Raw genomic sequence first — 121896 nt, forward strand, 5'->3', positions numbered from 1 at the left:
GAGTGTTAAGGAGTATGTGATATCCTAAGTACCCAATTAAGGAAGCCCTGGCAAGATTATTCATTTCAAGGAAGTATTAAGAAGGGTAGAAAATTTGCTCATTTAAGATAAAAACAACAACAACAAAACTCTATCCATTTTATAGACATTTCATAGACATATTAGCTGGCTCCCCAGGATCTGTCCATTCTCCCCTTCCCTTCTTAATAACATCTCCAATTTCTTGTGGGGAATCACCCTTCCTCCCCTTCTCAGCTGTGTGCACCATAGGTGACTCTACCTATGGTAGAGTACCCAGTCTACCTAGGACCCTACCTAGTCCTAGGCAGGGAGCCTGTGATCTGCCTTCAACCCTCAGGGCACTACGTTTCTCCTGGTCTTCTTGATGGGCGCCCAGTTGGGAACATCATTCTAGTTAGCACCTTGAGGCCAGCAAGACTCAGTTTGGCGAACTGGCAGCCATCTTGGGGGTCAGGAGATGAAAACCTCATATGGGGAGAGTCTGATGAGGAAATGAAGCTGAGAAATGAGAGTTGAAAAAAAGGTCTGGTTGCCTTGTTGGAGGTACTAGAATGAGCCTCCCTAGACTCCAGCCCTTCTCCTAGTCTTTTCCCTTCAATGGAGCCAATAAAGTTCCTTGCTTATTTGAGCTGATTTGGATTGGATTTTCTGTTGTTTGCAACTGAAACCGTCCTATCTGAAACAACAGCAGACACGAAGTCGGCATCACCCGTTAAGAACTCATCGGTGCTTGTGTCTTATACCCCAGGCACCGAGCCGCTGAGGCAGGTGCAAGTTTTAGGTCCTGTCCTTCCTTGCCTCACAGAGCCTGATGTGACAGAGGTCCACCCACGCTACACTTTGGATCAGGTTTGTTGGAACCATTCCCAGCCATAGCCTGTATCCCTAAACCGGCCAAACATTAACCAACACCCACCCTTGGTGCGCAGGGTGTGTTGGGACCCAATGCGAACTTATTTACACCCCCAGGAAAACTCTCAGATTGGAAAACAGTGGTTTCCCCTCGGCATGAAGAGTCCTGGTTCCTCTTCCCTCTGTTCTGACAAGTCACCAGCAAGGCTAAGCTTTAGTTCCTCCTTGGTAAAATAAAATAATTCTCATGTGGCTCTGCATGATCCTCTGTGCCAGTTGTCCTTGTCTGACATGGGTAGTGGACTTTTTAGAGAGAAATGCCCACACAGCTTGTCTTGTGAATGTCTGTTCCTGGCTTGTAAGAGACCCAAGGCAGAAGGTCACTCTTTTCCTACTGCATAGGACCGAACACTGGTAAATGAATGAAGGGGTGAATAAATGAATGAACTCCTTGGAACTACAGCCTCATCCAGTTTCTTACTTTGGAGGATTCCTAAGGAAGGGGTACACAAGGCAGGGTGTGCAACTAAAATCCCTGGGGAACTGCTGACCAACTGTGTGACCTTGGGCAAGTGACCTGAAGTCTCTGAGCTCAGTGTCTTCACCAGAAAACGAAGTGCTGGCATCCTTGCTATGAGGGTTAAATAAATACATGAACAGTGAAATATACAGATGGTCCGTAGATGACAGTTTCCTTCCACCATCCCTGCCCTGAACGCTCCCAGCGTTGGCCAAAGATTCAGTGCTTGGTCTCTGAGAACATCTGCCCAGACGTGCACTGATGCTCTTTTTTGTCATTCAGGAGTCCCTCTGCTTTAGAGGGTGACCTTGCACCTGGAGTTTTCTCCCCCCACCCCGACCCCGCCACCTCCACAGGAACTTTTCGAGTTTCTATTTTTTACTGACACAAATAACTCCACACTTAGTGGCCTGAAACAGCAATATTTATACTCTTATGGCACTTCCTGGAGGCCAGAAATCTGAGATCAGTTTCACGAGGCGGAAGTCAAGGTGCTAGCAGGACCTGTTCCTTTGGGACACTCTAGAGGAGAATCTGTTTCTTTGCCTTTTTCAGTTTCCCTTGGCTGCTTCGTCGTTCGGCCCGTGGCGCCCGACTCCAATCTGTTTGGTCCTTGTGCCACCTTCTCTTCTGCAGTCAAATCTCCCCCTGCCTCCCTCTGATAAGGACACCTGTGATTACATTTGGGGGCCCACCCAGATAATCCAGGATAATCTCTCCATCTCTCAATCAAGATCCTTGATTGACTTACACCTGCCATGTCCTTCTTGCCCTAGGAGGTACTATTCACAGGCTCCCGGGATTAGGATCTGGATATCTTTGGGGGCCATTATTCAGCCTCCCACCGGAAGCAAGCTCTGGGAGAGCCTGGTTGGTCCAGGCCACACTCCGGGGCTTGCTTCTTTCTGCCTTGGTGTTGATGGCTGTGCTACTGGGAGAGACAAAACACATTTCTTAAAGGGCTCTACACTGCTTTCTTGTGTTTTCTTTGCTGGTGAACTCATTCTGCTAACCATCGTCATTTGTCACAGGCAACAGGCAATAAAAGTCTCTCGGGCGCATTCATCTTGCCCCTCCCCTCCCCCCTCCAGGATGCAGGTCCACGAATGCCACTGTCCCCCCACAGCCCCGCAAGATGCCTCTGAGGATAACCAGTTGTTGGATGGTCCAGGCTGCCAGTCCATCTGCCCCTGAGGGGCAGGTCAGCAGTCTTGCCAAGCCTTCGAGAACTCTGTTCTTCTCATTGGGTGGGACTGGCAGCGTTTGAGCCTGTGGTAGGTATCCAGACTCTAGGAAAGTCTTTCTCACACAGGCCTGGGCGGGGCTTCATGGAGGAAGGGCCTATATGTCAATGAAAACAAAGTGAAGCCGCAGGCCCTGCTTGGTGGGACTTTGTTCTGCCAAATCCTTCAAGCCACACATCTCTGCCCTAACTCCCCTCTGCTAGGACATTCTGGTGTGGCTTTGCAGGAACAATACAGCTGGTTTCTAGGAAGTGCGAGGAATGGCTCCAGAGGACCGTGCTCTCTAGAGGACAGGTTAAATGGAGAGCTAATTCTCCTCAACCCTGGAGGTGGGAGATAGTTCTTGTCACCATCAGGATTAAATAGAGATGTTGCTCTAGCTCTTCTTTCTGCATGACTATTTGGGTTAAAATATTAATTTTTAATAGCAAGAAGGATGTACTGTTGTAATCACATCGAAATAAAACAGACTTAGGAAAGAATAACGCCAGATGCTGGAAAATGGCATTTAAAAAAAAAAATTGTATTTCTCATGGATGAATATAAGCCTATGTGTTTTATCCAATGTCTTCATCTGAGCAGAAATGAACATGCTTTACTAATTCCGATTAATTGGGTGAGGGGATGAGTGAGATGTCTGAATTACCGTCTGTTTTTAAACAGAGATGCAGTTTTATTATTTTCAAGAGCTTTGAGTAACGAAGCTAACAAGATGTTACCTAGGAGACATATTTACAGATTTATTCTTGAGGTAAAAAAGGCTCCAATTTAAAATTCAGCTGTTGGGAGGACAACATGGGCAAACTGAAGTCCTTACTGCAGGTGGGGATGTGTTGGTGTGTTTTGATTCACAGTAAACATGAACTTGTTTTGTGTTAATCCCCCTAGACACTGGTGCTGCACATTGAGGCCCTAGGCACCGGGCACACACGAACCATACCATGTAATTCTGTACCGCAGAGCCACCATGACATATTAGAGCAGAAATGACCTCTGCGGCCATCTGGTCAACCTTCATCTCTCCATCCGTGAGGAGCTTGAAGGCCAGAGAGGTGAGGTCACCTATCCAGCAGGAGTCCTCCTGGAGTGGGTGGAAGAACCAGAAGTGGGATGTCCACTTCCTGCTCCCAGGTCAGTTCTTTTTCCTCTCTGACTGCTCCCTCATACGCATCCACACCCACATTAGGGAAGGGGGAAAAGGAAAGGGTGAGAGAGAAGAGAAGAGGCACAGATTCTGATAAGATGATGGATCCTCTGACTGTAAGTTCTAACTGGATTTGGACCATAGTGTTGTTTACGTCTGCTCCTCTCCGCTGGGAAGCAGGCCCTGGGACTCTGGAGCTTATACAACCTGAACAGCAGTGGTTGCCATTTGTTCCGGGCTTGCTCTGTGCCGGACATTTCTAAACACTTTACATGGATTGACTCATTAGATCTTTAGAACAGCCCCACGAAAGGGTGCCTGGCTGGCTGGGTTGGTGGAGTGAGTGACTCTTGATTTCAGGGTTGTGAGTTTGAGCCCCAGGTTGGGTGTAGAGATTACCTAAAAAAATAAAATCTTAAAAAAAGTAAAGAAGAAAAAAGAACAGAAATGCCTGGGTGGCTCAGCTGGCAAAGCGTCTTCCTTCAGCTCAGGTCATGATCCCAGGGACTTGGGATCGAGTCCTGCATTGGGCTCCCTGCTTGGCGGAGGCTGGGGAGGTCTGTTTCTCCCACTCCCTCTGTTTCTCCCCCTGCTTGTGCATGTTCTCTCTCTCTCTCTGACAAACAAATAAATAAAATCTTAAAAAACAAACAAACAAAAAACAGTCCCATGAAGTACTATTATTAGCCCCATTATATTTATGAGCGAACCAAGGCACCAAGAGATTAAATAACTCAGTCAAAGTCATAAGAGACTAAGCCAGGACTCCAATCTAAGCCATCTGACTTCAGAGCCCTCTCTCATCCACCTGGCAATGTTCTACCCTAACCATTTTGTTCTATTCTAGAGCCTCCCAATCTGTGGTACAACATATTGGCCCTTCAGTCACTGGGTGTCTAGAGAAGGTCTGGAGTGGCTGGTTGCAAATAACCTCATCTGTTTACTGTAGATTATTATCTTCATGTTATCATTATATTGTATCGTATCTGTGTGCCACAGGGTGACATGTTGGGAGGCGCTGCTCTGTTCTCGGATGATTTAATCACTTGTTCTTCATGCTGTCTGACTAGTTCAGGATGAAATAAGGTCACAGGGCTCACTGTACGGCTGGCAATCTGTCCCTCTAGCCACAAGACCTTGTGGCTGAACAAGAACCCAAGAAAGAGTATGAACCCAAGAAAGAGTAAGTCTGGATCTGTGTCAACCCATTGCCTCCCAGAAAGGCTGGGGAACACATGCCCTCTGGGTACAAGTCAGCACCCTCATTGGCATCCACAGGGGGACAGGATCTTCTCATCCAAGGAGGAAAAAGTTTCAAAGTTGAGGGTCACAGAATGCCCTTAGTTCTCTATTTCCCCAGTGTCATTTCTATTTTTTTTTTTTTAACTTCTCCTCTTGTCACATAGGGGCACCCGAATTTTGTACTGATATTGCAGTGAAGAAGAAGCTCTTTGAAGAAGAACAACCTGTTCTGGAGATGTCAGCGTTAGAGGAGGCAGCAATTATGAGCTTATGAGATAATGACATGTGTGTTTAGTGTGATGGCAAATTATAACATAGAAAAAATTTTAAGATTCGAAGTGAACTGTTTTCCCATATAAACTTACTGCCTCGGGGAAACTGTGGTTAAAATTATAAATTACCAGGAAACTGCAAATTTCCCCTAGAGAGCTAAAATAGAAGAAGTACAAGAAGTACAAGAAGTAGCATTGTTGAAATCATCCCAAATTGGAAGCGATGATTATTCAATTAAAAATAAATGTAGTTACACTTTCTGTTTAAATGGTGTCTTCTCGCACTTTTCAGCCACTAGGCTCAAAGGGAAATCTAGTAATCCTACACCTCGATCTTCTCACCTCCATGATGGGTATGCTGTACTACGCAGCAGCTAACCTGTTTCCTCCAGCTCTTCACCAGAGAAGTAACTTCCTCTCCTCTTCATATGAGTCTGCTTCCGCTCCTCGTGGCCTTTGTGGTCAGAAAGTTCCTTCTAATACTAATGCTGAATTTTCCTGCTCTGATTTAAACACACAATTTCTTTCTAGTCCTAGGGGAAATGACAGACACAGTTAACCCTTCACATCCTTGCAGAGTATAACTAGGTCAATCCCTGACCTCTCCCCCCACCTACAAAGACAGCTACAGCTTCTTTGAGAAGAGCTAGAGCTTGCTTCTCCTGGCTTCTCTTTGGGAGGGAGTTGTCTCTGGGTTCTCTCCAAACCCACATCATAGTGGAGTTCCTGGGTCCACACCCGAATGCAACGTGGTGGTGGACAGGGTGGTCTCTGTGGGTTCCAGCAGTCTCCATGATTTACTGTTCCATCTGCAGAGTCAAGGGTTGCCAGTGCCTCGCCTCCTGTGACGATGAACTTGTGGTTGTTTCATTCCATACACACCCAGGAAGTTAGAGTCTGCAGGAAAGAGTAGAAGAGCCACCATTCTAAAAGGACAAAACTGGTCCAGATACCACTGCATGCTGGCCTGGGATTCTGGGCAACTTAGGTAAGTCTTTTGGATCGCTCAGCATCCTCATCTGTGTAAGGGAAAATGGCACCTACAACATATAGCCTCACAGGGTGTCATTAGGAACAAAGGAGACTTGATATTGTTGTTATTGAAAAGCTTATGGTTCCTTTAACTCAGACCAGAAAGGTTAAACTGACTCCCTGTCGCCAGATCTCAGTGGCTGAGCTAGTTGGAGAAGAAGATGGCGTTACCGTTGGGCTCAACCATTGGGCTATGGTCTACTGAGATAAAGATCATGGATGACTTTACTACTGTGTGATGCCTCCCCTTTATTTCATGAAGCCACAGCCCAGTGTGTGACAAGTCTTCTGCAAAGTAGGGAAAGGCAGTCATCCAGGTGTTAGTGTAATTCACCACACAAGACCTAGAGGTCCCCATTATAGTAACTCCTTTGAGTCAAGGCTAGTCAACAGAAGACTTCCCCGTCCAAATACAAATATTTTACCTGGGACAGGTAACCCACTGACAGCTGTTTCTACATTGTCCTGGGTAAGTAAGCGAATTCCCTAGCAGATAGCTTTGGGACATGGGGCATGGTAAATGTTTAGAGGGAGGAAGGGTGTTTATCTCTCTGCGTGGGCAGCACTGGGTGGCTGGAAGTTTGGAGCAGGAGAATGAACATTGAACTTCAGTCCCAGATCTGTCATTTGGAAATTGTGTGACCTTTGGGTCGCTTAACCTCGCTTAAACCTTAAGGGCCTTAGCTTTCTCTTCTGAAAACAAACAAACAAACAAACAAACAAAAAACAAAAACAAAGATACACCTAGACCCCACAAGGTGGTTCTGAGGATTCAATAGGGTGTGGGTGTTTGTGCTTTGTAAACCAGCAAGGGAAATGCAAACGTTGGTTGTTGTCATTACTATGACCTCCACCTGGTTTCCCAGGATCCGGGGCCAATGAGATACAAGTGTAAATCATAAGCTAGTTACTTTGATGAGCGATGCTGGGGGGTGGAACATGGTGTGTGTGCGCAGGAAAAGGAGTCTGAAGGGCGCCAGACACCAAGATCAACTTTGCCGAGCCCGGTGCTAACCATCTATCCGCATTTCTTTGAGCCCTCCTAACTATCGGATATTATTAGTATCTTTTTTTTTAAGATTTTATTTATTTATTTGACAGAGAGAGATCACAAGTAGGCAGAGAGGCAGGCAGAGAGAGAGGAGGAAGCAGGCTCCCTGCTGAGCAGAGAGCCCGATGTGGGACTCGATCCCAGGACCCCGAGATCACGACCCGAGCCGAAGCCACTGAGCCACCCAGGCACCCGTATTTGTGTCTTTTTGATGAGGAAAGGAGCTCAGAGAGGGTAAGCCATGGTCCAAGTTCACGCAGCTAGTGAGGTGTGACGGCAAGACTCAAACCAGGGCTGGGGGACTCCAAGGCCCGTGCTCTTTGTACTCATTCCCCTGCATGTCTTTTCAAATCCTGTACCCCAAAACCTCCATCAGGGAAGCAGCCCGGATTTAAACAGGAGACAGTTTTTTGTTCTTTTTTAAAGATTTTATTTATTTATTTGACAGATAGAGATCACAAGTAGGCAGAGAGGCAGGCAGAGAGAGAGAGAGAGAAGGAAGCAGGCTCCCCCCTACCCCAGCAGAGAGCCTGACGCGGGGCTTGATCCCAGGACCCCGAGATCGTGACCCGAACTGAAGGCAGAGGCTTTAGCCTACTGAGCCACCCAGACGCCCCCAAAACAGGAGACAGTGTTTAAGGGCTTTTTGCCAGTGTGCTTGATGTGAAGTTGCCTCAAACCAGCCCCTGTGGGGCTGCATGGCTTTAGCGTGATGGGGTTTCCTCTGGCCAAAAACGCAGGAAATCACCTTCAAACTCAAAGCACTCAGCAAACAAAGGCAGGTCAGAGCCACAGGCCTGGACATCTGATTTCCACAAGTAGCAGAATGTCCTAGTAGCTAGGGGAACACTTTCTGTGTTGCTGAACGGACAGAGATGGTGACAGGACTTGGAATAAAATGGAAACTGTCCCCTGTCCGGAGTCCCCCCAGAAACAATGGAGAGCTTGCTAACGTCCCAGCTGGTGTAACGCCGAATTGCTTCAAAACCAGCTCTTAACCGATGCCAAGTAAAAGCCGTGGGTACCCATTAAAATACGGTGTGCTTGAAGACATAAAGTACAGTTGAAACCCTCAAAAACAGACAGGAGGGGGCAGATCCCAGGACGGTCCCAGCCCTGCCAACAGAGGCAGCAGCCTGACGCCGCCATCAGACTGGTCTTCCCCAGATGTTCTTGGGCAGGGCTGGGGGGATTTCAAATGAGAAGGAACCAGCCCGTGTCTGAAGTTACCCCCAAAACACCGGTTCTGGTTCCGCACTGGGGGCATGAGTGGTTGTAATAGAAGTAGTAATATTTCCACAACAGGGGTGATCAGTTATGGAAGGAGCCTAGTGGCTGCTCACAGTCATGTAGAGAGCGTTGGGGGCCATTGGGGGCCATTGGGGCAGCCGGCAGGGGCGGGGGTGCTGTCTCCTGTCAACAGGGTGCATATTCCCTGCCTGGAGCCCAAGTGGCTGCAGAGGTGCTGTGGCAAAAACCCCTTCAAACCCACAGCATTTGGCATCAGCCAGCAAGGGGGGGTGGTGGGGGTGGTGGGGGTAGCAGACCACCCCCCCACTCCCCATCCCCCCCCCACAGAGGGAATTAACTCTTATGCATGCAGGTCTAGCTGGTGTGGCTCCAGCTCAGGTCTTCCCTTACTGAGAAGGTGTAAGCACAGAGGGGGCGGTGAGGAGCCCACACCCCTATTTGCACATCGTAGGGTCTCAGCCCAGCCTTGATTTGCTGCCACTGCTTCCTTAACTCTCAGCTGCTGGGCTGGGCCGTGTCACCTGGGAAGAGGAAGGAGGGTACGATTTGTTTCAATCACGTAATTCTTCATTCACAGGAAATGAAGGGGCTGTTGGTTTCCTCGTGGGGCCCCCTGAACCAGAAGGCCAGCTCTGAAGGTGTGACTTTCACACGCCGGGCGTCTACCGTCAGGGGACGGATGGGACAGACCAGAAGGAAAACATCCCGCTCTCCGGCTGGGGTCGCCTCCTGCTCGTGGGAGGGTTGGGGGCCAGCCAGGGCGGGGAGGGCTGTCACTGGGTGGCAAGAGCCAAGAACAAGTGTGGGTGAATTGGATGAGGTTTAATTTAGTAAAGGAAGTGCCATAACCGTCTCTTCAGTAACCACAAGGTACAAACTCTGGGAAAGACAACTGTCTGCAGGCCCTTATTTCAAGATCTGTGTGTACCCGGGAGTATGAAAGTATTGATAATGCAGACAGGACTTATTTGCTTGTTTATTTTGGCGCCAAGATTTTTGGCCTAAAAATTACTTCCAGGTTCAAGGTCTTTCTGAAGCTACCCCGTTGAACTCAAGAGGAAAAACAGTAATATTCTGCCTTTATTTTCCCAGCGTCCGCGCTCCCTTTGTCTTCTCCTAAAGCTCAGATCATGCCGATGCTCTCGTGTCTGTCCGTTTTCCCCAAGTGAAGACCTCAGTCATGCAACAGTCTTTATGGGTCTAATAGACACCTCCAAGCCTTTTGCATGTCAAAGCAGAGGATTCCTGCCCTAAAACCAAGCAATGCGTGTGCTCCAAGAGATGAGATAAAAGCAAAGTATACGAGGTAAATGCGGAGATGACCCAAAGTCCGGCAAGATCTAAGCTCTCTTCTCTGCCCCTCAGGTGTTTTCTCTGGGGCATCCTTAGTGACTCCGTACCTTCAGCCTCATTTAGGTTCTTATGTTTTATAACATTAATGCTCGTTATTAACATTATCGAGTGTTTGTTCACCTGTGCTAGGCACCACACTAAACCGACTGCTTACATTTTTGTCATGTGAAGCTAGTATGTCTCTCCCATTTTTCAGATGAGGAAAGAGAGGTTCAGAGGCACCAGCTGACTGGCTCGAGGGCTCGTAGGCTGGGGGAACCTGGGCTCACTCCTCCACGGCACCTGTTCTCTAAATCCTATGCACTTTTCACTGTGCAAATCCCCGACTTGAGCAACTTGGTGAAACGAGTATTGTGCATCCTGTTAGCCAATGGGGAAACTGAGGCTGAGAGAGTCTAAAGGATTGATTGTCCAAAGTTTGACCACTAGGAAAGGGCAGAGCTGGAACTGGAACTTGGGTTTTTTTGACTCCAAATTCAGTGCTCTCCCACTGACCTTTGCAGCTGCCCTGGGTCACTGGCAAAGTGAGAAAGGAGAGAAGGGGGGCAGTTTGTAATTCTGCAGAGACCCTTGCCTTTGCCCGTCACTACTTATGCCCTGAACTCAGACACCTGGGCCTTCTCAGTCCTCAGCTGGGCAAGCGAAGTCACATGACCCTCGAAGGCACCTATCCTCAAAACCCACTCGCCAGTGCGATTTCATCACAAGCATTAACCTGGGTTTGGCTCTGTTATTTATTTTTTAGGGTCTCTCTTCGGTCCTTCTCCATTAAGATTTCCCTTCAAAGTCCCACTCCTCCTGGAGACCTTCTTTCTCTCTGGCTCAGATTCCTCTACTTGAAACTGTCTTACCGAATTAGCTGTTTCCCCCTTCACTTTTTTGCCCTCAGTCCTGAACGAGAGTCTGTGCTGCACCCTGGGTGTGGCCCCCCTACACCACAGAAGCTCCCCCAACCCACGCACCCCTGCGAAGACACGCTCCTCCGGGGACGTCACTAAGCCAATGGCATTCTCTCCTGCACAGGCTCTGGCCTGTCTCCTACTCCCGTTGCTGGCACCTTGGGCTCACCACCCTCCGGAAAAAAAGTTTGAGGGGGCGATGGAGTTAATGGGATCCAATCCTTGCCTGTGAGGGAGAGCTTGGCACTAGCTATGAACCCCCTCCTTGCCAGGGCAGCCCTGTTCTCCATCATTCCCCACTCCCACTCCCTAATAAAATGACCCATTTAAACCAGATTTTTCTTATTAACAAGCTTCCTACTAAATGGCTTCAGCTGTGCTTGTTGATTTATAGGCTCAGAAAGCATTGCTCCACGGTGCCCCTCCCCGTGGGTCCAAGGGCCCGGCTTGTCCTGGGGACACCGTGGGACGGCAGAGGCTGCTCTCCAAGCTCCAGAAGAGGCTTCTTTCTGAATATGTTAACTTTGGAAATGTTTGAACACAAAAATTTGAGAAAATCGTATAATGGAGTCAGTTGAGCCCTCTCCTTGCTTGTTGTATCTCCTCTCTGTTTCTCCAGCTGCCCCTACCAGCTAGATTCTTTTACATTAAATCCAACACATTTTATCATTTCACCCATCTCTGTATATTTTTTAAGAGATAAAGACGATCTGCTCTTTTTAGGTAACTGCAATACCATAGTCCTATCTAAAAATATTAACAATAAGCCCTTAGTATTGTCTAATAGCCATTCGGCCTTCAAATTTTCTCTGATTGGCCCATAATTTTTAAATATTTGATCATTTAAGTCAGGGTCTCATCAACGTTCCCAGTTGCATTTGATTAATGTGACTGTCATGTTTCTTTTGGATCTGTTACAGTTCCTTTCCCCTCTTTTTTTTTTTTGCTCGAGGCATCCTGCAGTAGACAAGTTCCCCAAATCTGTGCCCCCTGTGCCATCCCCAGTAAGGAAATCCTGAAAGCAGAGACCTTCCTGAGACCTTGGGGTAAGTTATTCATTCCCCTGCGTGTGACCCTAACCCCCAGGCCTCTGCTCACTGTCCCCAGAACATCTTAAAAAGGTTAATCATCTTATCCCAATCCTGCTTGTAATATTGGGAACCCCCAGTGCCCAGCGGTTACCAACCCATTCACCCCGATAATAACTCGCGTAATTGTTGACTGCAGCCCACTAGGATTGGTCCTTTATGCTCCCTCTTTCCCAAATAAGGATAAAGGGATGGAAGAATCTGTTTATTCTTTCTGATCCATGGTTTGGGCTTTGATGAGTCTGTCTGAAGGATGCAGCCACTTGTCTGATCGTGGAGAGCCCTTTTGCAGAGGTGCAAGGTTTTATTCCTCCCCCGCACCCCCCAGGGGCTGTTGGGGGTGGGGGGCTTTCAGGCTCCTCTGGGCAGAGCTGTGAAAGATGAGAGTCTCTATGGGCAAGATGTGCCTGCAGTTCTAGGAAAGGCGTTGGGGCAAGGAGGCAGCAGAGAGGGAGGAGCAGAGCCGACACAGAGCTCAGGATCCTCTGGGGGCTCCCTTTGTCCAAGCTGGGCTTGTGCTCATTGCCCTGAATTCCCGGAGGGAGGCTCTGAACAGGTCTCCCCACCTCCTCTCTTTCACAAGTCCACACAAACTCTCCTGACCACACACTCTCAAGCCCACACAAATACCACATCCACATGCCCTCAGACCCACACCACTCACCTCCCAGGCCAGCCCCCACGGCTCATTCCTACAAGCACACACTTGCCTTCGCACACACCTCCTTTTGCTGAGTAAACACAGGCCCAGAGGGGGTGGTGGGGGAGGGGAGGAGGGCTGGTGCTTTCTGAGAGGCAGCCAGAACCAAAAGGCTACCTGACTTTAGATAGAAAGATTGCTTATCCATTTTCTATCTATCTATCTATCTATCTATCTTAATTTTTAAAAGTTTATTTATTTATTTAGTAATCTCTAGCCCCAGTGTGAAGCTTGAACTCACAACCCCAAGATCAAGATCTTCCAACTGAGCCAACCAGGTGCCCGCTCTACCCATCATCTTCATTAGGTCTTTAGTTTTGGAAAGCGCAAAGGCTTTGGAGCTTCCAGTCCCTGCAGGCCCAGGGAGTATGGAAGGAGCTTAAGGGTGAGTGCAGCCGGGGAGGGGAGGCTGCCGTGGCGCGCAGAGCTGGCAGGTTAAATAGGGCTAAATCGAATTCCCTCCCTCGGAAGGTGAGGAGCTCTCTGTCTGTGGTTCTAAGAGATAGAAAAACACCAACTGCCGGCCAGATAATCCAATTTCCTTCCCCCATCACTCTGAATGGGACTGCTGGGGCGCTCCTGCTTCAGCTTCACGCTGGGGCTCAGTCTGGCTAGAACTCTTTACCCCTCCAGCAGAATTCATATCAAAGCCTCAGCCCCCCAGGGTTCATTAGGAGGCATTTATTTCTGCATATTCTTGGAGAGCAGGAGGGAAGATAGCTTGATTCGCAATGCAAATTGCTTGGCCCTAATTTCAACTCTTCCCTCCCTTCTCACAGGGAGATTTTGCAGGTCATTAAAAATATATGATTGACTCCAAAATAGCAGCGTGACAGCCGCTGTGCCGGGCAGGGCCAGGTGCTGGTGCCGGAGGGCCACCGCGTGGTGTGGACTGGATGCCCGTTGCAGCCGCTGTGTTCCAGATGCCAGGGGCGGCGGCGGCTCAGTTCTGAGGCCAGTCTGGAGACTTAGACCTCCTCTCTCTCCAGTTCGGTTCTGCCTTCTGCTGTGGGGCGTCAGCCTTGGTTTCCTCTCACTGAGCTCTTGGTTTCCTCCTTGGTAAAAATGGGGATAAAGAGGGGACTGGGCCTAGAGCAGTGGGCATATGGGCAGTGGGCAGTGGGCAGTCAGCTCTACAGAGTTGCTGGCTGGTTGGACCACACCTTTCCTTTTCCCATTGCCCACCCCAACATGGGCTTCTGGGACCCAGCCATCCAGGGAGTACCGCCCGGGTCTTTTGCTCATGATGAAGGTCTCCCTTGGTGTTTTCTTTCCTGTATTGCTTTGGGAATTCAGAAGCCCCCCCAATTATGTAGGCCTTTGCCTTCAACCTAACTGATCCCATAGACACTGGCCCCGTGTTAGAGGGAGGGAGGACCCAAGGGATGTGTCTGTTGATCGAAGCCAGTACCTCTACATAAAACCAAGAAAAGATTTCGGCCAGGCAGGCAGGAAACGACTTCTCCATGAGTCTGAGGCACTGACCTGGGATTTCCCCCGGGAGGGTGGAGATCCCTTTAATCTCAGTCCCACCGAGTTCCAACCTTGAACTGCAGGAGTGAAAGATGTCCTGCCACTATGAAGATAAAGCTCATTTTTATATCGGAATCTTCAGAAAGGAGGCCTGCCCCGGGCTCAGCCCACCTCACGAATCTAACCCCGAATCAGCCTGCTCTTACAGAGAACGCTTTCCTGTCAAGGAAACCAACACCAACCACAGACTCCAACTCCTCTTCAGCTAGTTTACCTTACCCTAGCAAATAGGACCTGCTGGCCTTATAAGGAAATTCCCGACCTCCTCCGCAATCATGCCCTATTTCCACGATGCCACTGTGGCCTGTAACAAGCATCTCGCTTTCTCCCAGAATCCCTGGGGAAGAGCACCCCGATGCTTGTGAGGCGCTGTGCTCCCCCAACCCATGGATTCTTTTCCCTTCAATAAAGGACATCAAACTCATTACTAAATTGTTTTGGTTTTGCTGTTTGACAATGATAAACACCAAATCCTTGAGGAGCCCAGATCCCTGTGTGCAGTTGTTAGAGGAATGTCATATGTTTTGAAGGTTTAAAGTTACCTTTAAACTCAGATTTTAAAAGGGATCTGGAAAAACCGTTTGGCAGTTCCTCAAAATGTTAAACAGAGTGAGCATATAACCCAGCAATTCTACCTCTATGTCCATACCCTGAAGAAATGGAAACATAGGGCCACATAAAAGCTTGTATATAAATGTTCATAGAAACATTATTCATAAGAACTACAACGTAAAAACAACCCAAATGTCTCTCAAAGAATAAATGGATAAATAAAACATATAAACATCCCTGCCTGCATTCATGGGTTAGTTTTAGTAGTTTGATGAAAAAACCCAGGAGTCCTTTCCACAGAAGGGGTCTGGAGCCAGACCCCCTCTAGGCGCCTGGAAAGAGAGGTCCCTTCTCTCGGCTCCCCTTCTGGCTGTTCCTCTGATGACCCTCCTCCCTACCCAGCTCATGCTTCAGCACCAGCTTTGCAGTTCTGGAAGCCTTCTGTGCCTTTGTGCGTCCTGACCATGGATCGCCTTTCTCCTGTTTCTATGCCAGTTGACTACCCGCTTGCCTTCCAGAGCCTTCCCGACCTTTCCCTTCCCCAGAGGTAGTTGACCTCCTGCCTCCCTCTTGCAGAGTAGGGCAGCTTGTGATCTTAAGCCTGCTGGATGGAGTTCCTCGGGCACAGGGACTGGGTCACTCACTGGAATGACCTGACATAACGCAGGTCATTGACTAGGTGTTCGAGAGATAATGGGAAGAAAAAAGGAAAAAGAAAGTAGAGGGACAGAAGGAAAAGAAAATTGTTTTCATGTTCTTTCTCTTTTCAGACAAGAACACTTAAAAAGAAGGAAAAGGAATTAATTACAAAAGGTCTCTGAGTTCTTCAGTGCAATTTTTTGCTGGTATATAATTTAATTCATTACTGAAGTAGAAAAGGAGAAACTCAGGCCTATTTTACATTCTAATGAAATTCAAATAGATTTGAGAATGTAAGAAATGGTTCTCTTTCACAGTCAATATTCATTTCTCACCTATAGAAAAAAATCATATTTCTCCCCCAGAATGACTTTGGGCTTTGACTGATTTGAGGACTGAATATGGAGCTCCTTTTCTCTTTGTTTAAGTGGAAAGCACACCCACAGTCATTCCCTTCGAATCAGAAGGAGCTTAACTTCTTTCCTTTGGTCCCAACCCATCGCCCTCTACACTCCCTGTGTACAAATGCATGAAGTTTGTGGACTTCAAAGGGCGTTCCACACGATAGCTGCAGATATGGGGGTTCAGGAGGTGGGAATGGCCTCCTCTTTATTAGCTAGCATTTACCAAGACTTTATAATCATTAACTAGTTAACCCTGATGAAGTAATTCCCACAGGCATTGATGGGAATTGTCTGAACATAGCAGGATAGAAACTGACCTGCTGACTTGGTCACCCTCTTCTGGTTTCTAAACCAACGATTTATGAGGCCCTTTACAGAACTGGGGACAGTATGGTGCAGAGGAAAAAAACATTGAATCGATTCTTGCTCCAACTCTATCATTAACCAGCTGTGTGACCCTGGCCGTGGTCTCGGCCGTAGCATGGCTGGCTTTAATCAGGGAAAGCAAGCAGTAGCGTTCAGTGCCCTCATGGATGCCATCCTGTCACTAGGGCAGACATTACTAATCAATCCCAGCGCCCATCCTGAGCCTGGACAGAGCTCCCTAATCTGACACACCTGTAATTGATTAGACTGCCTTGGGAGCCACTTACCACCCGGGGACAAGGCGCTGGGACAAGAAGGTCACTTTACCGACCCTTCCAAGGCGAGTAAAATAATTTTAAGAATTACAGCTATTCATGTTGTTGGGGCGACCACCGCCAACAGACTCCATAAAATTATGCTATTCCATTCCAAGGATCACACACAACTTCCCTCCTCAAAATACGCCAAAGAAACAGGAAAATAAACATTCGATTCCAACCATCCCAGAGACTGAATCAGCCTGAAACAAAGGGGCTGGCCTGGATCCCCGAAGACTCCTCCAAGCAGGCCTGAAAGCAAAGGCAGCCACAACAAACGCTTCCTACTCCTTCCCTCAGGAGGAAGGGCCGGGAGCCAGTCCTTCCATCCAAAGGGGAATTCCTAGAGGAGTTAATGAGAATCTGGAGTTAAAATGAATAGGTCCCCCTCGTACACTGCTGGTGGGACTGGGAAATGGTGCCACTGCTTTGGAAAACAATCTGGCAGTTTCTCAAAGTGTTAAACACAGAAATACCATATGAGCCAGCAATTCTCTTAAGCATATACCCAAGAGAAATAGAAACACATGTCCACATAAAACTTATACATGAATATTCATATTAGCATTATTCATCAAAGTAGAAACAGTCCCACAAAGGTTTTATATATACATACACATATACACATATATGATATCTATAATTGTGTTATCTAGTATGTATATATGTAATAAATATTTCTATTTACTAACGTGGATGATGGTATTATAATATCATGTAAATATGATGATATTCATATATATTCTAATTTTTTCCCAGCAACTGAGTCTCCCACGTTGCCGCCCAATTTGGGGACCATCGGTATAACTTAGCACGATTCCAAGAAGCAGAGCTCATTCTCACCACTAAAGGATGACAAAAATAAGGTTCAGTAGTTTAAAGGAAGTGCCCCAAGTCCCCACAGCTAGTAGATGACAGAACCAGGCCCCCCAACCTTCCTAAATGACGTCTCATGCTCATCCTACCCACTCCGGCTGCAGGGGAGGGTGTCGGGGTGGGTGAGCAGAGTCCTTAGGAAATCAGTGGGACAGCTACAAGTTGTGCAGAGCCAGGAACGTTGTGTAAATCATTTAGCAATGAATAAGAACCGATACTCATTCCCCCTTTGAAAAATATTAGAAGACGCTAGTGTCAGTGTTCTAGCGAATCATCTCCACTTCCACAACCCCAGGGCCTGAAACTTTATATGTGGGCAGCAAGGTTTGATGGAAAAGCAGCCTTCCATGGTATGTATAAAGAATAAGTAATGGACCCATAAAACATGGATTTCTTTAATCTACTGAGGGAGTGCCTCTGACAAGACTCCACAGGGGCACAGCTGTGTTTACTCCGGGGTCACCTAGTGTCATTTATAATAAATGCTTTCGTTTTTGCACTCCGGTGACCACCTTCTCCTTTCCAGGATATGAAGTATGTTACCACAGACCCAGACGTTGTTAATGGGCCCATGCGGCCTGGAACACCCCAGCCAGCCCTCGACCTTATAGTAGCCATCACGGGACACGAGGATTCTTACTAAAGAGGAGTGCTTTTACGGCGTTTTTCAGAGCACCCAATTTTCTGGATCAGGGAGAGTGCTGTTGTGACTGATATCGCCTTATGGGCTCTTGGACAGGGTCTGGCTCAGGACGGCGAGGGAAGAAAATCATCGGATGGTGTTTATGATGTGCTGTCCCGTGTTGATGCGGTGCTAGGGGCCGGACGAGGGAAGGTAGACCGACCTGATGCTTTTCCCCTAGGAGCTTCCATTCAGAAAGAGAACACTAAGGCCTCTGTCAGAACGATCACCCAATGCACTATGTACAATGTGCAACAAACATGTAATTAACTTTGATTTATAGGGTGTAGTACAAACCTTGATCTGCTCAACCCTCTGGGCCACCGGAAGTCCTTTCTCATTTCGACCCTTGTTTAACAGCTTATCATTTGGTCGCAGGCCCCTTTTCCTATTTAGGAAGCAGCGTTTACAGAACGTAATCTTATCTTTCTCTGAGGGCCAAGAATCTTTGCGGTGTCACATCGTTGTTTGTAAACGTGAATTCTCTTCCTGAGACCTTGCTCCGTGTGGTCCGTGGTGGGCTGGAGATGAAGGGGCTGGGCTTTGATGTCCAGCCCCGGCTCTGCCCCTCGATGAGCTGGGTGGTCTGGGACCCGCTGCTTCACCAGAATGAGTTCCTGAGCCTCAGTGTTCTCATCTGTAAAATGCAACGAATAGTGGTTACTTTGCTACGACTGGAGAGGAGGAGTGTAAGTTCCTGACGCATAGTATCTGTCACGAAAGAAGCAGTAAACAAATAATAGCTCTTCTTCTTACCCGTCGTATCAAGACAAGATGGAGTGTAGATGGATCGCAGATCTCACAGATCCTGGAAATACTGCTTGTGTGCCATGAATCCAGAGCACCTACGCAGATCCCTTCCTTGGGGGCTGATCTCCCAAGTCCCCCAGCCGCTGGGAAGATCAGCACCAGAGAACTCAGTTGTGTTGTAAGCAGGGCATTGCCCTCAGCCACTAAGAGCGCCCTGGCCCAAGGTCATGATCCCTCCCAGGCTGGATAATGCAGACACACAAGTTCAGCTCCATTGCCTCCATCTGGGACAGTTCTGAAGGGCTGCCCCAGCTCCAGAGTTGCCTGTGGAATCTGCTAAGCGCTCAGATCCAGCTGCCCTGGAGGCCAGCGACTCCCTCCACTGGGTCCTCACCCTTTCCAGGCCCACCCCCTGAGAGCTCTTCCTAAGAACCCAGTGGCCCCCAGCTTTCCACGTCAGGGTCTGTTTCAAGAGAACCCCATCTAGGATCTTGCTTAAAAGTAAATTATTACTTTAAACTTTTCTTGAGATTTCGATTTTTCTCTTGGCAGCGATCAGCAGAAGCCCCGTCAGTGAATTGTATTTTCCGGGTATTTAGGTCCTAGCTAACTGCATTTTCTGTCGCTGCTGTAGCAAATCACGGGATCCTAAATGTAACGGCTCAAGACAACACAAATATGTTATCTTAAGTTCTGTAGTTTGTAAGTCTAAAATGGGTCTCAGTGCGCTAAAATCAAGGTTTCAGCAGAACGGCATTCCATTTTGGAGGCTTTAGGGAAGAACCTAGTTCCTTGCTCTTTCCGGCTTCAAAGAAGCTTCCCGTTCTCCTTGGCTCACGGCCCACTTCTCTGTCTTCGGAGCCAGCAAGAGTGTGTCAGGCTCTCTGTCACGGCGCTCTGACCTCCTCTGCAGCCTCTAGCTCCATGTCATATTGCTCTAAGCTCTTCTGGTGCACACTTTTGAAGACCCTGAGATCACATTAGGTCCACCTGGATAATCCTGGACCATCTCCTTGTTTTAAGGTCAGCTAATCAGCAACCTTAGTTCCACCCATAACTTTAATTCCTCTTTGCCCTATAATATGATATTGTCACAGATTCCCAGATTAGGATGTGGACATCTTTGCAGGGGGCACACTGTTTTGCCTGATACCTGAGTCAGAGTTTTACCATCGAACTGGTAAGACAAATGGAGGCTAGACCAAAGTGAGGGAAGATGGACTTGGACGAGTATAAAGTTTCTCATCTGGGATAGTTCAGGGTTGTGAGCCTCTGGGAAGCACAGTATGGCTAGGGGAGGAAGCTTTGTAGAAACCAGGCAGCCGTGTAGGCCAAATGAAAATGACAAGCGTTTACAGAAACCAAAGCTAGATTAGTGCAGAAAGTAGAAGGTCTGTGCTTGGAGTCAAGTTGAAAGTAGGGATTGAAGTAGGGTCTGATAAAATGACTAAACCCAGTGGGATGTCTGGGCTGGGGTCACCACTGACTCATCAAGGGTTGACGCCTGAGAAAGGCTGTGAAAGGACCGTCCCACACATCTGACATCGGACTGACTCTCACATGGGACGCCATGTGAAAATCATGTGGAGAAGTTTTGTCAGAAGTGACCCAGCACTGCCCGACTTGCAGGCCACACCTGGTTTCTAGCACCGGACAGGCATTTAAGTTCGGGGTAGCCCCAGGAATGAGAAAATTGCTGACTTCCTACCCTCAACAGAAAACAACTGTACGGATACTTTCCTTTGTCCCTTCACAGCCCAAGACTCTCTCTCGCTCTCTAGTTACCAACTGCCATTTCTGGCTTAGGGCTCAGCTTCGCAAACGGAGTCCTGATTCCCAGGTGTATGTGCGGGAGAACCCCTGTTTGGGCGGTGGGGGGGGGCTTTCCTCAATAAACTCTTTCACTTATGTTTATAACCCACTGAATAAATGTTTAGAAGTCCAGGAGAGACATGACTGAAAAGGACTCAGGGACCTGACGAACATCCCCTGTCTTAGCAGCTTCGAGTGTCTGGGGCTTCTAGGCAAGTTACTTGTGAATGTATATGAGGAAATTTAAGGTATGTTTTAAATAAACATACCAGAGCTTATGCATCCCACATGAGTCTCCCCTTCAAAGCAGTCTCCTTGGAAGACGAATCACTGATTCCAAAAATACTGTTAAAAACACTCCGGTTCATTTCATTTTTAAACACTTAAGTGCATTCTTTGGAGTGTCTAGATCGGGGCAAATATTTATGCTTTAAAGGTGAATTTGATTTTTAACAACAGCCAAAATTCATTTAGATCAAAGTCTGGGGAATAAGGTAAATGATTGAGTTAAGTAATACCATGTTCGATTAAAAGATAAGGCTTATATAATCGAGGAAGCCTAGTTTTCTCGTGAAGACTGTGGATGCTTCCAAGAGCCAGAAAGTAGGAACCGTGAATGGCAGCAATGGTGGGACAAACTGGCACCTTTCAAAGCAATTTCTTTAAAAGATTATATACAGTTGAGGGTAGCAACTTTGGTTTTTTTTTTTTTTTTTTTTTTTTTTTTTTTTTTAAGTTTATTACTTCAGAGAGACATTGTGTATCTTAGTGACCAGAAGCATAGGTTCTGGAGACTGTCTTAGAACCGAAGTTCAGCTCCATCATTTCTGAGCTGCGCGATCTCAGGCAAGACCCTCGGCCTCTTTGAGCTTCATTTTCTTCATCTGTGTAGGACGATCACAGTATTAACTACCTCAGAGGACGGCTACAGGGAATAGATAAGGTCATATATAAAAAACACCAAGTGATACATATAAAGACATAGACAGACATAGACCTAGACATAGACGTGCTCAATAAATAGTGGTTATGGGGCACCTGGGTGGCTCAGTCGTTAAGCATCTGCCTTTGGCTCAGGTCATGGTCCCAGGGTCCTGGGATCGAGCCCCGCATCGGGCTCCCTGCTTGGTGGGAAGCCTGCTTCCCCCTCTCTGACTCCCCCTACTTGTGTTCCCTCTCTCGCTGTCTCTTTCTCTTTCAAATAAATAAATAATCTTAAAAAATAAATAAATAGTGGTTATTGTAGTTTTTCGTGGACACACAGTATACATACAAATGCACATGCTTCTTCACCCCTAGGTGGGAACCAATCTGTAATTTTGATTCTATTTGGGGTGAGGTAATAATACTAGTAACCCTCATTTACTGAATACCCTTGATAGGTCAGACCCCTTCAAGCCTCACTATAACCCCCTTAGAGATAGGTACTACTATTGGACCTATTTTTACAGGTGAGGAAATCGAAGCCTAATGAGATTAAAGGACTGATCCAAAACTATTTAGGAACGGTGCTGTGAAGTCAGGCATTTGGAATCTCATACCCGCCCGTGTAACCCCTTCTCACATGGCTGCTTATGAAGGTCAAGTCGGACCGCTTCACAGGGACATGAGGACAGCACGAGTAGGAGTTCAGGCATGGATCTGCAACCACATGGGCTGGATTTGAGTTTGTAAACAGCTTGCCTGCTTATCCCTTATCTGTCACGCTGCCCCCACAAGTTTCCCCCTCCCCCTCCCCCCACTGTCCCCCCCCCCCCCCCCGCCATGCTATAAAGTTGGGCTAATGAAGAAATGCTACAGGAGGAACGCTTAGCCCAGAGTCACTGCTGGGGAAACGGGCTGTAATTCAATGTGAAGGAAATGCTCAATTACTAGAACATTCTGCACAGAGTGGCTTTAGGTCCCACATCCCACGACCCTTGAGATACACACACCTCCCAGGGGGAGAGCGGTGCTGCTGTTCTGAAAGCCTTTGGTGATAACCTAAGTACGAAAAACAGCTTTACTGATAGTGGAAAATTCTCCTGAAAATAGGCAAAGTGTTTCCATCAGATTATGGCCAAATTCCAGTGGGGGTGGAGGAGGTGACAGACAAAACCACTTAGTGTTCTACACGGCCCATAAGTTGACACTCTGATCAAGCACTCTTTCTAACACGTGTTCCTGGAGAGCAGCCCTGTTATCTGGGGCTGGGGGCTGCCTGCTGACCCCCACTCCCGCCTGGGGCCACCCTCCAATAGTGTTTTTATACATAACCACATTAAGGAAAACCAGAGTTGCCAGGAAAAAACAGAACATTGTTTGTAGTGTAGTATCTGGCTGGTTTAGAGCATTCATTCGTCATCCATTCATTCATCATTCATTTATTCATTCATTCATCATTTATTCATCCATCATTCATTCATCCATTCATCATTCATTCATTCATCATTCTTCCTTCCTTCCTTCCTTCCTTCCTTCCTTCCTTCCTTCCTTCCTTCCTTCCTTCCTCTTCTTCTTCATGAGAGAAGTCAGCAGCCAGTCTTACAGCTAAGAGAACTGTTATGGGCTGAATTGTGTCCCCTATGAAATGTATATATATTAAAGTCCTATTCCCAATACTTTAGAATGTGACTATATTTGGAGATAAGGATTTTAAATAGATGATTAAGTTAAATGAGGGTAGACCCTAGCGTCCTTTTAATAAGAGGATATGAGAGAACAGATCACATGACCATGTGAGGACACGGTAAGCCCAGGAGTAGCCTCAGAAGAAATCAGCCCTGCACACAACTTGATCTTGGACTGCCTGTCCCCAGAACCATGAGAAAATAAATAAAGCCAACCAACGTGTGGTATTTTGTTATGGCAACCCTAACAACCTAATATAGGGCCCAAGTTTCATTTCTGGGCTTGTGCACAAGGTTTAGGGGAGAGGTGGGTGTTAATGGAGATTCTTCCTGCAGATCAGGGCACCGAGGTCGAGTGGTGTGGGATATTTGTCCCAAAGAGCTCTCTGGATTTTCCTGCCACACATCCGTGACCAATGCTCCTGGCTGTCACCCTTGTACCCCTGGAGCAGCCTTCTTGACTTCCAAGGCCAGTGCCTCTGGCTCACCCGGGAAACTTCACGCTAGATTGCCCTGGAAGCTGGAAGTAGCTTTCGCACCGCTTAGGAATGATTCAGATTTGGGGGACTCATCTATTGAGGTGATTTTAAAAAAGAAGCTTATTCCTGCAGTTATATCTGCTTAGCACTTTTATCTGCTTTGTTGTTGCTTAAATAAACACTTGTAAAATGACCCAAATTGTGTTTTCTGTCTGTCTTTTGAAAGGACAAACTAACATAAATTTAAATATATTTTGCGTAAGAGATGCTTTATTTTATTTTATTTCATTTATTTTATATGTAGTCTGGAATCAATAATACTCAAAGATGTCACCTGTGATTTTATTTTTCTCCTGAAATTTTTCACAACCTTCCAGTCTCTCATTGTGTAGAAAATCAGGTGCTGTCCTAGTTATTGTTCACTCAGCAAGTCACTGTTAGGACCAACTTTTACAAACGCGGACTTGAATTCCTACTTGGTCATCATCGACTCCTAACCCAGAAATTGTGTAATAAATCCTGAAATTAAAATAGCTTTCCTAGTTGGGTATCTCCATTTCCTCACCGGTAAATAAGCAATTTTATAGAAGATCTGTAAATATCTTGCAACTGCCAAGATTGTGGGTTCTGTTTGGTGAGTTGGGCAAATACGTGAGCCTGTGCTCCCCCAAGCAGCCCCCTTTCCTTCTCACCCAAATCCTGTTATGTTATTCATTAGCTTAATAAATGCAGTTGAGAAAGTGACTGAATTAATTAATGAATGCCTACTGTGTTCCAGCCCCAGAGAGCACACAGATAAATACGACAGTTCCTGCATCTCAGGGGCTCACGCTCTGAAGGTGGAGACAGATGAATAAACACATGGGCTGCTTAGTTCAACTTTGTTTTCAGTTAGTTTTACTTATTATGATAATAAAAATTCTAATTTATTTAGCGCCTACTCTGTGTCAAGCGTGCTGCTGGGTGTCACGTGACGAATCTTCAGCTCATTCTGCAAAGCAGGTATGATTATTTTTTTATTTTTTACTTTCTTAGATTTTATTTATTTATTGGACAGAGAGAGGGGTGGGGAGAGAGCGCACACAAGCAGGGGGAACAGCACGCAGAGGGAGAGGGAGAAGCAGGCTCTCTGCCGAGCAGGGAGCCCAACGCAGGGCTCGATCCTAGGACCCTGGGATCAGGACCGGAGCCAAAGGCAGACACTGAACCATCTGAGCCAACCAGGCGCCCCCAAAGCAGGATTATTGACGCATCTTAAAGATGAACAAATGAAGGCCAGCAAGTGACAGAGCCTAAGTGTGGCTGATGCCCTGTCTTATATGTAAATCAAGCTATACGAGCTTTACTGTCTCTGGAATGAAAAGCAGAATGACGTTATGATTTGATCTCAAAGAAAGATAGCAAGTGTTGTTGATGATGTTTTCAATTTGTGCATTTAACCATCATTTATTGAACATCTTCTCAATGTCTACACAAGACACTACACGATAAAATTGGAAAGCAAAGCATTCTTCTGATCTGCTCCTGCTACAGTCAGTTTTAGTAAGGGAGGAAGAAGTGTCAACTCATAATTACAATCTTATGGGACGAATACTCAGATGTAACAGCAAAGGGGTGCTCTGGGATCCCAGGGGGAGAGCAACTCTCTGTGGGCTGGAGAAGTCAGGGAGGGTGACTTTTGAGCTCAGTCTTGAGGACAACTAGGAATCCACCAAGCAGAAGGAAGAAGGATGTTCCAAGCAGAGGGAACAGAATGTGCAAAAGCCTAGGGCTATGAATAGAACACTGTCTTTGGGGAGTGATGAGAGATTCTGGGTGGCTGAGTGTAGAGACTGGAGGATGATGGAACCAGCTAGAGACAGTGAAGTGTCCTGTTAAGAACTGTCCTGTGACTGATGGAGATTTCGCCAGAGGAATAGTGATAACTTAATGGGAGAACCCCAGCTCCATGTGGAGCGGTGACCGTCAGCGCTGGCCGCACAGTGGAATAACACGGGGAGCTTTCAAAAATCTGGATGCCTAATGCTACACACCAGATTAAACAAGAATTCCCAGAACTGGGACCCAGGTATTGGTATTAAAAAAAAAAAAAAAAAAAAGACAAAACCAAAACAAACAAAGAAACAAACAAACAGAAACACCTCTCCAGGTGAATCCAATTCAGCCAAAGTCGAGAACCTCTGGTGTGGAGAGGTCTCCAGAGAGGAAAGAGCTGGTGGCTGAGAGGCCAGTTAGGGGACTACTGGGCGAGATCTGGAGAAGACCACCTGAGTGGTTGTTCTCAAACTTGTGTGTCAGAATCACCCGTGGGGCTTTCTGGGCCCCAGCCCCCAGCTTCCAATTGTGAAGATCCGGGGTGGGGCGTGAAACTGCATTTCTAACCATTTCCCTGGTGATGCTGATGCTACTGACGCGGGCACCTTACTTCGAGAGCCACAGGTCCCTGGCAGTGGAGGTGGAGAGGAGAAAACAGATCCGAAGGTGTTTGGGAGGTAGGGAGGAGGGCGATTGGGCAACTGGGTGGATGGTGAAGCCGTGAACCGAAATGGGAACGGAGAAGACGGGTTTGCTTTGTGGATGACATGGGGCAGAAGATAATTGCACTGATAGGCCTTGACCTATTTGTTGGACGCTTCTAGGTGAAGGCTCCTAGTTGGCGCCTGGCAACACTTTTCTATCAGGAAGAAGTGAGATAGATTGTGGGACAAATCAGGGCCTCAGGTTTAGCCTAATTCAAGTAGATATGGACTGATTACTCTGTATAGCTTGAGATCTCCCCCCCCCACCTCTCTCTCTCTCTATATATATATATCTTCTATCTGAGCCATTTTTTTCCCCTGATGATAATATGTTTAATCCATGAGGGAGTGTGATGGTGTTTTTTTGGCCCCTCCACAAGAAAAAAGACCCACATTATCCACAAGGCCTTAAGCTTGGTTGTTAAGTATATGCAGGTCCAAATGTTTCAAAAGCTCCCACCAGTGTTTTCCATTTATTTTCACACATGAATTTGAAAAGCTAATAGAACCTTTATTTCTTTTTTATATTGAGAGTTGCTCTGTTTTCTTCTTCTTTGTGAGAAGAGTCCAGCGTGTCTGGCTGAGCCTCAGTTTCCCCAGTGGTAGCAAGGCGGGGTGGGATTTAGTCCTGCCACGACCCTTGGCGTTCCATGAGTTTGCCTTCGACTCTGTCAGTTTTGCCAGAAGGATCTCCAGGAGCTGCTAACACTTGGAAAGTTTTTTTGCCCATTTTAACTTCACTTTTTTAGAGTACATTTCTATCAAAAAGTAGTAAGGCCCTATTGTCAAAACTCTGTCTTAAAGGTATTTCCAAACTTGTTTCTTATTCCTCACTTGACAAGTGCTGTCACAGGGCTCCATCACTCCTGGACTAACAGCTACCAATAAACAGAAAATTATTTCCAACCAGCTAACATGCTGTTTACTTTCCAGAAAAATTGCACTTTCCAATCTGACAGTTGATCAAGGGGTATCCCGCTGCTGTCAGCAGGGAGAAATGTTTAAACACAGAGATGGGAGTTTAAACATTTTCTCATTATCACAGAATAAGGGAAAAAAACACACAAATAAATAAATAAGTAAAAATGGCATCCAGACTCTCTAACCCCCCACTGGGAGCGTAATGAAGCTGTGTCATGTGACCAAAAGGAGTGGGCTTTTATCTCTGGCCCAGTACCGTTACTCAAGTGACACCTGTCACATGACCCAACTTCGGTCTTTTATCTGCCTTCCCCAGTCACCCTTTTGGGGAATTGTCTTTTCTAGCAACGCGTGGCCCTTTGCGGCCATTGTAGTGGGCTCCGTTAGTACAATTAGCCTGGCCTTTTGCATTTCCTGCCTCGAATCCCCTAGATCTCTCCTCAAATATTGTTTAAACATAATAAATTACAAAATGCCCACAAAACTAAAAAAAAGATTAAAAAAAATCTCAGAGGACAAGAAAAGAAAAATCAGTGCCATTATTTCATACAAGTTTGCAGGACTTGAATTGTCTGGAAAGAAAAAAATTTATATTTTAAAACACCTATCTTTATTTTTGAATGTTTATCAGAGCAGGGGGATAATAAAACCCAAGTATGCTTCATTATAAAAGTGCCTGCAACTCTAACTAGCCAGGCTCACCACAGTGAACCACAGTCACAACCAACCAGAACCAGGTATGGTCACCTTTGCCCCACCCCCCAACATCTCTCTAAACCCCAATTAACTCTTTTATTCTTAAAGAATTTTTTTTTAAGATTTTTTTTTTTTTTTTTTTTTGACAGAGAGACATCACAAGTAGGCAGAGGCAGGCAGAGAGAGAGGAGGAAGCAGGCTCCCTGCTGAGCAGAGAGCCCGATGCGGGACTCGATCCCAGGACTCTGAGATCATGACCTGAGCCGAAGGCAGCGGCTTAACCCACTGAGCCACCCAGGCGCCCAACTCTTTCATTCTTTAACTTGATTTCTTTTTGCCCTCCTAGACTCCTGCCTTGCCTTGCTAACTAGAATCCCATGGTCTTGGCACTTTTAATTTCCATGGTGCCTTTTCCTTCCATTTCGCTATGACTCCTACTGCCATTATTACCATCACCATGACTACCACCGCCATGATCACCATCGCCATGACCACCACCGCCGTGATCACCATCACCATGACCACCACTGCCATGGTCACCACCACTACTTCTGTTAACCATCGCTACCACCACCAGTATTACTCTAGCTAATTTTTATAGTGCTTGCTATCTGCCAGGCACTGTTTAAAATACTTTAAAAGTGTATTCACTCACTTAATCCTCTCAAGTAACTCTATGAGGTAGATACTATTATTATCCCCATTTGCCTAGGAGATAGGCAACAATGGAGCATAGTTTTGACACAGGCAAGGGAAGTGGCTATGTGGATGTTTGGGAGAAGAGGGGGAGTGAGGCAGAAGTCCAAGGAAAAAACATGCCTCATGTGTTTAGACTATCCACGGATGCTTCCAACTTCTTTTTCCTTCAGCCCTTTGACACGTTAGCTAGCACTCCATCTTTTCCATCCTTCCATGACAGTCTCTGAAAGATAATCTCTGCTTCTACTTTCTTGCCACTCACTCTTTAACCCACTGTATTTTTCCATGACCACCATACCGTAGAAACCCTAGCTCCCTCATAGGTCACTGATGACCAGTATGTACCACGATCTATGGCCTGTCTTGGTTTATAGCACCCTGACATTCTTCTTTGTAGGCCATGCAGTCTTAGAACATTCTTCTTAACTTTTGTTACCCAGAAGGATTCTCATTTCTTGTTTCATCCCTCCAACCCACCAACATTTAGCAACTAATGCTTTGTCTCCTTTGGTGCTTCTTCTTTCACCCCTGCACTTCTTCTCTTTATATTTGTTCTCTTGGGCCATTGCATCTTTGAGACTTCGAGGACATCATCATGTGGGTGATGCCTACAGTTCGAAGTTCCTTGTCTCAGGTCAGCAGTTATAATTGTCTGATGCATATCTCAAACTCAAGTTGTCCAAAATGAGCTCCTAGCCTTCTCTCTCAAACTAATTACCTGACTATAAATTATCTAATAAGTTATCCTGGCCCCAGACTTGAAAGCTAATAGCCACCCTCCAACCCCCTACCTCCTGCTCCCTGCATTCTTAGACCCCACAATCAATTGTTGCTTGTCTGTTCAACAATCATTCCCACTTCTTCCTCAGTTATAAGAAAGTCATGACTATTCAGGAATTCGTCTCTCAGGAAAGGTGATCCTAACCTCAGATCAGGAGTCATTCCTGACTGTTTTAAAGCAGTCATCTCATTACCCTTGCTAGCAATTTAAGAATGGAGATGTGACAGTCTGATCACTAAGATGTGAAGACAATTGTGCTTTCTTTGCCTGGGTGGCTCAGTCAGTTAAGCATCTGCCTTTGGCTCAGGTCATGATCCCAGGGTCCTGGGACAGAGCCCATAGCATTTGGCTCCCTGCATAGCGGGGAGCCTGCTTCTCCCTTTCCTTCTGCCCCTTCCCCCTGCTGTGCTCTCTCTGTCTCTCTCTCAAATAAATAAATAAAATCTAAAAAAAAAAAAAAAAAAAAAAAAAAAGAAAGAAAGAAAGAAAAAAGAGGAAGCACACAGGGAGAAATGTCTTCTTCTTCAACTGGACATTGTTGTACTTCATGTGATGCCTGAAACCGTGGCAACATCTGGTGACAATGACTGAAACAGCCTGAGAATAGGGCAATGAAGGACATTGAAGATACAGGGAAGAAAGATGGAAAGAGCCTGGATTGTTGATGTGATTGACCCATTAAATTAATAAATCCTGGAACCACATATGTCTGGCCTTACATGAAATAATATCCTCATAGATTTAACCATTGAATTGATAATAATAATAATAATAATAATAATAATAATAGGTTTATTAGTTGATTTGTCCTTTCAATCCCTTCTTTTTCAATTTCAAAAATATCCTATTCCTTCTGTATTTCCCTCACACAGGATTATCTTATTTATTTATTTGTTTGTTTTTAATTGAAGTATAATTAACATGCAGTGTTATATTTGGGTTATCTTGTTTTCATCCTCTTGATTGTATGCTCAGCAAATCTTACTTCAAGACAGAGGCTGACAGCCATCTCCTCCATGATAGGACAGAGGGATATGTTGTTACTGGATCTTATATTTATTTAGATCTACTTCTCCATTAGAGTATAAGATCCTTGGGGGAACTTTACTTTTCATATTTCTAGTGTCTAGATCCTTGGGGGACCTTTACTTTTCGTATTTCTAGTGTCTAGATTTCTAGTGTCTAGATTAATTCTTGAATGAATTAATGAGTAGATGGGGAGAATTATTTATATCTTGGTTCAGTTTTGGGGGATCCTACAAGATTTTCTTCTAATATCCAATGGCAGTTCTTATGGTAGAAACAATTGATTATAAGGATGTTCATTAACTTGGATGAATCATTACTGAGTACCTCAGCTCTTCCACCAGGTTGACCATCAACATACTTAGGGATACAGAGGACTTAAAAGTAGCAAATGTTGGGGTCCCTGGGTGGCTCAGTGGGTTGAGCCTCTGCCTTCCACTCAGGTCATGATCTCAGGGTCCCGGGATCGAGCTCTGCATCAGGCTCTCTGCTTAGCAGAGAGCCTGCTTCTCTCTCTCTCTCTGCCTGCCTCTCTGCCTACTTGTGATCTCTGTCTGTCAAATAAATAAATAAAATCTTAAAAAAAAAAGTAACAAATGTCCAGAGAGGATGGACTAAAAACTACTGTGAAAATTCATTTATGAAAGGTGTCAAGAGTAACAAAAAGGTGTCAATCCCTTGCTAATGTACCTATAGGAAAAGACCTCTGAGCCCTCTGGTTCTAGGAATGTAACTGCTCAGAGTGATTTCTTTTCTTCCAGAAGGTAATCTACACTGGACATTGCCAGAGATTTTTAGAAAGGGGACACTTTCAAGAGTAACTCTGAGATGGTATTAGATGCATAAAGTATCAAGAAAAGTAAGAACCAACTCTCATAAAAACCCTACTACTGTACGACACCACTGCTCAACAAAGCTTTCTGCAATGACAGATATATCCTACATCTGCACTGTGCATTATGGTAGCTACTAGCCACATGTGGCTCTTGACCTCTTGAAATGGGGTTAGGAGTGAAGGACTGAATTTTTAACTTAATTAAACATATACATAAACAGTCACATATGGCCAGTAACTACCATGTTGGATAGTGACCCAGTACTAGTCAGGTTAGGCTAGGTTATACTGTAATAACAAATAACCCCCAAATATTAGTGGCTTAAAACAAAATTTTATTTTTCTTTCCCATTGTATATTCATCATATGTCATCTGGGGACTCTTCTACATCTCTCCATTCTGGGACCACCCTGAATACTGCTCATCACTGTTACAGAAGGAAAAAAAAAAGAGACCTGGAGGGTCTTGCACTGGCAGTTAAATGAATGTCTGGTTCAGAAGTGACACATATCCCTTCCACTCATAATTCATTGACCAGCACTAACCAGACAGCCTTATCCACTCACCAGATGGCCAGGAAGTGCCATCCAGTTATGGAGCTTGGGAGATAGAAATATTAGGTGAGTAGCATTAGTGACTGAGTAAGCATCCTTAAAATAACTAATACACCAAATGAATTATAAATTACATACTTAAAAGTCAGGTGTATGTCTATACAAAAGAATCAACAAAAACACGGGAAGAAAAAATATGCATAAATACCAGGAATGCTCCTTTTATAAAATCAAGGAGGAAGACTGGAATAATGTTTTCCTCGGTTTTCTTTTCTTTTTTTTAAATTAACATATAATGCATTATTTCCTCCAGGGGTACAGGTCTGTGAATCATCAGGCTTACACAGTTCATAGCACTCACCATAGCACATACCCTCCCCAGTGTCCATACTCCAGCCACCCTCCTATCCCTACCCCCCACCCCTCAGCAACCCTCAGTTTGTTGCATGAAATTAAGAGTCTCTTACGGTTTGTCTTTGTCTCCCTTCTGATCCCATCTTGTTTTATTTTTTTCCCTCTCTACCCCCTACGACTCCCTGCCCTGCCTCTCAAGTTCCTCATATCAAAGAGATGACGTGATAATTGTCTTTCTCTGATTATCAGATTTATTTTGCTTAGCATAATTCTCTCTAATTCCATCCACTGCATTGCAAATGGCAAGATTTCATTTTTTGATGTCTGCATAGTATTCCATTGTATATATGTATACAACATCTTCTTTGTCCTTTCATGTATTGATGGACATCTAGGTTCTTTCCATACTTTGGCTACTGTGGACATTGCTGCTATAAACATTCAAGTGCACGTGCCCCTTTGGATCACTACATTTGTATCTTAAATACCCAGTAGTGTGATTGCTGGGTTGTAGGGTAGCTCTCTTTTCAACTTTTTGAGGAACCTCCATACTGTATCCTAGAGTGGCTGTACCACTTGCTTTCCCACCAACAGCAGCATACGAGGGCTCCCTTTCTCTGATCCTTGCCAACGTCTGTCATTTCCTGAGTTGTTAATTTTAGCCATTCTGACTGGTGTGAGGTGGTGTCTCACTGTGGTTTTGATTTGTATTTCCCTGATGCTGAGGGATGTTGAGCACTTTTCATGTGTTTGTTGGCCATCTGGATGTCTTCTTTGCAGAAATGTCTGTTCATTGTCTTCAGCCCATTTCTTGATTGGATTATTTATTCTTTGGGTGTCGACTTTGATAAGTTCTTCATAGATTTTGGATACTAGCCCTTTATCTGATATGTCATTTGTGAATATCTTCTCCCATTCTGTCAGTTGGCTTTTGGTTTTGTTGACTGTTTCCTTGGCTGTGCAAAAGCTTTTGATGTTGATGAAGTCCCAATAGTTCATTTTTGCCCTTGCTTCCCTTGCCTTTGGCGATATTCCTAGAAAGAAGTTGCTGTGGCTGAGGTAGAAGAGGTTGTTGTCTGTGTTCCCCTCAAGGATTTTGATGGATTCCTTTCTCACATTAAGGTCTTTCATCCATTTTGAGTCTATTTTCGTGTGTCATGTAAAGAAATAATCCAATTTCATTCTTCTGCATGTGGGTGTCCAATTTTCCCAACACCATTTGTTCAAGAGACTAATTTTTTTCCATTGGGCATTCTTTCCTGCTTTGTCGAAGATTACTTGACCACAGAGTTGATGTTCCATTTCTGGGCTCTCTATTCTGTTCATTGATCTATGTGTCTGTTATTGTGTCAGTACCATACTGTCTTGATGATTACAGGTTTGTAATAGAGCTTGAAGTCTGGAATTGTGATGCCACAAACTTTTTTTTTTCCCCCAATGTTCTCTGGCTCTTCAGCTCTTTTCCAGTTCCATATAAATTTTAGGATTATTTGTTCCATTTCTTTGAAAAAAATTAATGGTATTTTGATAGGGATTGCATTCAATGTGTAAATTGCTTTAGGTAGCATAGACATTTTCACAATATTTGTACTTCCAATCCATGAGCATGGAGCATTTTTCCATTTCTTTGTGTCTTCTTTAATTTTTTCATCAGTACTTTATAGTTTTCTGAGTACAGATTCTTTGCCTCTTTGGTTAATTGTAAATGGGATTGGCTCCTTAATTTCTCTTTCTTCTCTTTTGTTGTTGGTGTATAGAAATGCAAATTGATTTCTGTGCATTGATTTTATACCCTGCCACTTTACTGAATTCATTTATGAGTTCTAGGAGCTTTAGAGTGGAGTCTTTTGGGTTTTCCACATAGAGTATTCTCTCATCTGCAAAGAGTGAGAGTTTGACTTCTTCTTTGCCAATTCCAATGCTATTTATTTATTTTTGTTGCATGATTGCTGATGGTAGGAACTTCTAGTACTATGTTGAATAGCAGTGGTGATAGTGGACATCCCTTCAGTGTTCTTGACCTTAGAGGAAAAGCTTTTGGTTTTGAGAATGATATTTGAGAATGATATTTGCTGTGTGCTTTTCAGAGATGTCTTTTATGATATAGAGGTATGTTTCTTCTATCCCTATATTTTGAAGAGTTTTAATCAAGAAAGCATGCTGTACTTTCTCAATTTTTTTTTCTGCATCTATTGAGAGTATCATATTTTTCTTGTCCTTTCTTTTATTTACATGATATATCACATTGATTGATTTGTGAATGTTGAACCAACTTTGGAGCCCAGGAATAAATCCCAGTTGGTCATGGTGAATAATCCTTTTACTATACCATTGGATTCTATTGGTTAGAATTTTTACATCCATGTTCATCAGGGCTCTTGGTCTTTAGTTCTCCTTTTTGGTGGGGTCTTTTTCAGGTTTTGAGATAAAGGTAATGCTGGCCTCAGAGAAAGAGTTTGGAAGTTTTCCTTCCATTTATATTTTTTGGAAACAGTTTCAGAAAAATAGGTATTAATTCTTTAAATGTTTGATAGAATTCCTCTGGGAAGCCATCTGGCCCTGGGCTCTTGTTTGTTGGGAGATTTTTGATGACTGCTTAAATTTCCTTGCTGGCTATGGGTCTGTTCAGGTTTTCTATTTCTTCCTGGTTCAGTTTTGGTAGTTTATACATCTCTAGGAATGCATCCATTTCTTCTAGATTGCCTAATATTTTTGGCATATAGTTTCTTATAATATGTTCTTATAATTCTTGAATCTTCAAACTCAGCAGATCCCTGTGGTGCACTACTGTGCCATTCCTCTCTGGGGAGGAAGGGGTGCCTCCCCGGATCTGCCACTTGTTGGGTCCCTGCTTGTAGTGGCCCAGCTGTGTAGTAGCTCATGGTTTATGGCAACCCAGAGCTGAGAGGCCACTCCCTGGCTCACTCTTTGCCACTGGCTTCCCTGCTCTGATACTTGGGAGCTCTGCTGCAGTCAGGCACCCTTGGTCTTCCTGTGACCACACTATCCCAGGGAGGGTTCCACCCCTGCTTAGCCACCTGAGTGATGTCTCTTATCAGACCAGACTTCTGTAAGTTCCAATTTTGTGTTCTGCTGCTCTATCACTTGTTGGAAGCTGGCTGATGGAGGGTCCCTCCCCCCATAGTCTATCTGCCCAAATATTGCCTTGGATTCACTTCTCCACACATCCTACCTTCCAGAAAGTGGTCACTTTTCTATGTAGAATTGTAGTGATTCTTTTCTCAAATCTAGGGTTCTGTTGGCAGGTGTTCAGAATGATTTGACATCTTATCTAGCTGGATTCCTGGAACCGAACAAAATTAAGGTGACCTACTCCTGTGCCATCTTGGACTCCTTAACCCGTGATGTTTTTACTATATTCATAGTTTTGACTTTTCCAGAATGTCATATAGTTGTAATTGTATAGTATGTTGTCTTTTCTTTTCCTTTCTTTCTCTCTCTCTCTCTCTCTTTTTTTTTTTTTAAGATTTTATTTGAGAGAGAGGGAGAGCAAGCACAAGTGGTTGGAAGGGCAGAAGGAAAGTGAGAAATGGACTCTCCACTGAGCAGGGAGTCTGATGTGGGGCTTCATTCCAGGACCCTGAGATCATGACCTGAGCTGAAGGCAGATGCTTAACTGACTAAGCCACCCCAGGTGCCTCTAATATGTAATATCTAATCATTTCAATTGGCTTTTTTCACTTAGTAATATTTATTTAAGTCTCCTTCATGTCTTTTCATAGCTTGATAGCTTTTTTTTTTTCCCCCTGAATAATCTATTGTGTGGATGTATCACAGTTTATTTATCTACTCTGTCACTGGAGAACATTGTGGTTGTGTTCCAGTTTTGGCAATTATGAATAAACACCTGTGTGTGTGTTTTTTGTGCAGACATGTTTTCAGTTCCTTTGTGTAAATACCAAGGAGCATGATGGCAGGATCACATGGATAGAGTATGTTTAGTTTTGTAAGAAACTGCCAACCCATCTTCCAATGTGGCTGTAATATTTTGCCTTCTTACCAGCAATGAGTGAGAGTTCCTGTTGCTCCACATCCCTGTCAGCATTTGGTTTTGTCAATGTTCTGGAACTTGGCCATCCTAATAGGTATAGAGTGATACATATGCATTAGCTTTTAAAAAAAAAATTAATTTCAAAAAAGATTTTATTGGGTGCCTGGGTGGCTCAGTGGGTTAAGCCACTACCTTCGGTTCGGGTCATGATCTCAGGGTCCTGGGATCAAGTCCCGCATAGGGCTCTCTGCTCACCGGGGAGCCTGCTTCCATCTTTCTCTCTCTGCCTGCCTCTCTTCCTACTTGTGATCTCTCTCTGTCAAATAATAAAATAAAATAAAATTAAAAAATATTTTAAAAAGACTTTATTAATTTATTTGAGAGAGACACACAGCATGAGCAGGGGGAGGGGTAGAGGGAGAGAGACAAGCTCCAACTGAGCCACCCAGGTGCCTTTAGGTGTTAGGTTTTAACAAGGTCTCAGTCTTCCAAATCATGATCCAATGTTAAATATCAGCAGCATCTTCAAGAACTGTGTATTCTACAGATCTGATAGGTATGTGATTTCTGGAAAGATCATACACATTGGAGACAGTCAGACAAGAGGTTTGTACCTCAACTCAGATTTACCACCATGGACGAGTTATGTAAGTTCTTTGAGTCTCAGCTTCCTCTTTTATAAAATGGAAGTAATAAATAACTAATACTTCAAAGAATTGTATGAATAAACTGTTTACTTTCTCTGATTTTATTCAAGTGATTAATACAAATATGTATTAATCTTTGTAGAATGGGGCTTAAGACTTTACCACAATTGGCTTTTCTCTAGGTTGAAAAAGCACATTCACTGCACACATATCTTTGCTCCATAATCCATAATCCAGCCCACACAGTTCCATCTTTCAGGTGTGTTTGGAAAAGTTTAGCCAAATACCTTACTAAAATCCAATACTAAGGTAGATTTCTCTGGGCTATTTGTATGCATTTTTCCTCTTCCCATCTCAGACTTTGGGTGCATTGGTATTACTTTTTAATTCTTTCTTAATTAGCTCTTCCTTGTTCTTCTAAAGGATAGAGAGAAATGTCTGGTTTCTAGGCTACTACATTTCCTGAGTAGATGATCCAATCCCTAGGTGAGTAATTTGAGTTTCCCTGGCTTCTTTTAGAAGGAGTCGTTGCGGAAAATGATCCATGTGTTAGCTGAGACCGCTCTCTCATTTTATTTGAGGGTTGTGTGTGCGCATGCGCATGTGTGTCTGATGGTGCAGCGGGGCTTGAATTACATCTTTGGAACTCTTTGTTCTGATCTATTCAGTGTCTCTCCACCATCGAATCAGACCTTAGGTTCCTCCTCGCTTCTGCTATCATCACCGATAATTGGGATTCAGTAGAAGTAGACAGCCAAAAATTGAAATCTAACCAGGGGTTCAATCCAAACTTCTAAAATCTAGCAGGACTGGGGTAGTAATGTGGTTTGATAATCCAGTTTGATAATCCAGAAGCGTCCTCTAGGAAATTTTAACAAAGAGTTTTCAGCAGGTCCTTTTGTTGACAACTTTATCCAAGAAACCATCTTCCTTGAGACTTTTCTGAACTTTAGACTAATCCTCTCCTCGCTACAGAAGACCTTTTGTCGGGGGAAATTGTAAGTGAACACAGGAGGGACAGGCCCCTGTAAGCCCCAGCTCTGTCTCCAGATTCTTTTAATCAATTAGCCTTTTATCTGGCCTGTGGTTCTTCTGGCCCAGCGATCTCTCATTCAAATCACAAAATAGATGAAATCATTCAGAAATCCTCTTCTCAGACTATTTCAGTCTGTTGTCTAATTTCTGAGCCAATCAATGGCCAATTTTGGCAAATGATAAGAGCAATAATCATTCATTGGTTTTTCTTCAAGTATCATGTCCGTGGCCTTAGACCTCATATTCACAGTATTCCAGGTCACAGGTGATGGTATGAAAACCCTGGTCCATTCTGCAGTTAGATTTGAAGCTTCTTAGTAAGGCAGAGCAAATTAAAACGGAAGCAGCAGTATTGTAGCCCTGAAAGCAAATGAAGAACAAATAAAATCAAAATACATGAGTCAGACTGAGTAAGGAAAACCTGCTAAACCTTTAATGCAAAGTTATTGATGGGATTATATAGAGAGATGGAAAAGGTAATAATAAATTATAACAGAGACTGCATCTTGTCCCTGGCAATAAGAGCCAAAAGGGCTTTAAAAAAATAATAAAAAGCGATCTCCACATATACAAACTGCATTTGTACCGTACCATCCCCATTGTTCAAAACATGTCAAGCTTTGAAATAACATGTGTAAAGTGCCCGGCCCCCAATATGTCCCCAATAAAGTTTAGTTTCCCTCTATTTCTCCATAACGGACATCAGTATACATTTCTTTTTCCATTCCTGAAACTGACATTTTGAGGGTCTTATAAGAGTTTTAGTTTTGAAGCATTGCTGTCAGTTACAAGTCCTAATATCCCAATTTACATTTTGAATCTCTTGAAAAGTGAATATTTTAACATAAATTCAATTTAGTGGAAAAGATTTACAGGCCCCAAGTGTCCATGTGATTACCTTTAGTCTGCTTAACTCCAGCACACCCAGATTTGGCTGATCCCAAGCCATTTATTAAGCAGTTTAATTGCTCTAGATTTTCCCTATTGTGGTGCCTCTCCTACGGGTTTTATCTCCTTACATTAATACCAAGGGCCCAGGGACATCACGAGGTGACCCCAACAGAGGCAAAATCTGCCTCCTCCCTTTCTCAGTTGCTGGCACAGGTGCCAAGTTTGACTTGCTGCATTTAATTGACCTTCTGTGGAGACCACTTTATATCTACAGGTAATAATTCTTTGTGGAAAGTCATTGAAGATCAGAGACGCAGTATTACCGCCCTATCTCCGGATTGCTTAGTAAAATAAAATAATAACAATACTAGAAGTAAGAGTAATGCTAATGGAACACCACCAACTGATGTCTTCATCAATCAATGTCTTCAATAATTTTTTTTTAAGATTTTATTTATTTAAAGAGAGACAGAGATCACAAGTAGGCAGAGAGGCAGGCAGAGAGAGAGGGGAAAGCAAGTTCCCCACTGAGCAGAGAGCCTGATTCGGGGCTCCCTGGGATCATAACCTGAGCCGAAGGCAGAGGCTTTAAGCCACTGAGACACCCAGGCGCCCTTTTGATAATTTTATGAAGGGCAAATCCTCCTTTATAGAATGTGGTGAAGGCACATCGTAGTCTCATAACTAAACGGTTTAAAATGACATCATTACCCAGCAAAATCTCTGCTTTAGAAAATACAGTGCTTGCGGGCGCCTGGGTGGCTCAGTGGGTTAAGCCGCTGCCTTCGGCTCAGGTCATGATCTCAGGGTCCTGGGATCGAGTCCCGCATCGGGCTCTCTGCTCAGCAGGGAGCCTGCTTCCTCCTCTCTCTCTCTCTCTGCCTGCCTCTCTGCCTACTTGTGATCTCTCTCTGTCAAATAAATAAAAATAAAAAAAAAATCTTAAAAAAAAAAATACAGTGCTTGGGAAATACCACATTATTGTGTTGCCTATTGTGATTCCAATGGCGTATTATCAAAATACAAACCTGGGTATTGCATACAATGCTCCAAGGAGCAGCTATAAAATTCTAAACTTCCCAGGCCTCTCCAGATTTCTAAATAAAATGATCTTAGGAAATCCAGAAGACGAACATCTCTGATAGGTACACACCTTGAAATATCAACAGTCAAAGAGAGCTCTAAGGGAAGGTGGCAAAGAGCTGAATCCTGCCATGTAAATGAGGTTACAGGGGGGCAGGTGTGGGGGGCATGTCCCTGGTTACCATCCAGGCCTCAAAAGTTCTGTCAGGAAGCGTGGTTGCCTAAGGGGTGGTCAAATTTCGTGGCTCGGGATAGGGCCTGGGCCACTTACAGGGCCCACTGGCTGGCTGTCTTTGTGTGTGGGAACCACCATGATTCCTCTGTCTGGATTACTGTCCCCTTTCCCCACTGGGAAGGCCAAGTTTGGGAAGTGCTCTTGTAATATCTGGGGGTGTCTCTACTTACAATGGCTTTTTGGGTTGTCCTACCTGGCTTCTGGGGCCAACCAGAACTTCTTTTAGGGTATGCTAGTTTCAGAAAAATTCTCCATAGCACCCTTCCTCCTTAAGACTACCTTGGAAGGCTGGTCATGGTGGGCTGACCGAGGAGAGTAGCTGTGTCTGAGACACTGCAGATGGCTCCCCATTGGCTTGTTGTTCCTCGAACTCACCCGGAATGAGAGAACTCCTTGTGACCAGCTGTGCAGGGGTAGCCTAAGAAGCTTGGCGCAGCGATGACTTAGATGCTCACAGGTATCAAAAGCCATCTCCTGAACGGGGCCAGGCCCTGAAGCAGGCCTTCTCTGGTATTTGAGGGAGACTGGGTAGTCATCTGCACCGCTGCGGTGACCAAGTGTCCTGGTTTACCCCAGGCTGTGCCGATTTTAGCTCTGAATGTCCCATATCCCAGGACACTCCTCCGTCTTGAGCAAACGCGGATGGAGTTGACCTCTGATTTGTCCTATCAGCTGCTGGAGAGAGCTACAGAGTTAAGGGAATGCAACATGCCTCGTGGTACTTTATTGCGCATGTACTAAGTTTTGTCTTAGGAACCTTAATAGGCCTCTGCGAGTGAGAGAGACAGATGAGGCACGTTACCATCCCCCCTTCGCAGCCTGAAGAGGCGAGGCCACCTGTCCCTAGAGGGGGAATAAAGGGCCAGACACAGAACAGAGGTGCTCAGAATCTATGAGCCATGTCCTCTCCATCTGGCCATAATGGATTTTCAGTTCTGTCTGTAAGAAGACTCACTGTCGGGACCGCTTACCTGAAAAGGATGCCGGTGATGTCACTCCCTCTCTTCACCAACATTTGCTAAACTGGGCTGGGTGGTGACCTTTCCGGTAGGAGACCAAAAGGTCACACATTTCTGGCTTTAGCCTCACTCCTGAAACTGTAAACAAAGACTCCTCTGTAGGGAGGAAAAGAGAAAAGCACCAACATATTATTTCCTGGAACGTTTCGTGTCATGTTTTTTTCTGTCTGTTGTGATATTTGTCACCTGAAGAGACATCATAACATGAAGCAGACTTACCCACCAACAATTTATACTGACTCATGGATAATTCGCTTTACTGAATCTACTAATACTTGTCAAGTGCCTCTTACTCAATTCAATTCAACACATATTTACCAAACGAGCACTTTGGTAGAGTGTTACGCTAGATGTTGAGGATCCAAAAACAGGAATAGGATTGGGAACATGCACACGAACAAACAGGGGCTGAAAGTGAGGTACAAGTAAAGACTTATGACAGACTCTGTCCCAGTGTTTCCATGGAGCACCAGAAGAGCATGGACAAGTGCCATTTCAGCTGGGAAGGAAGACTGTACCTTCAATGGTCCAGAAATTCCAGGGAGGATATTGCTGGCAGGGTCAGGGGAGGGGGGGTCGGCTTGAGCAAAGGCAAGGGGGAAGAAAAGTGTCTGAGGGAACTGGAAAGTCATCTTGCACGGTTAGAGCAAGACAGACTAGTAGATGCAGTTGGAAAAATGAGTTGGAACCAGATGGTGAAGGGAGTTAAATGTCAAGCCCGGGAGTCTGGACATGAGTCCCAGTGAGGGCAGACCCTGAGCATTATTCTGGGGCTAGAAGTGTTTTGGAAAATGTTAAATCCTGGTGCATTATTTACATTAGGCAATCTATCTAAATAGACACTATAGTGCAACTTTTGTAAATTAAATAGCATCTTTGAAATACACACACACGCACACGCATATACATAACACACTACCTTTGCCCTCTGAATTATGTATGTAGGCTCAGTATGTTGGCAGTTTGTATTTTTATAGATGCCTGTGTTTAAGTGTGTGTTGTTCCTGGGTGCTTACTACACTAAAATTATAGGTCAAGTTCTCCCAAAGTTAATGTTTTAAGGAGCCCATCTGCGAAATGGGGGTAGTAGAACTTCCCGCAGACTGCTGTAAGTTTAAAGAAGATAATATATTCAAAATATCTTGGGTTGCTCTTGACACACAATATATTTTAGTAACTCGTAGCCTTTGTTCCAAGCCATCCGCATTGATGCCATCTGGGAAAACCAGCCACATTGTCACCAAAGCTCATCTGCAGACCTACTGAGGGTTTCTTTTCATTTGGGCATTGCTTTTCCAAGGCTCACAATCTGCACGAACCGGGAGCGCTCTACAAATCGCACAACGGGACAGGAAGAGAAGCGTCAAGCTTTGGCACACCAAAAGCACAAGATGCCTTCATAATATTGTTAGCTGGAGGCTGCTCAAAACCTGAAGAGAAGAAACAAACCAGCAGGGCCATCTCTGCTTTCCTTGACCTGGACATCTGCCTTGGACGCTGCAAGGAGTCTGGGGCCTGGAGGCCTTGGATTTGGAATTACATATTTACTGGGCTTTAAAGGGGAGGCATCAAGTTTTATTGGTGTGCATAATACATTTTCACAGGTACATTATAATTTTGTATTCTACTTTTTCTCGCTCATGTCATAGCATAAATAAACAGCTAAAGTAAATAGTGTGTCAACTTCACAGACCACTCTCAGACCAACTCAAACACAAACCAGTTTGGGAATTTCCCTCAGGGAGAGGGGTCTTCTTGCCTTGGGGGGGCCGTGGCAGGAAGATTTCCCTCAGGCTTCCTTGTCCCTCAAAAGCAGCAGCACCTCAAAAGCCAGGGAGGAGGGAGAGAGGGAGAGGGAAGGAGGGAAAAAGGGTGTGTGTGTGGGGGGGGGTGTGGTGAGGAAGGGGAGAGGAAGAGGAGGAACTGAAGGCAGAGAAAAAGAGAAGAGAGAAGGGGAAGAAAGAAAAGAGAGAAAGAAGGGAATTTGGGTGCTGGGGACAGGACGAGAGACTGGGGGTGGAGAGAGAGGGAGTGGGGGAGATAGAGAGAGAGGGAGAGGGAAAAAAAGGGAGAAATTCTCTGGTGGAACAGTGTTGGGAAAGCAACTAGTTAATCAAAGGGATTCCAGTTTGGCCCCGGAAGGCCCGACTCTCCTTCCGACTCATAGAAAAAGAAACAAAAACAAGAAGAAAAAAAAAAGAAAAGGAAGAAAGAAAGAAAAAGAGAGAAGGGAAAAGGCAGAGCTTTTCTCCCGCAGCAGTCTCACAGATGCAAAACCTTCCATTCGACTGACTCCTCATTAGCTTACTGAATCTGACAGCATAATTATCACAGCTGCTCCGCACTTAGAATAAATAAATACGAAAGTGGGTGTTTAAAATTTTTTTGAGAAGGGAAATTCAGTCATCTAGACAGTCAAGAGGACAAGTTTATTTAAAACTTTTAGATTCTTATGTATTTAGATCATTTCGGAACGAGATAATGAGATAGTTGTCTTTCAGTCTAATTGAGTTCCTAAGCTCCTGGCTGTTGGCTGTCACCCCTTTCAAACTTTGCTTTAACTTTCCTTCCCTTAGAAATCTGATCCTGGTGTCTCCATTTACTCTTCCTGGGCTGATAACCTGGTGAAGGCTGGGTGCACTGGAGGGCAGAAAGTGACTTAATGGGATTGAGGAGCTAAATAACCTTTCACGGGAAACAAGATAATCAAACCTCTTTTGCTCGCCTGTAATGGCTGAAAGAGAAAGCGCCAGCTGAAAAGAAAGCCGGGAAATGAAACCATCATTTCCAAACGTCCTGTCATTTCCCCGTCACGTGGTTTCCGCGCTACCCTTACGCATCGTCAACCCATCAGCTGGGGTTGCTTCGTGCATTTAATGATTCGCAGCGCACACAGCCTCGTGACTACGTGGTAATTTTAGCGTGCGTGCGTGCGTGCGTGCGTGCGGCATGCGTGCGTGCGTGTGTAGGCTCCGTATCTTCAAGGCCTGGAGGATCCCACGGTACCACTTTCAGCTGAAGTTGCTAACTAGCATGGAGCGCACCTAAAACTCCGGCTGGGGGCACGCCAGCCCATCCACGTTTCCGATTAAAGCCGGTGATTTTTCCTTTTGAAATTAGTTAGTGTCTATATCTCTCTTCCTCTCCCTCCTACGACCACGTTTATGGGAACCCTTGCATTCAGGGAGTCCAAAGATGTATAAAATAAACATTTCTTCCATCTGGCATAAAGGAAACTAACGATAACCCATTGTATAGACTGAGAGGTTGAGGCTTTTGAAGGCCGATAATGCATGCCACGTTGGGAAAAAAAGAAGCAAACTCAGGTCCTTTAACGCTCAGTCCAGAGCCTGGACTCCCTGTACGGGTTGCTGTACCTCATTCTTCTAAACAATAGAAGGAATATGACATCAACATTAAAAACAAAAAACAAAAACAAAAAACCTTTGAAAAAGAAAAAAAGTTACCCATAATGCCCCTAAATGGCAAGAGCATTTTTTTTTGTATGCTACCTTTCAGTTTTGTCGATATGCAAAATACATTTTCACAGATAGATTATAATATGCCTGTATCTACTATCTTTTAGCTCACATCATAATAGCATAAATATTTCCATACTATCTCACACTCCCACGAATTTTTCAAAATGGTTCCACAATACCATATGCTGAGTCCATATAACATCTAATTGCTTCCCTATGGTTCAAAATAATCAAAATAATATCTAATCGGTTCTCTATGGCTCAAAATAAAGAATATTTATATTGTTTATTTTTATTTTATAATTTTAAAATATAATTATAGACAACACTGCAATGAACATGTTTGTGCATCTAGGGTCCTTTTTTCTTTTTCCCGTTCGATTGCTTCTTTGAATAATTTCCAGAAACCGAAGTATAGGGTTGAAGGTTGTGACCATTTTTAGGGCCCCTGATATGCATGTCACAAGGCTTTACAAAGCTTCCTCCATTTACACCACCATTGGTGGAAAATCATTTTACCACAATCTCATTAACACTGGGAGATGTTAGGTTGAGGGGGAAAGTAACTACTTATCAGTTACTTGTATTTATTTAATCACTGGTAAGGCTATCTTTTTATTCCATATGTTGGTACACTTTTTTTTTTCCTTATGTAAATTGCGATTTTATACCTTTGCCCAATTTTCTGTTGGATTCCTGAAATTACCCTATAAACCTAGAGCAGAAGACAGTAGAAGGGTCAGACAGGGGGTCTAGACCTTGGTTCTAATCCTTGTTTTGCTACTAAGTTCCCATGTGATCCTTAGTAAGTGGCAATGAGGAGTGGAAAGAGTGGCTTAGGAGTCTGACTTGAAATCAAGCCTGGGCTCTCCCACTTACTAGTTGTGTGATTCTGAGCAATTTCCGTAGCCTCTCTCAGTCCCGGTTTCCTAATAAGTAATGTGAGGGTAATGACTCCAGCCTTACCAGTTAGCCTACAAAGGGAATGAGAATTTGTGTAAATCACATAGATGCCCCATAAATGGCAGCCACTACTCTTCCCGGGGTTGCAGGGACACAAACTATATAACAAAGGTATGGAATAGCAAGTCTCTGAGATCCTCTCCCACTCAAAGGGTCTCTAACTTTTCCCTCTAACACTTTCCAGGATCTTCTCTGAAGTCCTGGAATCCCTTGAGGATATCTTCGTGGAAGGTAAGGAAGTGTGTTATGGAGGACTCATCCCAACTTCTTGTTTCTTACTGTGCTGCTTAAGTACTGAATAATGGAGGATTTTAAGGTTAGAGACGGTGGTCTGAATTAGGTTACAAATGCCTAAAGGCAGAATAGAGAGCCCTGCCTCAGAATCTCCCTTCCCTCCCATCCCCTGAAACTTGGCCTCTAGAATGACAAAATATTCTGGTTAAATTTTGAATAGAGTAGACAATAAAGGCGAGAACAGGATAGATTTGAAATCATTAGCATACAAAGAATGAAACTAAATTTCACTAATATATGGTAAAGAATGTTTAAATTGGGTCACATGGCTGGCTTAGTCTGTGGAGCATGACTATCGATCTTGGGGTTGTATGTTTGAGCCCCACGTGGGGGGTAAAATTACTTAAAAAAAAAAAAAAGAATGTTTAAATTATTCAAGAAGCTGTACAATAAGAAGTAAAAACCATGATATGAGTCAGGATTGTGCCACTATTATTAAAAAGAGGACAACCTCACTATGATGTTAGATGGTATTAAGAAGAAGACGACATTCCTCTCCCTGAATGTCCTTTTTCCCTAACCATCCAGACCCCATAATCTTTGAAGGCCCACTCACGAGGCTATCTGGTTCCCCAGAGCTGAATTTAATCTCACCTCCCTCGGATGCCCAAAGTACTTCACACTTGAACTGTGGCTCTTTATATACTTGCCTCATTTCCTTAAGGACTATAAGCTCTTTGAGGACAGATTCTATGACTAATTCATTTTTGTATCACTCAATATCATACTAATGACCCTCAGTCAATATTTAACGAATGAACTGGAACAGAATTCTCCCACTATGCTAGACATCTGAGTCTATGTGGGTCCAGAGCCTCAGAGATAAGCAAAATAATTGGAGCATGTTCAGAATAGAATAATGAAACAAACAGGATTAAAGAGTGAGAGAAACAGAATCTATATTGGGGGGATGCAAAATCAAAGGAATTCAGCCTCCAGAAGTGAGCTTTGGAAAGTAATATCAAGGGAACTTCAACTATAGTAAAGGGATAATTAAAAGGAGGCCTGAAATTCTTTTATTGGAGCAAAACAAAAAATTACTCAGATGTTAATGGGGCAATATGGACAAGGCGTGCTGAAGAACTTCCAGAGTATAGACACTAGGGTGGTGTGAGAGGTGGGAGAGGTCATTGCCATGCCTTCCATGCCTGCAGTAAGAAAGCATTTGACGATGAGAAAGACTCTGGTAAGTTGTTTTTGCAAAATTACTTGTGAAACAATTGTAAGCTTTCAAGTCTTAGGAATTTTTTTTTTCCCCTAAGATGCGGAAACCTGTTTTAAAGGAGAAGGGGGATTTAGTCCAGGAAAGAATGGGAGAGACTCAAGTCTGGGATTTGGAAGGCAAAATGGGACCAACCCACAGAGAGAGACAGCCTTTGATGTCCTGACGATCAAGGACCAGGGCTTAAGGACCAGACTCTTAAATCACGTGGCATTTACTACCCCAGATTTAAAAAAAAAAACTTTTGTGGATCAGTGTCTATGGTTCAAACTGGCTAGCTTCCAAAATCAGTCTTAACTTTCCAAGGGTAACATTTGGAAGTCTCCTTGTAGGAACAGAGTGGAGCCAGTTTCTAGAAAGGGCAGCTTAATAATTTTCTACTCCCCCCCTCCCCCAAATCATTAAACGGCGTTCCTTTCCCAGAGCCCAAGTTCATGCTGAGGGCAAAGGGAATTAAACGAAGAAGCTGAACCTGCAGCTAAGATTAGAGAGCAGCCCAAGGACCTAATTTTAGGTCCTTGCTGCCCCAGCTGACATTCTGCGCTGCCGGTTCAGCCACGAGGACCAGAAGTGTGGCTGCGAGCCGGTGACCGAGAGTGGAAACCATCCCCCTGGCCATCTGCGGAAGCAATTAGCTTGCTGTTGGGTGTGTTTTGAGAGAGACGACCAATAATTTCTCCATTGACAAATGTTTCTTCAGGTGTTCGAAGCGAGTCAGTAAGGGAACATGTCAGCGCTTGGCAGAAGTTCCCCCATGCTTGCTTTCTAATATTCATGCTTCTCCACTTAAGAGCGTGCTCCAAAAGGGAACCAATCTTGGAAACCCCGAATTTTGAATTTTTGTGGCGAGTAAGCCCCAGCTTTCCTCTGGCCATGCGCTGAGGGCCACAACGTGGGGAAAGTCTCAGCTTTGGCGAAACAGACACGGGTCGATGGGATGGGTTCTTGCACATTATGGGGAATCTTTCTGCTACTCTTCCACTGGGAAGGAGGCTGGCCCTCCAATCCACACATATTTTGCAGCCACAGGTTTCATGCTTAGATTGTCTTCTTCAGAGGGTAGACAATAAGAGCTGGCATCTCCCAGATCAAAGGGGAAACAGAATATATTTTAAAGTGACAACTCTGTTCTCCTGCAACCTAATAAAGCAGAATAATGAAATGATATAGATAGAAGCCCCTACATGCTTCCATACTGAAACGCCACCAGAGAGCAAAATGTCCTGCGTAATTGCGGCAGGGAGACTCTTTACAAACCACGCACAGAAGTAGGTCTTATTTTTGTGTGATTCTTACGCCCAGGGCAGCCCACCACCGAGACGGGGATTCTGGGTCCCTGCAGGCTGGCTCTGGGTCCCTGCAAAGGAGGCTCTTCATAAAGGCTAATTGCCGTGGGCAATGACAGAGCAGGCTGGCACCGCTGGGCCAAGGGAGTGCGACCCTCTGTAGAATGGTCCTCCGTGAGAGCCCAGAGCCCACCGTTGTCAAGGTGCAAGGTGCCATCCAGCCCCTGCAGTGCTCCCCTGTCTCTCTCTCCGATTTTCCTGATAGCTTTGCTTTCCCTGTCTGCTTGTCCCACGTCCTGTCTGTCGGTCTGTCTCTAAGCCTGTTTGGGGCCCCCCCTCCTGCAGGCACACACATACACAGACGCACACACCCGCACACACCCAGTCCCGCCACCCCCTTCCCCGTCTCTTGGCGCCGGCCCTTTCATCTTCTCCCTCGGGGACTGGAGATGTCGCTGCAGGAAGTGCTTGTCGGCGGAGGCAGCAGCGGCAGAGCCCCGTGGCTTTGACAAACCTCATTTAATTGGGAGGAAGCCAGGAGAATTTGAAAGAACTGAAACATCCACGAAACTCCTTTTATCAGGCATAATTTAAACTCTGCATGGAAAAACCCCTATATGTATAAAGAAAAGTCAACTTCCCTCCTGCTGTGAGCACTCCTCGGCTCCCCCCCAGCACAGGCAGGCTCCTGCAAGATTCCATCTTTTCATTTTTCTAAAAGTGTCAAAGTAGATTTGGGCTCTGTGGCTGGGTGAACAGAGAAGAAATACAGATGGGTCTCTCTCTTAGCCCCGCACGTGCGTGTTCTCTCTCTCTCTCTCTCTCTCTCTCTCACACACACACACACACACACACACACACACACACTCAGGCGCCGCAGAGCCCCGCTGTTGGTGGCTCTGCTTCAGATGGCCAGGGAGAATCAAAACCCAAGTTTCTAACAACACATCAGTTTGGACAGTGGCTGTTTCTGGCTAATCACTTTCCATCAGATAAAAGCTCGAGCCTCGGACGTTTCGAAGGACCCCGGGGGTTCTCAGCAAAACGAAAAATAGATGCCGGAGAAGGGCCCATGACGGAAATTTCATTAAGTGGAGAGAAGGGAGCGTGAGTGTGCAAGAGGGCAAGAGCGTGAGTGTGTGCGCACGTGCACGCTCCTGAATGTGTGTTTTTGCCTGAAGGGCTAGTTCCAAGTCCCACGCCCAAGAGAAGAAAGCTGAAGGGGGACCTGGGGGCGCAGAGTGGGAACAGGCGAGAGCACGGGGGTACAGAGGGAGTTGGGTATTGGAAAGGGAGTACGTAGTGGAGGTGGCCTGGAGTGTTTTCTGTTCCACCACATGCCACACAGGGCCCCTCCCCTCCTTCCAAATTCCACTCCAGATTCACCTCCAGTCCAGACTCTCTCATTTGCGTGATTCTAGTTCCTCCAAGGAGCTGCCTTTAGCACACACATATTCTCTCGGCATCTGTAGCTGATTATGCACAGACTTCAGCTGTTTAGATATGATTTGTGCTAATATGTGTACAAGGGCGCCCTGTTTCCTCTTCCTCACCCCCTTTTCCTCCCACACCGTAGGATCCTTGAGGTCAAGGACAAGCCTCTTTTTTCCCTCAATCTTTATAGCACTTAATATGTTCTTGACACTTAACGGCAACTTTATAAATCCTGATGACTCACTCTTCCTACAGGGTTAAGTAAGACATTAACCCCCGTTGTATGATTATGGTTATTTTTGGAGATCCGAAATAACTCATTTTAATAATAAAATGCCTTAAGAAGTCCCAAACTCAGAGCTTTGGGCTGGGGCAGGACAATGTCCTAGATACAGCGGAGCCACATTCACAGACCCTGGAGGCTTTGGCTAGACTGAATGTCTATGCCTCCGGGGCAGCAGCTCTGTCCTCTGTCCTCATTGTCACCCTACACACCACGCCAGGTCCCTCTTCCCAGGCCGAGCCCCTACACCTTCCTTATTAGCTTTTCCCCCCTCCTGCTTAGGGCTTCTAAAGATTGTTTTCAGTTGCATGATGATTGTTTCCAAAGAAACCCCACCTAAAGATGGTCTCCCCCAAAACAGCCGGGCCATGACCGCACTGTCCACATCCTTTGCCTTGCCCTTCCTGGCCACATTCCGAGAAACATGAGGAGAGCTCCAGCCACATGATCCCTCAGCAGATTTCAGATTTAGAGGATGACTTCAGGCCCGGGCAGCAAGGCAGATTTCAGGGTAACTTGTGTCCACCCCTCCCCCGCCCCCCGTGGGCGTCTGGCCTGGAAGGATGTGCCCCTCCTCCCAGCACCCCTCCCCACCAGCGCCCCACCGGGCACTTCCTTCAGCAGCATCAAATTACCAATCAAGACAGGCCAGCTCTCCTCTTGTGACATCTCCATGTCACCGATCATCTTACTCTCTACGGAGAGAAGGGGGTAACGAACGGCAAACTTTGGTTTTGCTTCTCCTGGCAGATGCTAGGGAAAAGAAACAAGTCAGTGGCAACTTTCATCTCATCCAATTTCTAAGAGCGTCTATGTGAAATGTTTGGATCGTTACAAGGAGGTCTGTGTCACCTCAGCCCACCAGGGCTTTTGAGTTTTAGAGACTCTCGTAGAAAACTCTGGCAAGATTGGGTCCCCTGTTGCTTCTCTCCCTGGTAACTCGATCCCTAAGCTCATTTCCGGTTGCAAATATTGTGATTCCCCAGTACTTGGAGAAAACATTTAGACGCTGAGACTTACATGCGTGCGTGCACACACACACACACACACACACACACAGGCACGTGGCAGCTCCGTCACTCACCGTCGGGAAGCCGGTGCAGCTGAGATGGCAGGGAACTGAAATACTCATGAACCAGGGCCTCCTGGGCCGAAACGCGGTCTCTAGGAAAGCCTCTCAGCATTTGGGAGGCCAGGTCCTCAGCTTCTGGAGCCCTGCCCAACCTGGAAAAGGGGAAGAGAAAAAGAATTTCTCTAAAGGCCTCCCTTCTGAAAAACAAAGCAGGGAAGAAGAAAGGGAGAGAAAAGGAGATGGCTAGGAGAACATTTCAAGTCGCGTTTTCCTGAGATCGGCCAGGTTGATGGCACGTGGAAAAATGACCGACCCACTGGAAAGTTTACCCGTCCTCGGTGTGCTCTTTCTCATTCAGCCTCCACCGTCGCCCCCCTGCCCCCGCCATGGGGTCCGGGTACCATGTATATATACATAAAGGACCCAGAAGTAGAATTATAGAAGCAGAAATGTGTAATTAAGGATGGTGCTTTGTGGGATGGTGCCCCCCCAAGCAGAAAAGCCCAGTTGGGTATATTGTAAGGACTGCAAGCATAGCTTCCCGGAGGGGAGGGAAGATTAGAGGTAGTTTTGGAGGGTGAATCTTGGGTGTAAAACACACTTACTCCCAGTGTTTCTGAAGCTCAGCCCCTAGGGTATTATCTAAGATGCTCTCTTGGTTCCCCCTGAGAAGGAGCATAGAAAGAGGTAACTCTTTTTATGCCCAGAGAGATAACTCTTCAAGTGCCCAGATTATAGTAAGGACAAATCCTCAAGTGGACCTGTGTTGCATTGTAAATTTGGAGAAGAGCAAATCTATTAGTTGAGCATCTACTATGTGCTAGTAGGTGGCTGGCTCTGGAAGATACAGGAAAGACTCTGTCTTCTGACAGCTTAGTCTAGGGGAGGAGTCAGACACTAAGCAAGTTATCATAGAGATGTATAAACACCTGTGCAGAAAAGGCCCAGATATCTGACTTAGACTGGGAAGAGCTGGTCAGGGAAGGCTTCCCTGAGGAAGAAGCATTTGAGCTGAGAGCTGAGGAATTAGGCAGTGGAGAGGCATGTATGAGCCCAATAGAGACCCAGGGGATGAGGGGAGAAGAGTGAGTTTAAGAAGACGAAGAAAGGCCAGTTGGCTGGCCTGGGACCAAGGGAGAGAGGGGACAGGTATGAAGCTGGGAGGGTAGCAGGGGCTGATCCTGCAGGATTTGTGAGCCTTAATTTTCCCATTTACTTATAATGTTTGAAAGTCTTTGCTGATCCACGAGACCCAAAACTGTGCAGGAGGCAATTAACCGCAGGACTGATGTCTGACATTCAGAATTAGGTTGCGTGGCCATGCAAATCTCCAATTAAGCAAAAATAAATGGGCTTATTTAATGTCGAATGTGCATACCAACTTAAATGGACAAAGAACTGATATCCTTTCCCTGCCCGGGGGCCATGACATGGTGAAGCTGCAAATCCTGGCCCAGAGATGTAAGTGGCCTAATATTTGCATAAGATTTACCTAAGAGAATTTTGGGTATCTGATTCCCATGACATACAACTCTTTGTACAAACAGATAACTTTACCTTCAAACTCGGCAGTCATTGCTTCATAGACTTAAGATGGAGGAAAATTTGCAAATGCCCAGTCCTTGCCAATTTCCAGGCTAGTTAAAAGAGAAGGGAACATGGGGTGGAGGCCTGCTCATTAGCTTGCAGCTTGAGAAAAGGCCAGCAGGCATTTGGTCCCTCCAGGGTGCCCTCCCCAGATGCAGGTTTTCAGGGCCAATGAAGGGGGCTTTGGAGTGGGGAACGTGTTATAGATCACTAGGGCCTAGTACCAATCTGGAGAGACATTCAAGGAAAATCTCGCAAAAAAAATTTTATCTAGCGCATCGTTGCTATAGGGGGTGGGGTGAAATGTGTGCCAAAATCATGCCCTGAACCCACTCCATGAAACTCCAGGGCGTGGATGGGTGGGTAGGTGTTGATGCTGGGGGGCAGTGATGCATCCAGCAGCCTCCACAATCCCACCCCAATCAATGGTTGGTTCTCTCCACATACTCCTACCCATTGGCCCATTGGAATCATTACAGAATAGCTCTCTAGGCAGGGCTTAGGAGCTGCAATCTCATTGGACAAGGAAGGCCGGGGGACCTATTTTGAACTTGAGTTAGCAGGGCATGCATACTCTTTGTATTTAGACTGTGGTTGTGTTGGGTGGCTAGAGAAGCCAGGAAGGGCTGATGGAACTTCTTACACGGGTAGTGGGGACTCATATATAAAGAACTGGTCATCGCCAACAAACGAAAGAAAGGCGAGCAGATACTGATCAGCAATATGAAGGCTTCTTTTTTAGGACTTCCCTTTTCAACTAACCCAACCCTTCCCTCAAGAGTGTGTCAAGGTTTTTAGTGGTCCCCACATTCTGTTCCAGGTTCATGGCCCCTACGCTATGATGGTTACCACCCATTTCTTTAGCTCCTTCCTCTCGTGGGCCAAGTGCATGTTGGTCTTTCCTGTATAAACCAAGTCTGTGCCCTCCTGAATACGAGCCTTTAGGAGCAGCGCTTACAGTGGGACCACCCATTCTGGCCAAGAGTCCTGATGATCTCTACCTTGTGACTGGCACATTGCACTCTCATTTGGGAGCTGAGACAAGAGCCTTGGGAATACAAATGTTGCTTCTTTGAGCACAGATGCTAATTGACTTCCATGTTTGTATGGAACATGCCATCTTCTTTCTGCCATCTACACTCTTGCTTACAGCCCACTGCCTTTATCATCACATTTCTATAATTTGCCACCTCCTCTAACTCTTGTTAGGGCGATTCTTCACTCGTTATAATTACTTTGGAAATGAAAATTGGCATGAAAGGTGACATTAACAAATATTAATTTGCCCACCAATGCCTTTCCACATAGGCTACATGTTAATCAATATTATGTGTTAGAGGGAAAGAAACCATAAGAGATTCTTAATGGTAGAGGACAAACTGAGGGTTGATGGAGGGAGGTGGGTGGGGGATGGGACAGAGGAGTGATGGGTATTAAGGAGGACACTGGTTATGATGGGCACTGGGTGTTGTATGTAAGTGATGAAACACTGAATTCTACTCTTGAAACCAATATTACACTATATGTTGACTAACTAGAATTTAAATAAAATTTTGGGAAAAAAAAAGACGAAAAAATATTATGTGTTAGGCTTGTGATGTTAAATACCAAACATGCCAGGAGCATCTTGGAAGGATTAGGAGAACCCACCTACCCAATTAATGAGCGTCTGTTATTAAAGACAAAAATATCCTCTGAGGAACCCCTCCTTCTAATAACATTTCTAGAACCAAGAAGGGTTCCATTCCCAACATAATACATATTTATTGTAGAATACTTAGAAAATGCAGAGAAAGAGAATTAAAACCATCCCATCACTCTGAGATAACCCCTTTTACTCAAAGATGATCACTATTGTTTTGATGTTCAGTTTTTCTTCTTTAGTCCTTTATTTTTAAGTGGGTGTATTTTTTTGTTTTACAAAGAAAGGGAGATCATACTCTACATGCTGTTATAACCTACTTTTTCCACTTGAAGATCTCCATCATCTTCCCAGGCCTTTGAATAGGCTTCTAGGATATTATATTAATAGCTGCCTGGCATTCTGTTATGTGGGCATTCCATAATTTTCATAGCCGGACCTTTTTTTTTTTTTAAGGACTTTTTACTTATTTGACACACAGAGAGAGAGAAAGAGAGAGAGAGATCACAAGCAGGCAAAGCAGGCAGAGAGAGAGAGAGGAGGAAGCAGGCTCCCGTTGAGCAGAGAGCCGGACCAGAGAGCCTGACGTGGGGCTCGATCCCAGAACCCTGAGACCATGACCTGAGCTGAAGACAGAGGCTCCAACCCACTGAGCTGCCCAGGCGCCCCCATAGCCAGACCTTTATCTGAGTTGTGTCCTTTTTGTTGGGTTTGAGGGGTGAGAGGCTACCATTAAAATCATGCTCTGACATCCTTGATGGGAAATCTTTGTGTGCCTGCGCAATGATTTCCTAAATATGAGTCCTGAGAAATGAAATCCTGGGGTTGAGGGACGTACAACACGTTGAAGTTTCTGATTAAGCATATGAGCTAGTTGTACCAATTCCCATTTCCACCAGCAGTCTGGGAGAGTTCCTGTCTCTGTGTCACAGAAAACAAATTGGTTCCAGCAGACCTGAATTGTCACAGACCTCGCTTGTAAAAGTTGCAGAAAGGATTAAAATGGTAAATCAATCGGGCAGGAAGTGCTGGGTGTGAGGACACCCACACTTATTTCTGAAAGTCCAGAATAGAAACACAAACAATAAAACAAAAGGAAGATGAGGCTCTGTGGTTGTGTGGCGCTCTATCCACTGGCCATCACAGGACACATCGAAAATCTGGTGGTTCTCCAGGGCCCGAGGCAATGACCTTGATTTCCCAGCCCAGGCTGGCTCTGAGTATAAAATTCTCCACCGCAGCTACCGCCATTCACCTTTCCAGGGCAAGGGCGTTATCTGTCTACAGTGCAAGGCTGGTCATTGTCAGCTCACCTGGGTTCTTTGCTGTTTTCCCCTTGATCTATAGAGAGAGGAAAAGGGCAAGGATAGAGTGGGCACTTTTTTTTTTTTTTCAATTTTTCAATTGGTTTTTATTTGGAAGTAATTTCAGGTTTGCAGAAGAACTGCACGAGTCGTCCCCAGAGTTACGTGTTTACCAGCTTCCCCTAGTGTTAGCATTCTACAGAACTGTAGTCAAATGATCAAAGGCAAGCAATTAATATTGGCACAACGCTCTTAACTGAGCTGCAGGCATTATTCAAATATCGTGTTGTTGTTGTTTTTGTTGTTGTTTTCCAATAATGACCTTTCTGTTGTTGTTCCAAGGGGGGGGTCCTTTTTTTTTTTTTTTTTTTTAAGATTTTATTTATTTATTTGTCAGAGAGAGAGTGAATGAGAGCGAGCACAGGCAGACAGAGTGGAAGGAAGAGTCAGAGGGAGAAGCAGGCTCCCTGCGGAGCAAGGAGCCCGATGTGGGACTCGATCCCAGGACGCTGGGATCATGACCTGAGCCGAAGGCAGCTGCTTAACCAACTGAGCCACCCAGGCGTCCCGGGGGGGTCCTTTTTTAATGCTGCCAGTTCAGGACGTGGTGAAGCAGGCACCCACAATGAGAACTATATCCAACCCTGGGAAGAAACAACATCAAAGAAGCTGTTATCTTCCAATCAATCTGACAAGTGGGTGTGCGCTTCCTAGGCCCTTGTCTGTAGGGTCACCATCCAACCCCAGGCGGTGCCCTGGGCTATATTCATGGCCCGCACACGCTTCTTCTGCACCTTGCAGAAATCCTGTAGGAAAGCCGGGGCTACCTTCGCTCCTCTTTACCCATCACACTTGCCACCCGACTCGGTGGACAAAGTCACAGAGACCTGTGTACCAGATGGGTCTGGGCTCTGCCTTCCTGAGTCTGGTGACCGTGGCCAGGTTGCATCACTTCTTAGAACTTCGGTTTCCACCTCTTGGAACCAGGACTTTGATTTGCGAGGAATCAATGAAATAATGCATCACGAACATTCCACCTAGCCTTGGTTGAACCCCCAAGTCCTTCTCAGAGCCAAGAATTTTCTCACGGGGTCATCTAGACCAGTGCTGTCCAACAGAACCTTCCGTGACTATGCAAATGCGCTAGTTCTGCCCCCTCTGATATGTTAACCACTACTCACATGTGGCTGTTGGACCCTTGAAATGTGACAAGTGCAGCCAAGCAACTAAGTTCAAAATTTAATTTTAATCACTTTAAATTTAAAGAGCCGCATGTGGCTAGTGGCCACTGTATCAGGTGGCATGTCCCTAGACATTCTCCTTGGTTTGAAGATGTGAGCAAAGAGAAACCAGAAGCTTGAGCTGGGATGAGGCAGAGGTGGTGGGTCTTGTGTGTGGTCAGAGAAGGTAGAAGGATGAATACTCAGGGAATCCAAGTCCTGCTCAGCCCAGGAGGAAGGGCTGGTGTAGTGATAGCAGGAGGCTCTGGAATGTTCTTCGGCCCATGCAGCAGTGCCCACAGCAGCCGCGCAGGGTAGTAATGTGGTTAGCAGGTTTGGAGTCACCGTTTATTTTGGAAACCAATAGTGAAATGGAAGAAAGTCCTAGAGTGGTGCTAAAATCCAAACGTCTCTAGCGGGGGGGGGGATGGGGAGCCTGACTGTGCCGACAAGAGAAAGTTTGCACATCTTGCATGAAAGGGTAAATAGCAGTTCTGGTTCCGGGGAACCTGTCTCCGAAACCTGGAGAGGTTTCAGGCGACACGGTGAGCCCTCAGACATGAGCAGAGCCCCTGCCGAGGAGACCTGTCCCTCCCAACAAGAGGTCCTCGGTAGCCTGCAGCTCTATGTTCTGACCTCTCTGTGCTCTGATATTCACTCTCCATGGAGGCTTTTTTTTTTTTTTTTTTTTTTTAGCACAAGAACAGTAAGCATGAAAAAAATCAAATAAAATTCAGTCGGGTTAAACCCTACCACATTTCCAGGGAAGGACGACATACAAACATTCAGTTAGGATTTCTTCTCCTCTCCCCACCTGCGCGAGCGTGTTTTTCTTTGACATTTGAGCTGTTTCCCCTTCTCTGACGTTTTCCTCACTGCCCTTTTTGCCTCCTCACTGAAGCAAAAAGAACAGAGCCTCGGCTAATTACTCTCAGATCAAATAATACTGGTTATTGTAATTGGTCATTGTCCGAAAACACTGAGTTCTTCTTAGCCCTGAGGTTGCCTGGCACGGCTTAGTTAGCTAACTATTCCGGGAATGTCTCTATTATCTGTTTTACTTTGTAAAAGAAACTAGGGATTTGTTGAAAGCTGGTAATAAAAGTCTGCCCTGGTCTGAGCCGAGACTGCGTGGAGAGGGCCTGGGAAAGCATGACCTCCATGAATCAAGTTGGCCCCCCCCCCCCAATAGCCACTCAATGATGTTATTTGGTTTCTCTGTGTCGGAGAATAATAAACCCACTAGGTTTTCTTGCAGGCCAACATTCCCTCATTCTCAGGGCCTCGGACATGGTCGAGGGGCACAAAACAATTTTAATGACCAAACTCACTGAAAGTAAAATGGTTCATAGAGAAAGACGGACACACTCACAGGTGGCTGGCTCTCCCGGAGACATCTTCCGGGCCCTGTAGGCCTCCGGAGATCAGGTGCTCAGGGGCTGCGTGTTTGGTGGACTGAGGGTCAGGAGACTGAGGCCCTGCTTGAAAGAGAGGCTTTCCCAGGTGGTGCTTACCTGTCCCAGACAATCTGAAGGCGTCGAGGCTTCGGCAGTGGGAACCATTCTGGAAAGCATACACAGACACGTTAGAAACCAGAAACAACCCTAAAATCCTATTGCCAAAATATTATCAAAATTCTGCTCGTTCTTCTCAGCTTGAACAAAGAGAGTTCAGGCTTCAGGTGAGCAGAGTGAACATACTGAGTTTTCATGATTCTGTGGAAGGTCACTATTATGGGTTGAATTATGTCCCCCTAAAACTGATACATCAAGGTACCTCAGAATCTGACCTTATACCAAACTAGGTCATTGCAGTTGTAATTAGTTAAGATGAGGTCATAGGTGTGGGCCCTAATCTACTGTGACTGGTGTCTTCTTAGAAAAAGGGAAGATTTGAACACAGAGACAGACACGTATGAGAGAAACGACACAAAAGGACTCGAGGAGAAGACAGCCGTCCACAAGCCAAGCAGAGAGGCCTCGAACAGATGCTTCCCTCAGCGCCCTCTCAGAAGGGAACAATCCTGCCAATTCCTCAACTTCAGAGCTATCTAGCCTCCAGCACTGTGAGACGACAAATTTCTGTGGCTTAAGCCACTCAGACTGTGTGGTCCTTTGTCACGGCAGCCCTAGCAAACTCACACAGTCACGAGATTCACTCAAGTCAAAACACATCTATTGAACACCTACTGTGCGCCGAATGTGTACCAAGCGCCTGGGAGACTAAGAAAGAAACCAACAGAACCCCCTCCCCTTGCAGAGCCCACAATTCATTAGAGAACAAAGCACGCATGTGCGCACACAACACATGTGAAAAGTCGGGTGATGGACGGTGGGGTTGTCTCAAAGGCTCAACATGGTGAGAAAGGAATGGGGCTAATTTTATGTCACTTGCAGTAAAAATGGAAGTGAATTCTGGCTTGAATAATCCAAAATGGATGATGAAAAGATTTGTCATTTCCTTTGCCACACTCTTTACAACGTTTGCATGTGAATGTGTCTGTTTCTGTTATTCTTGGTATTGACACTATTTAACCCCAAATAAAACTACCATAAAAAGGGACAATTTCTCATTCATTCAAGAAGTACTAACTGAACACTTATTCTATGTAAAGGTGATAAGGGGAGCTCTAGCGTTATAAGAGGATGTTCCGTATCAGATTCCTCTATTTCCTGCTCTAAATCGAGAAAAGATTATTTTAACTCGCATTTATTTTCATATGCATGAAAATAAAATAAAATAAAATAATATGTATGCTTTACACTTTTCTTGGGCCTGAAATGTATGTGTTTTGTCTTTAAAAGATGTCTTCTTCCAGCTCCAATAGGAATAGGATAGATTATTTATCTGGTTTATCCAACCAAGAACGTAATCGTAGTTGGGCAAAAAAATGATCTTGATAATACTGGTGTATTTCTGTCTGTATATGCATTAAAAAAAAAAAAAAAGAGCTGGAAGACTATCCATCTGATAGGGATAGTGGTTCTGGGGCTGACCCCTTTACTTCTAGGCTTATTTTCTTAAATTTATTTTTTTAATAAAAAACACATTATTTTGTAACTTTGAAAGTAAGTTCAATTAAAACTAGAATTTATAGTGCCAAGACTTGTAGCGTGAAATGAGTGATCAAAGAAAGTGATTTCAGAGTTTTCAAGGTCAGGTGTAATCAAATGAGAGCCTCTCTGCTGGTGGTTTCCTAGTCCCACGTAGGCACGGAGGGAAGAGCTTGTATATACAGCTTCTTCATCCTCCCTCTAGACGATTGCGCCTAAATTTAAATAACCAGTAAAGATAGGTAAGAATATCTGGTATCTGTTTAGAATGTTTATTTCCGAACCACTTTCTGCTGCCTGTTTACGGTTCCTTCCTGGCCAAACAAAATTAAAATATTTTTTCATTCAGTCATAAACCAATTTCCAGTCAACATAATGAAATCCATTTCCGTGCTCTCCCGTGTTTTGTTTTTCCCTGCCTAGAGCCCGTTGCTCTGTGTTTTGGGGGCCTTTGGTATTTTAGAACTCTTTCCAACTTTTGCATTGTTCTTGCAGAACGTGGATTTGGAATTGGCTGAGTCCGGACTCAAAGACAGCACCTCGGGTTTGCAACTGCAGCAGCTGCTTCGCTGCGCCCTCAAGCAAGGTGGTTTAACCATCACCAGCCGGCTCCCTTAACCCAAGCTGGAGGTCATATTCGCCTCTCAAGGACAAAGTGATTCGTTGAATTCATTGGGATTTGTCAGATGATGAATGTTAAGGGCCTGCCTCTGAGCACAAAACAAAACCATTCCTACTCTTCTTTTTCTTCCTTTGAGAAATAGTGGGCAACAGAAAGCCCATGGTTAGGTCTCTGGAGCTGGGTTTTAAGAACGTAGCATGGCCCTCACCGGCTGTGTAACCTGGGGGTGTTGTTGTCTCACCTTCCAGAAGCCTCGGGGCCTCACATCCCGTCTACAGAAGAGGGATGATGATAGTTCCTGCTCCACTGAGTTCGTGTTAGCATCAGGGCGGTAAGGGTCACGTTGGTATTCCCTCACCCTTTGACTCTTTTCTTTCTGCCTCTTCTCTGGTCCGACGGACCACATTTTCCTCTCTCCTCTCAGGTGTTTCTGCCTGATGCTTCTCCTTCAATAACTCGCCATTGAAATTCTAACGCGCTCCAAGCCCTAGTTCTTACATGCCCCACCTGATTTCTCCTGAGTCTTCAGTGTGGGTCCGAGGTGTGCTTTTTTAGCTGTGTATCTCCCTTCTGTCACTTGTGAGCTCTGAGATTTGGGGGAAATTAACGTCTCTGGTTTAGTAACGCAGAAGTTTCCAAATCTGTAAAATGGGAATAACTTTCCAGTTGCTTGGGAGGACGAGATAAGATGAGGCACTTGGCAATAGAGGAGGAGGGGCTCGACAGATGTTCATCTTAGTCCTTTTCCTTTTCTTCATCTCTCATCCTGGAGAGGTAGGAGGGTCTAACTCCATGTTTCTCAAGCCATGCTGCATGTTAGCATCACCTGGGAGAAGTTCTGGCCTGAAAGGAACGCCAGGCTTCATTCACCCCACAGAGTGTGATCCGGTGCGCCTGTGGACAGCCCAGCATTGCTGTCATTGCGGTTGTCATTATTGTTCTTCATAATCTCCAGATGTTTCTGGTGTGGCGCCCAGTGAGGCAGAAGGTGCTGGTGTGCAAGAAGGGTGGGGTCGACCCCTCATCAGTGACTCCCCCACCCTTCTCTGAGGCTCGTTGCCTCAAGTGAGCTAGTTGTGAAAATATAACTAATCAATGTATATCAAAATGGCAGAACGTAGCGTCTGTTGCAGACTTCTGTTTCCAAGGAGGGGAACGAGGAAGCATGACAAGGGAAAGATCAGTCCTCAGAAATGCTGCAATGAAAGGGTGACCTGGACGAATCATCCCAGGAGGCAAATTAACGACATTGAACTTGAGGTTCCAGGTCTTGCCAGACTGTGCCTGACTCTCTTCTCCCATGTGTTTTGTAGCTACATTAGAGCAGATGGAGGGGTTGACGGGCCCAGGGCATAGTCAGGTCGCTGTTCGTGACTGTGGTCTACCCTCCCGCTCACATGCAGATAACCTCATGCTGGATGACCTTGCCTCTCTCCCATTGATTTTTCCCGGTAGTTAAACTGCAAGCGATCAATGAGAGAATGACCGACAGATAGGCATTTTGCGCAGCACCGTTTCAAGAGGTGTTTGTTTTTCTGGCTTCAGGAGCCGCTAAAAGAACGGGGCTCTCGGTAGCTTATTTCCCTCCTCTTTCCAAAAATGACGGTGAATCCACAGACCAAATTTTTCTCCATCTCCTCCTACTGCCTTTCTTTTTAAAGGAGTTCTCATTTGAATTCAATTGGAATTTGAAGTAGGAATGGCGAAGTAAGTTGCAAAAGGAAACTTAAAAAGCCGAACATAGTAATTTCCGAACCAAATGGAATTAAATTAAAATGAGGGCAGAATGTTGCTCCCATACTAAAACACCACCTTTTCCCCCAAGTCCTAATTCACAAGTGAAATAAGAAAGCTCATTTACAACAGATCCAAGTCAACAGAGATTTGCTGGTTGACTGATAAACCATCACCAGCACCCTGTTGAGTCTTCGCTCAAGGTAAAACATTTTCTGGTTTCCATAATCTTACCACAGTGCCCTAAGGTTATCTTATAACGCAGCCTACTGAACGACACCTCTGGAATATCCCAAATACAATGCATTCTTGAGATACCATACATTTAAATAGTTGATAATGTTGTTAGCCTTATTTCACTATCTCAAGCAGTAACTTTAAAACCTCATTGCAAAAATCTGTAGCTCTTTTCCTAACCCCACCTCCCCGCCTTAACCACACTCACGCCCTCACAGCCACTGATGACTCCCGTAATCTTTGACTCAAGGAGCCTAAGCATGGCCCTTCTGGTGCTTACCTAGGCTGTAGACTTTTTGGCTGTCATCAACAGGATGCAGAAAGCTGGTGCTCTGAGGAAGTACGCTCCTCGGCATCTGAACCTGGTGCCCCAACTCCCATTTGTAGCTTATCGCTTTTCTAACCCTGCCTCAAAACTTCCTGTGGATTCTAAGAAAAGATTCCAGCCTCTGCAGCCTCTGGCTAAGGTAATAGTCTTTGCAAAGGAAGGGGAGGCCACGCCTTGCTCCTGGTGGGTGCAGAAAGCAAAGGGGCCAAGCATGATCAGAAGGCTCTCGCTCCTCTCCCCAGGGCGGGAGGTTGGGGGAGTACCATGTTTAACGTCCGGTCCACCCCCACAAATGATGTTTGAGCTACAGCTTTTTTTTTTTTTTTTTTTTGAAGATTTTATGACGTAATCTCTACACCCAACGTAGGGCTCAAACTTACAACCCTGAGATCAAGAGTCAGGCACTCTACAGACTGAACCGGCCAGGTGCCCCGAGCTAAAGCCTGATCATGTCATCTGGTGTGTATGGTGTTTCATGATGAATCAGGGGATATCATTTACCACTTCCCTATGGCTGCCACCACTATTTAAGGGTCATTCGGTGTGCTCAGCACTGCGCTGACGCATACATGGTATTGCCTGTCCCCGACGAGCTTATGGCCCTATGATTTTCATGGTACTGTGATTACTGTCATCTCCTGGTCTTCTCCAGCCCCTCTGGCTCTTCCTTCTCATTCCCCAAACACCCCCTTTCCCTCTGCCTGACCCCTCAGGACTGGGGCCCCAGGGTTCTAGCCTAGTCTTCTTTCTCTTCTCATTCTCCCTTGGATTACTGAATGCACACGGGAGTTTCAAATACCTCTTTAATCAATTACTTCCAATTTTGTATTTTTACACTGGACTCTTAAAATCACGGGCTTGTATTTCTGATTGCTTTTTAGATATGTTCATTTAGCTATCCCATAGATACTGTGATCGCAAAATGTTCCAATCTCTACTCACCACTTTCCCCACAGTTCCTTCCCCCTTTATTTCCTGTGCCAGTGAATGGACCGCCCAGTCACCCGCTGGAGATCCATTGGTTTCTCCCTCACAACTCAAATCCCCTCGACTCTACTACCTACATGTTCTTTAGAGCTGCCCCCTCCGTTCCTTCTCCGTCACCACTGCTCTAGCTGAGACTTAGTATTTGCCTTCTAGAATCTCAATCATGGCCACATTGCATCTGATCTCCTTGCGCACCTGCTGGTGTAGGGATGGACTGTGTTGTGCATCGGGCAGATGGACTTGGGTTCGGATACACCGCCAGTTTAATTCTACATATAGTATTTCAAGCAATTTTTAATTTAAATCCTGCCATATCACTTCCTTGTTAAAAATTATCCAATGCCTTTTCTTTGCTTATTGGTCAAAGTCCAAATCCTTTGCTGACTACAAAGTACTTCCCAGTCTGGTCCCCATCTATACTTCCAGGTTAATCTCCAGCAATGGACCACCACAAAGCTAACATTCTAGCTTCCTTGAGCAGTTTTACCTGCTTGGTATAATGTCAAATAAGCCTGCTTTCTTGTTTCTTTGGGTCAAGTTCCTTCGTCTGGAATGTCTTTCCTTTCTTGCTCACCTGGAGAAAGCCCACTTAGTCATATTTGAGACCCAGCTGTCTCTCTCAAACAGTCCCTAGATTCCCCAAACTAAGGGGGCTTTTTTCTTGTGTTCCCAGAGGCCCCCAAGGGATGCTGCTATAATAATACTTTCCAGGTTGCATTATTTATAGTTTTCCCCTCCAGACTGCATTCTTTGAGGGCAGGTATCAATGTCTTATTTATTTATTTGTCTTCAAGATTTTATTTATTCATTTGACAGAGAGAGACACAGTGAGAGAGGGAACACACAAGTAGGGGGAACGGGAGAGGGAGAAGCAGGCTTCCTGCTGAGCAGGGAGCCCCACTCGGGGCTCGGTCCCAGACTCTGGCTGCTTAACTTCCGAGCCACCCAGGTGCCCCTCGATGTCTTATTTATTTTTTAATCTCCTAGTCCCTAGCACCTAGCATTCGTAAATATTTGTTAAATGAATGAAAAATTGATGCTTGGATACAAAATAAAAGTGAAATAAATTTACTAAACTTTATCCTTAAAAGGTAAATCTACCACAAGAAAGCCTACTTGTGGGTCTTGCTTTATGTCTTACAGAGATGGGTGGGACAAGACCCTGGCCGTGAACGTGGGGGAGGGGCCTACAGGTAGAGCCATTTCCATGATGTTTGGAATCTTAAGGCTCCTTTTCTTTAGCTGAAAAGGAATAGGGCAGGGTTTTACTTAAAAAAAAAAAAAATTCTTTTTTTACCTGCTTTTCCTCATTTGCAATTTTTCCTAATCTTAACTACTTTAAGATCATCTAGTCCTCCTCAATAAAAACTAATAACTGCCACCAAATAAATTAAAGATGAGAAAACTAAAAATAAATGTAGAAACTATTAATGAAGATCAAAGTAGGCTGTGTATCTAAATGAATTTCACTGACTGATTAGGGGGACGACGGGTTAATAAAGATGTTAATAGTAACTCCCCGGGGGGCTTTCCGCAGCCTTGCAGTAGTGCAGTGGTAATGAGCCCAATCAGGGTTCACACGGTAGCTCTGGTAAGCCAGGGCTGCCTGGGTCCCAGGATGGGGACTCCACTCACATTGCATTCCAAAAACATGTCACCAAGCTTACAGACTCTAAAACCAAGTCTAGTTAGAAGGACAGAATCATTTGGAAATGAACTTGGAGTGTTCATTTTTAGCTGCCTCCCACTCTAGGGCTTTGTTTTATTACTATAGCATCATATTTGCCCTTCAGTAGCTGGAAAGCAAGGTGCAATACAGCTGTGCGCATCACCTTGAACTCCAACAGCTCTAGCCATTCTGAGCTCCCCCTTCCTGGCTAGGTGACCCGAGGCCAGACACATACCTTCCTGAGCCTCGGTGCTCTCATCTGTGAAGTAGGAATGACAACACTGCCCCTAACCGATAAGGCTGTGTGAATCAAAGTAAAATAATGTAGGTAAGGTGCCCAACTTGAGCTAGAGCTCAATAAACAGTAGTTATTATTATCCGGAAATAAGGTGGCTAATAACTTATATATACTTTCTTGGCCAAGTGGGCAGAACGAGGATTATTAGAGACTAGAGGGTGTGATTAGGGGTAGACTTGCACGTTTTCTAACTCCTGGTCACTGATTTCAGTGAACGAGTATGTATTGACTCATGACTATGTGCCTCTTAGGGGGCACGTATAAATTACTAGAAACCCTACAAGTGGTCAGGGTTGCTCGGCAGACATCATTCGCCCTCTTTCTACCATAAGAGGCTTGGGGTGAAGTCAACAAAGGGACCACTGATGTCTTCTGTGATGCAGTACTTTTACTGGCCACCTGCAGACACTGAGGGTTCTGCCAGGGAACAGCCCATGTCATAGTGGGCAGGCTTCTCACAGCATTTTAAGTGTGTGTGGGGGGGTGCAGAATGGAGCCTTCACCAGAAGAGAGAGCCTTAACAGGTGCCCACACTGGCTTGGGTAGAAATTTGGAAACTGAGGGTCAGCTCTTAGGGACTTAGAATTCAGGCACGGTTGAGGCCCAAGCAAGCAAACACAGAGGTCAGTTCTGGCACAGAGAGGTATGCCTAACACCTAGAGGGAAGTTAAAAATTCCAGGGGAGCTAAACATTAAAAACAGGCATAGCTTCACGGGGCACCTGGGTGCCTCAGTCGGTTAAACGTCCCACTGGTTTCTGCTCAGGTCATGATCTCATGGGTGGGGAGATGGAGTTCCTCATTCAGCAGGGAGTCTGCTGGAAGATTCTCTCCATCTGACCCTCCCCCGCCTCTTCTCATGCTCTCTCTCAAATAAATCAATAAATCTTAAAAAAAAAAAAAAAAAAAGAAGAAGAAGAAGGTATAACTTCAATTCTCACACACCTGCGCTGAGTCTGAACCCTGGCAGGTCACCGAAGCAGGGAAGGAACTTCTTCACTGAGTAAAACAATGAGAACTAACTTACTGTGTGCACCTACTAGAACTTAGGAACCATGGCAGATAAGGTCCAGTAATTTCATTTCTTTATCAGAACGACCCTGCAAAATGAGGCAGAGGGATGCGGCGTGGCTGACGGGAAGAGAACCAGTCTGGATGCGGACTGGCTCCTCTGCAAGCTAGGAAATGCCTCTGGGGACCTGCGAGAAAACCCGCTTCCTTGTGCCTAACACAGCGCTCCTCAGCGGCACGGCCCAGGCAGGCAGTACCGAGAAGTAGCAGTTAACGTGTGTTCTGTGCCCGGTGCGTGGAACACTTTGAAAAGGACAGGATTGTTCCCATTTTGCAGATGAGGGAACTTCTTCAAGTGCCCCAGGTGGTAAAAGGTGGGGCTTGGACTTCCATTTTGTGAGGTGCTGATGTCCATAAGTAAAACCTCTCTTAGCAGTAGTTTCCCCCGTTTGAGCCCACTGAATAACCCCCTTGGCTAACCGCTCCCGGGACGCAGCAGATACTGCCTTACCTTGTGTTCACCGCAACCACACAAAGCCCGGCTCACAAGCCTTGGAGCCCAAAGCGTGGTGGCTCTTTGCCTTCCCAATAGAAACAAGCATCATTTTAGATTGCGGTCATCATCTGTCCCACAGTGGTGTCAGATGAAGAGAAGCTCTCGCACTGGATTTCAGGTCAAAAGAAAACATTCCAGGTGTAAGGGAAGATGGCTAGAATGTTCTGTCTGTATTCCACGCCTCTTATTTTTTGCTTCCACCTGGTGGTCAGAGGTTGAAAAAGCAGGCGTCCTCAAGATGACTGGGCGTCCCCAGGAGCCGTTTGCAACTGGTTTCTAGTACATCTGATTCTGGGTCCCCACAGAGCTTTTAGTGCTGCTTTTCCGCCTTTTGATTTCCACTAAGTTCTGCCAGTGGAGAATCTTTCCGTGCGCATCGTTCTTTCCCGGGGCTGAAAGAACCAGGATAATCCCGGATGTTTCCTGCTGCTGAGCTCATGTCACAAATCAGGCATGATTTTCAGCAGATATTTCTTTAAAAGTTTGAAGGCCTCTGCGGACTCTGTTCCCTTCTTAATGGGAACGAGCATCAAAGAGACAGGAACGAAATGCTTTGCTCGCACATCAGGACCTAATTGCCAATTTGGCAAATGCATTGACTAGTGTCATGCACTGTTATTTCTAAATCCTCTCCTGTCCTTGACCCCCAGTATCTAGATGTAAACTTGGAACCATTAGTGGAGAAGGATAAAGTCTTCTGGTGCCTCAAATGGAATTGAGAGGGATTTAAACTTCGTGCTTTTGAGTGTAGTGAAATGAACCCAGCAGTCCATTAATGCTAGGATTGGAGCTCACACAGCATGAGCCCTTTCAAAATCTGTGTTTAAGGAAGCAAACAGCCACGGCAGACCCTTTCATTGGAGCAGAAGGAGTTGGATGAGACAATCAATGACACGTTAAAAACCACAACTGGGCTGCAATCATGTGGGCACCAAAAAAAAAAAAGTTGTTCTTTATCCACAGAATCTTTGCATCTAATGAGATGGTGACTGGACAACCTCCAGAGGAATAAGGGCTCCGTTTACTCGCACTGAGAAACGTCTAAATATTTAGCTGTTACTCCGAAAAGCCTTACATGATTCTGTAGCAAACTAGTCTCTAAGGTATGATCTTATTAGCTTTATATTGCCATTGGAAAATCTATTTAAAGAGAATTTGGAAAAGAAAAGAAGGAAGATTCTACCACTGAAAGTAGAAAGGTTAGCTTAATTTTTTTTTTCTTCTTCCCAAATGAACTGTTGTCTGTGTCCTCCAAATACTTAGTTTAGGTCCAATCCCAGGAGGATTAATACTTTCTCTTAATGGATTCTAAATGGTTCTCCATTTCTTATATATGTGTTATTCCTGTTGGTTTTAGTGGGATTCAAAGTGCTTGAGGCTCAAAAGGGGAGGGGCTCCTGAGTGCATTTTGCGGGGTGCAGGTGGGGGGAGAGAAAGCTAAGAGGGCCAGGGAACTTTGTAAAATGTCTCTATGGGTTCACCCTTTAAATTCACACTAGTGTCTTTTGTGAGCAGATTTCAGCCAAGACCAATATCCAGTTTGCTTTAAGCTTCTGGGATCCTCTCTGCTGTAAACCTAGTACATCCCCGATAGGGCATCAATTGGGACTTTACCCTTTCCAGACTTTCTGGTAGTAGAATCCCCTCCAGCAATGTTGCTGTTTATTATTGCTTCCTATGGACTCCTACTAAGGATCACCAAAACGCACACCGCCAACCCTCCCCCGGCTGGAGGCCAGCGCAGCCCCTGTTCACCTCCAGTTTGATTAATGTGTCTTGGCTAATTGTGTGAAAGATGGCAGGCCTTTAGCAAGTGTGACCAGTTTATTGTTCAGCCAATCACAGGCGCCTCAGTTAGCATGTGAAAAGGGGGTGTTTTGTGGGGGGGGGAGGGTGAGTGTTCTGGCGGCTGAGTCAAAGGCAGAGCATTTTGGGGGGTCACAGAACAACACCCACTTCTTTGAGGGGATGTTACTATGCTCTACTAAACCTGTAAACCTCGTACTCAAAGCACTTTTTTTCTCCTCCCTCTTTTTTCAAGATCTTTTTTTCCCATGGTGCGAGCAGGCAAGCCACTGGCTACCATGCAGATGGAGTTCACGTTCCAGGGTTTTTAATATTTCACTTTTATATTTCTGTTAGAGAATGATCCTGCTGAGAGTCTGGGAATCGGTGCTCGTCAGAACCCCCTCACTGACACTTGGATATATTGCTCTGAAAGCTATCCCAGGAGAAAAGATTAAACAAAAAAAAGCCTACTTTTCAAAGCCTACTTCTCAATCTGCCCACATCAAAATAAGACAACTGGCCCTTTGAAGTAGAGGACACAGAGTTCTCAGGCAGCTTGCTTAAAATGGGGGAGGGCGGGAGGAAAGAGGGAAGGAAGGAAGGAAGGAAGGAAGGAAGGAAAGAAAGAAAGAAAGAAAGAAAGAAAGAAAGAAAGAAAGAAAGAAAGAAAATAGTCTAGTGTCCAAAACTGTATACCTCTTTTCCCTTTCCCACATTTAATCAGGCACAAGAATCTGAATTGATGGCCAGAAAAACCACAACCCTGCTCCTCAGTGCCCCAAGAAAACAGGTGATTGGCCAGAGGAACCTGTCCAGGAGGGTCAGCACCAGGTGTTTTTTTAAGCCCGTACAAACAGAAACCGTGTTCCCCTCCTAGACATAGTACAGACAAGGTCTGGGAAAGGGTAGAGTAGGCCTAGATGGACATTGAATGGTTTTCCCAAGTTTTGAGCTCTTGGCTCCCTCAAATTAGAATATGGCTCAAGTCGAAGTTTGGGAATTCTCACGGCTACTGAATGCAAAGGAAAGGAATGGAAGTCTCATCTAGAATGGCGTTAACTGTTCTCCCCTGTGATATTTTTCTGGCTCCCATGCCCTCTTCTTTTCTCTTAACCCCTGGAGTTCAAGTGTGGAAGCAGCAGCGGTAGCTCAGTGATGGGGGTGAGAGAGGAGTTGCTCAAAGGGAATTTGCGGCTGACATAGGGGATGGTCCCAGAACACAGATGATGGCCCTTCTTAAAACATAGTCCTTATGATTGACTTATCAGTGGTACTGACGCCATGCTAAAGATATGCTGGAATTTTAAGATTTACAGATACAGAGTTAGACATCTTCACTGCAGTTGAGGAAGGATTACCACTCCCTTTCTTCCATAAGCTTAGCTTGGCCCCAAGCCCATGGAAGCGAGGCTCATGAATGATCACCCCTCTGCCCCCAGTTAGGGGAGCTGGTGAAAGAGTGTGGATGAATGTGTACAAATCCAAGTCTCAGCGCTCCAAGAACGTACCAGATTCGTCTGCGCAGACCCAACATGTAATATAGCACCTGGCAGATAGTAGGTGTTCAAATTTTTTGGACTTATTTGAATTAAATTGAATCCCTACTAGAAAAACAATGCAAAGTGTGAACTCTATTGATGTTGGGCCTGGAGAATTCTCTTCATAAATAAAAAATTGCACATTACTTTGAAATGACAGCAAAATGAAAAATGCAACATATTTCTCGCTGTTTTATTGGGACCCAGTTATCTTATTTAGCACAGAATCTGGCAGGGAAATGTTTTGAACAAGTTTCTATCATTATTGTTCTCACCAAGGCATTCTCTGTTAAGGATCACTGCTTATTTGCCTGAACCGACCTGAAACCTAAACGTTTGAAGTTTGGAGGAAAAGCCTATGCTCCCCAAGGCAGATTTGTATTGACAACATCTAAATTGTTTTTTTCCAACCCATCTGTGACCCTAAACTTCCGCTTGCATCCTGGTAGGAAGCTGAGGGGATCTATTTTCACCTGGAGAGGAGGGTGGGTAGGGAGAGGTATAGACAGGCAGGGTGGGAAAATAGAACCAGGTCCTCCTAGAGACCATGGCAACTGGAGATAGAACTATTACAGAGAGACCACAAGAAATCTATTCTTTTTTCTGCTTCAGACCAAAAGTCAAAGACACTATTCTAAGCCTTGTGGCCAGAGTGGCATTTTTCTCAGGGGCTACACTCAAACAAAATACTTAGAAATGGTAAACTATTTGTAAATGACCCTGTGGCTCTTTAGCAATGTGTATGAACATTCATAAGGCAGCTGAAATGACCTAAGCTTGCTGTAGGGTTTTCATAATCCTGGTGAGTTCAATGTATAGCTCTTTGAGCCAAGGTCAAAAGTATTTCATGCTGGAGGAAAGAAGAAAGAAAAAAAAAATCCTTGGCCTCTTATCTCTTTTGTTATCCTCTTTAACTGCCTTTTTAATCTCCCTATAATTCTTGCTCTCATGAGACCTTCTAGGATAATCTCATACCAAAGTTAGTCATGACAACAGTTTGGGGAAAGTCCATATTTAGTGATGGGTCAGTATGAGAATATAAAGGCTAGAAAATCTGACTTGAGTGATAATCACCCCAATCTGGTCCTTATCTGTACACATCTACCTCCCCTTTAAACCTGCAGCAAGACTCCATCTTTGGTGTGGTCGTCACTTGCCTCCTCAGCCTCTCATATAGTCCTTCATCGAACAGCTCACTGCTTATCTCTTTCCTTCTGTCTCAACATCCTTGAAGACACTGCTGGGTTATCTGGTCTCTCTGACATGGCCTTGGGACCATTCCTCAAAGACTTCCCCCATGGGCAACACTTCTAACACTTCCAAGTCCATTCCCAGGATCCAGTCTTGAAGGATCAAATGGGTGATGAGAATGACCAAGTGTTAGGTCCAGAAACAATGGATGAACTCTTCAGTAATCTAGAGACATCTTACCTGTCCTGTCCTAGGTCTAATGAGGCTTGACTTGCCCTCTGTTGTATCAGCTTTCTTTTTAGAGTTTATGAGGTATAATAACCTAGCAAATAAAGTCAGTAAGAGTCATGGGACTCAAAAATGAGACCATCTTTTGATTTCTTTTGAGCCAGTGGATATCTGGAAATCAAGGCAGAATCCACAGTGATCGTTATTCCAAATTATTATGCAGCTTGCTACTGATGATGTACAGAGTTGGAGAACTGATCTAACCCTAACTACTATTTCAGTGTCCTTCTTATAAAAGGATTAGCAGGGAATATATGAATCTAAAAATTCATCTACCTATCTTCACTGTTGAGTTAACAATAAAAGAAGGGCACCGTGTCTGTGTAGCAAATGCTTCCCACATTGTTAATTTTCAGAGCACTCAGAAGCTCAAATTGGTATTACCTGGATTGTAGTTAGGTAGTTTGGAAACTCCAGGCCAGGTATCCTCTGTAGGGACTCCCAACACCTATGTAAAGCCAAAGAAAGACAACGGAAGATGAGGAGGGAGACATGAAGGACAGACTGGGAGGAGTAGGGAAGAATTCATTTTATACATCACATTACGCCAGCTGAACCACATATGAAAGAAACTTCAGTGTTCCCTACATTCGTAACTTCATACACAAAACTGCAGTGTATTCTTAAAGTCCTGTGATGGTTAGCTTTAAGTGCCAACTTGACTGGGAAGAGGGATGCTCAGATAGCTAGTAAAATATTATTTTGGGGTGTGTTTATGGGGATGTTTCTGGAAGAGATTAGTATTTGAATCGGTAGACTGAGTAGAGAAATACGCCCTCTCCAGTGTGGGTGGACATCACCCAACTGACTGAGGGCCCAGATAGGACAAAAATGTGGAAGGAAGGCAAATCCCTTGTCTCTTTGAGCTGGGACATCCATCTTCTCCTGCTCTCAGACATGGGAGCTGCTGGTTCTTTGGCCTTCAGACTCTGGACACCATTGTCCCCTTAGACTGAGTTACACTGGTCCTCTGTCTTACAGACAGCAGACCTCAGCCTCCATAATCGCCAGAACCAATTCCCATAATAAATCTCCTCTTAAGCATCTCTATATATCCTACTGGTTCTGTTTCTCAAAAGGACCCAAATATCGGTCCCGATCCTGTGTCTCCACTAACTTACTTGTTATTCTGAGGCAGATCATATAGCCTTGCTTAAAGTCATAGTCCCATCACTAAATCTCTAAGGCACGGTCACCATATAACAGGGTGCTATTTTGGGAGTTGGGGATCTAAAGAGGCAGGAATGACTGTCCCTCTGCCTTACACTAGATGAAATAAACACACACACACACACACACAAACACACACACACACACACGAATGTAGCCTGAATTATGCCTCAGCATGAACATTCAGCTATTCCCCAATGTGCTCAGATTAAAAAGGATTCAGATTACGGACCCTTACACAGTGGAATGTTAGCTGAAAATGATCCTAAACCTAACCCTAATCCTTCCTACCAAATTCATCTCATCTTGTTCTCTTGGTGACCTGGAAGCTTGGAATATGGTATTTGGCTTTTAACTGGTAGACTGTAAAAATAACAACATCACTTGGAAAAGAGCTTACTTGTGCTTTGGATTACCAAAGGGAAGCTCCAGTTTGCAATTAGTATGAAATAAAAGTCTTTAGGAGTACAAAGTCAAAACACTTCAGATGTGAAAAGGTGCTTTTTCCAGGAGTTGTTTTGTAGGCATCATTTCACCGATCTTTTCCTATAACCATAAAAGCCCAATGTCAGTTATCTCTGGGAGCAAGAATAACATTGTTGCTGTGAAATATTAGGGAAATACTGGTAGCTTTCACTACACCATTATACAAAGTAACTCTTCTTAGAAGCCTATCTCAACATAACTCTTTCTAGAAGCATCTCTCATAGAAAAAAATCTAATAAATTCAATTGTAAAATGCTGGGTATAGATGCCAGCCCAATTGTTATGGCAGGAAGTCGATTGCCCAACCATGACTAATAATAATCAATGACAAATCCGGAATCTTAATGTCTACCAGCTTACTGACTAGGACTCTGATTGAGAAGTACATTTGGTGGTGCCACTAAGATCGTCCTCAAACAAAAGACACTGAAGTGTTATTTTTCTCTCATACAATAAAAAAATCATGCCACCCAGGAAAATCTTTCTTTGATCCATTCCCTAAACAAACTGAAAACCTACTGAGAGGATTATAGGCTTTTCCTATCAACCACGCTGAGCCTGAGGCAACACTAAGAATCCTGGAATCCATTTGGAAAAACCAACTGGATTAATTCTTCTTTTGGGGGAGAGGGCCAGAGGATGGGAAGCTGATTCTTCTTTTTGAACCCACTATCTTCTGTATTTGCACAGATGTGCACGGAAACAAGTGATTCACATGCACCCATATGTCTCCTGGGGGTTGGCGAAGCACAATGAAAAGAAAGCAAAGGTAATGAAGAAAAAGCAACAAAGGAAATAAATAGCCACCACATCCATATTTTCTCTAACGTGATAGTTCCTAGAATTATTGGTTACTTTGTATTGTGTTTAATAAAAGCCAACAAAATGGGTACCAAACATTTTAAAATATTATACTGAAAACTTTCAGCTGGAGATTTTCCACATCTAAATAAAAATCCAATATCCTTTATTTGGAAATTTGATGCTCAGTTTCTATTTGAAAGCTATTGAATTCGTTTTCACTTGAGAAAATTACCAAATCCCCACTTCACTGTCTGGGAAACTGAAAACCAGAAATTGTTGATCTACTCCCTCCCTGAAGGCTTTTAAAAGGCAGTGAGTGAGTGCTATGTTTGAAATATAGTGGGCTGCAGAGGGCTGTTTTCCGCCTTTGTTGGAATGGAAACCGAAGGCGTTTTGATTAATGAATTTCAAGTCTGCTTAGTTTATTTTATTCTGGTTTTAGAAACGCATATGGGATTATTTGCTAAAAACACTTATTACAAGGATCAGATTTCTAAAAACTTGATCAGGAAGAGGTGAGAGTTATTCAGATGAAAACACACACACACACACACACACAGAGGCATTTTAGAAAGATGGTAAAATAAAGATTCAGGGTTTGTCATTACGTCTTCGTCTCTAAGAGTGAGGTCTCAGGAGGCGCATAAAGAATGGCTATGGTTGAAGGTTGGGAGAGTAGAATGGACGCACTGCTTTCCAAAAGGCGATTCCTACATCCAATATCATGGAACCCAAAATAGCTTTCCTATTTTCATCTGTGTAGTCCATGTTTAATGAAACAGTAATTCAGGATTTGTCTGTAATGCTGAAGTTTCTACCGTGCTCGAACTGTGGTGGTGTAAAAGATAACACACTGTTGAATGTGACCGGCTCTCACTTTGTCCTTAGAGCTTGGAACTATGGTTGTGTTAGGAAAACTGTGTCTCCATCTCAAAAAAAAAATTTGTTTTTAAGATTTTATTTATTTATTTGACAGAGAGAGAGACACAGCGAGAGAGGGAATATAAGCAGGGTGAATGGGAGAGGGAGAAGCAGGCTTTCCACAGAGCGGGAAGCCCGACACGAGGCTTGATCCCAGGACCCTGGGATCATGACTTGAGCTGAAGGCAGATGCTTAATGACTGAGCCACCAAGGTGCCCCTCTGCCTCACAACTGCAAAGCAGTTCCAGAGAAGCCGAATTTCCTCACCTAGGCACAAAAACCCCACTCTGGCCATATCTCCCAAGAAGAAACCCCTTATCAGAAGCTCTTAGAGAGAACACTCCAGATGCCCGCTGGAAGCAAGCAAACTTGAAAGGGAGCAGGATCCAGGATAACAGCAGTTCGTTTAAAACACTTTGACATACACTACAGCATGGATGAATCTTTACAATATAAGACACAGAAGACAAATCCTATAGGATTCCACTAATATGAGATACCTGGGATAGGCAAATTCACAGAGACAGAAAATGGACGCGAGCTTATCTAGGGTCTGGAAGGAAGGAAGATGGGGAGTCCGTGTTTCGTGGGTCCAGAACTTCTGCTTTAGGTCATGAAAATGTTTTGGAACTGGTCGGTGGCGATGGTTGCAGAACAAGGTAAAGGTACTTAATGAATCACAGTCTTAAAATTGGTTAGAAGGCAAATTTTATGTATATTTTACCACAGTGAAAAAAAATAAAAAAGGAAAAATATACAGCTGACTGTAGTATGGGGCATATAAACTACAAGAGAGGAAGAATGAAGTACATCATGTACAAGAGAGGTAGGGATAAAGGGGCGCCTGGGTGGTTCAGTGGGTTAAAGCCTCTGCCTTTGGCTCAGGTCATGATCCCAAGGTCCCAAGATCGAGTCCCGCATCAGGCTCCCAGCTCAGCAGAGAGCCTGCTTCTCCCTCTGCCTGCTGCTGCCCCTCCTATTTGTTCTCTCTCTCTCTCTCTCTCTCTGTCAAATAAATAAAATCTCCAAATGAGGTAGGGATAGTGAGTCAAGAAATGGAATCACACAGAGAAGCACCTTCACACCTTAGGAACGTGCTTTTGGAAGAGCATGATTAATACTTCTCTCACACTAACACGGTTAAGCCTTTATCAGAGTTCTGCGGAAATTTCGTGTCTCATCTTCAGTTGACAAGAACCCAAGGCCAAATACCCGATAGAGTCAGAGCTGAGGGTGGAGAGGCAGCGATGTGCTTGAGCAGCAGCGGCAGAAATTGCCCTGGGAGGCTGAGAAAATTGCAACAGGGAGCAGGTGCATTCAGGGGCTGCTGTAAGACACCCGCGGTTTCCTGACTGCGCCTCCATGGCCAAGGTGTCTACACCTGCGGCAAATCCCACAGTTTCCATAGCCTTAATACACGGCATAAAATCTCAAAGCAGATGGACTAGTTCATGGTCTCTAAAGGAAAGTTGGCTCAAAGTTTGAATTGTAGGTATTTATCTTCTTCATCAGAGAAAATTCTTCTCTTACCTCCCAGATCTTCTCCAGCTGTTCGAGGATGGTGGAAACCCCAGGAAACAAAGGTTCACCCTGGAACATTTCAATAAAGATGCAGCCCGCACCCCTAGCAAAGGAAACAAGAGTCAGCCAGGCAAGTTCAAGGAAACCATACATGCGAAACTGAACTACTAGTATTTCTCCACCCAGCAAATATTTGGGGGGAGTTAAAAGGGGCCACATGCTATTAAAAGTCTTAGGGGGAAAAAAAAGAAAAAGAAAAGTAAGAACAGCCAGCAGCTCTTAGTTAAAATGATACAGAGCCAGCACTTAGGAACCCAGTAAAGACAGCAAACGGTTCAGCTCATTCAAGTTCATTATCCTTTTTATTAGAAATACTGAGTCTCCAAATTGAATGCTGTCTTGCATGCAATCTAAGATGTTCTCGTTATAAGAGGCTCTGTTAGTGTAAGTAAGGACTAAGAAGGAAAACTGCAAGTGAAACCATGGCACAATCAGAATGTTCCTTTTACAGCTAATGAAAAGGCTATTATGAATTTAATTAGACAGATGATTTTATCACACATCATATTTGCACATGCCACAAATGAAACATTTAAGTGAAATAAATTGGTTTGGGTTCTCCTATAAGTTTTTCACATTCAGCATTTGACTCAGACTCTTTGATGTCTATGTTTATCCGTGGGATCATCCTCTATATCAGGAGTTTGATGATGAAGCATTTCTTAAAATAATCCATAAGAAAACTAAGAGTCCTCGGTGCTGGGCTCCTAGGCTGACCTTGCCATTACACAGAGCTAACCTACTTTTGATTCCTGCTTAAAGAATGTTACTAAACATGCCTCGTGCACTCCCTCTCCACAACGGTTTGGTTCCTAGTTAAAAAAGAAGGAAAAAAACGATAGAAAGTTCTCCTTTCTGCAAGACTTTCTTCCAAGTCACTGGCGCCCATTCTGCAACTTTTGATGCTGGCATTTGATGTTCACACGTGGCAATGGTAGCTGTGGTCCCAGCTGCAGCCTGGCTGGCGGCCTTGGTAAGACTCTACTGATTATAAGGTACATCCTGATTTAGCCAAGAGTGTGCCTCTCAAAATAGATGAAATAGGGTGAAATAGAAAATCTATTTCCTGTGTAGTCAAACTGGAGGGTAATTCCTGAGGGACAGTGAGGGGTAAGACTTATTTTGCTAATAATACACATTTTTATTCATATAAGTCTTTTGAGAGATAAAAATGGTCCAGGTGATGGATTACAGTGATTATCCTTGTGGTCCTATCCTTTGACTCCAAATGCTTCGCACTTATAATGCATAATTTCGCAAATTCCCTTAATCATCCTGACATTTTCTTATGTGGCGTGATAAAGAAGGATAGTTAAGTAAAACATTTTATTAGAGATGATCATGGTATTAAAAATTTATTATCAAGTTCATTTTAAATCTTGTCTTTAATATTATTCATATGCATTTATTGCATATGATAACTTTTCATTTTTTTCCTTCGGGTTGCAGACACGGGCTATATAATTCAGTTTATTATTTTTTTAAAGATTTTATTTATTTATTTGACAGAGACAGAGACAGCGAGAGAGGAAACACAAGCAGGGGGAGTGGGAGAGGGAGAAGCAGGCTTTCCACAGAGCAGGGAGCCCTTCACAGGGTTCGATCCCAGGACCCTGGGATCGCTTAACGACTGAGCCACCCAGGCGCCCCTATAATTCACTTTAAATTGCTTGTGGAGGAGAAAGCAGATTTCTTGGTAAACAAGTTTAAGAGTAATTTTTACTTGTGTCTGGTTTGAGGATAGAATTCATATTAAAAAGAAAATTGTGGGGCACCTGGGTGGCTCAGCCGGTTAAATGCCTGCTTTCGACTCAGGTCATGATCCCAGGGTCCTGGGATTGAGCCCCACTTTGGGCTTCCTGCTCAGCAGGGGGCCTATTTTTCCCTCTTCCCCTGCCTCTCCCCACAACTCAGGATGAGTGCTCTCTTGCCCTCTCTCAAATAAATAAAATCTTTAAAAAAAGAGAAAAAATGAACATTGAAATATCATTTTATCTTTTCCCGTCAAAAAAAAGATAAAAAACTGTTTTCATGACCTCATATTTGGTTTGCATTTAAAATAACCCTCTGGCTTATTTTTAGAATTTTGCACAAATGTAAATAAAAGGTAAGACATTATTGGCAATTTTTTAAAAGTCAGTTTGGAAACAGTGGCCACCATATTTACTTTTAAATTATTTTTCATGTATTAGAGACATCTTGATATGTGCTACAAGAATTCTGATCAGACAAATATGACTTAAGAACCTGGCAAATGGTATCTTGAGGGTATCTTTAGAATTAAATGGTATCTTTAGAATTAAAGCTCCTCATTAGCTTGTATTTTAAAATCCATTTCTTCCCCTTGTCTTTAAAGCAACAGATATAAAACGTGTGAGTTAAACAATAATATGAAGAAGAATAAAAGTAATAGAAAATTGTCAAATGGTTAAAAACCATCCTGATTGTTAGCAATGGTCAATTATGAGATAAGCCAACTAGGAAACCGACTTGGTGAACACCCGTGAATGGCCGCCACCCACTGCCCCTGATGGCTCTCTCTGTGTCTGTGCTTGAAAGGTATCAAACCATTTCATTTTGAAATGAAAAAAAGGTGCCTGTGTGTGAAACATACATGCAATTGTATATTAACTGCTATGAAATAAATGGAAATGTGCTGGTTTCTAAGACTGGAGCCAACCCTCCATCCAGTACCCTAACGCCTACCAGAAATGCCAGGGGCTCACAAATCACTAGGAGGCCTGATGGTATTGGTAAACAAGGTTCAAAACCAAGGTCATGACCAGGTTTAAACCTGCAGTCTACTTTTTCCCTCTCTTCAAACTGTTTTTATCACTTGGGAAAAACTTGTTACTTTTCATCCTAGTTGCTGTAGGAGACCAAGAAGGAAGTCCTTTTGTTAGCAACTTCTTAGTGTCCTTTGTCTTTTACTCCGCTAAGGACCGTGTACAAAATTAGGTAAAATAGTGAAGAAATCTGGACATTCAGGCCATTATGCAAGGAGTACAAGGTGTTTGTGGTACAGAATAATAGGCTAACATTTGGTTGAAATTCTTTGTTTGCATTTGTGTGGTTGGTGCTTTAGTGGCATTCTCTTGAGTCTTTATTTTTAAGTTTCACCTAAGGGTAGATTAAAACCTTTCTCTGATGGGCGCCTGGGTGGCTCAGTGGGTTAAGCCTCTGCCTTCAGCTCGGGTCATGATCTCAGTGTCCTGGGATTGAGTCCCACATCGGGCTCTATGCTCGGTGGGGAGCCTGCTTCTTCCTCTCTCTCTCTCTGCCTACTTGTGATCTCTCTCTGTCAAATGAATAAAATCTCTAAAAAGCACACGTACCTTTCTCAGCTAAAAAGTATAGAGTCTAGGCTGCTTGTTTATATTTTTCATATTTATATACATATATATAGAGAAAGTATGTTTCTGTGTTTCTGTGTGTGAGTGCACATGCATGCATGGGTGCCCATGTGCCTACGTGGACACTTGCAAGACAAACAAAATTCCTAAATCAATCGTATTCCAGTACCTGGAATATACATAGGTACCATAAATATCAATGCATTGGTAAGAAAGTAAACCCATGCACTCTGAGTTTGAAGAACAAAAGATGCTTTCTAGGTGTAAGCATTGTTCTTTAAAAACTATACAACTCATCTTCTTATTTTTTTCATTTGTTCTTCAGAGCTATTGTATTTTTTAATCTGGTTTGTAAACTAGCCGAGTGGCTATCGTCTATTTTGTCCACCCCCAACCTAGCTTTAAGCAAACATTTAAAATATTCTGAATATTTGGGTCCAGTTAGGAAACCGGCTCCTATTCCCTTTTACTCCTCTGTTTTGTGCGTAAATCTTCATCCTGTGGCTCTTCTTACCTCTCCTTCTTACCCTTCCTATCTTTAAGTGCTCAGAGGACTTCTGCTCTTTGGCAATATCCTGGGGGGCATCCATGTAAATGAAGGGGAGCTTCCTTTGCAGGGTAAAAAGACCCTATGGTGCCAACCAGCTAATCCTTCCAGAGAGGAGAGATGCGCTGGGTCATTATTGCTCCAACTGTGGCTCTTCAGTCAAGTTAGAAGAAACAGCTTATATGTTTTCTGCCTTTTTTGGCTTTCTTCCTAACCTTTTCTCTATTCTGAGCATGAACAAATTCTTCTGTAAGAGAGGAGAAGATTCTTCAAATTCCTTAGGCAGTCTCTGGGGAAAGCAGCCATCTCAGGAGTTGGGTTTTTGAGAGGTGTAAAGAACATAGAAAAATGTTTTTGGGAGAAATGAATCAGTATTTCATTTTTCAGTCTTGAAATTAATTCAGAACAACATAACATATGACAGTGACATGACATTTCCACTTGCTTTTCCCTGGGCCACTCTTTATATTTGGAAGGTTGCAGCAGGAAATTTGTAATCTCTCAGGCAGGAACAACTTTTCATAGTCCTAAAACCAGCAGCTGCCTGAAGTCAGTTTTGAACAGTGCACGTTGTGTGCCAAAATAAATCCTTCTTTAAAACCCAGTTTACCCCAACGTGGATAAACCTTGACAACATTATGCTAAGTGAAATAAACCAGATGCAGAAGAAAAAATATTGTATGATTGTACGTATATGAAGTACCTAAAAAGACTTAGATTCATGGAGACAGCAAATGGAATAATGGATCTCAGGGGCTGGGGGAAGAGAGTAAGAGGCAGTTTTTGTTTAATGGGTATAGAGTTTTAGCTTGGGATGATGAAAAGTTTTGGAGATGGATAATAGTGATGGTGACACTACAATGTGAATGTACTTCATGCCATTGGATTGTACATTTTAAAATGGCTAAAGTGAGATGCCTGGGTGGCTCAGTGGGTTGAGTGGCTGTCTTTGGCTCAGGTCATGATCCCAGCATCCTGGGATCGAGTCCCACATTGGGCTCCTTGTTCAGCGGGGAGCCTGCTTCTCCCTCTGCCTCTGCCTGCCATTCTGTCTGCCTGTGCTTGCTCTTTCTTTCTCTTTGACAAATAAATAAATAAAATCTTAAAAAATAAATAAAATGGGTAAAGTGTGTGTGTGTGTGTGTTTGTGTGTGTGTGTGGCTCAGTTAATTAAGCATCTGACTCTTGATTTTTGGCTCAAGTCATGATTTCAGGCTCATGGGATGGAACCCTTTGGTTGGGCTTTGAGCTCAGTGGGGAGTCTGCTTGAGGACTGTCTTCCTTTGCCCCTTTCCTCACTCATACTCTCTCTCTAAAATAAATAAATAAATAATTTAAAAAAAAAAGGCTAAAATGATAAATTTTATGTTATGTGTATTTTAACACAATACAAAAAAGAAAAACAATAACAAAATGGTATGGTAATCCTAAAACATTGAGTTTTCTCCCTGAAGTTACTAATAGAATCTTTTAAGGTCTGAAAAGGTGGCAGAAAGAAAGAAGAAATGATGATTCAGGAAGAGAGAGGTTGGTTTTAAGTGCTAGGAATAACCAGTATGTCCTACTTGTGTGTTTTCCAGAATCTAACTGTTCGTTCTGGGCTCCCACTGATGCTGGTGTCCCCTGGGCTTACTGTCATGAGAAGCTCTGGCACTCTACGGCATCATTAGTTTCTTTGAGACAAAGGCTCTAATGTTCCCCCATGGTCAACTGCCTCCTAATATGCACTCAGCCTGGGGCGCCAGGGTGGCTCAGTTGGTTTTGTCTGACTCTTGATTTCAGCTCAGGTCATGATCTCAGAGTCATGAGATCTGGGCTTGGAGTCTACTCAAAATTCTCTTCTCCCTCTCCCTCTGCATTGCCCTAATAGATAGATAGATAGATAGATAGATAGATAGATAAAAAACACTCAGCTTATACCCTATGGGGTTTTGTGGCTTAGCACAATAGGATTTTCCCCTTTTTCTTCCTTTGTCAATTGGAAATCTTCTCCCTACTCACTTGCCCTTTTACCACTCTGAAAAGAAAAAAAAAAATGGGGGAAGAGGAATTGCAGTGTACACACTCTGATACTTAACAATTATGTAGAGAGTGAACGAATAACAGTAAGCTCAATGAAAGGTGTCTATTGCTCTATTTTTATATTACTTTTTGAGTTTTACTGGGAAAACAGTAATAATAATAATAGAATGAGTAAGGGTAATAACAATAATTTAAATTTATAATTTTGTGTTATCATTATTCATGGTTAAATTCATGAAACACTTACCAATGAAATAACATTTTGTACATGTAAGTGATATATAGCTTAAGGCAGACTTGAAGAACTGGTAGGCGAGCTGAAGAAATTACCCAGAGTGCAGCACAGAAAGTTAAGAAGACAGGAAATATGAAAGAAAGGATAAGAGCTGTGGGTAATAGGAAAACACGGTCTGACAGTCTTTCATTGGAGCTCCAGAAAGAGAGGCGGGAATAGAGGCAACATTCAAAGAGGAAATGACCAACTAAAGACATGACTCATAACCAGAAGAAGCACAGTATATACCAAGCAGGGTAAGTGAAAAGAAACCCACACCAGATACCTTAAGTGAAAACTCTAAATAATAAAGGACAACCCCCCCCCAAAACAAACAAACAAACAAAAAAACCTCTTTAAAACATGTAGCTAAAATGAGAGATCACCTGCAAAAGTAAGACAATAAGGATCAAAGCAAATTTTACAACAGCAGCAACAGAAGACAAAGCAGGGGGATGAGATCTTCTAAGTTCTGAGAAAAAAATAAGCATCAATCTTGAATTACATCCCCAGCAAGTCTACCTTTCAGCAATGAGAGTCTAAGACACAAAAACAGAGTTTGCCACCGACAGACCTACACTGAAGAATATTCTAAAAGAATAGCTTCAAAAGAAAGGAAAATTATTCCAAAAATAAGATTTAAAGCGTGAGGTTTTAAAGTTTAAAATTTTTAAACAGTTTTAAATTTACTGACACTTAATGAAAATAGCTTTAAGTATATAAAGCAAAAATGAATAAAAATATGACAAATCAACAATGTAGTAATCAATTTGAACACACCTTTGTTTTGTAAGTTAAACAGACAAAAATTATGTAAAGAAGATTTGGATAGGGAGCACCTGGGTGGCTCAGTGGGTTAAGCCTCTGCCTTTGGCTCAGGTCATGATCCCAGGGTCCTGGGATCGAGCCCCACATCGGGCTCTCTGCTCAACAGGGAGCCTGCTTCCCTTCCTCTCTCTCTGCCTGCCTCTCTGCCTACCTGTGATCTGTGTCTGTCAAAAAAAAAATACATAAAAATCTTTAAAAAAAAAAAAAAAGAAGATTTGGATAACACAGTTAACCTTGAATTTTTCAATATATGTAAAAACCTGTACCCAACAACTCAAAAATCTGAATTCTTCTCAAATGTGTGTGAAATATTTGCAAACACCAATCACATACTAGGTCAGTGCTTCTTATACTATCTTTGGCAAAACACCAGATTTTTCTCAATTTTGGTGATGACTTTTAATATGTAAATAATTTCAAACTTAAAGAAAAGTTGCAAGCACAGTAGAAAGAACTCTCTTCAAACTGATTCACCAATTTCCAACATTATGCCTCTTTCATTTTTTCCTTTTTCCTGAAGCAGTAAGTAAGTTGCAGATCATAATTCTTTACCCCTACGTACTTTGTATTTTCTAAGAACAAAAGCATTCTTCTACATAACACCACCACAATTATCAAAGTCGGGAAATTTAACATTGATCAATTACTACTCTCTGATCCACAGTCCATATTTAAATTTTACCTTTTTTCCCAGTACTGTTCTTTAGTTCCACTTCCCCCAGGATCCAATTTAGGACCCTGCATTGCATTTGTTGGCATATCTCTTTAGTTTCTTTCTTCGGGAACAATTCCTCAGTCTTTCTTTGCCTTTTAAAACTTGGACCCAGTAGGGTATCAAAATATGCCCCTCTGGTATAAAGACTATTTTGAGCTGAAGGCAATTGAAAAAGAGCAAACATATGATGAGCTTTCTGCCTCCCCCCTATGCCTGAAAGTAGGGCATAAATTCCCCTTGTGAGGATGTCCAGCCCACAACTTACTGCCACTGAAGAGTCCAGAAACCTCTTTCTTTTGTCTTATCACTTCCCTAAAAATTTATCATCCTTTTTCAGAATGGTACAAAAGCCTCCAAGCCTAGCTGCTTCTTTGGGAGTTTTCTCTTCTCTCTACAAAGCCCTTTCCCTCATGTCACATAAAACTGAACATCAAATAAAATTTATATGCTTTTCCCCCATTAATCTGTTGTCAGTGTGCAGGCTCGTCCATAGACTCTAAGAGGACAGAGGGAAATTTTACATCCCCTACAACCCTTTAAATGAGGACAGGGCAGGGGCACCTGGGTGGCTCAGTGGTTAAAGCCTCTGGCTTCGGCTCAGGTCATGATCTGAGAGTCCTGCGATCGAACCCCGCTTCGGGCTTCCTGCTCAGCAGGGATCCTGCTCCCCTGCCCCCAGCTCTGCCTGCCTCTCTGCCTACTTGTGATCTTTATCTGTCAAATAAATAAATAAAATCTTAAAAAAAAAAAAAAGAGGACAGGCCAGTTATGTTGCAAAATGTCACTCAAACAGAGTTAATTTACCTGATATTTGGGATTTTTTTTGGGGGGGGGCAGGAAAACCACATAAGTGATATTATACCCTTCTCAGTGCCCCATGTTAGGAGGCACCCAGTGTCAATCAGTCCCATTATTGATAATATTAACTCTAATTACTTGGTAAATGTGGTATCTGCCAAGTTTCTCTACTATAAAGTTAATATTTTTTCCCTTTGTAATTGTATACAGTTGAAATTATAAGAATTTCTTGGCAACTATTTCGAGACTATATAAATTTTTTATTCCTCTTCAAACTTTCTAGTTTGGCATTGTTAATTCTTACTTGAGCCAATGACTCTTATGCTGCAAAAGAGTGGTTTTCTAAGTCCATCATTTCTTCTGTTATTAATTGGAGTGCTACAGGAAGGAGTTGTTTCCTTTCTTATCCAGTTAGCTAGCTAACCTTAATATAGGCTCATGCATTCCTATTTTATTCAGTAGGTTATAACCCATTACTCACATTATTTGCTTTGATTTTAAATCAAATTGCACTCAAATTGTACTTCTTTGACATTTGGACATTTCTTCAGGTTGCTTCCCCTGTCCTTTTGATATATTCCCATCATTTTTGGACTACTTTATAAAAAAAATGTTCTGGCCCACCAAGGTGTTCTTGACTCTCCTTATACTTTCCCCTGCCCCAGCCTTAGAATTGGCCAATTTGCTAAAATATCTGAGTTCTTTTTAGCAGGGAATGGTATCAGGAAATCAAGATCTGAGAGGCAGACCAACACTTATATAAAATACAAGAATCAATTTCTTTAGAAATAATGCACATAGGGGCGCCTGGGTGGCTCAGTGGTTTAGCCTCTGCCTTCGGCTCAGGTCATGATCCCAGGGTCCTGGGATCAAGCCCCACATTGGGCTCTCTGCTCAGCAGGAAGCCTGCTTCCTTGTCTCTCTGCCTGTCTCTCTGCCTACTTGTGATCTCTATCTGTCAAATAAATAAATAAAATCTTAAAAAGAAATAATGCACATAGCAAAATCAAATGCAAATCTCCCCTGAGGGAGCCCACCTCATTCAAGGCCTCAAAAAAAAAAAAAAAATCCCACAAATGAAATTTCAAGGTAAATTAGCATATAACTGTCAAAAACAACACGCATGGAAAAAAAAGATACTATATGTGGAACCAAAAGAAACAATAAACAGCAGAAATACACTTACAGGGACTTTTGCTCTAGAAAAGTAAAAGCTTAGAGAGAAAATAATAAAACTACTAAAAGACATTAAGGACTAACCAAACAGATTAGAGATATGCTGTGTTTTAAAATGGGAAAACAGGGTGCCTGGGTGGCTCAGTGTGTTAAGCCACTGCCTTCAGCTCAGGTCATGATCTCAGGGTCCTGGGATCGAGTCCCACATCGGGCTCTCTGCTCAGCAGGGGCCTGCTTCCCTTCCTCTCTCTCTGCCTGCCTCTCTGCCTACTTGTGATCTTTCTCTGTCAAATAAATAAATAAAATTCTTAAAAAAAAAATGGGAAAACAATATTACAAAGATATTGGTTATCCTCAGAGTTCTATAATTTCAATGTAATTTTTAATGAAAATCCCACTAGGAATTTTCATGAAACTGGAAACACTGTATCTAAAATGTATATGAAAAATCATGGGACACCCAGCTAGCTCAATTGACAGAGTATGCAAATCTTGATCTCAGGGTTCTGAGTTCAAGTCCCATAATAGGTATAGAGATTACACAAAAATAAAATATTTAAAAACAAACAAACAAACAAATAGAATGTATATGAAAAATCAAAGGGAAAAAGTAGCCAAGACCCTCCTGGGGGAAGGAGATGAAATAGGTGGGGACACTTGTCCTACCAGATATCAAATATCATTATAAAGCTATAGAAATTAATATAGTGGGACACTGGGGCAGGGACAGAGAAACTGACCCCCCAGTAGAACAGAATAGAGTAGAGAACCCAGACACAGACCTCTGCATTTTGGAAACTTGATATATGAGAGATTTGGCATGGCAGATCACCGAAGAAACAGGGGTGAGACAATTGGTTGGCACGGACAAAAATCAATTTCTAGTATATGAAGGATTTAAAATGAAAGGAAAAACTTTACAACTTTTAAAAGAACGTATTGGAAAATAACATTCTGACCTCAAGGAGGGAAGAACTTTTTTAAACAAGAAACAAAAGCACTAACCATAAAAGAAAAGACTTGATAAAGTCAATAATATTAAAATTAAGAACTTCTGTTCAAAAAGACAACATAAGGATATGAAAGCATAAGCCATGAACTGGGGAGGCTTCTTGCAACATACATAACTGATAAAAGGTTCATGTTCAGAATGGAAGAACATACATTAATCAATCAAGAAAGAAAGAAAGAAAGAAAGAAAGGGAGGGATGGAGGGAGACAGAGACAGAGAGACCAAAAGAAAATAAGCAAAAGACACACGTTCCTCATAGAAGAGAAACACAAATGGCAAATAATCCATGACAAGGTGTCCAAGCTCATTAGTAATTAGGAAAATGTGAATTTAGATCACGACATGATTATAGAGTTGTTGCAGATATGGATAAGGGGCTGAAACTCGAGGCTGGTGTGTAAACTGTTACAATTACTTTGGAAAGCAACTCGGCACTATTTCAGGCAGTTGAACATTCGTATACCCTGTGACACTGCAAATCCACTAAGTAGGTACTCTAGAAAAATCCTTAAATATGAGTACCGAGTATATTCATTAGAACAAAAGCAAACAAAATAAAAAAACAAGCTAACTAACTGAAATGTCCATCAACAGGGAATAAAGCATAGCTACATCAACATGAATGATCTTGGAAACATCTTGAGTAGAAAAAAGAAAGGCCCAGAAGGCTAAAAACAATATAATACCATTTTTACAAAAACTCAAATACAGTATTTTTAGAACACATGAAAAAAATGTAAAAATATGATTTTTAGAAGAAGTCAAGGAATGACGATAAGAAAAAAATTCAGGGGAACCTGGGTGGCTCAGTGGGTTAGAGCCTCTGCCTTCTGCTCAGGTCATGATCTCAAGGTCCTGGGATCAAACCCCACATCAGGCTCTCTGACCAGCAGGGAGCCTGCTTCCTCCTCTCTGTCTGCCTGCCTCTCTGCCTACTTGTGATCTCTGTCTGTCAAATAAATAAATAAAATCTTAAAAAAAAAAAAAAAAGAAAGAAAAAATTCAGGTTTGGGGTGCCTAGGTGGCTCAATTGGTTAAACGACTGCCTTCAGCTCAGGTCATGATCCTGGTTCCAGGATGGAGTCCCACATCAGGCTCCCAGCTCCACGGGGAGTCTGCTTCTCCCTCTGACCTTCTCCCCATCATGCTCTCTCTCATTCTCTCTCTCTCTCAAATAAAATCTTAAAAAAAAAAAAAAAAAAAATTCCCTAAAAAAAAAAAGAAAGAAAGAAAGAAAAAAAAAATTCAGGTTCAAAGCCAGTCTGGTGGAGGGGCAGGTTCTTGGGAGAGGAGCCCATGGAAATATGACAGTGTGTTCTAGTTGTGACACTGGGTAGTAGGTTCATGAAGTTCACTTATCATGCTTCTTAATCTACAACAGCTTCCTCAGTCTTGACACTGTTAACATCTGGTGCCGGATGAATCTTTGTTGTAGGGGAATGTCCTGTGCATCATAGGGACATCCTAGACCTCTACCCACTTGATGCCAGCAACACACCCCTTTTAGCTGTGACAATAAAATATGTCTCCAGACATTGCCAAATGTCCCTGGGGAGCAAAATTGGCCTTGGTTGAGAATCACTGATGTGTGTGTGTATATATATATATTATATATTTTCTCATGTGTGTATTTTGTTTTATTTTTAAGTAGGCTCCATGCCCAGTGTGGAGCCCAGTGCGGGGCTGGAACTCATGACAGGGAGATCAAGACCAGAGCTGAGATCAAGAGGCAGACACCTAGCCGACTGAGCCACCCAGGCGCCCCTATAGGGTCTATTTTTTGAATGCTTTCAATGCTCCATAATAAAAAAAAGTTTAAAAGTGATGAGCAGAAGTTTCACTCTGTCTGTGAAGCACGACTAGGAAGTCATCATTAAGCTCAGAAAAACAGAGCCCGCCACAGGCCTTTGAAGTGACAGTGCAGAGCCGTGAGGGCTGACAGTTGCGGGAGGATTTTGACTAGCTGGTGATATTTCTAGAAATGGTACAGGGTATTGGGAAATCAATGACTCCAGATCCACTGGAGGGATATTTCTGCAACCTTTCTCAATTCTTTGGCAAATCCAAAAGCTTAATTTAGCCTTTTAGAATACTATTTAATTTTTTAAAAATCCGTTATTAATTTTTAAAAATAATTTAATAATTTTTTAATTAATTTTGTTTATATAAGACCTCTTAAGGAACTGGAGGGTGTCCATATGTTTTGTTACCTTTGGAGGGGTGGCTATGATTGTAAAGTCACCACACATTTCACCGTGTACCCCAGATAACTGAGGTATTTCCAGAAATAAGATCTGATAGCATAACATTTGCTGCTCAGGACGATGAGTGATCCCACACTCACTGTAGCACCCCATTAATCCAAGAACCTCCCCAGTGATGTGGTTCTACTTGGGAACATCTATCTGACTCTTATACTTACACTATGGATCCTCTCATGGAGAGTTTATTACCCTCATTTTAAAAAATGGAGAAACACAGAAACAAAGAAGATACATGCTTTTCAAGATAACATAATCTAGAGTAACTAATTATAAATAGAGTTGGTGCTAAAATCGGGTTTATTGAATCATAGTCTGTGTGCCTTTTTCTCCAAGATCAGAACTGAGCTTGTGTGAGCATTAGGGTGTAGACATGTTTGTGTATATCTGTGGTCAGAGAGTTGGGTGTGTGTTTCTCTGAGGACAAGGGGGAAAGACCAAGGACTGAAGAGAAGAGCTAGGAAGAGAGGCACAGTAGAAAGAATGGTTTGGAATATGCCTTAGGCCAGATCTCTCTGAGTATCAGGTTTTTTTTTTTTTTAAGATTTTATTTATTTACTTGACAGAGAGACACAGCGAGAGAGGGAACACAAGCAGGGGGAGTGGGAGGAGAAGCAGGCTTCCCGCAGAGCAGGGAGCCTGATATGAGACTCCATCCCAAGACCCTGGGATCATGACCTGAGTCGAAGGCAGACTCTTAATGACTGAGCCATCCAGGCGCCCCCCAAGTCTCAGTTTTTTTAACCATAAAAACTCACAAAATGATTGCAAAAGATAAATGAGATATATATTTGAAAACACTTTCTGTTTCTGCATATAAATGTAATTGTCATTATTAGCATTATTATTTAAAATGCAATGCAGATGATAAAGGAATCCGCATGGGTAAAATGACTCACATTTTCTTCATTTTCTTGGCACTAGCTCTTACCATATGTCCAGTTCAGAGGAATATTCAGTGGCTCCCAGCAAAGCATCAGGAGGCCGGTACCAGAGGGTCACAACTTCGGAAGAGTATGTCTGGCTGGGAATGGACTTTGCCCGAGCGAGACCTGACCAAAGAAGAAAAGCACAGAACTCACTGTTGTAGGACTTCCTGGAGAGCCAGGAATCAATGTATACAACCAAGGAGTTAATAACTGGCAGAATAATCAACATTTAAAAAATAATACAAAAACTCTGGGTGCTTTTAATAGAGTCACTCAACTATCTTGACCCTCGTGGGCCTCCTTATCAAGTGAATTTCTCAAATTTTGGCCTATATTGCAGCTGGATGTAGCCTTCCTGGCAGGTAAGTAAAGTGAGGTGACCAACTCCTTCCCTATATGCTATAAACAGAACGGATGTGTGAGCTTACGGATCACCCCCCTTTGGAGGGATTAAGGATTCTTCCCTTTCCCTCCTCCTCCAAGCTTAAATGAGAAGGAGGTGGCAGCCATCTTTAAATTCATAATCGGGGGAATACCCTAAAGATGGTGGGGCCTCGTGACAGAAGGGACATGGATCAAGACTCTACGGGCCACCATACAAGCTCTGACTACTTAGGTTAGACTGTTACATGAGAGAAAGTTAAGCTGCTTTTAAAAAAAGTTTTATTTAAAAAAAATATTTTATTTGTCAGAGTGAGAGAGAGAGAGAGAAAGAGCACAAGCAGAGGGTAGTGGCAGGCAGAGGGAGAAGCAGACACCCTGCTGAGCAAGGACCCTGGGATCATGACCTGAGCCGAAGGCAGACACCTACTGAGTGAGCCACAGAGGCGTCCCAAGAAATCAAGCTTTTGACATGTTTACAACCTCTACTTTGGTGTCTCAGTCATAGCAACAGAACTCATTTCACAAGTAATACGATAGCCCTCCATTTTTGCAGTCCAGAAATCCCCAGTTTAGTAAATTGCAAGGGGGGACTGCTATATTCCAAATTAGTTTGGTAAGACCTTGGACACATCACTCTTAAATTTTCTTCTACAATATCAGAGTACTTCTTTTTTTTAAGAGGTGGGGAGGGGCAGTGAGAGAGGGAGAAAGAGAATTTTAAGCAGGTTCCATGCCCAGCAGGGAGCCCAACATGGGGCTCGATCTCATGACCCTGAGATCATGACCTGAGCCAAAATCAAGAGTTGGACACTTAACCGACTGGGCCACCCAGCAGCCCCTATTAGTACTTTTGTCGGTTAGCTACTCATCTTACAGAATCACAGGATCTAGAGCTGGGGAAAGACCTCAGTAGATGAGTTCACTATTGTGGGGAATTGAGAAATGAGGATCTGTTACATGCTTACTTGTCCAGATGAAAGCTACTACGTCAGAAAAAAGTCTTGCAGCTATAGCACAACCATTTGATATCTGCCAAGCAAAGAAGAGTGGTTCCTCAGCTCCAACTTTTCAACAAATAGTTCCTGAGCACCTACTGTGGTATCGTGCACTAGAGAGATGATGACAAGCAAGATGGACTCAAGCTGCCTTCCTAACGCCTACAGTCCAGTGGAAGAGACAAAATCATCACACAAATATACGTGTGTATAATTATAAACTGTGGTAAGTGCTAGAATGGAAAGATACAGTGATAATCCAGGGAAGTCCATGTCCACTCTGATGGGACAAAAACCTCAGGTAATCCTACAAAGACAGCCCTATTGATATGTGTGCAGGAGCAAATGCCTGGGGTCTTTATTCCAGCAGGAGTCCATCCTATAATCTGGGGTTTACATCTTTATCCTGTCATCATGGGATAACCTGGATCTATTCCGAGAGAATTTTTCTTTCCACTCACATGTAGGAAAACTTTCTAGGAACAGTTCGCTTACACACGTCTCTCTATAAAAAATGGCCATGGGGCTCTAGAGGAGCCCAACTTTTTGGATCTGGTTAGGCTGGAGCTTGATGGAATACTAGATGCTACCCAGCTTGCCCTGTTTCTTGCCTCACACTTCCTCTAGGGTAGTTTGACATCCTCCCAAAGCATCACATTCCATGGGCCTCCACTTTTCAAGGGCCAGGCCCCATCAATGCTTTAAACATGTGCACACAAAAGCATCATTGTTCGTAGCCCAGAAGGAGACTCGAGGGGAGACTTACCAAAATCAGCCAGTTTGAGCTCTCCCAGGTGACTGATGAGTAAGTTCTGAGGTTTCAGGTCCCTGTGAAGAACGTGTTGGTGGTGGATGTACGCCAGGCCCCGCAAAAGTTGAAACATGAAAAGCTGGAAGGAACGAACACCTTATCTAAGCAGATTTGAGCCACTATGTGTTGATTTCCCCTCTAAATCAAAACCAGTCCTCTGAAAGAATATAGTAAAAGTGTCTCTTGAGAAACAAAAAAATATGAAGATTTTACATTCAGGGGAGGGGGGCGCGGAGACAGGGAAAGTCAAGTAAGCAGACCACGTCGTAGACAAAGGGATTCTGCCTTTTCCTGACATCTCATTTCTTTGATACTGGAGGAATTAGCCTTCCTTAAAATCTAAAGGGAAACTTTGAAGTTTCCTTTGGAACACTAGTTATTGATTTAGATGTGAAAGATTTAATTTTTTTTTTTTCCCCACCGATGAACTTGGCATATAAGATCAAAGTTGACCTGGAAATGATATTCTAAGGTTTACAACTGCTTGAGTTTTCCAAGCTCTCTGATATGAAACCCTTTTAAAAACATAACACAAGGAGACCAGACTGGGAAATATATCTTTAGAGGGTAGTAGGAAATAAAGGAACTATTATCTTTTTAAACCTATTTTTAAAGTCTGAAGTCCAAAGTTGAAAACAAGCTATAATACAGCCATTTGATTAAGAGGGAAGAGAGACCCCCCCAAAATTAGACCAAAAAAAAAAAAAAAAGTCTGAAAATAATAAAGAATAAATAGTAGAAAGAAGAAAGAAGAGGGAAAAATACAATGTGGGCCCAAATTTTTAAATGTTGCATGTGGTAAAGAAGGCATAGAAACCGAAAATATCTCTAGGTTTTCCCTAGTATGGAAGCTGAAGGAAAAAAAAGAATGCTTAGGATCCCAATGTCTTTTGCTCTTTTCCAGTGCCACTGGCAACGGAGAATTGAAACACCAACATTAGTGTTTACAAAGACCTCTGCCAACTGAGAACATGTTCTGACAATTTAGAAGAGAAAAGCCTGGCTCCAGCATTCCTGGAGAGGCAGACAAAGTAGCCGATGCAAAGCTGTGCAAATAGATCCACTTTTTCCATCACATCCTGGAAATTAGGAACTTCAGGGACGCTGGGACCTGTACTGCCCTAACAATGAGTAGAAGATATTGTAGCCAAGCTGAAGGGAGTGCGGTCTGACCAGAGCAGGAACCTGGGGGCCATGGACTCCATGCAGGTCTCACCCCGGGCTCACAAGCCATTTAAGGACGTGAAAGTTTTCTTTCAACTCCTACTTCAAATGCTCACTGGTTCTGTGAGTTTCCCCAGTGCTTCCCCATATTGATGCTTTGCACACATACACTATCCATTCATTTTCCCATTCATCAAACCACGAAGCTACCAAAATACGAAATTCCTATACCAACACTTAAACCTTCTTATCAGTTATAAATACAAATATTTCTGGAAAAGACAATATGAAGAACCAATGAAAAATGCAGGAGAAAGAGAAGATGCTACCTTGTGTGCTCACAGATAATGCCTTTCAATGTGAGAACACCAAGGAAGAAGGGAGTCGAGACAATCAAAGGACAGAGACAGAAGGGAGGAGGGGAAAGCAACATTTATTGCACACTTAGCACCTTTTAGAATCCTCAAAATAACCCCGTGAGGGAGATAAGCTGGTCCTCGATTTGCAGATAAGAAAAATAGGGCTCAAGGAAACTTTAAAAACATGTCAAGAAACAGTCAGGGCCAAAACTCAAACTCAGACCTGCCTAACTTCTCTACACCATTCTGCGAAACCAGAGAAAAGCAAATTAAAACATGACAGGGAAGGGGAGCATCAGCTGGCTGAGTCAGAGGCAGAGCTTGTGCGTGGGCCAGCCTGCAATGCCTTTCATGTTGGAGTGCAGACTGCTCTCACTAATGAGTCATCCGCGCCTCCCACCTCCTCGCTCTCCGACCCCTTTCCTCCCCGGCTCCGCATGGATGGCCGTCAGCATTCCTACACGGTAACGCCCAGCAGTATTAATGTATGGGATTTTATAGCCGCGCCTGCTTAAAACTTAAAGTCGGCCCTGATTAACCTCCCTCTTGAATCCTTTGCGACCTGGATCATTCCTTCACACTGGCCCAAGCTTCTCTGATAACACAACCCAACCCAACCCAACCTAATGGTGTTAGTTCTCAGTCAGTGTCAAGCCAGGTTGTGGGTGATGCTTTCCAGAGCGGCTTCCCAGCCCCCAGGGATGAGAGTCCTGTTTTGAACACAGTGAGGCTCTTGGGAACAAAATCATTTCACCCGGCTAGTGCTATCTGGGCCCGAGTGAGCATTTTCTCTGCTGTGTCTGCTAGGGGACACTCATCTGCAGCCCCACTTGCTTTGATTGGAAAACCATATATCCCCGATAAGTCCCTCTCTTAAGCAGCGTAGCCCTCACAAAGCCACAAAGTGGTCAAGTCAGATTGCAGTCAAGTACGGTTTTCAACCGTATTCCTGCAACTAGTGGCCGTCTTGACCATCCATGCCTTCTCTGAAATTGTCTCTTGCCTTGACTTTCAAGAGAGTGTACTTTCCTGGATCCTCTACAGTCTGAAAAGCTGCTTCCTTTTGTCTCCTGTTGTCCTGTTCCTCCTTTAACCCCTAAAGGAAAGAGTTCTATCATCGGTTCTTTTATCTTGGTGTATTTGCTCTTTGGGAGATCTACTCTCTTGTCTTGAACTACAAACTCCAAGCGCCAATTTCCCTCAAGTCTACATCTCCAGCGTAGAGCTTCCTCCTGGGCACTGTCTACTGCTCATTTCCCTTTAGATTTCCACCTCGATTAGAAGTTCACCCTGTCTACAACAGGACTCTTCCTCCTCCTCTCCAAATCAACTTCTTCCATTTCTGTTACTAGATCTGTAATTCTTCTGGTCAGCCAAGGAGATTATGCTAGAGATCTGGAACGTGAGGCCTCACCCCTGACTTCCTGAATCAGATACCCAGGTCATCCGTCGCTCACTGAAGTTTGAGAAGCCCTGGGCTAGCCCGTATCAGTCAGCTCCTGGACCCCAGTTACATAAATATCCTTCTGATCATGTCATTCTCTCTCAACTTTAAGTCCCTTTAACGACCCTACCATCTAAGAAAAAGAGTCCACATCTTAGAAAATGAGGCTCTCAGCCACCTACCCCATCAGTTTTTCCAGGCCTATGTACCCTGATCTCACTAATAAATTCTCTATATCAGGCCAACAGCACCAGAGATGCAGTATGGGCAGTAGTGGAAAAGGATCTTAAGCAAGAATCATGGTTAGCAATGGCAAAAGCTATTTCTGTAACCCCAGGCAAAATACTTGTCTTCTTAACCTTTAGATTCCAATTCTGAAAATTAGGAAGTTAGACCAGCCCAGTGTTTTTAAGGTTTTGGGTGTTTTTTTTTTTTCCCCCTGCTGCAACTTACAATAAGAAACACATATGTATCCTGTATTCGTACAGAGGTACAAGTACAGCTTCAGTGGGAGCTGAAACACAAAATGGTGCTTATTCTTACTAGGTGTAATGTACTCCAATATTTTCTATTCTCTTATCCTCTATTCTATTTAATTTTTTAAAATGCTAGTTGCTGATTACCAAATTGATTTTATAACCCACAAACAGGTCAGAACAGGAAGCCTGAAAAGCACTGTGGTTCCTCCAACCCTAATGGTCCACAACTCTGGGATCCTCATCCTTCAACGCATCCATACTGCTTTGCTCGGCGCCTCTGCGTCTCTGCCCTGTACCTTTGCTGAAAACATTCCTTCCTCCTCCGACATCTTCCCCTATCCCAGCCTCTTGAAATGCAATGCATCTTTTAACATTTGGCTTCATAAAAGCTCTTAAAATGCGAAGACATCTATCTACACTAGGTCTTATTTCTATTTTGGTTTCATTTCTTATTTGGTGTTATTCACAATTCACAAATGTCCTGTCATAGGATCGGTGCCTATTTTCCATCTTTTGATTTTGGTTGTAAGGCCCTTGTGGGGGTAGAAATCATGTTTTCTATGTCTCTTTATCCTTCTAAGCCTTTAGCACAGTGCCAGGGATAAGAGTCACTCAAGCCTGAAAATGTTCTTTCTTGGTTAATCCTTTCTCCAAGTGTCCATCAACTTGATCAATACCCCTGGTTCCTTGACTCTTCTGCTGTCTCCCTAGCTACCAGCAACCTGCTTAGCCTTACTTCCTTCCTTCAGGTTCGACTCAGCTCAGAAGTCTGACCATCATTTTAACCTCTCTCTTGACAATCTGCTCAAATCTCTTGCCCAACTGTCTTTTTCTTTCACATGTCTGGCAAAATCCCAACACTGAATCAATCCAGCTGTCTACTTTTTCGATTCCTCTCTCTGAATTGGGTCAGCACTGTCATTAAAAAGGAAATCCCAGGATCATGCAGATAATTTAATGGTTTCCATTCTCACCAAGAGTCTTCAACCCACTACTGAACATTCTCTCTTGGTTTGCCTAGTTAGGGCTCTATTCCATCTCCACTAGCTATTTTTAAATGTTTCACTCTCCTCAACCCTCAAACCTTCTTTTTCCCCTTGCTTCCAAGACTGGAGTAGGTCCCCTTACTCTGAGTTCTCACCGTATTTCTAGTTAACATGGCTATAGCCATTGTCACTTTGCTTCTTACTACCTGTTTAAGTCCATATATCTTACTGGGCTTTAAGCTTATTGAAAATAAGAAACACAACTTATTCATTAGTGAAGCCTCGGAACTTAATATAATACCAAGTACTCAATCATTCTTGAATGAATAAATGACTAAAAGAACATAAATATTATTTAAATGAATGAGTACATCATATAGAAATTTCATATAGATTATATCAAGGACCAATTAATGCTAATAAAAATCTTAGGGAATGAAAAGTATGAAATGAAATGGTTTCTAAATTTACAGCAGACATAGAATTATAGAGAGTTAAGAGTTTATTATTATTTCTATTCCAGTGACTGGGAAATGGAACTTGGTCCCATTTATAACACGAGTGGATAGAACAGGCAAACAGGTAACTGATTTCGACCTAACGGGGGTACTTTGTTTGCTGATTCTGATGGGGAGCTGTAAATACAGTACAAACTTTATCACAGACCACAGTAGTCTGCCATGAAGGATGTATTTATTTTATGATGGCTTAGTTCCACTTCCTTCCTTTGAATGCGATTCTTTTTCATTGATCTGTACTTCTGAAGACACATTTGCATTGATGGCGATGACCGACAAGTTTAGGCTGCTTGGAAAATGGCTAGACATTGCTCTATATCTTAAGGGGGGACATTTTTTTTTCTTTTTAAGATTTTATTTACTTATTTTGAGAGAAAGAGCTCACGAGAATGCACACGTGACCGGGGTGGGATGTGGAGGGGCAGAGGCAGAGAGAGAGAATCTCCCTCAAGCAGACTCCCCAGGGAACCCTGGAGCCTGGCAGGGGGCTCCATCACCACAACTGTGAGACCATCACCTGACCGGAAATCAAGAGTTGGATGCTTAACTGACTGAGGAACCCAGGCGCCCCAAGGGGGAACTTTTTTCTAAAACGTTTCTCTAGAATATCAATGATAGTCATCTTATTTAGTATCATGGGATTTTACTCTGTGATGACAGTCTGTTTCAAAATTCTTCCGCTGAGGGCAAGCTGGGGAGGAGTCCTGCCTCTCAAAGTACTCACCCTGACATTGTGAGGATGAAGCCCTCCTGGGTGCTGAGACATGTACTGGGCCAGGTCTGTGTGCTACACGGGAGGTTGGAGAGAATGATGTTAGCAAGCTTAAACAGTGTCCTAACGCAGACCACAGACGTGGCTCTCAGATACAAACTTCAGAATTTTCGAGAATAAGGTACAAAAGATACATGTAACCAGCTTTCCTGAGACCTCACTCTCAAGGTCAAACACAGTGTGTCTTTCTAACTGGCTGTCCTAGGAAGGAAGCTTGTTTCTCATCACAAAAAGATGCTCATTTTAAATGGCCGCCACTGAACACAGCGTTACAGGCGTTTTTCACTCCCCTTGGAGGCAAGTCAAGTATACATGCCTTAGGATTTCTTCCTGCTAATATTCTGATTTTTTTTCCTTTCAAAAATATGAAAGTGAGTTATTATTTACTAAACTTGTATACAATTTTTAAAAAAACCTTGCAATTTATGTCTTCATTGTCAATGAAAAAAATGCGGGGTTCTGCTCAGATGGTGATTAAAAATAGATAAAAAATAAGCACAAAAGTTTTCTTTAGGAGGCAAACTCACCATGCTTATTTATTATTGCCAGCAAGTGGGGGAAAAAGTCAGTAAATTGAGTGGGTAAAGAAGCAGGGCCAAAGGAGTATAAGAACAATAGGGCCTAGTAATCATAATAATGAAAATTTCCATGACACCTTCCACATTGTAATGAAAGTTTTATCACGCCATAAAATATTAACAGATTCATTATACGAACACCAGGCTTTTCCCTCACGCTTTATAAAATGCTGGGGCAACTCACCATGTATTCAAAAACGAATGTCAGAGTCTCTCTCGTGTGGATGATGTCATGTAGGAGCACAATATTGGCATGTTTCAAACCCTTCAAGAGAGAAGCTAGAGAAATTAAACAAAATGTTAATTCAATCACTGATAATGAAAGTACTGCTTTAAAGATACCAAGCAGTATTTATTTTTTAAACGCTTCAAATCAACCATTCTGGTTTTTTGTTGCTTGGGGGAAAAAAACCCCTTTGTGAAATAATATGTGAAATTGCAAAGGACCTTCGTTATTTGTCAAATGGTAAGTCACTGCATTTACATAACTTATTTTTCTTACAGGCGAGAGCAGTTGCAAAAAAAAAAAAATGTTTCCATTTATCTAATCAATTTCATCAAAGCACTCAGAGCACTTTGCAAATGCTTCCCTCTGGGAATCTTATCTCCACTTTAGAGTTCCAGGAGAGGAGGCCGGGAGAGATAAAGGCCATCGAAGGAGCAGGAAATGGAGTATTCCTCCTTCTAGAGTAGGACTCTGCAACATGTGACCATTCTCTAAAATTCAAAGTGTCTCAGAGGGTCAGCAGGGCCAGTGGATGTGATTAGAGGAAGGCAGGGATAAGAGTATGGGATGCAGAATTGTTGAAACCAGAATTGTTGAAAGAGGATAGAGAGTGGAGAGGATTTCTTAGAGGGAAAATTGCAAATCTCTGTGGAAAAGGAGAAAATGCAAACTGGAAAAGAGGACAGAGCCAAAAATTGGGGAATCCCGGGGAGTGTGAGTGGGGAGGTCTGAGGACTGTCTCTTGCATCTTTTTTTTTTTTAAAGGTTTTATTTATTTATTTGACAGAGATCACAAGTAGGCAGAGAGGCAGGCAGAGAGAGGGGAAGGGAAGCAGGCTCCCTGCTGAGCAGAGAGCCCGATGCGGGGCTCTATCCCAGGACCCTGGGATCATGACCTGAGCCGAAGGCAGAGGCTTTAACCCACTGAGCCATCCAGGCACCTGTCGCGCATCTTTATTAACAGATTATTATCAGGTCACTAAAGGCAGCTTTAAAAGGGAGGAGTCACTGCAAAAGGCCGGTGAGTGGCTGGGAAGGAGTATGAAAGGCTGTCATTGGGGGTTTCAGGGGTAGGAAGACCCCCCAGCTTCACAAGGGCGGAGGCCAGCAAAGGCATAATAAGGAAATGGCGAGTCTCAGCTCAGGACATCTCTGCACGAGTAAACAGCATCTTTAAGACTTAGCGGAAAGGGAAACTGAAGTAGAAGCCCTCCAATCTGGGTTCTGTCCGGCAGACTTGGTGTCATGAGTCACCTATACCAGCTCTTTGCCAGAAGTTCATAAAATCAAAACCAAACTCAAGTACTACCTTCAAACTTTGGAACAAATGACTTCTTTCAGGAATCTTACCCTGGTGTAAGGATCCTCTGTTGTTTTGCCCTCCTGAGAGCCATTTTCCTTTCTAGTGGGGACACCTCCGCTTTCCTGTGGGGAACCAACCTTCTACTCACTCAGTCCACACCTATCCTGGTGCGGCTGACCCCGCAAACCCCAGACTGAGTGTGTCACTGCAGCGATCTCGTTCAGAGACTAGGCCCAAGACCGTATTTTGTGGGGGCCGTCCAGAAAGAGGTGCTCTCTTTTCCATTGTGAAAGGAAGGCTGAGCTTGTAGGATTTCACCAGGGGCTGCTCTGGCCACATTACCAACAGCTGGTGAAAGCCTGTCTGGGACTGAACCTAAGAGAAAAACTGAGGACAGAGAGGCATGGATTCCTGGGGACGTCATCCTCGCCCCGCCAGCCCAGAGTTACCAGAACTATCAGCCAGTGAATTCCTTCTTTGCTTACCATCAGTTTGAGCCGGGAGCCGCGAATCATCAAAGGAGCCCTATCATACCGGCTCACACTACTTTGATGACTAATACTCTAACTTTACGTTTTGCCCCCTGAATCCTTATGAGCTAAATTTATTATTCCACTTTTACAAATACGTTGCTTGGTAAATGTAGTCAAAGGCTTCACAGGTATCTGTTTAATGTCCCTGGCCCCAGACTGCAGGCTGCGTGGGAATAGAGCGAACGACTTTCCCTCTCTTCTGGATGCCGCCGCATCACCTAGTACCATCCTCAGCCAAGAGTAAGCACTTAATTTGTCAAATATATTTATTAAATGTCTTCACAGAGAACAGACTGTGGAGCCAGAGGCCCTAACGTGAATTCTGGTCCTGCCACTTTCCATCCAAGTGAGCTTGGGAGAGTATCTCAACCCGTCTCCATTCACTCCTTCTGAAAAGGAGATGATGCCTTTTCTGACTTGACTTCACGGGGTTAACGAGAGGATGGATCAGATATTATGCGAGGAACCCTTGAAAAATGGAAAGCCTCACACGGTTGCAAATTAGATACCCCAGCCATCAGCTTCTTGCCCTCCGCTTTAACCTTGAACTGCACTAACCCCCCACTCCCAGATTAATATCTTTACATTTTGTTTATGTTTTGTTCCTGCTAGAGTTTTCAGCACCTTCCATATTTATAACAATGACGTCTGACCATCAGTTGAGAATGCTGTGTTTTGTGTATATTTTTATTTATGAATTACGTTCATTTTCTCTCCCTGTACAAAGACACACAAACACACACACACAGCATGCATTACAGAGCACACACCCAAACTAGATTTTAAAGGATATGGTAAAGCTATAATTGCTAAGAATATTATTAAGATGTTTTATTTTTAAAATAATTTTATTCCTTTTTTAAAAAAGATTTTATTTATTTATTTGACAGAGATCACAAGTAGACAGAGAGGCAGGTGGTGGGGGGGCGGGGAAGCAGGCTCCCTGCTGAGCAGAGAGCCCGATGTGGGGCTTGATCCCAGGACCCTGGGATCATGACCTAAGCTGAAGGCAGAGGCTTTAACCTACTGAGCCACCCAGGTACCCCAATATAATTTTATTCTCACTTAAATTTTATATTACTAAAACTCATAACACCTAGGTTTTTTCTTTTAAAGATTTATTTATGTATTTGAGAGAGAGTTGGGGGGGTAGGGACAGAAGAAGAGGGAGAGAGAGAGAGAACCTCAAGCAGACCCCCCAACCCTGCTGATCGCATAGCCAGAAGTGGGGCTCGATCTCACCACCCTGACATCATGACGGGAGCCAAAACCGAGTCAGACCCTGAACGGACTGAGCCACTCAGGCGTCCCTTGTGATGCTTATTTTTAAAATCCTGGTGGCATGTTTTCTTAACCATGTTGGCTTCGTACTATCGTTTGCCAAAAAGCTCAAGGAACAACATCTCCTTAGGATGAGGCTCTCTGCTAACAGTGGGAATAAATATTTTACATAGTTTTCTTGGTAATCTCTATTTTATGGGGGTCAAAGTGTCAGTTTTACCATTCCTCTATTGTGCACTTATATTTATATTATTAGTCTTATCTTCAATTCACAATTTCTTTGCAGAAAACTTTTTAAACTTCTCTCAACTCTTTTTCTCACACTTAGTCCAATTCAACAAATCTGTTGGCAATACATTCAAAACATGTCCAGAATCCTTCCTTCCTTGCCATTTCTCTGCTACCAGCGGGGCCAAGCCGTCATCCTATCTTGATGGAATTAGCACACATCCCTTCTAGCTGGTTTCTCTCCCTGCATCCTCCCTCCCTTCCTGTGGTCTGTTGGGCACAGAGCAGCCAGCCACTGGGGTCTCCTCAGCTGGAAGTTTCTCTTGCTTCCAAACCGTCCAGTGGTCTCTCATCTCACTCAGAGTAAGATCCAAAGGACTCACAGTGGCCTGTCCGGTCCACATTACCTCCTTCTGCCCTCATCAACTCACACTCCATTCCTTGCTCACTTGGCTCTAGCACGAGGGCCCCGTAGCTCTTCCTTGGACACTTCCAAACACAACTCCTCCCCGAGTCGTGCACTTGTCTTTGTCTCTGCCCATAGCCTTCTTATCTCATTCCCTGCATGTTTTCTCCCTCGCTTCCTTCAAGTCTCTGTTCAAACCACACACATGTGAAGTCCGGGCTTCCATGACCCTTCTCAATGAAATAGAAGCTCCCCCACCCCTGACCTACGCTAATGATTCTCTGTCCCTGGGCCCTGTTTTTATTCTTCCCTGTAGCACTTACCACTTATTACCTCTAACATCATATATATTTATTTGTTAATATTTTATCTCCACCCTTAAGAACATAAACTCCACTGGAAGCAGAGATTTCTGCCTTTTTTGCTTATTGCTATATCTCTAGGGATGTAGAATTTTATATGTCACTATGTCTCTAGGGATGTAGAATTTTATATCACTATGTAGAATTTTATATGTCACAGAATTTTTTAGTGTCCCTAATCACCTAATATCATTTCTATACCTATAACTGGTTGGCATAGGGTGTTTCTGTGAGAGACGCTTTCTTTTCGTTGTCTTCCTCATTATGTTATAAATGTTGTGAGTGTTATGGCCAAGGCTATGAGTGCTTTTTGAACACTCCATAACTACCAAAATACTTATATGGAAACCGTGACTTGGGGTGAGTAATAATGGGAAATTTACATGAAAGAGTAGTTGGTGTTTAAAGCATTTATCTCATGGTAATGGTTTATCACCAGGTCCATCTACCAAAGGGATCTCAAATGCTTTCAACCTCAGATGTGTGGGTCTCGATGCCAAGACGGAAAGGTCTTTCTTCTCATTTCAAGGCTGCCTCATAAACACTAGGCTATAGTGTGTTCTGCAGACTAACAAACTGAAGGATACAAAAGCCAACTGAGAAGGGGAAAGACCCTAAAATCAAAACATTCTGCTTCCTGTAAGATTATTGTCTTTATAATTCACATGTTCTAAGTATACCTATTTTTGCTTTTCTTCAAAGAAAAGATGCACAGATAAACTGGGGAGTCTCCAAAGCTCCAGACAAGTGGGATCACAATGGAATGTCTTTGAGTGCTTCCAAAATACTTTGGTGATAATGGCGGTGATGATGAGAGTGGCGAAACTCATCAGGCATTTACCACATGCCAGGCACTGTTGTAGGAATTCTGCATATAATAACTTGGAATGAGAACACTCAGAAAGCCAAAGAGAAAAATCTGAAGAAACCAACTTAATCCCAAAGCTCAGCTCACAACAGAACATTATTCAGCTCATTTTAAAAATGCAAAGTATTTCTTTCTTTTTCTTAAATGTCCCAATGTAGCAGGATCCACTGGTTGAACATGAAATGGCATTTAATTTGCTTCTCCAATATGTTAGTTACTTAATAATTTTTAAAAATTATTTTCATCTTGCAATGATCTGGGAATATTTCATTTTTTGGTTTTGTTACATTTCACTGGGGTTTGTGGCTTAGTGAAGTTTTAAGAAAACTGATGCTTTCCAAGTGCGATGGGTCATGATGTTTGAATGTTACTCTACTGGGTTCTGTTTTAGTTTATGTAAAGGATGAGGAGGACAAGAAAGAGCAAGGAGGGCTCTGGAAGGCCTATGGCACAGCTGCACGTAGTGAATGGCTGGGCTGGCTGTACGCTTTTGAAAGTCTGGACCCTGTCCCTGTCTTTGTATCTCTAGCAGCTAGCATAGACCTGGCATGTGGTATTCAACCAGTGCTTGTAAATGACTGAAGACCAAACTGTTGTAATTGAGTTTATGTAGCAGTTAAAAATGGTGGCAACTTCCACCCCCAACCTCCGCTGGGCCTTGAATTAAAAAGAGTGTGTTGTTCCTGATGTTACATTTCTTCTGGCCTGGGTGTCACAAATCAAGCAAACGAGTCAAGTTATTCATTCCAAGAAAAGAAATCTAAATAATGTTAAATGTTAGGATAAATGGGGGATAAGTAGTTATCTGATTTCTGTACAATTGTCATCAGATCCCATATCGTCATCCTGACATTGGTTTGTTTTATAAAAATACAATGATGCATACGAAAATGTGCTATGTCTGTGATGTGATCTGACTGCATTCGATGGAGGACTTCTTGTCAACCAGGCCTCCCGCAGTCTATTTGTAGTAACAGGCAAGTCAGCGTTCTTATCGTATCCTCTACCTCATGGTATGACCTTGGGGAGATTTCTAGGTCTATTTTTGGCTCAGTTTTCTCATATATGGACTGGGAATAATTACTTTGTAATGTTTTCTAATAGAGAATGATCTTAAAAGATCCTCAGCTAAGACTGTTTCTAATTTAAACACTGCAATTACTGGGGCTATAAAGTACATGGCAGAGTCGGAATTGACAAACCTACATTATTTTCTTTAAAATATTTCTTCTGCATTTTGTTCACCATTTATACAAAGTGTATCATAAAAACAGATTTTTACTGTTATTTTTACTTTTGCTAAAAGAGCAGTGCTTGAGTTATAGATTTCTAGATTTATCCTAATAAAGTAGGATGAGAACAGAATGGATTCTAATACCTAACTATTCTGCTTACTGGTTCTGAGGCCTCAGACAAGTTACCCAACCTCTCTGAGGCTCATTCCTTCATCTGCACAGCAAAAATAACATGATTTACCTCCTAGAGTTGATGTAAGTATTAAAAAAAAAAAAAAAAAAGACAATGGGGGGGTGGGAGAGAAAAGATTATGCCAAATGCCTAGTCTTCAAAAAAATTTAGTTATATGATTACTTCCTAAAGAAATGTTGCTAAGGGCCTGAAAGTTCTGGCTTTGAACCAAAAGTTTCCAATTTTTTGAAAGATATTTAAAATAACGCACATTATTAAGATAAGGTAATGATATACAGTTTTGGAAAATGAGGGAATGTATTCTTACCTAAAAGCTTCAAATATCCACCTGTTCAAATGAAAATATTTTTTTTCCCTAATTGTAAAAATAAACAATTAAAATATAGTCCTAGAGCCAATTACAGAAGATTTTTTTCAGGTTGTTATGAAGGCAGTTAGTCTTTTTAATTAGCAAAAGAATGAGGGCAAGGAACGTGTCTTAGTGTATCTAGCAGACATAGAGTGCCTAGCCATAGTAGGTGCTCAATAAATATTTGTAGATTATCTGTAGACTATTCATAGAGAGTGAACAGATTTTTGAATTGGAGAGATTTGGTTTGCATTGTGGCTATCCATTGGAATAATAGTAGCATCTATGTCCAGAGGTTATTAAAAGGAGTGAAAGAGGTAACACATGAAAAGAATCTGGCACGTGTATTAAGATATATTCCCCTTAGTGTTGCTCATACTTTTGCTAATTTCATCATATTGCATGTTAAGATCAAATAGTTCTCCAAATGACCAGATTAATGAACCACCGTATGTATCCTACTTAGAGAGAGACCATCCATGTATTAAAATCTTACTCAGTAAATCTTTGGCTGATATCCCATCAGAGCAGCCAAACTGTTCAGGAAAAGTAATTCCTGCTTCAAGGCTTTTCTTTAAAAAAAAAAAAAAAATCTGCATTACTTGTTCAGTTTTTCTGCATGTGGCTTTCGGTTGCCTTTTTAGCTAGTGACCCTGGATTTTAACTAATGAACTCCAGCTGTTCTTACTTTGCCTTCCAGCCCTTCTCATTTAACCTCCTGTCTCCCTGGTCTCACATCCTTAAAGTTCTTACAGGAAAAATGGGACAGTGCCAAAGTTTGCAAACGAGGCCTCCTCTCTTCTGGAGGGGAGAGGGCTTCTCCAATAAGGGCTCCCAGCTTTTTCTGTGATGGAAAAAGAAACACTCATTGTTGGGAAATGGATGCCTAACAGCTTCCAAAGTGTCAAAAATCCTCTTGCGGTTTTTTCATATTTTACAAGCAAAGCGTTCAGTAAGGTAAGTCCGTAAAACAAACACAGGAAGTCCACAGTTAAACACTAAATGTAATTGCAAACACCTGCGAGGGAGAGGCCACTCCTCCGTAAATCTGTGATAAAAGAAACATCTACCATGCAGAACAATACAGATCCAGCTTTTCTGAACCACGCTGAGAGCCATCTGTTAGCAAAACTGGCAAAAAATTTTCATTGCTGAGTCAAATGTCAACCTGAAAAACTTGGCTGTGGGTACAATCTGAGCGAGGCAGGCCCGAAGTAATAGGCAAACCTGAACGCACAAAGGCAACACCATGAAAATGCAGGGAAGCTGGACCAGAGGCTCTCCTATTATATTGGTGACCTGGGGATTTCTATTATGTTCAGAAATACCATTCAGCCTAGCCACACATCTCTTTCTAAATCTGATCCTACTTTCATGGGGACCCCTAATAAGTACATTAGTAAATGCAGCTTCTATTACATTAAACACTGAAAATCTTGCTTTCCTCCAGAATGCCCCTGATCCTACCAGGATGAATTTCTGTCTAACCTGACAGCCATTTGGTCCCTCTACTAGAATTCAAGATGATATATTTCCCAGGGGCTCTAAAAGACTTTTGAAAATGGCATCAAATTCGGTTATAAACTCATTTTCTAAATTGCTTTTTCCATGCCTGTTTGCATAACCCATCCTTCCTTGTTCAGTTCAGAATCTGACTCCATTAGCCACACCGAGACTCGCTGGTTCTCGTCTTTGTTTACGTCTTTTTTTAACCTCCATTACAACACTTGTAACTTGAATCATCTGCTCTGTTAAAACTGAAAATGACACAAAGATCGGGGCTTTTTTCTTCTCATCCTTCACAAGGCCCAGCAATATGTTGTGCAAATAGTGTGTGATCCAAAAAGAGGGGAAGATAAAGTAGTTAAAAGAGGAGAAAATGAAAGGGAAGAGCCATTTCCGGCTTTGATGGTTTGATTTTTTTTTTTTCTAAAATGGATAGCAATCCTATCAGCATTTTATTTATTTATTTATTTATTTTTAAGATTTCATTTATTTATTTGACAGAGAGAGATCACAAGTAAGCAGAGAGGCAGGCAGAGAGAGAAGGGGAAGCAGGCTCCCCACTGAGCAGAGAGCCAGATGTGGGCTCGATCCCAGGACTCTGGGATCATGACCTGAGCCGAAGGCAGAGGCTTCAACCCACTGAGCCACCCAGGCGCCCCTCATCATTTTATTTTAAATGGCTCATGTAAAAGATTAATAAATTGTATCTTAATTATTTATTTTCACTATATTGTCTTCTTGATTTTTATTTTTTAAACACGGGGCTTGAACAAACAACCCTGAGATTAAAAGACCCGAGCCGAAAACAAGAGTCAGATGCTTAACAGACTGAGCCACCCAGGTGCTCACTTCTTGATTTTTATATTATAAATTATCAGTTATCCTGATAGTGAACAAGACATCCCTAAAGGAAAGGAACAAGAATGGAATAGCAATAGTCGCTATTTGTGGAACTCTGAAAACGTGATAAGGGCTTTCAGATGCATGTTCTCCTTACAACTCAATAAAAGAGGTACTATTATCCTCTTTCTGCAATAAATGGGGTCTGAAACAGGTCAACTAATCAATCTATCCACATTCACACCATAGTAACTGGTAGATTTAGGATTCAAACCCAAGTCCATCTGATACCAGATGCCTCACCTACTTGCTGTACTGCCCAGGGTACAGAGAACATATAGAGACAACAATAAAAATTCATGCGTTCCCTAAGAGTTTCTCAAATGCTATCTAAACAACTTATGATTTCCAGGTTAATCACTTACTGAGAATTTGTGTGCTTGTATTATTTTTTCTCTTCTACATGGACTTGTCAGGGTTACATAGATGTTGCCTTGGCACTTTAGCATGGGACCCAACATGTAGAGGGTATTTAGTGAATATACATTGAGTTCATAGTCTTGGGCAACTAATCTAATCATTTTGAATTTTAATTTCTTTAAGAGTAAATAATAAAATGAGAGTATAAATATATTCCAAAAACAATTAGGAAGAATACAGTTGCAATTATAATATTACTTCTAGAAATATGAAAAGCCAGATGCTGAATGGATAGGCTCAGTGGGCTTTTTTTTTTTTTTTTTTAACCAAATTGAGGACTTGTAAAACAGATCTCTTGGTTCTTACCTTCCCGAATAGCTGTAAACGGGACTCCTTCCTCCTCATTCATACTGATGACTTTTAGAGCCACTAGTTGTCCATTTATCCTAGAAGAGTTGGGTGGGGTGAGGGGGGAAGGGCACACATTTGTTGAGATGGTTCATAGCAGTTCGAAGCAACAGTTTGTACTAAGGACAGCGTAACAAAAGTACCTTTCCTTCCAAATACATTCCAGCATGTGCCTCCACAATGTTCTCAAAATAAACAGTTTTAAAAAGCCATATGTAAGTATACCAAAATATTTTTTTTTTCTTTTTACCAAAGTGGTAGAGGCTCATTATAGAAACTTCGGCAAATACAGAAAAGCACAGAACCCTGGTCCCTCTCCCCTATCAAATCCCTCCTCATAGTATTTCCATGTATCTTGTTCATTTCATTTCTCTTTGTGCACTTTAAGCCACCCTTATTTTCCATCTAAATTGTTCTAGTGACTTCCTAACAGTTTCCCTACTTGTATGTCTCTACCTCTACTGTCTACTCTCAATAGAGGAGCCCAGGGCATCCTTTTTAAGGAAAAGTCAGAACAAACCACTTTTCTGCTCAAAACCCATGGTTATCTTTACTTTTCACTCTGAAGGAAAGCCAAATTCTTACAACCATCTCCTGATCTGCCAGCCCCACCAGTAGCTCGCTCTCTCCTCTCTCTCTCTCTTCCTTTCTCCTCGTACTCATCATTACGTTGTTTTTCTTAAAGATTTTATTTTTTTTTGTTTTGTTTTGTTTTTTGTGGGTTTTTTTTTTGAGAGAGCACAGAAGGAGAGGGAGAAGCAGGCTCCCAGCTGAGCCGAGAGCCCGACGTGGGGCTGGAATCCAAGACCCTGGGATCATGACCTGAGCCGAAGGCCGACGCCCAACCGACCGAGCCACCCAGGCGCCCCTAAATATATGACGTTTAATGCAGTGGGATTCACATCATATTATTAGTAACCTGCTTTTCCTCCATCTAATTTTTCTTTTATTCATTCTTGCCAAGTGTGCTATGTAATGAGATAATATTTCATCATATAAATATACTACTACAGTATGTTTATGCTTAGCTGCTTCCAAATGCTTTTAAATTGTTTCTTTGGGCCATTATAAAAATACAGTCACAGTCATGTTTGTAGGTCAATCTTTTCACACAGCCCCTATTCTTTCCTTAAGGTAGAGTTGGAATTGCTAAGTCAGAGTATGCTGCGTGTATGTTTTTATTGTTCCGAACACATGTTCCCAAACTATGCCACAGAGTGATTACAACGCTGACTGGTCATGTGAGTGGCCAGTCCAGCACTTTCTTGCCACCACTGGGCAGGCATCTTATTTTCCTGTGTCTTTTCATTTTTTAGAGCAGTTTTAGATTTACAGAAAAATTGAGATGATCACATGGAGAGCTCTCATATATCCCTCATCCAATTTACCCTATTGTTAATATATTAGTATGATACATTTGTTATAATTAATGAGCCAATATGGATACAGTATTACTAACTAAAGCTTATAGTTTATTAAGAATTCTTTAGTTTTTTGCAGTAAGATTGTATTTCTTATTGTGGGTTGCGTTGTACATTGGTAAAATTTGGGGGTAGTGCAACATGATAGTAACACAGGAAAAGTCATAAAAGTACCAGACTCAAGGATTTTTCCCAATAATCTTATTTAATAATGATTTTTAAATTTCCAAATGCATGTAAGATATTCTCAACTGTGTTATGATAGAACAAAGTAGCTGAAATATCCAACATTAGAACAACATAAAAATGTGTGGTACATCAACAGGATAGAATACTTTGAATTCATGACAATAGCTTAAGTCCAGAGACAGGTATAAAGAGAAAATATTCATGATAAAATGAACAATAGAATACAAAATAGCAAGCATACCATGTTTATGACTTTAAATAATTTGTGCCTATGCAATTGCCGTACTACAGTGATGGATTGTGGAGGATTTTAAAGTTTTAAAAATGAATTTGTGGGGTGCCTGGGTGGTTCAGTGGGTTGGGCCTCTGCCTTCGGCTCAGGTCATGATCTCAGGGTCCTGGGATCGAGCCCCACATTGGGCTCTCTGCTTAGCGAGGAGCCTGCTTCCCCTTCTCTCTCTGCCTGCCTCTCTGCCCACTTGTGATCTCTCTTTCTGTCATATAAACAAAAATAAAATTTCAAAAAAATAGTTTTTTAATGAATTTGCTGCTACATATTCCTTTTTTTCTTTTCTACAGCAGTTATAAGTTTGTTATGGTTTTCCAACTTGATTTCAAAATGTTTTCTTTTTATCTCTTAAAATAGATGTCACAATAAATATGTATACATTTATGAAATCAATTAATTTATCTTAGTCTTTTTGGAAGTTAAAATATAATCAACAGACAGCATTTGGAGGTCCACGGTGTACAATGTGTTGTTTTGATACATTTGTATATTGCAGTATGACCATCAGGATTTCTTTAGTTTTTACCTAATGTCCTTTCTCTGTTTCAGGATCCCATCTAAGATGCCACATTACATATAGTTGTCATGTCTCTTTAGGCGCCTCTTGGCTGTGACGTATTCCCAGACTTTCCTTGTTTTTGATGACCTTGACCGTTCTTGAGGAGTACTGGTAAAGAACTTTGGAGGCTACCTCTCTACTGGGATATTTCTGATGTTTTTCTTATGATTAGATTGGGGTTATGGATTTTGAGAAGGTTAGGTGCCATTTTCATCACATCATATTACCATGTCAGAATTTGAGACAGACACAGGAAACTATCATGAGGATGGTTAAGGGTACATACCTTCATCAGAATTCATGGCTTTTGACAGTGACCTTAATCAGTGAGGTAGTGTCTGTCAGGTTTCTTCACTGGTTATTCTTCCCCCACTCCCTATCCACAGTGTACTTTTGGAAGAATGTCGCTATGACTTACCCACACTTGACTTCAGTTATTTACATAAATTATTTGAAATTCTTCTGCACAGGACATTTTCTCTTCTCTCCCATTTATTAATTTACTGAAGTCATTTATTCACAGCAGTGTAGACTCATAGATATTTATTTTATACCCTGGGTTATAATCCAATATTAGTTTATTTTGTTGCTCAAATTTTTCCAGCTTTATCTTTTGGGAGCCCTTTCAGTTGGCTCCTGTGTCCATTTGACATATCCCCATTAATATGGGGTTTGTTTTTTGGGGTGTCATACATCTATCTTCATTTATTAATGTCTATTTAATTTGCCTGAAAAGGGTTATCACCTTTTAATTTCTATTTCTTTAACTAATCGTGGACCTGAGTTTTCTTAAGTTTATTGGTCTTCTCTATTCTTTCGTGATTTGCCTATTTGCCTATTTTTTTATTGATATTTTTTGCATATACTTTTCACCAGTTTATTTTGTCTGCTTTCACACGTCAATAAAATTTTGAGCTTTAACTTTTGTGAAGTTCAGTATTTTCCAAAATGTTTTACTCAGAGCTTACCTCTGTGACATTCTTCCCATCCCCCTCCAAACCAATTTTTTGGTCAAACATGTTTAGAAAATGCTTTATACTTTAAAAATTTTCTTAATTTTTCTTAGACAGTCATGGTATACATGAACATTTTAAAGATGCTGAGAGCACTTGTAATAAAGAATCACATTTTTTATTTTGTTTTAGGTTTCCCAGCAAAGATTTGACAATAGTAAGTGTTTCAATGAAACCTCAGAACTAGGGCCCCCTAGGACATACATGGGTAATTGAGGCATCATGGACACTTCTACTCTTCTCTTAAGGGCTCCGACTTCAGTATGATGTGTAGACAGATCTTTCCAGCCCAAAGATTTCTTTACCTATTCCCCTAGTTCTTATCTTTTCTTTTTCATTTATCTCTTTAATTTACTAGGAATTCATATTGTGTATTTACCTTTTCCAAGTTACTAACGATCATCCCAGCTTCATTATTGGACTGTCTTCTTTCCCCCGATGATTTGACAAGTTACCATGATCATATATATATTAGATCTCACTGATACTGGGTCTGTGACTGTTCTGGACTTTAGAAGTATTTATTTCTTTGATCTGTCTTTTCTTTTTTTTTTTTTTTTAAGATTTTATTTATTTATTTGACAGAGAGAAATCACAAGTAGATGGAGAGGCAGGCAGAGAGCCTGATGCGGGACTCGATCCCAGGACTCTGAGATCATGACAGCGAAGGCAGCGGCTTAACCCACTGAGCCACCCAGGCGCCCCTGATCTGTCTTTTCTTATACTACACTTTTCTTATACTCCACTATTATCGTAGCTTTTCAACATATTTATATTAAAACTTGAAATTAAAGAATCACACCTTTGTAGTATTAAATTTTCTAACCCAAATATTCTGTACTTACTATGGTCTCTGGAATAATCCATAAGACCTTATACACCTGGTAGACTACAATTGCACCTGTTCCTTGCCCTCATCTCTTTCCACCCCCCTCTCCAATGTCCTGCCTATTCCTGCCTCTGGAATTTGTTGCTTGCTATTCCCTCTGCCTGAGGCTCTCTCCCACTGCTCGTGTACATGGCTCATGCCTCATCTTTGTCAGAGTCTGTTTTCAAGTGTTCCCTTCTCATACTACTATTTAAAATAATCATCTCCCTTGGGGCACCTAGGTGGCTCAGTGGGTTAAAGCCTCTGTCTTCGGCTCAGGTCATGATCTCAGGGTCTTGGGATTGAGCCCCACATCGGGCTCTCTGCTCAGCAGGGAGCCTTCCCCCTCTCTCTCTGCCTGCCTCTCTGCCTACTTGTGATCTCTGTCTGTCAAATAAATAATTAAAAAAATAAAATAAAATAATCATCTCCCACCTCACTCTGGGTCCCCTAACCCTTCACTGTTTTATTTTTTTCCAAAGTACTTTTCACTCTTTGACAGACTCAGTCTTCCGTTAACTTGTTTATTGCCTATCTTACCCTGACTGGTATGTACCCTCCATAAGAGTATTTGGTCTCCTTTGTTCTCCAATGACCATTTGTTGGCTGAAACAGTGCCTGGCACATAGTAGGTGCTTAATAAATGTAGAATGAATGAATGAATGCCTATCTGGCTCTTTCTCAGGTCTAATATCCCTTACTAGATCTTTGCCTATTTTTTGATACTAAAGATATTTTTGTTGATATACTTTTTAAAGATTTTATTTATTTATTTGACAGAGAGAGAGAGAGATCACAAGCAGGCAGAGAGGCAGGCAGAGAGAAAGGGGAAAGCAGGCTCCCTGCCAAGCAGAGAGCCCAATGCGAGGCTTGATCCCAGGACCCTGAGACCATGACCTGAGCCAAAGGCAGAGGCTTAACCCACTGAGCCACCCAGGCGCCCCTTTTATTGATATTTTAAGAGTCACTTCCCTTCCTATATTTTCTATTAAATGGTTATTGCTAATAAATAAAATGGATTTTGATAAGTGTATTTTGATTTGGTAACTGATCACCTTACTGTTCTTGTTTACTGCTTCTACTGGTTTCTTGTGTGATTCCCTTGGGTTTTTTAGGTAGACAGTTCTGTATTCTACAAAAATTATATTCAGTCTTCTTTTTTCTGTCATTGCATTGGATAGAATACTTATGATAATCTTTAACAGTAAAGGATAATGAGCAGTCTCACCCTCTCTCTAACTTAATGGGGATGTCTTTAGCATTTAACAAAAAAGGTATGTGATCGATGATTTGAAATAGTCTATATTCTATATCAAAATGAGGAATTATCATTCTATTCCTATTTTGCTCAGAGTTTTAAAAACTAGTAACTAGTAACTGGGGGCACCTGGGTGGCTCAGTGGTTTAAAGCCTCTGCCTTCCGATCAGGTCATGATCTCAGGGTCCTGGGATCAAGCCCGGCATCGGGCTGTCTGCTCGCGGGGGATCCTGCTTCCTCCTCTCTCTCTTTCTGCCTGCCTCTCTGCCTACTTGTGATCTCTCTCTGTCAGATAAGTAAATAAAATCTTAAAAAAAAAAAAAACAAACTAGTAACTGATGTTGAATTTATTTGGCATCTATCGCTGTGATATTTTAAAACTTATTTTTAAGTGATAAATGTAATGCCTTTGTCGTAAGGAATAAAGGGAAAAATCTGAGTGATCTCTTTCTCCACCACAGTTTCAACCACTAGAAGTAACTACATTTCACAAGCTCTTGTGCATTTTTCCGGACTCAAGTGCAGATAAATTTATACATGCATAGTACATCAGAGTGGTTTTGTTTTGTTTTGTTTTGTTTTCTAATTGAGAGTATAGGGTATATATTATTCTGTAACTTGCTTTTATCTTTTAGAATATTGGACACTTTTCAGAGTAGTACATGTACCTCTTACTTTAGATGACCGCACACTGTCTCACTGCTTGGTGATTATTTAGCCTGTCCTCCATGAATGAGGTGACCAGGTTTAACTGTTTTTATGATAAATCTTGCTGCATGAATATACTTGCACCCATATCTCTCTCACTTAAAAAAGTATTTCTATATTTTTAAGATTTTATTATTTGTTTGAGAGAGAGAAAGAGGGAGAGCACCAGGGAGAGGGAGAGGGAGAAGCAGGCGCCCTGCTGAGCAGAGAGCCCAATTCGAGGCTCCATCCCAGGACCCTGAGATCATGACCTGAGCCAAAGGCAGATGCTTCACTGACTGAGCCACCCAGGCGCCCCTAAACAAGTATTTCTAATGTATTTTTTATCCTATTACTCAGGCGAGTCTCTTGAAAGAAATATTTTATATTCTTAGTGTCTAAGATAATCTATGGAATTCAATTAAACAATATATTTTAAAAGATATTTCCCTAAAATCCTGTTTCAACGTGTAAAAATAATAACCTGATTACTAGAATGAATAATGAATAGTCTTGCACTATTTATATTACATTTTTAAGATGAATGTTTAACTATTATTGAGTCATTATTTTTCTCCACTGGAGTAACATAAATTAAAAAAAAAAAAAAATCAGACCTCTGACTTACCCACCTTGACTAAAAAAGCAATGAAGTTCATGAATCCTTCACGTATATTTAACAAACTTTGTTAACCAAAATGGGCCTGTGCCTTCTGGATTAGCATCATTTTTATTCTGCAGCCATTCTGTGTATTTTGCAAATGTACGAACCCCAGAACTAATCCTTTTCTGCATCTATCGTACTTTGTAGACACCAACCTCAGTTTCCTCTAGGAAAGTAAAGCAAGAAGGAAGGAGCCAACGCAGGGCCAACGCAGGGCTGCCATTGCAAACCTCTGTCATGGTGCTTTAGGGAGAGATAAGAAAACCTTGAGAGACTGCCCTTGGGAAGAGCAGTGCTTGTTCCTTGGGTCCATAATAGAAAGACTCTCCTTCGAATTGAGTAAAAGAGAGGAGAAGCTGATAAACATCTCAGGGGGCTGATTTTAATGAGGGCAAGAGAAGTTCGTTTTTCTTACAAGTCTCCTTAAGTCATCATGTCTCTCCCTGTTCACTATGGTCTCTTGCACGGGTCCCCAACTTCCGCCCTGTGTCCCCCCCAGCTCTATAATTTCCAAGGAGAGGGGCGGGAGCTCATCTGCAGAGTCCATCCCAGCACGAGTCACTCACCGGCTAATCCCCTTGTAAACTGTAGCGTAAGAACCTTCACCCAGCTTCTCCAAGTTCAGGTAAGATGACGCTGCCCCAAAAGGGAGGCTCTTCCTCTGCTTGGGCAGAATGGGGAGAGGGGGGTGAGAGGTGGGAGAGAAAGAAAGAGCACTTTTTTTTTAAGGTTCACTCCCCACCCCCCAGAGAAATTACACAGCACTGCAAGGGTATACTTGGAAAGACCCTCTCTGTAACTGCCCGGGGAGGGGGGCCGACCTCCCTAGACAAACACATATTAATTCTTCATCTGCATCAGCTGTTGACTCACCCACTGAAAACCCTGCCTCAGATCCTCTTCCTGAAAAGAATCACTGTTACTCCGTGGCCTTTTACTCTTGAACTTCCGGGCACGGACAGCGCGAAGTCCCCTGGGGTGAAATGAAGTCATGGAACATGATGCTTCTTTTAGGTCTGTCAGCTGGAGAAAAAGAAAAGTACAGGAATAAAATGTATGCAGTCAAGACTCAGTGGCTGACAAAACCTATTTTTTCTTCATTTGTCTGATTGTCACTCTTCAGATGTTTTCTAAGCCTCCTAACACCCCCCCACCCCCCCGCCAAAAGCAAGTCTTTTCCTGAAAGCCAGATCCTTAAAAAAGACCATGATGATAGCAAGTGCAGAAACTCTACATTCTTTCTTCACTTAAAAATATGTCTTCAACACTTGGGTTAACCTAAATCTCTCTGATGGACGGTTTCCAATTTTTCTCTGTTTAACTCAGCCTTTCTTCCCCCTCATCCTCTTAATTTATCTTTTTTTGGGGGGGGATGATTTTTCTCATGTGTCATTGCTGATAACCATAAGTTAATCATCAAGATTTTGAATCCATAGCCTACCAATACCGCAGCTTGCTTTCTGAGGCTCAGCGCTGTAATTTAATACCTGAGAGATTACAAGAGAATAACTACTTTCTCAACTTCAAGTCAACTGAGTTTTGTGCAGCCCGAAGCGCACGATTGTTTTCCCCTGTTGGTTTACAAGAACATCCACAAATTTGATAACAACGGCCATAAATTCTCTGTGGCTTTAATAGGATTTTCCTTTTATTGGTTTAGACCCACCACAGAAAAATCCGACCCTGCTTCAGAAAGGGAGTCTTTGAAGTCCTCCATTTATCACCAGAGGAAGATGCTCCTGGGAGACAGATACCTCGATCGCAGCCTCGGCGGGCTCGGGCACAGGCGCTGTCCTCCGGCAGCCGTGCGCATCGCCTCCCTCCCAACAGCGATGGCAGCTGCCTCCAGGCTGGAGAGTCTTTGTACACAGCTCTTGACCCATAATCTTCCAGGTTCAAGGAGAAAACCCGCACTTGAACCTCTCCCCTCTGCGTCTCCCGTCCTCCGTCGCTCCCTTTTTGCCAGAGGTCAGCAAGGCTGGAGCTTTCATATGACTCACATGAGGGCTCTGAGTGGAGGAGCCTCATGACTTCAGCAGTTTTTCCCCATCAGGGCAAGAAGATACATCCGAAAGGTGGCCGCCTGCATTCTTCTGTGCGCAACTGGAAACAGGACAGCTAATATCGGCTGCAATCAATTTTGGCACCAGTCCTTCTTCCAGGCGCAGGTTAGGGCTGTTACTGTACACAGCATTGATGAATTTACATTGCTTAGCCATGTAAATGATCATGATATTTATTAGACTTCCTGGGAGCTAAAGTAAAGAGTATTTTCTCCCTGCCTTTCAACTGAAAGCATTTCACTTCTCAGACTAAAATAAATTTGCAGCCTAGCCAACTTTAAGTAGTCAAAGAAACCACAGAATCACAGAATAGGAAGATATCTTCATCTCTTTGCTTCCAGCAATAGTGTACAATATCTAAGAGTCCCACAGGGGTAGTCATTCATTCATTGATTTGAAAATGATCTGGTGAGCACCTGTGTTGTTTTTACTCTACAGACAATGCTGTTACCCAGTGGTGGGGAGAGAGGAGTTTGCATGAAATATCTTCTTCTCTCCCTCTCTTCTTCCCACTCCCATGGCCCCTCCTGCCACATAAATATAATTAATGGTTACCGTATTAAATAGCATGACATGTCAAGGAACTAGCTTGATTTACTTTGTAGTCTTTGAGCAGAAATTTTTTTTTCCTCATACACTCCTAATATTATCATCACTATAATGTACTAACCAGAGTGAGACAGAATGTAGAATACACACACACACATAATCAGGATCATTGAGGGAAAAAGTTTAATCATGTCTAGTACTACAACAATATTTATGTATGTTTGATATCTGAACCTCAATAGCTAAAAAAAAAAAAAAAAAAAAAAGCCCTTTCAGAGAATTTAATGATGAGTATGATTGAAGATTTATTTCAAAATCGCCACAAGAGAAGAGATGGTAAAACAGGCCAACTTAAAGATTCACTTAAATTATAGATTTTTCTTTTTAAGATTTTATTTACTTATTTGACAGAGAGAGAGAGAGCACAAACAGGGGGAGCGGCAGAGGGAGAGGGAGAAGCAAGACTCCCCACTGAGCAGGGCACCTGATACGGGGGCTCGATCCCACAACCTGAGATCATGACCTGAGCCAAAGGCAGACGCTTAACTGACTGAGCCACCCAGGCGCCCCAAATTAGAGACTTTTAAATGTTTTTAAAGATTTTATTTATTTATTTGAGAGAGAGTGAGAGAAAGCATGAGAGAGGAGAAGGTCAGAGGGAGAAGCAGATTCCCCAAGGAGCTGGGAGCCCGATGCGGGACTCGACTGTGGAAGTCCGGGATCGTGACCTGAGCCCAAGGCAGTCGCTCAACCAACTGAGCCACCCAGCGCCCAGAGACATTTAATTTTTTTAAAAAGTGATGAGTTAAACTATACAAAAAGAAACTATTTGTTTAAAGGCTCTTAAATCTTTGACCAACAATTGACAGAGAGTGAAATAAGTTAATTTCCCAGAATACTTATTTCCATTAGAATTTATCATAATTTGATTATAATGCATTTTATGAGAAATGCTGATTTTTGCTTAAAAGGAGATTGTGAATTGTATCATACCTAGGCCAAGTTTGAGACAGTTTTTCTTTTTTAGTCTCAATTATCATAGGTTTCAGATTTTTTAAATGGCTAGCATTTTTATTTGCTAGGAGGTTGTATGTTTGATATCTGAACCTCAATAGCTAAAAAAAAAAAAAAAAAGCCCTTTCAGAGAATTTAATGATGAGTATGATTGAAGATTTATTTCAAAATCGCCACAAGAGAAGAGATGGTAAAACAGGCCAACTTAAAGATTCACTTAAATTATAGATTTTTCTTTTTAAGATTTTATTTACTTATTTGACAGAGAGAGAGAGCACAAACAGGGGGAGCGGCAGAGGGAGAGGGAGAAGCAAATTGCTTAAAGAGAATAGTCTAATGCTTAAGGCTTAAAATACTATGTTTAGGCTTAAAATGCTATTTTTAGATACTAGATGGGCTACTCAAGGAAGTTGTGAAATACGCTACAGAATTTTCTTTTCTTTTCTTTTTTAAAGATTTTTTTTTAAAAATTTTGTTTTATTTCTTTGAGAGAGAGATAGAGAGAGCACAATCTGGGGGAGAAGCAGAAGGAGAGGGAGAAGCAGACTCCGCACCAAGCGGGGAGCCCGATGTGGGGTTCGATCCCAGGACACTGGGATCCTGACCTGAGCTGAAGGCAGATGCTAAATGGACTGAGCCACCCAGGTGTCCCCCCTTCAGAATTTTCAAAAATAAAATAATTTATGGTCTTGTTTAAAGTCAAGGAAAAAATATTAGATGCCTTCTTGAGATGTTTTCTAGTTCTCTGCCCAAAACAAATTTTGTTATCAAATATTTCTGAGTAAGGACAGAAGGTTTAGATGATTTCATATTTTTCCTCCAAATTTTTATTTACATTCCAGTGAGTTAACATGTAGTGTAATATTGGTTTCTGATGTAGATTTAGTGATCCATCACTTACAACATGCAGTGCTCATCACAAGTGGGTTTCATTTTGAATTGTAAATCAGGCCCAGTTTCTGCATCCCTCCAGGTTGGGGCAACCTATCTCAGCAGCCGGGTCAGCTTCACAGCTGGAGAAGCCCACTACACTGTTGTCTTTTTTTTTTTTTTTTTTTTCTTTTTAAGAGAGAGAGAAAGAGCACAAGCAGGAGGAGCAGGCAGAGAGAGAGGGAGAGACACATGGGTCTGGATCTCAGAACTCTGGGATCATGACCTGAGCCGAAGGCAGATGCTTAACTGGCTGAGCTACGCAGGCATCCCATACGCTCTCTTGAAGTGTGACCACTGTTACTGCTACCTCCCCCATCACCAAAGAGCCCTCACTCACAGAGTGACTGACAAGGAGAGACCTTCATGCCTAGCCACCCGCCTGCCAGGGCCAGGTAACACAATTAAGAAAGGAGGAAGTCCCATGGAGTGCCTTCCGCCATTATGATGCCAACAGTTGACTACTGGGAGGTGAGGCCAGATCAGAAACGGCACCATGCACTTGCATCCCCTCCTTCACTGCTTTGCTACCCTTGCCCCTCGCTTCTAATTCCCTGGGATTGCACATGACTCCCCACCCTCAAAATTATTCAGTGTTAGCATGTAAGCTTTTGCTTCAGGCTCTGTTTCCGGGGAATCTGTGTTAAGACAAATCATAGCCATTTTTTAACCGGCAGTAAAATTACAGGTTGTAGACAATTTCAGACTCGATTCTTCTGCCCTACGTTTTTGGAGTCCTTTTTGCTCTCTCACTGGCTGGGAATTCAAAGTACTATATTTAG

General features: G+C 43.2%; 1 protein-coding gene and 1 long non-coding RNA gene across 2 annotated transcripts; one reads left to right on the plus strand and one right to left on the minus strand.

The window, feature by feature from the left end:
* Window positions 1–5919: 5919 nt before the first annotated feature.
* On the plus strand, window positions 5920–9585 carry LOC309843410. The gene is made up of 2 exons (XR_014300131.1): window positions 5920–6283; window positions 9207–9585. It is a non-coding gene; the product is annotated as an uncharacterized lncRNA (long non-coding RNA).
* Window positions 9586–36477: 26892 nt separating this feature from the next.
* Window positions 36478–118500, minus strand: CDK15 (cyclin dependent kinase 15). Its single transcript, XM_082688913.1, has 14 exons — window positions 118313–118500; window positions 117432–117581; window positions 117125–117219; window positions 109569–109648; window positions 99637–99731; window positions 98827–98889; window positions 93108–93231; window positions 90965–91085; window positions 76997–77090; window positions 72469–72532; window positions 58300–58348; window positions 51045–51184; window positions 40949–41092; window positions 36478–38128 (listed from the first exon to the last, which is right to left on the minus strand). The coding sequence occupies exons 1-13, from the start codon at window positions 118439–118441 to the stop codon at window positions 40983–40985; spliced, it is 1314 nt and encodes a 437-aa protein (XP_082545039.1). The 5' UTR covers window positions 118442–118500; the 3' UTR covers window positions 36478–38128; window positions 40949–40982.
* Window positions 118501–121896: the final 3396 nt, after the last annotated feature.

This window comes from Mustela nivalis, assembly GCF_964662115.1.
Source record: "Mustela nivalis genome assembly, chromosome: 11".
Taxonomy (NCBI): Eukaryota; Metazoa; Chordata; class Mammalia; order Carnivora; family Mustelidae; genus Mustela; species Mustela nivalis.

Excerpts from the sequence above, each read along its gene's own strand:
- CDK15 (XM_082688913.1), bottom strand. The coding sequence starts at position 118,441 with ATGGGTCAAGAGCTGTGTACAAAGACTCTCCAGCCTGGAGGCAGCTGC. Across the intron at positions 99,732-109,568 it reads GTTTACAGCTATTCGGGAAG|CTTCTCTCTTGAAGGGTTTG; the intron begins GTAAGAACCAAG and ends TAATTTCTCTAG. Across the intron at positions 91,086-93,107 it reads GCTCAAACTGGCTGATTTTG|GTCTCGCTCGGGCAAAGTCC; the intron begins GTAAGTCTCCCC and ends TTCTTTGGTCAG.